The sequence below is a fragment of the Megalopta genalis genome, chromosome 4, assembly GCF_051020955.1.
Source record: "Megalopta genalis isolate 19385.01 chromosome 4, iyMegGena1_principal, whole genome shotgun sequence".
Taxonomy (NCBI): Eukaryota; Metazoa; Arthropoda; class Insecta; order Hymenoptera; family Halictidae; genus Megalopta; species Megalopta genalis.
The window spans coordinates 199,835-344,013 of record NC_135016.1 but is presented as its reverse complement, the minus strand read 5'-3'; the positions used below and the strand labels follow the sequence as shown (position 1 = coordinate 344,013).

The following is a 144,179-nucleotide window of genomic DNA, read 5'->3' as shown; positions in this document are numbered from 1 at the left end:
AGAACCCCCGCCCTGATCACAGCGGCCGCCGGGGGGACGACGAGTATATTGGAGGAGGATCACAGTTAACCCTCGCCTCCTTCAGGCGACTCGTCATCCCCTACTCCCAACAGTGGAGGTCCTCATCTGTTGGCGGGCGGCGGGCAATGAAACCAGCATGTTCTGGTACACCCGCCGCCCGCCTACTCTCAGCTGCCCGGGGTTTCTCGGCGTGGGCGCACGCGCCGTCCCCGGGCACGTCGGGCGGGATCTGTAAGCTCCCGATCCCGCTCGGCAGCCTCCTTCCGCGACATAACCTCCTCGCAGAAAGAGATTGCTGCCGCCCACTTCCCCGGGCCCTCCAGCATGGCCCCAACTAGGCTGGAGAGTGCGAGGTCGTGGCCGACTTCTCGTTTTAGGACTCGGCGCAGCGCTGAAAAGGCGGGACATTCCTCCAGCGTGTGCTGCGCCGAGTCTTCCTCCGCGCCACAATGGTGGCACACCGTCGTCGCTTCCCGCCCGATGCGACACAGGTAGGCACCGAAGCAGCCATGCCCGGTGAACACCTGCGTCGCTCGGTAGGAGAGCCTGCCATGCCGTCTCTCCCGCCACGAGGTGAAGTGCGGCAGGAGAGCCCCGGGGACGCGCTCGCCGGCGTGGGAGCAAAGCTCGGCACGCCATCTGGCGAGCGCTAGTCTCCGGGCCTGGAGCTCGAAGCCCTCGACCATCTCTCGCTCCGGCGGGGCCCCTCGAGCACGGCTGGCGATGCTTGTGCGCCTATAAACATAGGCGCGCACCGCCGCCTGAAGCTCGAAGGGAAGTTCTCCCGCCAGAGCAAGCGCCGCCACGGTAGACGTGGTGCGGTAACCTCTTATGAGGCGGATGGCCATCCGCCTCTGCAGCCGGCGCAGCAACAGCGCGTTGCGCCGGCTGGTCATCACGTACGGCGCCCATATTGGGGCACCGTATAAGGCCATAGACCGCACCACGCCCAGGTATAGGCGGCGCACCAAATCTCCCGGTCCCCCGAGGTTGGGCAGCAGGCGGCCCAAAGAGACCGCCGCCTTTTCGACTCGGGGGACGAGACGGTCGAGATGCGCATCGAAGCTCCAGCGGCTGTCGAGGATCAGTCCGAGATATTTCAACTCGGACTTCACCTCGACGCAGGTTTCTCCAACCCGGATCCACGATCTGGCCGGTGGCCGAACCGAGGCCGTCCGTGGAACCAGACAGCCTCGGCCTTCTCCGGGGCTATTTTCAGCCCCAGATCGCGGATCCTCGCGACGAAGGCTGCCACCGCAACCTCTGCTCGTCGGATGGTCCTCTCGAAGGTACTCCCGACGGCGACCACCAACGTGTCGTCCGCGTAGCAGACGAGGGTGGCACCGTCGGGCTGGGAGGCCTTCTCCAGGACCGCGTTGTAACCCAGGTCCCACAGGATTGGTCCTAAAACGGACCCCTGCGGGACCCCGCAGTCCACTTCCCTCCGTATCATCCCGTACCGGCCCGGGTATTCGACCCACCTGTCCCGCAGGTAGGCCCCGATCACCCGCCTCAGATAGGGAGGGACCTGGTGATCGACGAGGGGCTCCCTAATGGCGGACCAGGGCAGGGTGTTGAACGCATTGACGATGTCAATGGACACCGCCAAGCACACCCCGCCCCTTGCCACGGCATTGTCCGAGAGGGACTTGAGACGGTCGATAGCGTCGACCGTCGATCGCCCCTCCCGGAAGCCAAACTGGCAGTCCGCCAGATCTGGGCCGTCGCGGGACAGGTGTCTGGAGAGGCGGGCAACAATGATCTTCTCGAAGATCTTGCCAGCCTCATCCAGGAGACAAATGGGCCGGTACGCGGAGGGAGAATCCCCCGGCCTTCCATCCTTCCTCAAGAGGACCATCCGACTTTCTCTCCATAGGTCGGGGAACGTCCCCGACCTCAGGAGCCCAGAGTAGAGGCTCCTCAGCCTCTCCCCCAGGACGCTCGCGGCGAGCGACCAGACCCGGCCGGGGATACCGTCCGGCCCCGGGGCGGTATTCTTGCCCCGGAGCCATTTGACGACCCCGGCCATCTCCTCCCGCGCGACCTCAAGATCCGGGGACCACTCATGTTCCTCTGGCTCAGGGACGGGCCGGGACGCCTCCCCGCTAACGGGGAATAAAGCGTCCACGACCCGCCCGAGCAGCCCCGGATCCAGGCTCTCCGTCACGGGGGGCGCCCAGGGACGTAATCGTCCCAATGCCATCTTGTATGGGCGCCCCCACGGATCTCGGTTCAGAGAGCCGAGGAGATCGCGCCAGGTCTGGTCTTTCGCTCGCGTGATGGCCAGCTGCAGGGCGACCACCTTCTCCCGATATCGCCCATACAGCTGGGCAGCCAGCACGTCGTCCGTACGTCGACGTCGACGAGCGCGAGCGTACTGGCGTCGCGCGTGGACGCACTCGGTGCGTAATTCCGCTATTTCGCACGACCACCAGTACACCGCCTTTCTCGGGAAGACCCTGGCCCGGGGCATGGCGACGTCGCAAATCGACGTCATTGCGCCCCGGAACCAATGGGCCTCCCCATTCCCGTCGACTGGCCCGGTCGGTGTTGCTGGCCAGGCCACGACGTGGGCTGCCGCCATCAGAGCGTCCTGGTCGAGGCGCTTCAGCGCCCACCGCGGTCGAGGCGAACCTTCATCGGCGGGGCGACGACGGAGTGTCGACGGTGGGGCGGCGGAGAGGTCGAGAACTATGTATCTGTGGTCAGACAACGTCTCGACCCCTTCCGCCACCCTCCACCCCGTAATACGGCGCGCGGCCGGGGGCGTTGCCCACGAAAGGTCAACGATGGACCCCCCGTTATGCCGCACGCACGTATGGACCGAGCCCGTGTTCAGGAGACGGAGCTCCATTCCCGCCGCCCAATCAAGCACCTCCTGGCCCCTCGAGTCAGTCCCGGGGGAACCCCAAGCCGTGGCCTTGGCATTGAAGTCCCCCAGGACCAGCACCGGACGGGGATGGCAGCGGGAGACGCATCTCCCTACCCCGTCCAGATACTGCTCAAACTCTTCGAGGGACCACCTTGGAGGTGCGTATACCGCCACAACCGCGGTGCCGCCCCAATCAACGGCCACGTATCCCAGGCCGCGCTCGATAACCGAGCACGGCGGGGACCCCGGCCTCCCAGCCCAAATAATCGCGGCGGAGCCAATCGAGTCCCCCGTCCAGTGTGGATGTTTGGGGACCCTGTGCGGCACCGCCACGACTGCCAACCCGGCACCCCGCTCGGCCATGCATTGAAACAGGAGATCCTGCGCTCTGGCCGAGCAGTTGAGGTTAACTTGTATTATCGGGCCCGGGGGCCCCATTACACAGCCGTGTCCATCGCCGTCACGGCCGCGGATGCGGTGGCGTCTGGGACTATAGTGGCCCCATCCGCCCCCGCGGGCGCGGCGGTAGCATCAGGCGGTGCCGCCTTTTCGTTGCTGGCCACGGTGGTCGCTGCCTTGGCCATCGTGGTTTCCCTCCTTTTTTTTTCAATCTGGCAGACGGCCTTTGGCCGCCCACCTTGCCTCGCCTCACACTGGCAGGACATGCCCGGCTGCCGAGGCGGTGACCAGACGGCTTGCCCGCGCCCGCACAATGCGGGCAGTTGGGCGTGGCCGTACAGGCTGCCGCCTTATGGTCCCGACTGCCTCATCTATAGCAGCAGTCGGACCTATCCTCGGCAGAAGTCCACCGCTGACTGGTGTGGCCAACACCAAGACAGCGGTAACACTGCAGAGGCCGGGCACTCAGGGCCTCCACGGCTGCCTGGGTCCAGCCGACGGTTATCCGGCCCGCGACAGCAACCTTGCGAGCGGCCGCGGCAGGACATCGGACCCAGAGGGTGCCCAATCCCGAGGGGGAAGACCGGATTTCGCCGGTATTGATGTCCCCCTCGCTGCACCCGCCCACGCGGGCAACAGCCGCAGCGACCTCCGCCGGCGTAGTCGAATCGACCAGGCCGCGCACCCTAAGGTCAGCTTTTTTGACCGGACGCGCGACCTTTACGCCGGTGCCTGCCAGCGCTTCCGCCACTTTTGTGGCGAGGACGGTGGCCTTGGCGGCCCCATCGGTGCCAGGGACCTCCAAAATTAACCCCCCAGTCACCGCCCTCCGCGGCCTCAGCGAGGCGATGCCAATTTCTGCCAGGTCCACCTTGGACCTGGCAGTGGCCATCGCCTGCGCGTAAGTAATGTCCACGCCAGACGGAACCGTTATGGTAACAGCTGCTGTGCGTGGCGGTCGAGGAGGCAGGGGTGTCTTCCTGGGGGCCGCCGGGACCACCCGTCCTTTTTTATTCGCGGCCGCAGTGGCCTTGGCAGCCGCCTTTTTGGCCTTCCGGCCAACCACCTGAGACCACGCCTCCTGGGGTGGAGGCGCGGCAGAGGGTAGCGCCGATTCTGCTCGCGGTCGAGCGGGCTCCGTCTGGGCCGCTATAGCCGCCCCAGCTTTCCCACCTTTCTTCTTCTTCATCGTCTTCCGCCCCACCCTGTCCGAAGACTGGGAGGGGTCGGACGGCCCAGGGGCCACCGATCGCAGGGCCGAGTCCGTTCGCGGCGCGAGCTCCCTCCTGAATGACGCCAATTTGGCGTCTATCAGGGCGCTTATCTGCACCAGAAAATCTGCGGGCGCAGCCGCAGCTGGGGGCGAGGACTTTTCTTGCCCGGAGCGTTGGCAGTCCCGGGCGGCGACGATCGGCGGCGAACCTGAGCCCTCTCCCGGGCGCGGCGGCGGAGGCATTGCGGCAGCAGCCGTTCTCGCCTCCACCACCTGCCGGAGCCGGGCCACCTCTGCCTGCAGCTCCGTCATTTGTCCCCTGAGGACGGCATTCTCGGCCTCCAGGGCACGCGTGGCGTCGGTAGCTGACCTAACCGCAAGCACGGACACCCCCACCCTGCCGTTTAAAGCGGCCACCCTCAGGGCGCGGGCCAAGTTGCTCTTCAGCCCCTTCGAAACGCCGGAGATCCTGGCCACCTCATCCAGGCTCTCCAATATAGCGGCCGCGACATCCCGCGTCGGACGGTTGCGGAAATTTTCGGCGATATCCGTCTCGTCCGGGAGCGGGACGCTCGACCGCGATGGTCTCGGCACGGGGGCACCCGGGTCGAATATCGCCGCCACCTCCCTTGCCTCGGCCTCCAACTGCGAGGCCTCGGCCAGCCTAAGTTTGGCCTCTGCGAGGCCAACATATTCGCCGGTCGCCGGCGGCCGTCCTCTCTTCCTCGCTGACGACGAGCCCGGGACACTCTGCGATGAGTGGAGGGAGGAGACAGAGAAATCTGACTCCTCCCCCTCATCGCACTCACCAAGGCCCGCTGCGGTCCTCTTTTTGCCGCGTGTTGCCGAATGCCTCCGCGACACCGGCTCTGTACATCTTTTGAGGCGCACGATAGGCCCGCGCGCCTCCTCCTCACGCTCGTTTCCCCCCACCCCGGTTATTTGTGTAAAAGAATCCATAATTGGTCCCACGAGTGTGGTCGGAAAGAAGATCACCCCGAGCAGAGCCGCCATACCCGGCGAAGGCTAATATACCCGGGGGTCGCCAGGTACCCCGGGGTTGTCCGCTAAAGATTGGTGCACCCACCAACCATATCTGGCGCTTGCTCCAGCTACACCCTCATCACCGCGCAACACTGCTTGGGGCTAGGGATTTTTTAGAGAGGTTGTCATCCTCGCGGCCCGGCCGGTTAAGGCAAGACCCCCGTTCCTGTAAAACATGACCACAGGTTTACGGTATGTGTCCGACTTTAGTTGGCCCCTCACCTCAAGCCACTCCGGCATGGTAGAACCTGCCAGGGAATAAATTCCCCGCCAGCACAGCCTTGAGGATCATTAGGGCACGAAGTCCCCCACCACGACAAGGTAGCGGACTCGGGGGGGTAGGGGATGTTGACCTTGACATAACCTTGACGTAACCTTGATATGTCCTTGACACAACCTTGATATGTCCTTGACACGACCTTGATATGTCCTTGACATAACCTTGATATGTCAAGGTTATTTCAAGGTTATGTCAAGGACATATCAAGGTTATGTCAAGGACATGTCAAGGTTGTGTCAAGGACATATCAAGGTTATTAGCTAATTTAATAAATAATAATCGTGTTAAAGGACGTAAGGGATATGTTTGTTTAGAGAAATATGAAGAATATTATCAATAACCTTGAAATAACCTTGAAATTTTTTTTTCAGCAGGAGGGGAGTGCATTGCGCACGCCGCCCTAAGATGTTGGTGGGCGGGAGTGTGGGACTCCCTGGCGAAAGGGTGCAATACCAGGTATACCCACTAAACCCCTCCTCAGGCGTCCGCCTTTGCGCAGAACACCCACCGCGGTGTCCCCTCTCGGGATTCCTGCGCGGTGGGTGTCTGGATCATAAGTCTAAACCGTTTAACTACGGCCACGGTAAGCCTCTGCACTAAACCTATAAAATAAATAACAAAATAAAAAAATGCCTAGCCTTGAGGCTCAGGCCTGCGTCTCCTGGAATGGCTTCGCACCCTGCGGTGCCGCCGTTTCTCCTGCCTATCCATATCCTCTCGCTGCTTAGCCACGCCAGTGACATAATTGACAAGATTGATCCTTGTCACCTTGTCCTTGAGAAGAGCCATAAAATTCTCCAGGCGCAAAGCGGTCCCAATGGCTCGCTCGGCGGCGCCCCTCTCGGCAGCAAAATGCCCGCACTCCAGGAACGCGTGAACGGGGCCATCGGGCCCCCGCCCGCATGCCAGGCAGAGATCACTATTCGAAAAGCCCATCCTCGACAGGTACTCCGCGAAGCATCCGTGTCCGGAGAGAAATTGGGTCAGGTGAAAGCTGAGTATTTTAGGGCCCCACTGGACCTATTCGCTAATATTAGGGATCAAGCGATGGGTCCAGCGTCCATGCCTTCCAGCATCCCATCTGACCTGCAACAGCCCGAGCGTGGCACGTCTTTCCTCAGCCTTCACCCTCCCCACCTCCGACACGTAGCCGGCAGAGGCCCTGTCGAGGGTGGACAGCCTGCGGAAAATGCGGAGCCTTTCCTCCGCCACCAACACCAGGGGCGGCACGCCCGCCAAGACGCAGACGGCGTCGAGGGACACGGTCCTGTACGCCCTGGCTACGCGAGCCAGGATCGCACGTTGGACCGCGTTAATGACCTTGTCATTGCCACACCTCGACGCCACGTGCGCCCAAGCAGGGGCCGCGTAGAGGACCACCGACTCGACCACCCTATAGTAGAGCAGCCGAGCCCAGTAGCCCCCGCCCCGGATATTGGGGAGGATTCGGGCTAGCAGGCCCGCGTACTTAGCTGCTTTCTCGCAGCTCCGCCTGACATGCGCGCGAAAACACTGATTTCCCTCGATCAACAGTCCGAGGTAACGCACACATCCGCTGCTTCGGAGGGACGCCAAACCGGGGGCCAAATGAAGGGCTTCAGGAGCCTTCCTGCTGGTCAGGTGCAGGACCTCGGTTTTCTCCTCCGCCAGCTCCAGATAATTATCCCGAAATCACGCGTGGATGAGGGCGAGCGTTTGCTCGGCCAGCGCAACCACGCGTTCGGCACTACGCGCGCCGACGAGAAGGGCGACGTCGTCCGCGAACCCTAAAACACTACAGTGCCTGGAAAGAGGCATCTCGAGGAGACCATCATATTGGGCGTTCCAGAGCCAGGGGCCGAGAACGGAGCCCTGAGGCACCCCGGCATGCACTGAAAAACGCTCAGGTCCGGTCGGGGTCGTCGCCTCCACCACGCGCCCGCCGAGATAACTGCTCAGCACGCGCAGCAGCGGAGCCGGGATCCCTTTCCCCGCCAAGGCGCCCAGAATGCCGTCCCACCGTACGGTGTTAAAGGCATTCCTGACGTCCAAAGCTACCATCACGCAATGCAACCCTGTACGCTTTGCAGCGTCCCATGTGTCGATGAGACGACACATGGCATCAACCGTGCTTTTGCGCTTGATAAAGCCAAATTGGTTGCTTGCGAAGGCAACCCCGGACGCCAGACGCTCCTTGAGACAGTACTCGAACGCCTTGGAGAAGTTTGAGAGGAGGCAAAGCGGGCGCCACGACACCCCGCCCCCGGGTCCAGGCTTCATGGGGATCAGCACAAGCCGGCCCACCTTCCATGCCTCAGGGAAATATCCCAATATGAGGCATGTGTTGAAAAGGTGGGCGATGTGGCTAAGTGCCTCTCTCCCAAGAGCCCAGACCACGCAGGACGCGATACCGTCGACGCCGGCCGCCTTCCTGTTGACCTTTTTGATGGCCGCCTCGACCTCACCCTCTGTAAATAGCTGCCCTGAAGAGGCAGGGCACTCTACCACAAAATCCTCAATTCGAGGGAAAGGAGCCCCATTAGGAGGCTCCGTTACAAATAGTTTGCGGACGGCGCCCGCAACCTCGTCGGCGCTAAGGGATGCTGGCGGAGAGCGTCCCTTGACCCAGCCGCTGACCCAGAGGTACGGCCGGCCCCACACATCCGCCTCTACGTTATCAGTGAAGGACCTCCACGCAGAGGACTTGGCTATCGCAATAGTGCGAGCCAGGTCCTTCTTGAGAGTTTTGTAGGCCGCGATCCTTACTTCAAGGACGCTGGCGTCATGGCCGCGCCTGGCCCTCTGCATACTTCTTCTAGCCTTGCAGACAAGTTTCCTGGCCGTCGAGATCTCATTACTCCACCACCACACGGGACGCTTATCGCGCAACCCGGGGTGGAGGATGCGAGATGCCCGTCCGGCCAGGTCGACAACCATGTCTATGTACGCGTCCACGTCCTCAACAGTAACAATACTGAGAGGGTTAGCTTCATGCGCATATCTAGAATATAAATTTAAAAAACGCTTGGTATCTACACTCCGGCGCGGTGGACCACAATACGGTCCCCGCCTGGCAGTGCACTCTACAAACTTGTGTAAAATGTACCGATGATCGGAGGCAGTCTCAACGTCGAGGATGCTGCACTCCCTCAACCTAGCATAGGCGCCCCCGCCGCAGAACATAAAGTCAATGAGGGAGCGCTGGCTCCCCCGCTCGAATGTAAAGGCCCCGGCACTTCTGACCGGGACGAGACCAACCCTATTAATGACCTCGAGGACGGCGTGCCCCCTTGCATCGGAGCAGACCGATCCCCAGGCCGGGGACTTCGCATTGAAGTCCCCGCCCACTGCAATCTGGCCCAGAGGAACTTTGCTAATTAGGGCCTCGAGATCATAGAGAAGGGCGCCGAATTCGGTGAGCGAGATATTCGGGGAGTAATAGCAGCCAACGAGGGTGAGATCACCCACGCTGGTGATCGTGGGGGGCCACCGCCCCCCGAACGGCACCAACAGGCCTAACTCCCGCCCCCGCAGCGCCCCTCCCCGTGACCCAGATGGCCGCCTTTCCGGATTCGTCCCTGTGCCAGTCACCTGGAACGGTCCAGGGCTCCGACACGAGGACAACGTCGACCTCGAGCTCACGCACGGCCTGCTGGAGCAAGTCGTGGGCCAGACGACACCTATGCAAGTTGATCTGGAGAACGTTAAGACCCCCCAACCGGATTCTCTGAGAATTTGCCATATTGGCCATTACAGTGAAAAAAATAACTGAGTAGTGTTGCACTAAAAGTAACCTAAAAATAAGAGTAAAATAGGAGTATACCCTGAAAATAAGAGTATTACCGTAAGTAAAACGTCGGTGGTAGACTGGAAGTATGAAGTAAGCACATGTAAATCCAGTAAACTCGTTGCACAGCAAACTGCACTTAACCGAAAATTTAAAATTTAAAATTTGTCGATTAGCGGACGATAAAACTAACGGTAAGTGTGTAGTGACAAAGGTACTAGAAGTAAGAGGCAAAAACTGTACCCTCAGAAAAACGTATACACAAAAACTGTCACGAGTCGGTCGCGAAGAGTTACGCTACGTGACGTCACCCGTGTTTTGACGGAGAGGGCCGTCCCCCTCCGCACGTCCCTGCGCCAAGGTACTCGTAGAGCCAGTCGGCTCCGGTCGTGTATTATCGTTTCGCTCGGCCGAGTCTGCGCAGCCGCCTGCGCGGCCCGTGCTGCGCGGCCGCGGGGCGACGTCATCGTGACGCATCGGCCCGTCTCCCCCCGCGCGACCCTGAGCCGGCGCTCTCTTCAGACTGAGCTTCGGCTCTTTTCGCCTCGTGTCGCGACGGGCGGCCGAGTCTGCGCCTTGACCTGCGCAGTCATCGCTGCGCGTTGGCGGCGCGTTCGCAGGCGCGGAGGACACCCCCCCAGCCGTTGCACCGCGCGGTGCAGGCTGCGGACAGCCACCCGCACGAGCGATGCCACCCCCGGTACTACGTTCAGCCTGCCCCTGGCGAGAAACCGACTCGGCTGGTGCATTGAGCCCCGCAGGCGAGAGAACCCCCTTCGCGACCGAAGGGGGAGAAGGCCGCGCACGCGGAGTTGCCTTAGGGCGCCGCTCGTTCGGGGGGGGCTTCCCCCCTTTGTTCCTGGCCTCCTCAAGGGCCTTGCGATAGGCAGGGCACCGGAGACCCCCGTCCCGGTGCCCGTCCTGATCGCATACGACGCATCTCTCCCGCCCCTTGCACTCGCCAGCCCGGTGGTCATCGGCAACGCATTTGCGGCAGACCTTGGAACGGTCTAGCCCTTCACATTCGGCGGCCCGATGCCCGTCACCCCGGCACCTGAAGCACTGGAGTATTTCCTCACGCTCAGATACCGAACAGCAGCTCCAGCCCACGCGCAGTGGGCTGAGAGCAAGGATACGCGCCGCCACCGACGCGGGAGCCAGAATGGATGCATTCTGCCTCCCGGCGAATGCCGGACGGAGGGCGCGTATCTTATAGCTGTCGGGCGGAAAATCGGGCAGCCTCCGGTGGATGGCCGCCTTAATGTCGTCGGCGGTCGCATCGCCTTCGACACGGCGAAGGTGCAAGGTGCGGAGAGGGCCCCTCCCCACACCGACCGACGCCCTAAGCCCCTGTACCTTTTCGTTAACAAGGGAGCTGAGCGCCCTGGCCTTAGCCCCGTCGCCCCTCACTTGGATGAGCATATGCCCCTCCCGGCTGGTCCTGACGTCGGAGACGAGAATCCCCGCACCGTCAATGTCGACCTTGTCCTTAACGGCCCGGAGCATTTGTGCGTACGTGAGGTTCTCGCCCCTCACCAGGACCGTGTCGGAGGGCGGCTCGGGGGGGCGACGCACTTGGCCGGCCGGAATCCCCCAGATCTTGATCGCGACCCCCGTTCCCGCAAACACCGCCTCGAGCATCTTACGAAACGGCTCGGGAGGAATGTCGGGGTGGGAGGCAATGGCTATGCACTTACATGCCATCTTGACTCCCAACTCCCTAAGGTACGCGAGGGCCCTAAACGCGTTCTCCGCGACAAAGACACTTGCCCCAGAAACCCTGTCGGCCGCAAAGAATATTCTCCTCTCGCGGATTCTGGGGGGGGGGCATCGCGGCGCGGTATGGATGTCCTAAGGGTGAGGAAAGTGGACTCACCCACCGATGGAGGGTCCGCCCTCAGGTCCGCAACCCCCGGGATACGGTCGATCAGGAAGTGAGCAGGACCCGCTCCCACCTCAAAATCCGCCGGGGCGAAGAACGCCAGGTCGTCGTCTGGGCAACTAATGAGGGGGTTGCTCTCGACAATGGTGGTCGTCACGAAGGCCGCTTCTGTCCACCTCCTGTCGACCAGAGCGCGCAACGATGGCCAATCTCTGGACCCGCGCGTCCACTCCACGACGTCATGATCATCGACTTCCTGCGGATCGCAAGTCTGGGTGCCGCATGACCTGTGCTTCGGCACAGCGGTACAATCGGTGTCCATATTCTCAGTCACCTCCGTCTGCGTGCCGGTCGTAACCCCACGACCTTCAGGATTCGTGGCCGGAGCTGGAGAGCTCCGTGCTGCGAGCCGAGAGGCTGAGGTTGAGATTGAGGAGGCGCGGTCACTCCTCCTCATCGCCTTTACTGCGTGCTGCACTTCGTTCAGACTCCTGATTACGGAGTTGAATAGTTTGCGCGTGCCCTCCTCCTACTCTATAGAGGCGCCCAGCCTCTTACCGAGAGCTCGCGTGCCTGCGACCGCCTTTTTAACCTGGGTCTCCAGGCCGGGCAGGGAGCTCACGCAGCCACTCATCGTCGACGACTCGTCCGATGTGCAGTCAATCGCCTCCTCGGGCGACGAAACCGCGGTCCTCTTCCGCTTGGTCTTCTTCTTCCCCACGGCGCCCTTACCAGTGCCGAGGGTGGGTGAAGGGGGAAAGGTAAAGAGAGAGGAAGGGGGGAGAGGAGAGAAGAAGGGAGGGGAGGGGGGATTAGGCACTGGAGAGGAGGCCGTAACGGCCACCGTCCGGGAACTCTCGTCGTCGTCGGCCTCACGTACGGGATCACGGGATCCCGACGGCGGAGACCGTGCCAAACTCTTTCTCGGCAGGAAGGGCGAACCCTCCTGCACGAGATCGAGGCGTTGACTTCCTGTAGCCAACTCGTCCACGCCGGCCAGGTTGCCTACCGACTTGGATGCTGCGCGGGTGACGGGAATCACCCTTGGCTCGGCAGAGCCGAGAGGTGCAGGCGGCACTGAAATAACCTGCTCTTTTTTGTCTCTGTTCATAATGAAAAGTATACATTTTACACAAACGGACAGCGACAAAAGTGTAAAAAGAGTGTATATGTATAGAGTGGTCAGGAGGATCGCCGAGAGAAGGGGCACCGACAGCCCGTCCTGGACCCCCCCGATGTCCGAGCGTCCCTACGATCCGGTGGCCTCGTCGGTCCCCCCCCCCGCCCCCCGCAGCAGGGTACCCGTCCGGACACCACTCGGCACTACTACGGGGAGCGGGATTTAGCGTAAACGCCCTACCACTGTGCAGGGCTGCCTCCCAACTGGCTGGGCTGGGTTCGGGCCCCACTACTAATGGCGGCCCAGCAGTGCCCACCGGTGTCAACCGCTGTACCCTCCAGATAGGGGGCGCACGCGGACACGAGGGAGTCCCCTCAAGACTCCCGGTCATTCCCTCCCCCGACGATCACTGCACCGCACTCCCAGACAGCAACCTTTCGAACTCGGAGACACATACATATTCCAGTGTACCTATTGACCAGGTACCCGGCCCATTCATAACCCGCCGGGGCATTCCCGTTTATAGGTAGGCCCCCTTCACTCAAGAGTAAACCCGTTTATAGAGTTCCTCAATTCACCCACTGGCTCCCCGGAAAAAGGGGGAAGCCTCCCATACATACACCCCGAGACGAAGGGCGCCCGGAAGCACGCGTAGAAAAGTGTGTGTAAGATGAGTATGAGTGGTTGTGCCCGTCGACAGCTACCACTATAGCTGCGTCATTCGAGAGCCTGAACCCCTTCGGCGAAAACAGCCGGTACCACGTGAAGGTGGGGAAGACTTGAACTGCAGAGGCAATGGCCAAAAAAGGCCTTAGTTGCGCATGACAGTCCCTTATCCGGCCGAAATAACCTTGAGATAACCTTGACATAACCTTGATATGTCCTTAACGTAACCTTAATATGTCAAGGTTACACACAAGGTGTCATGCACACTAGAAAATTAAAACGGCTAGACGTTCTAAAGTAAAGGTGAACAGCGTTTTTCTTAAAAATATCACTGTTACGTAGTAAGAGAAAATCCGGAATGTTCTCGCTTCGTGATTTGTTCAATACTTCGAACGCGGCTCGAATCCGTCCCGACCATCTATCAAAGCCTCGTGCTCTGGGCTCTCGAATTTCGCACCGTCACCTCTCATTGGTCAGTGTTTTCCGTTAATAACTCGTAAACAAAGCCGCAGATTGCATTTTCGCAAAGGAAAAAGTTACTTCAAATGACCTCATCTACCCCTCATTTTCGGCTGTTAAAATAATTGTGGAACACCCTGTATACATAAATGTATAGTAGATACATATACACATATATATATATATATATATATATATATATATATATATATATATATATATATATATACCAATGTCATATTTACGAGACAAGGAATTAATTGTTCAATTAATTTCTTCTCAAGCGTCTATTAATTACAAATTTTTCGTCAATACAAAGCACTTACTTTTTCTTTTTCGTTTGATTTGTGAGAAGTCATACTGAGAATATAGTTTCTGGATGAATCAAACAGATACGAATAACTTAATTAAATCGTTACTTATCTCACATTCTTCGCAGGAAGACTATGCTAGAATTTTTAAGTAAGAAGCAAAAACAGTGCGTCGTATAATCGATATGTCGCGTAGACTAGAGTCGGATAAGAGGGGCATCGTTCCTGACATCCACTTGTCGGTAAACATGTTACTATGTCGGATAAACAGAGTCCCGATAAACGGAAGTCTACTGTAATAGCAAAATTGTATCGAAGTAATTTAGTTATTGTCTAGTATAGTAGTCTTTCTATCATCTAGAAAAAATTCAAACCGTTTGATCCAGTTTTAAAGAAGTTGTAGTAGTTTCTCTCGTCCTGGCATAATTTTAGTGTGTCATCACTATATTGCTATGTCCTTGTAATTTATCAATCTTCTCGCTACGCGAATACTAAGGTTCGACGGAGTCTGTGAATAATGTGTGTTGCGGCACGCGCTGCGCCTCCTTTGACTCGAATTCCCGGAAGACAACTCATAATACAATGACATAACTTCTTTTTAATTTTAACATTTTAATACTTATTTTTTAAACATATTCCTGATACTTATCTGATTAAAATGACACCAACCATGATATAGTTTGGACAAATATTTCTGTTTACAATAAAATCAAAGACGACATAATTTCGATCACATTTATTTATCAAATACTTAATGTGTAATTCATTTTATTTTATTATCGTTGTAGTTATCTAAATAAAATGCATTGTTATACTTATTTTTAAAAACTGTACTTGAAAAGTTGCACTGATATCATGCATAATTAGATGAGTGCAAAATTATATTCTACGTTAAATTGTTTTGTTGCATGTCGTCCTTGAAATTGTCAAGTATCGTGGCCAAAGGTGATGGTTTCCCCTTCTTTAATAACACATAATGTAACAGAAAATTAATTTGTAAATAATTCATATTCAAATTGGCTGCGAATTTTTACCATTGTATGAATACGTATGTACTTACTTATTTGATGCTCCTTGCTGAAGAGATATGATTTTAATGCCTGCACGCGAGATATTTTATGTAAGATGGTGTTGCTGCAGTTTCAAATGTTATTCTCTCGATTAGAATACGTAATTTCTGTTCACAATTTCGTTACTGTGAAAGATCATTTCTTGCGGTTCTTCTTGAAGTTCTTTCGTTTCTTCATTTACGTTTCTTCTTTCTTCCTCCTGAGAGCCTAATAAAAATTGTGTGACATGTGTCGGGGTGCATCGTTCTCCTGTAATCGTACTTATAATGTCTAGTTAATCATGTTCAAGCTTTCTCGTGTCTGATTGAATGGGATGAGCATTTTTATATAATGATCCTTCCATTCCGAAAAGCGATGAAACGTATAAAAGAGCCTTAGAAATAGTAAGGAATTTAAAATTAGTTAATGACAGTGTAAGACGAGGCTTGAAGTTTATCACGGAATGTAATAACTTATTAACGAAAAATGAATATAATAAACAATTTATTTTACAAGTATTAGAAGATTACCGGTGACGTCATCCAGATGCCAGCAAATCAATCTGAATAAAAGCCGTATATTGACCAGTATTTGTAACATTTTATAAGATATTTCAATTAATTTTATTATAACGTATAATTTTAAATTAAGTCTCGATAATATTATATACATGTAAGATTATATTTTCATTATAAAAAATATTTAGTACTGCCTCTAAAACAGTGATACACATTTATATTAAAATTAACGTAAATAATAGAAATTTGGAATCTTTGATCCCGATGCGACACGGGTTACCGTTGTTCAGTCCCTTTGAAATTTTGCGCACATTATTTTATCACCCTCAGAAATCATTTTTTACACCTGTAACTAAGGACCATCCTTGTGGTTACTTTTTCTTGTACCTCTGCCCTGTTTGGCGGGGGAAATGGCCATCGCTTTACCATATTTTTCTAATGCTAATTTTTGGGATTTTACGAGGCCGCGCTGACCGTGCGGCCGGGCAGCCCCGTAGCGGTACGCGGTTGGCGATGTTTTCATCAGCGAAATCTGCCGTGTACGTGAAAGTAGTAAAAGAATAAAATCATTTCCGGACTTGCAAACATTAATCCCTTCCCGTGCCATTTAGCTCGACAAAACTCGACTACCCAAGCGGTAGCCGTTAAAGCGCGCTAAACAGACCAGACCAGACTGATGCTCGAGGACAGTCGCAATACGAGCCGAAATGTAAATACTAGTAGTAGTATTGATGTAAATACTAGAAGTAAACTCTAATCCTTTTACTTTTATAGATATCATAATTTCATCATATTTTGTAATAGATAGCAGTTTCAAAATTATATTGCATAAATAAACAATACTTCAATGGAAATTCAAGCGTCTTTAAATGTAATTTCGTCCTGAGGAATGTGATAATACTACGCCTAAAAATGAATAGCATATTATAAACAAAAAAAAATCAATCATAAAAAATGTTTACCTTCAATGAATATCTAATAAGAAAATACGTACAACTCTAAAAATCCTCGACGGTGTGATATTTCTTAAAACATTCCGGCAGAAGCTATTTTACCTTTCGCGCATTCTCACTTCGTTTCGCTTCGTATTTTATGTTTATAACAAACTTTACACGTCCTTGTCGGATGCTTATTCCGAGGCGCCGGATCGATATTTTTTGTGAAATGAGCCCAATATTGAGCTTGGTGTCAAAGAGGTGTTTCAACTGATCTAGATTTTCCACGCATTTTGTAATCCGGTAATTCGACAATTTGTAAAATTGCTTCTGCTATATTTATATCGCAATCAACATAAGTTTCCCTCTTTCAACTGTGAATACCTTTATGCATAATGTAGGTATTGAACAGAGCCATATCTGACATGTAAAAGAAAAGTTTTCGGTATCCTTCGATGACTTTTTTCATGATTCGGAAACATCTGATCTTGATGATCAACTGCACCCATAACCTTGTTATATTCCAGGATACATTTAGGCTTCATTAGTTTCTGTAATTCTTTGTTTGATTGCTGGACCATCTCTGCAGTTTCGTGTTTCATTGATATCATATACACGTCGCGCTTGTCCTTCCATCTCACAGCTATCAAATTATTGCAACATCTCCATATACATTCTCCTTTCTTCAAAATATGCTTTTGATTGGCGTTTGGCATATTTTTCCTGTTCTTGCGTACTGTCCCGGTTACGTTTGTCTTTTTCTGGTGTAATTTTTAAAAAAAGATTTGGTGAAGAGTACCAGTTGTCCAGAGACAAAGTATATTCCTTGTTTATTATAAATTTTGACAGCTCTACCACAACGTTCTCTAACGCACTATCATTTCGATCAATTTTGTACTGGCCAGTATATATTTCAAATCCGTGACAGAAACCGGTACTTGCCTCGTACAATTTGTAAATTTTTAATACAAATCAGGCTCTTTTGGACGGATTGAATTGTTTGTACGCTAAACATTCATTAACATTCATTCATTTCATTCAGGATTCGTCTATACTGACATATTCATTGGGTGTGTAAATTTCTTTAAATTTTTCATTCCAAAGGTTGACGACAGCTTTTATCTTTCGAAGTCGGTCATTACTATCAGCAGTTTCATTATCAGAAAAATGTAAAAATCTCGAAATTTGCCGAAATCTCTTAAAAGGCATCGTTTGTCTAAATATTGGCGTTTCTACTACAGCTCTTCTAGTCCAATACAGTTGAATATTTGATTTTTTTCACTTGACCCATCAAAATACACAGTGTATAATGGGCCTTTATTTCATCTAAGGTAACAGGATACCAAGTGTCGTCCACATGCCGTCTTTTCGCTCGTCGTGAATTGTCTGATGTGCGAAGCGATTTGTTTTCATGGCCAGCATTTCCCAAAATTTGTTATCAAATGTAATAAAAAATAGGTCTAACATTGTTGGATTCTCGCTTAAATTATTTAAAATAGACGCTTTTATTCCATGATGTTCAGAATACTTCCAAACTATTGGTGTGTTTTTTACTTTCTGCCAAATCCATGATTGTCGTACCTTTCCCTTCACTACTCCCAACTATAATCATACGCCTTACACGCTTTGTGATTGGCGCCAACACGTTACTGTCACTGGATTCGTTATCATTGCTTTTATCTAACACTTTTGTATTTTGCATTTTGTAGGGATTTCTTAAATGTTAATAACTAAACTGCTTTGTAACAACAATTATAAGAATCGCGACTAACTCTCGTGGCATACTGATAGGAACTAACATTCATTTACTATCTTTTCGCGAGCCTGGCTCGTGATATTCATTTTTGATAAGTGATGGTAATATACAACGAATTTGTACAAGAAAACTGTTGTGAAAAAGACCAAGAATCTTTTTTTCAGGTTTAACGTCGCATCGACCTTCATGTTATTAGCGATGGTTTATTGTCCTGTTTCTTGTTTGTATTTCTTGGTAGATGTTGGTTTCCTCTAGGAATTTTACGACGGGTAGTATCTTGCATTTTTGTCTTGATATTTCATATTTTCTGCATTCGAAAAGGACGTGGTTGGTCGATATAGTTTGGTTGCACGTGTTGCAAAAGGGTGGTTCTGTTCGTTTGATTAATCTTTTTTAATGTTATTGGAGCAGAGATCTTGAAATTCAAGTCGCTAATTTTATTGGGTTGATATGGCTTTCTTCTGATGTTATATAGTAGATAGCGGTCTCTCTTATTCTCCGTTTTGTTTGTGTTGGATTCTTCTGTCTCTATTTCCATTGTATTTGTCCTGCCTTCTTGATATTCGACAATACGTTGACCGATATGAATATATCATTGATGATTGATACGTTAATGCGGGGGGAGGGGATTTATATTTAGATCGGTTTGGGAACCGTTTTCGTTCGTGTTTGTATTGTTAGGACATTGCTTATAGCTTCATTGATTACAATTGAAGCAGATCTGTTTCTCTGAAGTGGTGAATATTCAGAGACTTGTTATAAACAAGTTCGTAGACTTGTCTTCTTCTGAAACTTAATATGTGTGCAAAATCTGGGTCTGTGATTACTGCTTTCAAGTACAGTGACTCGCATTAATATTCGGACACGATATTATTAGAAAAATTATTACTCTCTTTTATTATTTATGATAGTATTATTGAATCAATAGCTTTCTCATATAATAAAGCACTTCTTATAGTAAGTAAAAACATAAATTTTGTTTACTTATTGCGCATATTCTTTTGTATATTAAGCAAATCTGTTTGTCAGTAGAGGCAAAAATTCTGTGTAGGGTATCGTCAAAATTAATTAAGAATGTGCTTGGAAATTTGTTCAGGACGTCGATATCGACGTATACTTGACGTCTGAAGCTGCACAAATTCAGGGTCGGATATCTCTGCTCTCAGGTGGGTTATTCTAGAGCAGAGTTTGATGTTATTGGTTCGAAATGCATTTTCAATTACTGAATTTGGGATGATCGGTGCTACATTTGACAGCTCGATATGTTGGGTCGGCGAAATCATAGGACGGATTTCAATATTTGTGTTGCTGATGGTAATTGATTTGAATTTTGCTGTTATGTTGCTGACAGTTTCTTTGTTATCTAGGTATGTGCATACCCTACCGTTTGAAATTCTCGATATGTATTTGATAGATCTGGGGCCTATTATCTTTCCTATGGCTAATGCATAGTCCCTGACGGTAATACCATTTACAGCATGCAGTATTATGGCTTGGTCCTTGGTTGGGGCGTATTCTCGTTTGGCATTTTCTTAGGAGGTGACTGATACAGTTTTGTTGTTGGCTCGGTTTCTTGGACTATTGGGGAGTTGGGAAGGATTCCTGTAGTCAGGATCTCGTCCCAGATCTGGTCGCTCTACATTTGTATCATGATACTGTAGGAAATGAATCGGCAAATTTATTATTCTGAGTTGAAGTTTTAAATTGTTTATTTCACAAAGGCTTGGCTCGAATAAACATCGTAATGTATTAAACAATCTTCTTATCGAAATTGTCTCTCTCATGACGTAGCCTAATAATATTATTTTCTAAACACGCGGGTACGTAAAATAACAATTTATCATTATTAATTTGAGTCGCTCGAGCGTCCCGGTGAAATGTCGGGTCGCACATTGTTGCTTTTAATCCTGAGCTCCTTAAACCGGTGGTACACGCAAACGTTCTTGAGTAATATCCTATCACTAAGCTTGTTCGACTACGGACCGTAAGTACACAATGTTGAATCCTTCGGCGATGATGGGTCGTGCACGTGATTTCTTCTGCATCCCTGCCTCGATGGTGAAATGCTTTCTGACGATGAATATGGGTTTGAGATTTTTCGGGCATTTCTTGCATAATCTTCATTTCGTCGACTCCTGCGTTGCGCATCATTTTTGCTCCTACAGCTTGTTTACTTCTGAAAAAATACAAACATGCAAAATATATAAACATGTGTAATAAGAAAAGAACGATGGTGGTGGATTGTTGATATACTAATTGACCGCGAACTAATTCATAGCACACGATCCATTTTTTTATTCGATTGGATTTCACACCTCGTACCCAATTCATAATCGATTCGATTTCATCAAAATTCAATTCATGGCCGATATAGGTGTACTCTATTATTATCACTTTTCTTTTACTCACTATATCATTACCAAGTGTATTCAGTTAATAGTACATATATTTATTAAAAGGACAACCAATAGTAGTAGTTGTTGTAATAGTTGTAATCTAAAATTGTTGAAAAAGTAACTGTAGCCTCGGACAAAAATTAATTTATAGTTTACTTGGGACTGAAGTTCGAAATTATCAGATTTCATTGCGCCGGTGTCTTAAGCGCGCACAGGCGATAATATAAACTGTAACTTATAAATACACACCGCGATACACACATTATCGGCGGTGGTCGCTCAGTCGTTCGCGCATAACGTACATATATATCTTCTTTAAAATAAAAATTATAATAAAAGTTTTAGTAAAACTTTGTACAGTTTACTTTGTACGTTGTACAGTTTATTTGATAAATAATCCAAGCCATAATCCCAATAAAAATAAATAATTAAATAATGATTTTTTAAAAACAAAGTTGCAATTTTCTTCCTCTGTCATAATTCTTCGTCATCCTTATTATACAATAAATAATCATCTTTTCAAAAAATTTGTATTTCCTTCTCTAACATAATCCTGCTTCATCCCTTGCATGTGTTATTCGTTTCTGTTCAGGGCTGGAACTATCCCAGAATGGGAGACTGTTAGTCGAAATGGTTGAACCTAAATAAACGATTAAATACATGTAAACACGTCGAGTCTTTATTACAGAATCGCAGTCGCGATCAACAAATAAATGGTTTTAAGTATACTTGATGAGAAAAATTCTCGGTCTACGTGGATGGCACGAGGTGGAAAAGAATAATTGATCCCAAATGGTAGTCGCTACTTTAGCATAAACGAAGTACATATGGGGGGGGGGGATACTGGCCTAATTATTGGTACACGATTGGTACACAATCAGCGAATTATGCCTTGTATTTGCATGTTATTTGCGCGAATCGCGACGTCGCTATTGTCACGAGGAAATTATCCGTGTATATTTTAAAAAATAAAAATGCCACACTTAAATAGGAACTTCGATTTAATTTATAAGACGGTTTTATTTAGTAATTTACGTATGTTAGCCGTGGCGTAATAATACGGAGTTGACAAGTAAGGTAAGAAATGTATTATGCTTGATTACCAATGAACGATTGTTTTATTACTCTTTTATACCTTTTCTCATTGTGGCGTACGTGATAGAATGCATGTACAATTATAACGGCGTACATGATAGCGCAGGTAAAAGGGATCGGATGATAGTTACACCCTCATCGCAAATAATTCAATCGATCGTAATTAGATCGTGTGGCACTCTACCCGAACGAATTTTCCTGCGTCACGAATCGAATTCCCGAATATCGTGCATTATGTCGGGTGGTCTGCCTAGGAGCCTGTAAAATCCCGGAGTTGGCCTTATTTTCCAGCTTGACCACCGGTCAAAACGGGGACAACATCAAAGCATTTTTGTTTCATATTTAAAGTGCCTTATCATTTCGTCCACACAAAATTTCACTTTTTTGCATAAATAACAAATGAATCGAACGATTTATTTAATTTCATCATGTATTACGTCAAAAATACTACCATATTTTGTCGCGTATTCATTTTCCATGTATATGAACAAATAGATGTTCATACTCAAAAATCTTGAGGTTCCTTATCATTTTGTGCGCCAGAGTATTTGTAGGATTGGGATCGGCGTATTCGAAGTATGACTTTAATGACGAAATAATTTAATAAAAATGTAAAAATGTAAAGATATAAAAATGGTACAATGGTCATGTGTACATTCACGATCGAAACTGATACATACCTGCGGTGCCTCCGCGATCTTCTTTTATTCCTTCCTCGACACGTTTCTGGAATGCTGGAGAATGATCGCGGCGTTCTGTTTCTTTCGGTTCAATATTTCGAAAGCTCTCGATCCTCCGGAATGCTTCGTTGCAGCATCGGTATCGCCGGTCTCGTTAGCCAATATCGCCCGATTACGATGCATCTGAATCAATAGTGTAACAATAGCGTGAGGATGCCAAATGAAAGGTAACGTAACGACCGTTGAGGTCCATTTATACAAACGTCACCGCGGGAACATCGTAAAACTCACACCAACAGATCAGTACGGTCCACAGACATGGCCTCACCGTAAGACGGCCGGGCTGACGGAGAAGTGTTGTTCTGAACTACATCTGACCGTTACCAGACCGGATGACAAAGTCCTAACCTCGCTATTAAACTAAAAGAAGAATAGATTCTACTCAGCTACATCGGAAGCTAGGCTAACCCTCACGGCTTGTTTTTATAGTTGTTGACAATCGACGACTATAACACCGTATCGGTACGCGGCTGGCGACGTTTTCATCAGCGAAGTTTGCTTTACACGTGAAAATAGTAAAAGAATAAAGTCATTTCCAGGCTTATGAACATCAGGGAAGATATTTCTCGCCTAATCCATGACATCTAAAAGCGCACAGTTCGAATGGATATTTGATCGCCGACCGTGTGTCGCTGCAAGGCATTCCTGTTTCTTATAAGTTTCTTGGTAAACTATTTTTCGCTTGGAGACATTTAAATTACAGACAGGCTGTGGATATTATTTCTCACAAACCAGGTATGTATTGTGAAAGGGATGACTGATATGCTATTTTTGAATGTATTACTTTACACATTTGTTACAAATTACTTTGTAACAAATTACAAATTACTTTACACAATGTATTACTACAAACATTACGACAGTTCTAGGTACTATGTACTTTTTTACAATAGCAGTTAATGGTTGCTGTATCATATGATTCTAGGTAACTCATATTTAACAGACAGTTATTTTTATATTTTTAGGTCAATAACTCGCGATGAATGCTCAGTCAAGTGTTTCAGTGCATCGTGTAACAATTAAATGTAGAGCTCGAAATGTCGACTGAAAAGTCGCTTATATGCTAAATGGCCACGACATTTTGAAGTCGGAAACGATTGTCCTCGATACTGCAACATAGCTACTTTGGGGTACTGCCGATCTTACGATAATTTCTTATGTTTAGTTTCAATTGATCTAATATATTCAAGATATAAAAGAATGCTTCAGAAAACATAGTGTCACAGAACAAAGACCATTTTATTTGGCTAGGTCCCTTCACCTGTAATTTTCATAACCGGATCAAAAGTTTAACTTCTTAAGATTTATGAAATGCGGAAACTAGCTTCTTAAATTTCTAATAATGGTTTGATGTCATTTTGCCCTATGAATCAGGTTGCAAATAAAGACGAAAAAGATACAAAAATCATGCTTTCCAAAACAAAAGCATAAACTATTATATCTATAAAACTCGACAAAATTACAGAAAAATAATAAATAATCCACTGCCTAGATATATTTACGTCTTGTTTTAAGTTTTCATGTCTTTTTTTATATGTGCGTTGATTACAGAGCCCTCTTATGACAAACTGCGTATTGCATTTAACGTTATTTTCTTGATCTGTGAAATGTATGGACACTGCACGTAATTTTCTTTCCTTTTTTAAAATAATATTGCAAGTACTGAAATATGTATAATAAGTTATGATACCTAAAGCTCATACAATTTTCGAAATTTAGTATTTACCTAGAACTGATTACATCAAATTAGATCTAATTAGATCAGTGCACAGAAATCGACACACAGTAACTAGATGAGTGATCAGAAATTGGCACATGGTAATTAGGAAAGGCTCAGTAACTGACACATAGTAATGAACTTTTCATTTTTTAAGAGCGCAGTAATTCGATCGAAAACTGTTTTTTATATTAGATTTTGTTAATTATTTTGTGTTCTTTATATATTTCGGTTATCATACAATTTGTATTTATATTATATAATAGACATCAATGTTAGAGGTGTGCGAGTACGGATCAGGACGGGATCTTGAAACTTTCGGGTTTTCCGAAAATGTTTAGGACTTCTTAAAATACTGGGATTCAAGAGCGCGTCGTTTTTTTAATACGGTCCCAGTTACAAATTTTTGATTTCCATTGTTGCAGTTTACTTTGCAAAATTTTATATTTTTTAACAAACCAGAAAAGTAAGATATGTATAGTTTAATTAAAAATTCTCTACGTATGACAGTATGTAATAGCTTGGTTCTCTCGATTGCAACGATATTTCCAATTGTTGAAAACATCTTTTCGCTAGTCAATTTTGTACTAGGTACGGCGATGTGTCGTTTTGTAATAATTGGTAGCATAGGAAATTGAATGTTTTCAGGAATCTTGAATATTGTCGTCCCGATCTCGTCCCGACCCGATACACATCTACTCATACCGTTCCAAGCATCGGGTTTCGGGAATATATTTTAAATATTTTAAGAATTGCGATATAGGTTAAAAAAACTATTTAATTTGTCGAAAACTTCGGACGACACTTTAATGAACACAGTAAATAACCCACTTACTCTAGTAAATAAATATAGAAAAGAAAGAATATTGCACCGAGTGGCAGACCAAAAAAATTAACAGTACAAAAACATGAAATTCTTAGGATTATTAAAAAGAAGCCAGATATAAGTGCGTCTGAGATTGTATCAAAAGTCCAGGAACGAAATAAAAATCAAATGCATACAAGAACGATTCAAATTACATTGGGCAGGATTTAAAAGCAAAATTGTGTGAGGAAGAAACCGTACATCAGTGAAGTGAATAAAACAAAGAGAGTGGAATTTGCGAAGCAAATCTCTCTCTGAATCGGAGCATTAGTGTTTATAGACGAAATAATGGGCAAACACTTGAATTTTGACATATGAAAAGAAAATTAGCAAAAAAGTGTGGATTAATTAGGAATGGGAATGACATACTATTTTTAATGGGATAACGATTCGAAACTTGCGGCTGATATGGTACATCAATGACTTTTATGTAATACTATATGACTCCTATCGCGATCCATCCATGTAAATCAGGGATTAAAATTATCGAGCATGCAGCATTGTTAGTAGGCGTAGCCTCGCGCTACACTTGCGTCTACTTGAACATACTCGAACGACAGTGCTCGACAAGACATTCTGCAAGTCAGACGTTTGTTTCATGTCACCACACTCCTATATATGTATTTGTTGTTTGTAAGGAATTTATATGTTACGACCAACCTATTCACGAAAAAGGCTACGCAAGGAGTGAGGACAAGCGACGCATGTACGAGAGTCCCGCACAGCGACGTGGCGCGTCTAGCAGGTGAAAAAGTTATAATGTTCAAAATTATAATGTTCACGCGGTGGACGCGCCACACCGCTGTGCGGGACTCTCTTTCTTCGTCACGACCCTTACAGCATAATTGTATAGCTTTGGAAGTTGAGTTGAGAAAGTTAAGGAACCAACCTACAGCGGGCTTTCCTCAGATGGAAAAGTACTTGAGCGATTTGTGGAATGCTTTTTAGAAATTGCGGTCTTTTGCCTTATCGGTTAAGGATAAGGATCTGGCGAACATTTGAATTTCTCAAGGAATTATAATTACAAAGTAATTCAATTACAATGTAATTCGAAATTTAGATCGCCATTAAAATACAAGGTGATTTGTAATTCAATAGGAGTATAATGACAAAATACTAAGTAATTCAATTACATTAATTACGAATTACAATGTACTTAATAAATAAATTAAAATATTATTAATAACTACGACGTGATTATTATTTATTGGACACGGTATACCGCATGAATAATAAATACTTAACAATTAAATGATAATTACTAAGTAACAATTGAAATCGTATTCGTAATTAATAAACAAATTTTATTATTTCAAATAATTTGTTTATATCTATATAAATAATAAGTAATTATTTTTCTCTTTCATTTAAACTTTCAAACAACAAATAATTATACATATATATATATATATATATATATATATATATATATATATATATATATTGTATTTCAATTACACTCGTGATTAAAATAATTCGTAATTGAATCAACATTCTAAATACATTCGAGGCCAATCATTCCCACGTTGTCACGATTGTGAACGCTCTCCACTCATACAGGATTGTATACGCCTATCTTGAAATGTGATTGGTTTCTTGAAAATTCGTTCAATTCCTTCTTGAGTGGTACCACTTATTACGTTTGCATAGGTCATTTTGCTTAGAACACGTAATTTTTGTTTGCATAAGTGCATGGTATAGTTCTAGGTAGTTTTTCACTTACTACTGAGCGGGGTTGGGGGCTCCCCTTGACATACCGAAAAAATTCAAAGTCGAACGAATCACATGGATCGTAATCTAATCCGGGCTTGAATATGGGACAACAGGTACAAAATACATAATGCAAAGACGAAACATCCTTCTTTTTGTTTATTTTTAAATAAAATTTGCATAAATGTGTTTGTAAGATTTTTCTGATTAAAATAAGAACAAACATGATATGTATAAATCGGCTCATCTCAATACTAATTTTTTACCTTAAATTACAAAAACAAAAATGTTTATGTTGTCGTTTCATTGGTTGGAATAAAAAAAATTAAGTAAGTATTAATATGAAAAGTATATTTATATTTTTTATAAAATTTGTAATTTTATAAGTTATAATCTTACAAAAATTATATTGTATTTGATCTTAATTTAATCACAAAAACCTCACAATTACAGTGGGAAAAATCTTACAATTACCGTTAAGAAAAGATAAGAAATAAAAAAGTGTCGCATTACATTATAATTATATCCATCCTTTATTTGCTGTCTACTTTTGCGTTTGTCGAAGTTGTATTAATATTTTTATTAATAATAAGGTAAAATAACTGTGGAAAATGATTAAATTAATCGATTAATCATAAACACGTCATTCGGTGCAAACCGAGCCGCATTAGAGAGCAGACGAAAAATACGTCGACGTAGTATGCAGTGATTTAACCTAAAAATTTTTAACTTCTTAACAACAGATTGCTAACCTCAAAATATGTAATTAAATATAATTACTTAAAACAGATTCAAAGTTTTGTTCATATTTACCAACTGATGAACGATGGCATTTTAAAATTTTTAAAAAGATTTGATCCATTTTGTATAACAGGCCACATGTTAGAGAATTTTTTCAGATTTTTCGATCGTAGAATGTGATCACAAAAAATAGAGAACGTAAAAACAAAACGGAAAGTTGCAAATTTTTCGGAAATGACAAATCTTGTCTTCGCCATTTTAATTCTATCGGAGGATATTGCCAAAAGCAGCAATCTTTGCCAGATTTTTTGTGGGGGTGAAACAATGTTATAAAAAATAAAAACCAAACTTTCGACATTTTTTCCATACTTAACTTGGTTAAGTATAATATTGTCCACTTAATAAGTATATTATGCAGTATTAAACGGTTTTACATTTAAAGAAACCATTATTTAACTAGGAACACGAAATTCAAGATATGAAACTATGATATGCGTGATATACAAAATCTTCGTTATGATTACAACGTCGTTGGTTGATGGAGCGAGCGAGATACGAGTCTTTTGAACGTTGTGCGAGCGCCGATGAGGCTAATTTTTTTTCATAAGTATTGCTCTTTCTCGATTTTTTTCAAAATTAAGTTCTTAATGTTTTAAATATATTTCGGATAAAGATATAGGCAAAAGTAATTTTTGAGCATTTTTTATTCCATCGTTTACCCGAATGTATATACTTCTTATTACAGTTTTATTTCACATTCTTTATATTAAATAGATACACGTGACTCCCATTAATATTCGGACACGATATTATTAGAAAAATTATTGCTCCCTTTTATTGTTTATGTTCTTTTGTATAATAAGCGATAAACAAGATTGTGACAAAATGTAACGTCGCAAAAATATTCGGACACAACATCTTAGATGCCAGAGTAAAATATTGTATTACATTGACGACGTCGCTAACACATATTGTTTATAAATAAATAAAAATTCGTTGTAAGAACTCGGTACCACAGAAATTATTGGTGATATCAGACGCTTTACTTGTGAAAATGGGATGAAAAGGAAGAAATACGTCTTTTGAAATCCGACAATTGGTTATTTATCACAAGGGAATGGGATCTTTTAACAATAAAGCAAAATTAATGGAAACAATCACGAAAATATGGTCAGAAATTCCGACTGAGTTTTGTGTTCGATTAATTGAATTTATGCCACACACAGATGCAATGCAGTCCTCAAATCCAAGGGTTATCCAACATCTTATTAGACTGTTATGAAAACTACAGTCAATGATACATCGCTGTTTTTCATTAAAAGTGATTATATAACTTAAGCGGCGTATGTTTCTATGCATTCGTAGGTACCGAACAATTCTATCAGAAGCTTATACTATTTCTTTCGTCCTTTCCTAATTCGATGGGATCTCGATGTTGCGAGCCATCCTTGTCCTGCTCGCCTCTAGCGTACACATGTTCGTATCTATTGTCTCGAGTCATCTGTAAGTCATTCCTCTGACGGCTTGATTCTTCTCGTCGGAGACCCTAAACGAGAAAGCCACTTGAAGGTGCCATAAAATAGTATTCCCTGCAATTGCTGTCAAGGACGGAAGGACTGTCCTGAAACTATGCTTATCGTAAACGAGAATTTCGAAGCATTGCACAGCATATGGTGTATCTCGACGTATTTCGTTTCTTTTTTATGAAACCATTTCTAAATAAACCATAGACCTTTCCTAATATATTAAAGAATTTTGTCAGCTTCTTCTTTGTTGAAAATTGTGGTTCAAAATAATGAGGAAGAAAAATAATTGATATGTTTCTTTTTCGCAGGAATAGAGAAAAGACTGTCCCTCAATACATAATCTATTGCAATCAGTGTTTAAAATTTTTCAGATTTTCTGGTAGGGTTTGATCGTATATTTATTAGTCTACTTGGACTAAATGATATTAACGAAACTAAGGGAATCGTGAAAATAATATAAAATTTCGAGTTACTGCAGTAGCTGTGTGTGTGTGCAATGTAATTTAAGTTATAATTTTTTCCATAATTTAAATATTTAATCTTTTTAACTTACTTCTAATAAACGAATTTTATTATGTCTGACGGTGCATTATTTTTTTATACAATATTAATCGATCTCGTAGTAATATGACTGAAACTTTTGGAACGATTAAATATATGTACTACTCGATTAAAAACATCTAGCATTTAACATTTTCAACTATTTCATCATAAATACTGTACGATATTTTTGCAGTATAATTTATGCTGAAATTCATTTGCATCTTGTAATTGCGAAACAAATGACAACCTAGCAGAGTTGTACATTATTTAGATAATAAATTATAGAAACGTTACGAACAAAAGATACTTCTTCATCTTTATGCAATATTGGAGGGTCCTAATAAAATAAGTATCTTTATTCGATGTGTTTGAAATAAATAATTTTATTAGTCGAGAATTTGTCCGACAAATAAAAATACCACTTAATTATCAACACGTAACTACATTGTTCCAGAACAAAAACAAATCAATATTCATAGAATCGTTTTTCAAATAAAGATAGGAAAGTGTCGAATATGTGGATGCTTGGTCTCAAGTCTCCGATTATGCTCTCTAGTTTTCATTTCGGGATAATACAGTATCTAACAAAAAGATAGCATACTTTAAAACTAATGTAATTTTTATTTATGTAACATTACAACTAAAATACTGTTTCTATATAAATTTGCAAAATACCACTATAAACATACACAAATGAAATAAAATTGCATTTCGCAAGTGTAAACAATTTTATTTAAAAAAAGAGAATTTTTATGGAAATACAGTCGGACAAAATGTTAGCACACTTAACTAAAAATTATGTATGTCAATAAATCAAGCAATACTATTGAATGCCTAATGTTTTGCGGCTTCATCTTTCCACTTATTAACAGTCGTCATTATCTACGAAGTTTCTTTATTAGTTTTTTGTTCTAATTGTTTCTTATCATCTTAAATACATTTTTATCATTCGGCAATCTTTTGAAATTATCTGCCATTTGCATAATGCATGGTTATGATTTTCGCAACAATTTTCAACGATATGATCTTGCTGATTAATCCTCGAGAAAAAAATTCGCGGCATCACCCTGTTGAAAAATATGTACAGGGTATTCCTGAAACTATATACAAGCGGTCACCGGGTTATTCTTCATAAAAAAGAAATGAAAAAGATATAGAGTGACTTCTTTTTTTTTAGGATTTCGTTTTTGAGAAAACCAAGTTTTAAACCTTGCTTTGTACATACGCTTTTCCGGCTATAAGCGATGTACAGCGCTTAGCAAATTTTCAATCTCGATTTTCTCGAAAACTAAATCCTAAACAAAAAAATATTATTTTACACTTTTTTCATGTTTTTTTTTATTTGGAATTACATGGAGTCGCAACATAATTCTTAGTGAAATATGCCATCATTATTTTCCACCGTATTTCCATAAAAATTCTTTTTTTCTAAGTAAAATTGTTTAAACTGGCGTAACGTAATTTTATTTTATTTGTGTATGTTCATAACAGTAATTTACAAATCTGGATAGTATTAGAATCTCGGTTATTACCTTAAATAAATCTAAATTACGTTAATTTTAAAGTGTGCTATCTATTCGTCCGGCACTGTAGCTCGTTGAGTTTCTTCTTCTTTGAGCTTCTTCACATGTCGCGAAGTAAAGATATTTTTCTACCAGAAAGTATCAGTGCACATTTCTTTTTACATCCATTTCCAATACATACATTTTTTATTCAAAGCGTATTTATTCGTGGCGTTGAATATAATTTTCATCTTTTATCTTTATCTTTATATGAAGGCTACGAATAGATTTGCGGATAACTTTTGCCAGAATTTTGAAGATTCAAACTTTTACATTCTTGAATATACCTTCATAAAGCAGAGATTGAAAACAATTATGACATCGGTTTCAGTTCGTGAAAGAATTATGGAGAATCCAAAAATTCTCATCAAACAGTTTCCATTGTTTAATGATGAAAATAAACAAAAAGCAATACTGCGTATCCAATTAAATAATGATATTTTATTCGAAGTATGCACACGTGCTATTTTATGTCCTTTATATCCGTTTATGTAACTGCGACAGGCTGACTAGAACGCGCTGTTTGACCCATCAATTGAAACAAAAAACTCAACGCACACAAAATAACTGCCGAGTAGCGACGATGTCTTCGAGCACCAAGGAGAAATGTGATAGTTGAATGCCGACATTTAAAATCGATATTATGTATATAGGTCCATAACTGTTAATTTTCAGTTCTGTATGATAGCCAGATAGGATTAGTATGTCACTTACTGTGCCCATTAAAGTGGCGTCTGAAGTTTTCGATAAATTATATGGTTTTCTATGTTGATGTCTTTTATGTTGTTGATGTCATATATGTTGATGTCTTTTACATAACTACTAATTTTATTATGATTGAAATATATAAGGAACATAAAATATTTAACAAAATATAAATAGTAGTTTTCGATCGAGTTACTGTGCCTTGTAAGAATGAAAAGTTTACTACTGCGTGCTATTTGAGCCGTTCAGTGCATACATCGATTAACTCCACTTTTTGAAAAATCTTAAATTTATGTGTCAAAGCACTTGCTATAGTCATAACTTTTTATATTTATAATAACTTCCCTGAATAATAAAAATTAACACCATTAAACGGCAACATTTTTTAGGCCATTGAAAAATAAGTAATTTATTTCAGAAGTCATTTTGATTAACTCCATACCCTAATGTAATCGTTGCTTTATTGTCATGCATCAACGCTTTGTTTTAAACAGCCGAAGATGCTTTCCCCCCTCTCAATAATATTGGTAATAAAATCGCATCGACAAACAGATTAAAAAAAAGCGCAACGCAATCGGTAGTTAGTATAACAGTGATTTCGCACGCTGAATGTTACTGTCTACTTCACCATTATTGCACGGCCTACATATTTTCTTGGTCTTTTCATCATTACTCCCAGATTGTTTTTAAAGAAATAAATATTATACCGTTATAACCAAGATGAGTGAGGCTAATAACAACGTGGATGACGAAAACAGTGATGGTTCTTCAATACGATTTATTAACAGAAAGTGTGGTTCAAGAAGACGTTTATCGTTTTCCTCGGATTCATCTGATTGCAACAGTACAAATTTTGCAACAAACACGTTGATTGGGAGGAAAAGAAGTTGTAATCCTGATAAATGGACACGAAATTTACAAAAGCATAACAGAACAAAAGGTTTGGCATATAGGAATAGGGGAGGAAATTTAATACCTGCAAAAACATTTGTCGATATAAAATGCAGATGCCGCCAAAAGTGCAACCAAAAAATTTTTTCAAATGAGAGAGAGACTGCCATGAAGGCATTTTATAGTTTACATAGTCAGCTTGACCAAAATATTTTCTTAAGAGGTTGTATTAAAGTCAACGAAATAAAAAGAAGGCGCCCCACGAATGAAACTAAAGAACGAAGATCACATTCTTGTACATATTACTTTCGAAAAGACACACGTGATATTCCCGTTTGCAAAAAATATTTTAGAGACACTTATCAGGTGAGCGATGGGCGGATATACAAATGTTGTCCTAAAGAACAAGTTACATCTTTGGTTGATCTGCGCAAAGGCCATGTTGCAAGCAATAAAATAGATGACACAAGTGTTATAAAACATATAAAGTTATTTCCAGCCTACCGTAGTCACTACACTAGAGCTCATAATCCAAGATGACAATATTTAGATCTTGACTTAAATATTAAGAAGATGTATGAACTATACGTCACAGAATGTGAAAAGGAAAATGTAGTACCAGTGAAAGAAAAGTATTACTATAATGTGTTCTCTATAAAATTTAATTTACATTTTAAACAACCATCAAAGGATACGTGTCAAAATTGTGATGCTTTGCAAATAAAAATTCAATCCTCAGACGGTGAGGGAAAGAAGATGGCAGAAATTGAAAAGGAAACTCACTTAGAAGAGGCTGAACGGGCTCGCAGTTAAATGGCTGCCGACCGAATGGCAACATCAGAAAAAGTTTTCTTATTTTCTTTCGACTTGGAAGAAGCTTTGGCCTTTCCCAAGCTGACCACATCCGTAGCTTATTATAAGCGTAATTTATATGTTTATAATTTCGGATATCATGAATTCAGTAAAAATATAAGCCACATGTTTGTTTGGCCAGAAACTGAAGGATCTCGTGGGTCTCAAGAAATTTCATCTTGTCTAATAAAGTACATAAAGACTTACGCTACAAACTTTGAAAAAATAATAACATATTCGGATTCGTGTACCGGGCAAAACAGAAATATTAAAACTGTCTTAAGTTTATTGAAACTTGTTCAGAGTATGGAAATAAGAGCTGAGTCAATTGAAATGAAATTTTTGGTAAGTGGGCACAGCTATTTGCCTAATGACTCAGATTTTGCCATTATTGAGTCACGTGCGAAAAAAGATCAAAACATTTTTTCACCAGATGATTGGTACAATATAATCAAAACATGTAAAAAGAAAGCTCCATTTCATCTAATCCAAATGACCCACCAAGATATTTTTTCAACAAAACCATTAACAGAAAAGTAACCGTCACAGGCTTTCCAGTAAATTGGCTTAAAATACGCTGGATAAAATTAGAAAGGTCCAAACCCCATCTTATACAATTCAAATGTGATTATAATGAAGATACAGAATTTAAAGCCATTAATTTAAGAAAATCTGTATCAGGTAGACCGCAAAGTTTGAAAAATATATATCAGCCTTTATTATATCCTAAAGGCAGAACTGTGACAAGGGAAAAATGGAGAGACATGATGGACCTGCTAAAATACATTCCTCCTGTTGAACATGATTACTATAAAAACTTGACAACAAATCGAAATGACGAATCCTCACATCCAGCTGATGAAGAAGACATTATTTATAATATTTCTGATGAATTAATTACAAATAATATAATATAACAGAACTGTGAACATTCATTTTTATGCAAAAGCTGTAATAAAAATATATAATAACTAACTTTTTCTGTAATAAAAAACTTAAAAATTTAAAGACTGAATTTAACTTTACTACTTTTTTTCAGTTGCCAAATTGATTAACTCCACCAGTCACATAAAAGCTGTAACATTACTGACGATTATTTTTTGGCTATTCTTTCTTATTAATTTTATACAGCGTCAGATGAAAGCTATATCTGTATTTATGCATTCTACATTATATGTGTGAATCTATATTATAACAGGAATTTTAGAAAACAATGTACATCGTTTCATCGCGTTTCTCAACTTTTTCTTTTATGGAGTTAAGCGATGTGTGCACTGAACGGCTCATTTACTGAGCCTTTTCTAGTTATCATCTGCACACTCATCTAATTACTATGTGTCAATCTCTGTGCACTGATCTAATCACTATAAAGAGTGATAGGTAAATACTAAACTTCGAAAATTGTATGAGCTTTGGGTATCATAATTTATTACACATGTTCAGTACAATCACGTATAGCGTATACACATTTCACGGACAAAAAAAGTAATCTTAAATGTAACACGTAGTTTGCTATAAGAGGGCTCAGTCTAGACTGTTTTTCTGCAATTTGGTAGAGTTTTTTGAATATAATAATTTATTTTTTTGTTTTGTGGAAAGCATGATTTTTGTATTTTTTTTTATCTTTATTTGCAAAGTGATTCGTAAATCTTTTAACAAAATCAGGAAAGAAGGAAATTCTGCGGCTGGAAGAAAAAACACTGCATATCACATGTTTTCACTTTCGAGATGTTTGTCCTTTAAAGTTCTGGTCACCAATTCCTTTCTTGGTTTTCCATTTATTGAGCTTATCGTATTTGCATAAACTGAAATTTCTTGAAATTGTAACATGTTGCGGATTCTCTACAGTCACTGAATTATGCCGCGAGATCTAGGACGCTCGGAGCGTGGGCTGAGTCGAATGGTGCCGGCCCTGAGCAACGGCGAGTGCGCGTAGGGTTTGTGCGTCGTGCCGAGCCGTGAGTCTGGGGAGTGGGAAATGCCTCGTTTCTGGCTGAGGAAGCGATCTGCCGAGAACGAGGATCTTTGTCGTGTAGACCGTAGCGTTGGGTGTTTGGAAGAAATAAGTATAACTGTGACAATTCGAGCCGAGATTAATTCATATGAAATGAAGGAAGATAGCCGCTAAAGACCATAGGGCAGCAGGCGAAATAATAAAGGACAGTGCTGGCAACAACTGGCAGCGACCGTTCCAATGATATGTCAAGACTAGTGACCGGTCAGAAGCCGCATTCGTAACTGGGAATTTCTGATCGGTTTTTCGGTAAGTCTCATTATCAGTACTAATTTCTTCATTTACATTTCGATGGCTCGGACACCTTCTCTCGGCTGGGCTAATTATTCGCCAGTGCGGATTATTACACGCCACGTGCGTTACGCATATGGCGTCTCGAGAAAGCTTGTGAAACTGGAAGCACGTGTCTTCCACGTGGGCAATCGGTTCTTGCGGATATATGGCGTCGCGGCCATATTTATTTATATTAATATTCGGACAACTTTTAAAACGCCATAACTTGCTTAGAACTGGACTGAACAACTTGAATTTTGTTATTGCTTAGAATGATTAAAGAAAATAATATATGACGAAATATATATAACGAAGATTTAAGAAATGCATTTCATAGATCTCGGTAATTTATATGCATGTTGAAAATTTCAGTGGAATCAGTTGACTTTGGTATAAGCGGTAAACAGTTAAAGATCGCAAAAATCGCAGTTTTGTCCTGATTTTTAATATTTCTGTCCAATAATTGTGAGAAAGTTGCTGTTTTAAAATTTGTTTAATGCTCGTAACTATGACCTTGCGTTAACTGATTTCGATGAAATTTTCGGCATGCATGTAACTTATCGAGATCTACAATACGTATTTTTTAAAATTTTCGTTATTATTTTCGTCTTAAAACTTAGATAGAAAAGTTAAAAACTAGAGTTTTTCAGTTTGTAACTGGTAGGTTTATTTGAAGTGCTCACCTTTTCCCACCTCTTTATACACTACGTTCCACTCTCTTTTCTTACGATGTTCCTAATATATTTTCTTTGCAATATGTAAGCTTATTTTCTAATAAAATGTCGCTTTATGGGCATGTCTTGTATTTATTTCTTTATTTCTAGATATCTGAAACTGTTTCTTAAGTTGTTTAACGTAAGTATTGTATAACATACTGTATAGCGTACCTGATTATACATTCACTTCAGATTGATCCTCTATAACTTGAGATATTATTTTATTGTCGTTAAGAATATGAAATCCTTTATCATTTCCATCATTTTTAATCATATTTTCTACATCGTACTCTACGCAGTGCGAAATGCACCTTGCGACATTATACATATAACTTTGTGATTACGGTTTGTTCGCTATCTGATCTTTCATGCAAAGATGAATTACTTTCACCCACTTTTAGAAGCTGTTATTCATTTTTATTCCTCTATTCGTGTTTGCTGCATCATCTTCTTTGCATTTTAATATGTTATCTTTATAATTTTTTTATGATGTATACAGTAAATCTACCAATGTTATATTTACGAGACAAGAAATTAATTGTTTCTGAAGCGTCTATTAATTTCAAATTTTTCTTCAATACAAAGCACCACTCATTTTCTCTTTTCGTTTGATTTGTGTGAAGACGTAATGAGAATATAGTTTCTGGACGAATCACATACATACAAGTAACTGAATTAAATCGTTACTTATCTTACATTCTATGCAGGAAGACTATGTTAGAATTTCTAACTAAGAAACAAAAACAGTGTGTTGTATAATGGGTATGTCGCGTAGACTGAAGTTGGATAAGAGGAGCATCGTTCCTGACATCCAATGACACCCAATGTGGTAACGGGTTATTATGTTGGATAAACACAGTCCAGATAAACGGTGTTTTACTAGTTCTTGTACTAGTTGTTCTATCATTAGTATTTATTTAAGATTGATGTCGTTTTTAAATCTCTATTTTATACGATTTTAAGATTTGTTTATAGTATGTATTTTTTTTTGTTGCAACTTGAATGTCCGAATTATATATAATATATATTATATATTATCAAATATTTCAAGATTTAATGAAAAGTATTTGTTTAATATAATGTTTTACAAGTAGTGTATAAACAAGGATTCGGACCTGGTCAAACTAATCTAAATTGGAATCGAAATTGCGTAGGAACCGTATTTTATTAGGCTTCCCTCAATTTATTTTCTTTATTACATCACCGCCCAATGCTTCATCCTGTAAAAAATGATAAAATGTCATGGTTAATAATAAATCAAAGACCTATACGTATAAACTGTGAATCGTTTAATAGAGTTCGATGATGTACCTGCGCTGTTGTCTGTTTTTGAGTTGAAGTAAATTACCTCTCAGATGTTATACCAACAGAACTTTTATGATTTTCATTATTTTTATCGGTTTCTTTGCTTTTGTTACATGCTCCACTGCCATTAGCTTTATCTGTTTTTTCCGCTTCTTCTTCATCGTTACTACTACTGACAATAACTATTATCTCGTCATTATTGAAGGGTTTTACCGGTCTATTAGCAAATAATATTTGCATCTATAAAATAGCATGCGATTATCCAATCTGTCAAATCTGATAGTATATTATCATTTTTAAATGAGTTTGTTTGCAAGTATACATATACTTCTGTCTTTTCTTTTTGTGCTTCCTCCTTTCTCTTATCACAATAATTTTTAATTTCTTTCCTGATATTTCCAATATCTGCAGTTGTTTCAGTAGTTTCCAAACATAGCACAAGTTCTTTTATTTCACGACTATATGTAAAGAATTAATAGTAACAATACAATCGAGCTTATAATGGCAAATCAATATTTTGAAATATTACATTGTATATGCTTGACCTCTGTAGGTTATTAAAAGCGTTAGTGTTATTTTTGTTAACAAATTTACCTAATGCTTTATTTAGATCATTCACTGTTAGTATTGTTCATAGGTTTTTATTTTCAACCAAACTGGTGTCCTTTTAGTTTTGCTTGTATGTGGTTTCCACAAAACCTTAATTCTCCTAATTAACAAACCAAACACACACAAATTTTACCTTCGAGCACCTTGTAGAATATCGCAATTTTTGTTTACCTCAGTATAGCCCATAATGTCAGTCGTATCCTGGAGTACTTACCGGAACTTCTTGTTTTACAGAATACAATTAATTCGTGAGAATTAGCAACTTTATCACAATATTTCTGTGCCAATCTAAAATACACATATTATTTATTTCCATTTATTACTTGTATTCGTTAATATACTAATAGAATCTTACTTGGTCGAATCGAACCGTTCTTTATCTTTCAAGTAAATTACTTTCAATCGAATATACAGCAAGACCGGTTGCTTCGGATGATTTGACAATTGTTCCGCGGTACTAGGAATCAATTCATTTTCTATGCGTCGGTCGACGATATTAAAAACTGATTCTGATAGCAATCTATCATTATTACTTTTTATATTTGTATCATTAAGGACCAGAGTGTCAAACACAAATGGTCTAACGGTTTTTAATTTCAATTTCTTCAACTTAAACTTATTACCGTTTACGCTAAGTATGACAATGTGTTTGGCCTTTGATTCGCCTTCGCATAAAGAAATCGCAATCTGTAAGTGCGTTGCTTAAGCAGTAGTTTCTTATTTTTCATGCATCATAATTAATAAATAAATCTAAAAATATACCTGTTTGAGAAATGTAGTATTGTCTTTTAGAGATAAACACGTGTGTGATACAACATTCCTGTTCCCCTCCCCACACGACAAAGTCAACAAAAGAGGGAAGGTGGGCTTCCGAAGTATATCCACGTTTAAGACATGGTGCACGTTTTTTATGTAAAACAAACAAATTAAAGCATTTCACCTATGAATGAAAATCATTTGCATTAAAAAAAAAATGGAAAGACCTCTCAATACATATATGGATCTCATAAGTTCACCTTAAAATCGTTCAACATCCGTATTAATTTATCATCGTTCATGCAGCTTAAACCAAAAATTGCAACATGGGTATTACCCATTTTTATCATCAGTGGAGGAATGATCATTTTAGGGGTGGCTGTCCATTTTCCAAAATAATTTATGAAACCAGACACAGACAACAAGTCCATTTGGCCCATTTATTCCACAACTTATAATTTTGATTATAATTACTAATGGCTGAATCAATGTTGAAAAATCACTGTACTTAAACTATTGATATTATATTTCTTACTTGGATGGTCATTTTTCCCGTGAATGGAAAATATTAGCATGTCAATATTAAAATTTGGATCCTAAAAATTTACAGTTTTAAAAGTACAGTGTGGGAATGTTAATTCTGGCTCGCTCAAAAATTGGATGTTAATTGCTCTGATGAAAAGACAATAATTAATATTTGTCGTGTTGGGACCCATATAGTATTTATTTAACAATTCCATACATTTTAATTCATCAGAAGTTGTTGGTTTCGCATCGTAAAGTGAATCTCCACAATGAAGTATAAGGTCGACATTTTTTTCCTTGCTACACACATTGAAGTATTTCTTCAAAAGTATTAAAGCTTTCATCCGATGACTCTCCTGCTTGTATAAATTAATTATTTGCAGTATATATGTGCGTGTGTTGCTGTCAATGGTCATGATGCTACCACTGAGTAACCACATCAATGGCCTTGCCATTTTTTAATTACTGTAATGTCTCCAGTTATATTTCGAAATATGTATTCTTCGATGCATTCTCGGCATCGACTAGCGTTTGATGTTTCCAGGATTACAGAACCATATCCTTCACAATGACAATCTGCCTCACTTCTGTGGTTTCCTGCGATGGTATGCCAGCAGCCTTCAGGAAATAATTCTCTTTCTTCTGCTGCCACTCGAGACCAACATTTTTCACACAATTTGTATTCTTCAGCTTCAAACACGAGTTGCATTTTCTTTATACATTGGCATATTAAGAGATCCTCGTGCACCTCTGGATAATCAGCGGGATTTACTTCATCCTGAAAGTGATTCCAATTTTTAATTTGTGTCGGACGAACTATCGAAGACAAAGGAGTGTTTTAATTTATCCTGATGTTTCGCGATTAGGTGTCCGGTCGCATCTGTTTTTAAAATTGCATTATTTATATCTGACATCTATTATCTCGTATGGCCCGATGTAACGTGGATCGAATTTACTTGTTTCAGGTCCTTTTTACACATGGACGTATTACTCCACCATAAGTTATGTCGGATTAGCTCACTTATCGTAATTCCTGAAGATTAATTCGTGGGGTGTGAAATTCGTAGCTTCGTGGACGGAGGTATTTATATGAAATCATGGCAAATGGTAAGTAGAGGTCCCATTCTTCATATGACTCGATGTATTGTTTTAGATGTTCTGTTAATACAATATATGGCTCCTTTTTAACGATCCATCTCGGCAACATGTAGCATTAGTTTCCCAAGAAACTAGTGTTTTCATCTATCAGGCATGGCGCTTAACGTTTTAAAATCATATCTTTTTCTTTACAGTACATTAATTAAAGTAAATGGCATTGATATAAATAATATGGTCCAATATTACAAAATTAAAATAAATAACAAAATTAATAGTGTAACATAATAAATAATAAAACTAATAGTGAAATATAATCAACGACAAAACTAATAGTGTAACTTGGTGTGATAGTTTTCGAAACAAGGGGAAACGCGCAAGCCCACATTACATTGTTCGCACTGATACTTGGATTCACGTCTCACACCACCAGCCGCACATACAACACATCTTCGTTTTTGATCTTTTTTCCCCGACTGATATATCGAAGGAAAATGTCCCCCTGTGAGCCTTGTGGGATAATGAATTCCAGACTTGCTGCACCGATGATATTCATGATTCTTGTGTTATTTTTCTAATATTTCCTTAATCAACTGAAGGTGAAATTTCGCCATTGAGATTTGTTTTTTTGTGGTGTGCTTATATAGGCAGTATGCGTTCCACACGCAAATGTCGATCAAGTGGAAAAAGAGAGAGAGTATTTGCGATACCACTTTAAACTTTTGCGAGTTGCATCGATAGTAATTATCACCATATCTGATTTATCGATTGTACCCATTGAAGAGGGACAGAATGATTCGCTAAATGCTTTTCGGAGCATATCAATGATGTTCCTTATTTTATATATCCGATCATTGGTGGCTCTAACATCATGGCTGAAATGTAGCATCTCTAACAGTTTCAAATATCGATCTCTAGCCATAATTTCTCCGAAGACATCATTACGCAGAAGTATGTCTTTACTCCAATATTCCACCAGGGATAATTTCTTATTACGTGTCATAAGAAATGAAAGAGCGAAAAAACAGTACAATTCGGATACTGTTGTTCCGTTTACATCCTTCATATCGTTGTTTTCTTTTTTTGACCAATAATCATTCGTTTCATGTGCAATATATTGTACGAATTCTTCTGAGACGAAAAGTTCAAAATAATCAATGATTTTTGCCGATCTGCTGATATTTGGTATAATTCCTGCATGTTTTGCCGTAAACGGATGTATGAGGAGTGTGAGGTATCACATATAGTCCTTTTTTTTCTCTGTACAATGAAATTGTTTTCGTTTTCATTTTCGGAATCGTACTCTGTATCAGTCAATCCATTGAAAAATAGATTTCTCTTTGAATTCCACCGTGACATTCTAACAAGGGCGCAAAAAACATATAAAACAAATTTTTAACAAAGCTTCAAACAAAATGTTCAAATATGATCAAATGTTTATCGAATGTTTCTAACTTGAAAATTGACCTCAAAACTGTAAAATTAGATACTAATCTTTCCAATTTATCTCGCTTTCTTTCAATTACTTATAACGGTTCAAGAGGGATTTTGTACTATAATCCTGGTTTCATATAGTCGCGTCTTGTATCGTACAAATATTCCAGTATCCAGTAGAAAAAAACAAAAGCTTCTTTCGTATGTAGAATATATTTCTATTAGGATTTAATCCAATATGGGTCAATAGAATCAAGAGATACTCTATCGGTATAGTACATTTCTTTTTACCAGCGTGAGTCGGCACAGGTGGTCTCATACACGTCGATTATAGTCAACAGCCGTACACACAGATCGTCGCGCGGTCGTCGCATATAGTCGGCACCCGTACACACAGGTCGCCGCGCGGCCGCCGCCTATAGGCGGCACCCGTAATGAAAGGGTTAAAGCTACTATGTACAATATTTACAATGATGTAGGTTGATCGGAAGGTTGCGTCGTCGTCGTCGCGTTTGTCACGTAAAACGGTGCTCAAAAATATAAAAAAAAAGGTAGTTGAGCCGTAGCCCAACTTACTACTTGCTTTTTATTTCAAATAATTATACACGGTTTTACAACGGCACTCGTTAAGGTATCCGGCGGGTTCGGTAGTCAAAATCAATACTGTTCTTTGGGCGAAGTACAATGGCTTATATACACGTAGTTATCTTATCGTAGCGGATGTTATGGTGTATGAATGAGATGAGGGCTACTGGACCGTGTTATGGGAATTGGGCCCGTTACACTCCCCTCTTCTTAGAATAAATTTGGTCCTCCAAATTCGGTTATTTCCGTTTGAGGATTGATTTGTGGAATTTGACGTGTCTTGGCTCGAAGATGATGGCTTCTTCTTCGTCGTCATTGATGGTCAAGAGTGGTGGTTCTGCATGAATATTGATTGTCGCCGGGGCAGTGGGTGGTGGATTGTTGCTAATCCTATTGTCTGTTGTGTTATTCTTAATTTTACAGCATAGTAGGTGGAAACACAATTTTGACGGTAGGCAATTTTTAACGCAACCGGTTAGTCCTAGTTTGTCCAGAATCCATACCGTTACTGTAATCAATGCCATATATCCTAATATTTGTAGGGTGGTTAATCCCAATGATTTTATAGTAGAGATTCTGTGAGAAAATTGCAAGGAATTAGTTTGATCTGTAAGTTGATCTAATGTATTTTTGTAACCATCGATTTTGTTCATAATTTTGGGTGTTTCTTTTAATTGTGTGAGTAAGATATCGTAATTTATATTATTAGGTGTGTTAATTTCTTTAAAATGAACTTCATAAGATACGTTAAATTGTGTTTCTCCTATGCGCATGTAATTGTTATTATAAATTATGTCGCAGCTGATATTTGATTTAAGTAGTGTAGGTACGCTAAGTGTTATGGCTTCGTGCTTGGTGCCACAGATTGTATCTATTTTTATAGGGTTCTCAGGTATAGCTATGAAGTGGTTCGAGCTTTTTAATGGAATAAAGGTTATTTCTTCTATTTTTAGGACTACTACTTGGCATATTTTAATTCCTTTATCAAAATTTATCAGTTCCGAAATACAGTCTTTTCTGGTGTGTCTACCATGAATTGGTTGTGTTTGCCTACACATAGTGATACCTGATCTCCTTTTACAATATTGGTTTATATATTCATCATCGACATTCATGTATTTTAATCCGGAGAGAAAATACGTTTGATGTTCTATCAACGGAACCATAAATACTCTGTTTTTCTTACTTGGAATTGGATATAGGCGGTTGATGTCCCATTCCAAATCTGGGATTATTGGTATTGAGATTTTGAAAAATATTTTATTGTGAACTGCAAATACTTTGAGATTGGCAATATCTAGAATAAACTGAAAATTTTCTTTACGTGGTGCAATTGCGGTATTTAGGATTTCGTTTTTAATGGCGCTTCCGTATGCTTTTATAAACGTATCTTGGTCTATGATCTGTGTACTGATAATGCCTTGTTTCGCTAGGGTGATCGTGTTTAAGAGTTCATCTAATGAAAAGTGTAGGTCGTATATCGCTCCTTCTGTTTTGATGACAAGTTTGGTTATTAATTCGTCTTTACTGACACGTTGATCAATGCTTTGTGCTTCTAAATTTAATTGGTTTAACTGTCTTAAACTATTTGAGTCTATAATTTTCTTAATTAAAGCGGTTTGATTATTGATTATTGTCTTTAGCTTATTGTTGTCGTCAAACAATTTATCTAAATTAGTGTTCACTATTGCTAAATCGTTTTCGTCTAATGTTCCAAAGAGTGACTTAGAAATGGACCCTATTGCGTTTAACAATCCACGTCGGTATCGACTATGAGTCATGATTTTCAAGTGTAGGCTTAGGTTTTCTAATTTCTTGTGTCTTTCGTCTATGACGTCTAATTCGTCTTGGTAGTTACATGGATCCTTACAGTGTTCGTGAATGATACGTATAAATTTAGTTAAATCGCTTACTTTAGTAAATATTTCCTCTACGTTTAATCCTATATATACGTCCACATCAGTGGAGTACAAATACGCTTTTTCTATTTTCTCGTAAAATATGGAGTTTTCCTTTAAAGGTATAAATTCTATGCCGTGTGTGAGTTGTCGGGTAATGATGATGAGGGTGATCGTCCTGGAAAGTAAAGTTTTAATCTATTGCCATGGATCTTTTTAGTTATTCCGTCAACTAATATTTCATAATAGGGTGTGTTAATTTTCCTGATTGTGTAGGGTCCTAGCCATTCCGTATCTAGCTTGTTTTGCTTATGGTCATTGTGTATTAGAACATTGTCTCCTATTCTGAATATGGTCTGGCTTCGAACTATCCGTCGTTCCTGGTCTTTTTTATAGCGCTGCTTGCTTTTCTGTAGAGTTTCGCGCGCTTTACATAATGCCGAGTCCCATTCGCGTTTTCTGAATTGTACTTCGTCTGCGTAAGTACGTTGCGAGTCTAGTGATAGGGATGAGGGGAGGTTTGCAATATGTCCGAATGTCAGTTCAAAAGGTGTAAATCCCGTGGATTCATGTATCATGGTATTGTAAGCTAAACAACAGAAGTTAAGGATTTCGTCCCATTCTTCTCCCTTTTCCTTTTGTGTGGTACGTAGCATATCTTTGATTACCGCGTGTGTTCTTTCAAGCGACCCATTGCTTTGGGGATGAAAACTAGTGGTCCTAATATGCTTTATTTTGAACGCGTCCTCATATTGTTGCATCAATTTGCTTATGAAATTCTGTCCTTGGTCAGTAAGGATTTTCTTAGGTGCGGAGAAGACGTAAATGTAGTGGTTTAGGAGGGCATTCCATATGACTTCGGTTTGTTGGGTTTTTAAGGGAATAAGGATAAGGTATTTGGTTAATTCATCGTGAATTGATAATATATATTGGTTTCCTTTCTTTGTTTTAGGAAGTGGTCCTAATAAATCCATAGAAATTTTGTCGTTAGGTTTTTCAGGTGTATCTGTGATAACGGGTTCCTCCTTGCTTCTAATTCGTGTTAATTTTTCGGTTTGACAGATTCTACATTCGCGTATTCTATTCTCTATTCTCTCTAGTAGTTTAGGAATTTTGTATTTTATTTTGATCCTTTCGTAAGTTTTTTGAATTCCCGGATGTCCTATCAAATCGTGGTTTTCGTTTAAAATTTTTTCTATGTCTTCTTCTGTGAATTCTCGAATTGATTCGTCCGCAAAAGTGATTTCTTTGACTTGGTCATTATAATACATTAACATACGTCTAATTGTGTTCTTTTCCATAGGTTTGAATTGTTCTGCTACCAGTCCTATCTTATTATGGTCTTGGATTACTTTAAGCAATTTTATCAACCATTGAGTCTTGTCGTAAGGCCCTAAATATTCTTTTGTGAGTTGAAAGAATGAACTATGGTTAGGTTTGATCGTTAGTCTTTTTGGTAGTTCGTCACTTTTTTCCCATTCGTTGAATTTAAGTTCGTGGCTAATGTGTACTGTGCCTTTGAAGTCTTCCGTTTTAATAATTGCGTGTACGCGTGACAGTGCGTCAGCTGCTGTATTGTCTTTTCCTCTAGTATATTCGATTTCATACTCATACTCTTCCAGTCTGAGTCTCCATCTAATTAATCGAGATGAGGGGTCTTTACAATTATTTAACCATTTAAGAGCTTGATGATCAGTCCTAATGAGGAATTTTCTTCCTAGTAAATACTGTCGTAGTCTTTTAACTGCCCATACTATTGCCAATAATTCTTTTTCCGTCGTTGAGTAATTTTTTTCAGGGGGGTTTAAAGTTCTAGAGATATAGCAACATGGATGTCCGTCTTGCGATAGAATGGCTCCTAAGCCTTCATTGCTAGCGTCAGTAGTTAAAGTGAATTGTTTATTGAAGTCTGGATATTTCAAAATCGGTGATTCGCATAGTCTATCTTTTAAAGTGTCAAAGCTAGTTTGCTGTTTATCTGTCCAGTGGAAATTTACGTCTTTCTTTGTTAGTTCCGTAAGGGGTTTTGCGATTTTGGAAAAGTTTCTTATAAATTTTCTGTAGTACCCTGACAGTCCTAGGAATGATTTGACGTCGGTAGCGTTCTTAGGAATTCTAAAATTTTTTACTGCCTCTATTTTCTTAGGATTTGGTTTTACGCCATCTGCCGTTACTACGTGTCCTAAGTACTCGAGTTCTGGCTTCAGGAACTCGCATTTGTCAGGTTGGATTTTAAGTCCTAATTCTCTAAGTCTTTGTAATACAATAGCTAGATTTTTATTGTGTTGTTCGATTGATTGGCCGAAAATTATGATGTCATCTAAATATACGAAGCAATGATTATCGATTAATCCTCTTAATGCCGTGTCCATCATCCTTTGGAATGTGGCTGGTGCATTTTTTAGTCCGAAAGGCATTCTGTTGTAGTGAAAGTGTCCCTGAGGTGTCGAAAAAGCTGTATACTTCTTTGAGTTGGGGTCCATAGGGATTTGGTGGAATCCGGAGGAGAGATCTAATGCTGAGAAATATTTGGAGTTTCCTAATTGGGAGAGGATGTCGTCTATTTCCGGTAGCGGGTAAGCGTCTTGGTCCGTCAGTTCGTTCAGTCGTCTGAAGTCTATTACTATCCTCCACTTCTGTTTACCTGATGCATCCGCCTTTTTTGGAACTACCCATACAGGGGAATTGTAAGGAGAGTCTGATTCTTCGATAATTTTTTTATCTAGCATTTCTTTCATTTGTTTGTTAATTTCGCGTTTGTGGCATTCGGGAGGTCGGTAAGATTTCGTGTTAATAATTTTGTTTTCTTTTAACGTTATCGCATGTTGTGTTAGATTAGTGCAAGGTAACAAATCGGTCTCTAGATTGAATACATCAAGATAATGCAACAGGATTTTTTCAATTGGTTCGCGTAATTCCTTTTCTATATGTGAGGTTCTAATCGATTGTCTAAATTTAGAAATATGTTCAAAGTCATGAGAATTTGTGATATCGTTTGAAATTGCATGATCTTGCTTACCATGATTGATGAAACATACTCTCGTGGGTTTGCCTTCTAGGTATATCGTTCGAGCTTGGGTCTCACCGGGTGGGATGATCGTGTTTTTCTGTAACTGAACGGTGTTCCCATCTAGCGTTAGCGTGTCGTTAGTTAGTTGGTATTTATAGTTTTCAAGAAAAGGTAGCCCTACTATCCCATCTTCTATAAGGGGGAAATTTTGTTCTACTATATAAAACGTATTAGTTTTCCCATAAAGTCTAATAGTTAAGCATTCGTTAGTATGGTATTTGTCTTTTCCCATGTAGAACATTCTTGGTTCACATCGTTTTCCTGTCGTGTTTGTTTTCCGTTTAACTAAATTAATTCCTGACCCTGAATCTACGAGGAATCGTTCTCTATTTCCGCTTCTTCTATCGATGAGCATGGTGGGTAGTCTTCCGGTGGTGGCGTTGACTCGTACTCGCTCGTCTCGTCGTATGTGTGTTGGTGATTCACTGGACCGTCTGGCGTGTGATTCACTCGTGTTCGTGACGGGATGTTTCGGCTGGTTTCGCGAAAATTTGAGCACTGATTAGCTAAATGTCCGAGCTGATTACACTTGAAACACTTCACACCTGCCCTGTCAACTAGCGGTCTTCGTTCTATTTGTTGGAACGTAGAAGTTGGTTTGGCTGGAGGATTCCTCGGTCTATCGGCTGCTTTTGAGGTTGACATAACTGGAGCGCGTATTTGTGAAATGCGTAGTCGCCTCTTCTCATTGATTGTAGTTTCCGCTTGGAATGCTGATTCTTGCGCTTCCATTAGGTCTTTAGGTGTTGATGCAGACACCCTCGTTTCTATCTCATCTTTCAGGTTGAGCACGTAGGTTTTTACTGCTCGTCGGTTTTCTAGATCGATTGCGACTCTTCTTTCTATTGCTTCTTTATGTTCATATTGGAGTGCATATATGAGTTCGTTTAACGCTTTGCGATATCTTATTGTGTAGCTGTGTACGCTCTCGGTCATACCCTGCCGTACTTGCCTTACTCTGTCTCGTGCGCTATCGGCTGTTGTTGGAATGCTTACGAATTGCCTCAGTGCTGCATATAAATCTGTATAGTTTTCGATATCTAGATGTCTTATGCTTCGCTCTGCATCCTCCGTAATTTTCTGGGCTATAATTAGGTCCAACAGTTCTGGTTGTTCCCTGCACCTTGTTCTGGCTTTCTTGACCTTTTTTATAAACCCTTCAACTCCAATATCGTCCCTGCCTTTTAGGACTGGGATAAATTGTATGGACAACTTGGCTGGATGTTTCGGGCTTTCGGATTGCTCCGGTTGAGGTAATTCTTCGTCCTCTTCTGATTCGTCGCTTGTTTCCCTGCGTACTGGTACATTTTTAGGTATGATTTTTCTGCGTGGCGCGGTTCTAGCGGTTTCAGCTGAGGGTGTACTCTCGTCTTCTGTGGTCATTCTACTGAAGTCCGAAGTTGCTAGGCTACCTGCTATTCGTAGAGAGGCTACACTTTTCCCTAACGTCTCGATCTCTTTTGCTCGTTTACAATTCTCATCGTTAGCAAGTTTAAGCATTCTTTGTATTTCCGCCATATTGTTCTCATGACGTTCATTCTGCTTCTGTATTGCATCTAAAATTGCTCTAGTGCTTAAGTCTGAGGGTGCACTCGGTGTTTGTGCCATGTTTATTGATTTGACAAATTTGATAGATGAACCCTGACTTGATAAACTGGAGAGGCTATTCCTTCGCTCTCTATACTTAGTAAAAGAATCCAGTGTTTACCTGTTCGTTTTTTCGTAGGAAGTATTCCGTAGAAGGGACTCTAAAAAGCGGCTTCAGGCTGGTCTTCTTCGCAATGGTTGCTCGTAATAATGCGTGTGTCTCCTGATGTGGTGCGTAACCCTGGGACTCGATCTTCACTCGTAGTAAGAAAGAATCGCAGTTTCTCGGAGAACAATTAGCACTATCCTGGCAGGATCGCCAAAATGTCACGTAAAACGGTGCTCAAAAATATAAAAAAAAAGGTAGTTGAGCCGTAGCCCAACTTACTACTTGCTTTTTATTTCAAATAATTATACACGGTTTTACAACGGCACTCGTTAAGGTATCCGGCGGGTTCGGTAGTCAAAATCAATACTGTTCTTTGGGCGAAGTACAATGGCTTATATACACGTAGTTATCTTATCGTAGCGGATGTTATGGTGTATGAATGAGATGAGGGCTACTGGACCGTGTTATGGGAATTGGGCCCGTTACACGTTCGTCGTCGGGGTCACCAGTTTGGCGGCGGTTCGATTGTGTCTTGTTCGTGAGTGGAAAGGAGAGGGGAGACGTTTCGTTCGGGGCCCGCTAGAGGACTCATCAGTAAGGCTATCCTAGCGGGTCCTTGCCTTAGACGTGGGGGTAGGAAAGGACGAAGTCTCCGTATATATAGGGATCGAGGCGGATCGGCTACTAGCGGGAAGAGGAGCCCTCTGCTGGCGCGTCTGGAGGTAGTCGCCACAGGGCTTTAGAATAATTTCATTTTTTCTTGACTTCTTAGGTACTTCTGCAGATTCTGCGGTATGGATAGTGAAAAGCATATAAAATTTCTTTCTATCAAACCATTTCATTGCAAACAGATTTTCAGATGAGCGGAACACTGCCTCTCCTTTTTTCAATTTATCAGTTATTTTAAGCATCTCTTTCTGTCTTCTTTGCACAGTGCCACAAGCGTTCGTACTTTTTTCGTGAAGTAGGTTGAACAATATGGGACTGGAAAACCAGTTGTCCAAATAATTAGTATAACCTTTGTTTAGAAAAGGTTGCAAAAACGACATTACAATGTTCCCTGGCTTTCCAATATATTGATATTCGGTAGCTACAGTAGTACTAGCCCCACAATAAATTATTATATCTTGGATATAACCCGTCGTGCAGTCACAAAGTAGGAATGATTTTATACCAAACCTACTTCTTTTCGAGGGAATATATTGTTTAAACAAGAGACGGCCTTTGTAGAGGAGTAGACTTTCGTCTATACACATAACCGCTGGTATGGCTGAAATGCATTGATAAAAAGATGTTCGTAGCATTTCCATTACTTCATTTATTTTGTGTAAACGATCAGCAGTGTGGCCGACTATGTCCGTAAAATGCAACATTTTCAATCATGAAAAGTAGCGATCTCTACTCATAATTTTACTGAAAATATCGCTTCGGAGAATCTTATCTTTAGACCAATATTCATTTAACCCTTTCGATACTACGAGCCACTATAGTGGCCCTCCATAAGATGCCATCGAGGTACTACGAGCCACTATAGTGGCTTTCCATAAGATGCCATCGAGATACTAAGAGCCACTATAGTGGCCTTCCATAAGATGCCATCGAGGTACTAAGGGCCACTATAGTGGCCTTCCATAAGATGCCACCCAGGTACTACAGGCCACTATCGTTTGTAGCGAATAAAGTCAGTGCTTACTGCAGAAAGCTAATTCACCTTATTTTTCTCTCAACAACGGATAAATAGATATGCCTTATTTTTTTCAATTTTGTTTAACTTCATTTGGATTAACCCTTTTGCTACGGGCGGGTTCTCCGCTGCGGTACCCCCGCAACGATCGGCGTCTTGTAGCGTGCAGCGATGTCGCAGCGCGCCGTCCAGCAGAAGTACCGCGGCGGAAAATCCGCCCGTAGCGAAAGGGTTAAGGATAGCTTTTTTGGTTCGCGTCATTAATAACGACGCAGCAATAAAACAATATAATTCATCCACTTCCATCCCTTCTGAAGCGTTCAAGAGATCTCTTTTGAGCTGTCGACACCGGTAATAGTTAGTTTTTTCCACAATAAATTTAACTAAATCTTTAGAAAAAAACAGTCTGAAGTAATCCAAAATTCTCGACGAACGATTTAAATTGTTCCCTACTACTCCCGAATGATGTGGCGTAAAATCATGAATTTTTGGACTAAGCTTCTGTTAATGCTCGTGGTGCTCCTTGTGAGCTTCGAGCCTTGTTGTAATTTGCACGCTTTGTGTGCCGACTAAGACTCTATTTTTTGGCTAACCGGGCGCTGCAACAATTGGCTTCCCGGGAGATCTCTGTATCCACTGATGATGGATTAGGGTGGATGGACAGATCAGGACTGTCGAATAATCGTGTGGCATCCACGAGGTCACCTCGGTTATCCCTACCTTTACTTCAGGGTGGGCGGCGAGGAAAAACTGCCCAATCACGGCAGGCTCAAAAAACGAACGCTAATTGGTTGGAATGAAGATGGTTGGGACCTTTGGAAAGGGTACCGCGAACGCCTCCAGATGAGCTTCCTCCTCAAGGGAAAATTTGGAAATCTACCACATCTGGAACCAATCACGCCGAGTGGCCCAAGTCCCAACTCCGCTAACGGCCTGGTCGTAAATCAGGGATAAGTCCTTTACGGAGGACCACCATAAAACTGTCGACGGGGCCCATGAGTTTTACGAGGCTCGAAAACTAACATTTCTGCCACGGGGTGACAGGCCCACCCCCCTAGCCATCAAGGACCTTTGTGTCTGGCCCCCGCCGTGAAGCCCAGATGGGGAATCCCTAACACTCTTGTTAAGAAATCAGAACAAAGGTCTCATTGTGACTTTTATAAACCCTAACAGTTTCTTTGATGTCCATTTGATGCTAGAAGGAGTATCAATTCGTACTTCAGGTTCTTCTGCTTCTTCAGATACCGAGGTGCTAAGTACACGTGCTCGATTGTTCCTCCTTTTGCGAAATGTTAAATTATATTGATTTTCTTCATCAGAATCTCTTTTGGAATCAATGATTTCCTTTATCCATTGTTCTCCTTTCAAGCGTTTTACACTCATCCTGAAGGGAACTAAATTCAAATTGTAAGTTATACATTAAAAAAATTAACGATATAAGCAAACATGCCAATTTGTTTTTCGTAGCTCATCTATATATTATAAAACATATATAATTAAGGCACGCTGTTGACTGTAACTAATTATATATTATAATGGAACGATTAGAACAGCCGGGAATTTTAAACTCAGAATAGTAAAGTAATGTGTACTATAGAGAGTAATCAAACCCACATAACTTTCCGTTGGTGCTGTTAACGGTGCCCACATAACTTTCCATGGATACCGCCAATTTCCGTTACACCCTTGTGACCTGCGATTAATCTACTACGAGCTTCTATTAATTTTCATCGAATTTCATCTGCTGGTGTGATAATGTTATCCGTGTTCGTAGGTTGTGGCAAAACTGGGATAATATCTGGTTCGTCTCCATCAGTTGAACTGTTGTTCTCCTGGGATTTAGATTCGTAATCAGGTATAGATAGGCTTACCATAATTACGAAGAGCCAAACCGGGACGCAGAAGAGAAAGAGGCTCATTTTCATTTTGCTTTTCGCTTAATTTGTGTTTTTCATATTTGAAATGCAATCAAAATTATTATGAATTGAAAACATATTAATAAATGTGAATATATTTTTTATTAAAAAGAAAAAGAGACAAAGTACAATTAATACAAACAACACAAAAAATTTGCCCGGTTTTATTGTTCACCCACGCTTGCTTTATATTTTTCACTAGAGTGCACTTTCTTCAGAATCGTTTTGTCGTGCTTAATTTTGTCATAAAATTCACTGCATGACATGTTCAAGTTGAGTTTGCACGTAAGCAAGGCTTCCACAACGCATTCTTCCATCCTCCCCCGATCGTCAGACCACATTTTTTTTATCTGTGAAAAAATTCTTTCCACTGGCGCTGAAGTACCGGGTAGACACATAGCAAACTCCACAATTTTTTTTAAATTTGGCACCTCAATATGCTGCTTGTGAAAATGGGTGAATAGCTGGACCCATTTCTCGGAGTAATTAGCTTCATTAGAATTTTGGAAGAAGCTTTTTGCCAATAACACCTCATCAAACAGCTCATCAATCATTATTTGGGTTTTCGATTGAGGTTTTTGCATTTTATTTATATTTTCTGCTGCTTTTTCGATTTCACTCCAGTTGAGCTCATTTTTCAAGCAGATCCACTCAAAATCTTCAGCTCCGTCGAAGCTCTTTTCCCACAATGTTAAATACGATATGCAGCGCTCATAAAAAGCGTGAACGTCACTCATGAAGTTTTCGACATTTATGGACTCTTTCAATTTATTTAAGAGTTGTTTAGCTGCTTGTGGAAGAAATTTGTTTTCCATCCTGTTTTGAAGATTGGTTTTTAACTTTGCCAACTCCATACCTACATCTGTCGCCGTTGAGTTAGTCTTCTCCATAGACTCAATGGTCTTGTTGAATACATTTAACTGTCCGAGCACAAACCAAAAATAAAGTGCTCCAATTTCTGTTGTGAAGAACTGTCGCAATGCGAGCGGACAGTTTACTTGAGCAAGAAAATAAGATTTCAAGCCTTCGTATAGCTGCAGGATCCTTTCCACAGCTGGTAATAAAGACAGAAATCTTGTATTTCCATGTTTCACTAATTTTTTGTACTCGATGTCAGCTGTCTCACAAAACTCTTTTAAGTTTGTGACGCGTACAGTATATATACAAAAATATTTGTATATTTTAACAACGATAGCCTCTATTTCGACAGGCAGACCATCAACTGCATGTTGAATTGTATTGTGAATGATGTGTGCGCTGCAACCAATGCCTTTTATGTTAACGCCGAGACCTTCCTTGAGCCTGGAATAGACGTTGTTGGTGCCCCGCCTGTTTACCCCTCCGAAATTCGTATTACAGTTATCACCACAGAAAGCAGCCACCTTGTTTTCTATTTCGTGTCTTTTGATTATCGACATTATGTGATTTGCCAAGATTTCAGACGTTTCTCCGACGACAGATCGAAAATCGAGTAACTTTACAGATATACCTCTCACAGGTACAAAGTACCTCACAACTATTGGTGCCAATTTAACATCATGTCTGTTTGATGTATCTGTTGAAATGCTCAAAAAATTGCATTCTTTTAGCTCATCGTGTAGTTCATCTCTTGCCATCGGTGCGATCACTCCCGTGATGATCGCTTCGCACTTGGTACGCGCAGACCCGAATTTGGGCTCAAATAGCTTCGATATTAATTTTGAGAAGCAATCAGATGTTTTAAAACTTATATCGTGCATTGCTGTATGGAATGCAAAAGTAGCTTCTTTAGCAGCAATGGAAAGTTCATTTTCTGCGGGTTCGACATTTTTGAAAAACGATGTTATGGTAGATGAGCTTGCAATGACACGTACGCTGGCCTTGTGTTTCGAGCACTTTAGATGATCCTTGATGTCCGCTCTTCCACCGTGTGCTATTGAAAACTCTGATAAACACTGTTGACATTTCACTCTGTCGTTATGACCGCAGAGCTTTTTAAGAAACGGATAGTCATTTTCAAGTTCTTTTGTGAATGTACAATTTCGTTTTGGCATGCTGGGCCAGGAAAAATCGTACGATAAATATCTGTTTCGACGAAAAAAAGTCAATACAATAGACACTAAATACAACACAGGCGGGCGACGACGACGTAAAAAAAAAACTGAACGCAACACGGTTTAATAGTGGACACGTGCAGTAGACAAGCTTGCATGTGCACAACTGACTGAGGTAATAAACTTTCACACTCACGCACGCAGTCGGTATCACTCGTTCTCGCTCGCTTTTGTTTCGCTGTGGCTGAATAATTATTCTTGAGCGAATTTAAAGTACGTGAAAGATAAGCTATAAAATATATGTCAGGAATGTTCTTCGTATGTCACACTTCCAGTGAGCATTTTCTATGACTTTGTAGCAGCCATTGTACTGCAACTACGCGCTCGCCTAGAGAAACTCTCAATTTTATAGCGGTACACGGCCGGCGACGGTAATAACAGTTAGAGGATTCGCTTGCAGAGGCCAAGGACGAAGTAATAAACTTTCCCTGGTCGTTGCAAGTCGAAAATGACTTTATTGACTTTTTTGACAACCCCACGTGGACAGCAAATGTTGCTGAAAAATAATTACCGGCCGCCTACCGCTATAGGGCTACCTGGCCGCGCGTTTAGCGAGGCCGGGGAAAACCCTCAGGAGTAACCGTTACCTTGGACAAAGGAAGACGATGTTTCCGCCGGACGAATATAAACGGCAAAAGTTGGCTGCCGCGGGTCAGTTCGAGCAGTTCGGTCAGGACAGTTCGGTAAGGACAGTTCGGTCAGGACAGTTCGGTCAGGACAGTTCGGTCAGGACAGTTCGGTCAGGACAGTTCGGTCAGGACAGTTCGGTCAGGACAGTTCGGTCAGGACAGTTCGGTCAGGACAGTTCGGTCAGGACAGTTCGGTCAGGATAGTTCGGTCAGGACAGTTCGGTCAGGACGGCACGGTTACGTCGAGTATCGGTAAAATTATAAGTTCGTATATAAGTCCATATTGTTATAATTGAGGGTACGGAACATTTAGAATACACAACCCCCTCAACTTCAATCAACTTTCTACTTGACATTATTAAAACCCCAGAGTAACCATGAGAAGAAAATAAAATAAAACATTTGTCTACAAACTCCTATTAAAATTTGGACGAAACACGCAATAGAAATTACAAAAATATTAGTTTGCATAATTGCCTAAGTATTCTGCACGTTTTCTATTATGTTGACTTATATGACTAGACATTTTTTTTTTTCAGAATAATAGAGAATGTTACCTTTCATCTTTTGTAATACACTGGTTTATATACACTTGACTAAACCAATTTAACACTAACCGATGATTTTCGAAAAAGGATTTCATAATTTTGGTATTTTAAATAATATTGTACACATAATAAATCTCATAGGTGTACTTTAAAAGTAGCTGAAAAAATTCTTTTTAATGATAATATAATAATTTAAATCTCTGTAGTTTCGGGAAATACTCTTTATATTATACTATGTTGTAATACCACATAGTGTTTGTTTTAATTAGTTTTATTTAATCTGATCTTATTTTTATTAATACATATTTAGCGTTATTTATAAAACTTACATTTGTAGGATAGTAATGCATAAATGCCAGCTATAAATGTGATCATTTTTTTATATCATTATACTCGAGGTAGGAAAGTTAATTCTTAATTCTATCAATTCAAATGAATTCTGCAGTATTTATGGAGTATTTTTTGTTTTCAATAGGTCATGTTGGACATATGTTGCACAATGTAGTCATCGAGACAAGTTTTTCTATTTTTTCGATCCGATGTACAATGTACACATTTTTGACCCGATGTCGCGTTCAGTGATGGTTCGTGAAAGAAATTATTCGTAATGAGACTTAATTCTGTTTGTACTATGCACAGTATTGAACTATAAGAATTATACATATATCTGTTTGAACTGTTCAAACGAACACGGTAACATACAGTGTATTTGTATGTATGATAATAAGTTTGCTCGAAAAAATTTGAACGCAAATTGTTATATTAAGTTTAATGTACAATTCATAACTCCTACTATCGTATAGTTTAATGCTAACGAGAAGACTTTTGCGACGAACATGCCCGCACTGTTTATAGTCATCTCCTCGTCAAGTCTGAATAGTGCATATAGCGGCTTGAGTACGAATCATGCATAATTAAAGTGTGGATAGTAAAGTATTACTATAGTACTTTCATGCATACTATAGCGAAGACAACCTGCAAAATTGACATCACTTTTTTCATCACTTTTTTAAATCGTGGGTTTAAACATCAATGTAGAATATTATCAGAATCTGAATCATAATGTTTTATGTGAAATATTATATAATAGAATGAACCATCTACATCTCACAGTTGTATGTATTTACGTAACCGGTGGATGAAGTTTTGGAAATATGTAGTACCCGGGAAGGCTCATAAAGTGCAGAAATAAGTAAAATGTTCGACAATTTCCAAAATTACTAGTTTGTTATTCTTCCCAAATTTCCAAATATGTTGCAAATGTATCTTTTCGTTGGGAAGGATGAATTGGAGGAAGGATTGGAAGGATGAATTGGATAGTGGACTGTATGGTAAAAAAACGCTGGTGTAATAACACTAAATATGTTTTAACCAATATGATTCGTACAGAGGAGGTTATAGATGATATACAATAGAATAATGAAATGTGATGATGTGTCGTGAAGGTCATGAATGATACGATTAAGCGATCAATTTATGGCTACAAAGCTGTATCGAAATTTGCAAGCGCAATCGATTGTAGCGAAGCTAGGCTGCAAGCGCAAAAGTATTACAAGCGTAACGTGAATTGCGTGCACAAGAGCAGAGAAGAATTACAAGCGTAACTATATGTATCTACGTAACAGTAGCTGATAACTGATGACAAATGAAAACTAGCCACGGTCGCGGTGTGAGGGCCTATTTATTTCGTTGTGAATATTGAAAACTAAGCAGCACTGAACGTTCGTTACAGTGCACGAGGGCAATGCCCTAACGAACAACGTTGCATGGGAAATGACGGAAAATAAATAATGGTCGCGCTAGAATTCTTATGCATCGATCCAAGTGATACCAGTAAAGAGGAGGTAATCGACTGGCGATCTAAAATTGATCGATTTGATTTTAGTCACACGGGGCTATTTGCTTCAGCGTACTGGATCTGTATTGGAAAATTTATAGTTGGGTCGGGTTGTTGCTTGACAAATTTCCAATATTCGGAATCAGCAGCGGAATCGCCAACATCTAATTTCACCACAAATGAAGAGTTGCATTAAATGGAACATTCAGATTGAGAATACTCCATTTTTTATTACTGCAGAACTGTGCATTCTTGGTAGTTTGCAGGACATTTCTTGTACTCTACGCGCCCGAAATAACTAAATGTGTTTCTGTAATGGTTATAATATGGAGGAAGAAAAGCAGTGCAACACCCAATGTTATGTTATTCATCCAAACCAAATTATTCGAAATGCATTAATGATACTACTGCAGCTTGGTTTCAGTAGTCGAAGACAACTCTATGGCTGGGATATTAATTATTTCATATCTTTCGATATTGGAGCGATGCTTCTCTAAGTATTAATTATAGGTAAATATAAGCCATTTTCAAAGCATGGTCACAACTATCAACCTCAATTTCCAAATTATTTGGAAATTTGGTTCCACAAAATTTCAAATAGTGTGATATACATAACAAGAAATGTATCCTGCAGTGGATACATTCTCAATAAACTGGCAACAAATATTAATCACATAATGAAAAATACCAAGATTGCACGATTCCTACTAAACATTCAAGTGGAAATATAGAAAGCAGGATTTTGCTTGCTTGAAGATTTACGGCTTTTATCGTCAGCAAAAACCGATTGGATCAATATGGAGATTGAGTGACGCAGTTTTCATGTCAAGATTCATGTCAGTGTTCAGCAGATATCTAGAAGACTGGTTCTTCTGCTTGAGACTTTGTATGGCGCAATTGCGGAAGTAATCAACAAGAAAAGGAAGACTACATTGATCTGAATTTCGATGTACTTTTGGTGCAAGGATTTGAGATTTGATTTTAGATCTTTCATACCGAACTTTCCTGAATTTTGTGCAGTAATGGCACTAAAAGTCATGTAGAAGCAAACTTGAAATCTGAATCGGTAATTTTTATTTACACGTCATTATTTGCTGTTGCTTTCCATTAGTTAAAAACTTGCAACCATATTTGGATAACAAGCAATACAGCTTCAGAGGATTGATTGTCTTGCTACTTATTCCTACATTCAAATCCTACTGCCACTAGAGATATTGCTTTCTTGAGTACGTTGATCAATTTACTATGTGCTTCCGATTCTGACACGGTTAAATCAAATACTCTAGATTTATAAAAAACCATGTTTATATGATCAATTTGGAACATTCATTCGATGAAATTGATAATGCCAATTTTCTAGTTGTAGCAACTTTTGCAAGGATATAACCTTGTTGTTGTCTATTAAGTAAACTGCAAAGTTAAAAAGTAGGTATGTTGAATTTTTTCGAGCAAACTCCAGCATTTATAGTATTACAGAGTTAATGCAATTAATAAACTTATTTCTGAGGGTTTTCATAGTAGTGTTATTGGTTTAAACAGATCTATGATTTATATCGGACAGTATTTATCGCAGTTATTCTTGTGAAATGGAATCGCGTTGTATATTATGTGCTCGAGTACGAACGCTGTGTATTTCGAACCTGCAATTTGGTACTATCACTGATTGTGAGACACTGCATTGGTTTAGGTTGAAGTACGGAAAAGACTCGGTCAGGAAAGTAAATTTTCATTCTTATTGGAGAGGTTTTGTAAATGTTTTTAAAAAAGACAGAAATGGTAAATATTTATATTGTTTACATAACAGTGCAATATATTTCTCGCAATATTTTGGGTCGTAACATTCCAATTTCAAAAAATCCTTCTCGCTAACATTGTTTCTATGTGAAATGAAGTTATTTGCATAATTTGGGCTTGATCGAGTTTCGGAAATGCGTTCGAGGCTAGTTTCGGAATGACAATATTTTTTAAGTAATTTTGACATTTCCGAATTTTGTGAACCCTATAGATTATTAAAAACATTATATTTTATTTAGGATAGTAATTTAAATAGTTGGAATATTCAAAAATCTATTATCTTTGATATAATTAATCAAGTTAATGCGAATGAACTCCTAGGGCGAATTTTACTTCTCTATTATATCGTATTCTATAGATGCTATTTTTATCGTTGCTATATAGGATGCTCTTTTCTACTGGTACGTTTCGAAATGTGGTCCTGATGTCTCCATGACACTCAGCAACTATCTGCTACCATCACGGAAGTTGTCGACTTGTCTTCCATCGGATACAGATAACGGCTTTGATTGTGGTACGCTTCAGCGAGTTTCTTGGTGATATGGTAGAATGACATCATCCATTGGTTCGTTGAATTCCAAGAAATTTCTGAGAATTTACCTTGTCTTGGTACTGGAATTTTAAAGTCTAATGAACATTCGTTGATACGTAATACATATGTGGCATTATTGTTAATTGTACCGTTATTTGTTAATTAAATTTAGATCTTACATGTGCAATTTTCAATTTGTTAGTGTGTACTATTCGTAGATTACCTCCAATTAGTATTTCTATTCGGCAAGATTTCTACAACTTTGTGTGGACCACTATATTGGTTACAAAATTTTCCTATTTTAGATTCTTTCATAAGATAAATTAAATCTAATGGTTCATAAACTTCTTTAATTTGCAAATTTGAATTTTGTCGTCGTTTTATATTTAACATTTCATCATAATTTTTAGGACTAGAATTTATTATATCGTTCGTCGATAATTGTTCGACAGGGATTTCAGGTTGTGACGGCGCTTCTTGAGCTTCGGAAGTTGGGATGCGTAGATTATCTTCTCTTTGAAGCCAAGGACGTTTCTTCCATCCTTGTCCTTTTTCATACTGGATCGAATATCTGCGAGATGTCTGACGAGACAGAAGATGCTTACCTTTTTCCTAATAACGGGTTGTATCTCGAATATCCATCGTTCGTTGTCTCTAGGTCCATGTAGTCGTTGATTAGAAGGATGAGGGGGTTGTCCGGTGGCAGATAGACACGGCTGACTAAAGGGTTCGACCTGAGGAGCATGATGCAGGCGTGGGTCCCCAATATATGCCATACCGGGAACGACATCCACTTTCTTCCTTGATAATTTCCATCAAGTTGATCCATTTAGGGATGGCTTCATATGATTTCGAACAATCTTTGGAGAGGTGAGGCCTTGCGCATTTAACACGTGCCGGGGGCCGATTGCAATTAGAAGAATAATTGCCAAAAGCTTGGCATCTGTAGTAACTGAGTGTGCTTGATCCTGGACATGTACTTGTCCCTGGCCCTGAATAGGAATTCAATTTTGTAAATATCCTGATTTGAGGTGCCCATTGAGAAATTGACGCTGTAGGCGGTTGAGTCTTTAATGAGATAGCAGGCTGTGGGATTTATTCCTTGCAAAATAATTTGTTGGATTATTTCCTCGAGAGTGCAGTTTAGAAGACCTTTGAGGACCATTGCCATTGCTCTTTCGTTCTCGATTGTGAATATGTAGAAGGTGATATTTTTAGTTTGAAGACCTAATTTTAGTTTTTTGAAATCTTTGATGGTTGAAAGTTAAATGTGGACATTCTTTCTGTTATATTTTAGTGAAAAACTGTTGCCATAATAGGCAGTTAATTCTTTTTCGAATTTATCAGCTGAATATTTGAGAAGTTGTAAATATAAATGGGAGGTGGTTTTTGTGTTGTAGCATCCGGATTTGCAACAATTTTTTGTCTAGAATCGTTTGATTTTTTGCAATGTGTTGTCGAGGCGTGTGGCTTGGCAACAGCAGATGTATTGACTACGGGCTTGTTGTTGAAAGAACTAGCGTTACTGGAGTCGTTTGGATTGTCGAGCGTGGTGAAAAACGCGAAACGGTTATGAACAGGAATGTTAGGAAGAACGGGGAAGTTAATGTTGAAATCATTTGAATCTTGATCGGTATTATTACATGCTGGTTTGAATTTAGTACTGGATTCAGCTATAATATGTGTTTTTTTAGAATTTTTGAGTTTCGTGTTAGCAGGAGATTTTTTAGTAAAAGTCTAGATTGGTCTGATTTTTACTATCTCAGAGTTTAGGGATATCTGAGAATTAGGAGATTTGTAGACTAGAGGTTGAGTTAAATTTTGTAGAGCACGACTGCTCTTGAGGCGAGGATTCTAGTTGCGGCATACTGGGTTCATTGGAATGCAGATTAGTGAGATTGTTAAGAAGTACGGTCGTATCGAGAAAAAATCGAAGTGTTAACATTGATACAGAACAATGTATCAAGTTACAGTGTTAACCATTATGCGACAGGAATTTTGTTCCTCCCGAAGTAATTTCGAGGTCCTAATTAATTCTTTCATATTATTTGTAATGGGTTCGAGTGCTTTATTGAAATTTTCACCGTTAAATATTTCATCGAATAATTCTTTCAACCTTTTGTTCTCGACAAATGGCCAACAAAGATCTTCTTGCTGGCAAAACATAACGCAATCCGATTATGGTTTCCAAACACCCGCGGTTAACACTGTAACTTCTTGATACACTGTTCTGTGTCAATGTTAACACTTCGATTGTTTCTTCTACAATTAACGAGTCTACTCACGATATTATCGAAAGTCTTAAATTTTAATTCATTAATTCTTCTAGAGCATTCCAATATTCTAAATATTGCAAGAATACTACCTATATTCTCCACTGTTGCGGTCTTTACAACAGCTCGGACCTGTACAAAAATAAGAATGCCAATGAAATGAACAGCAATCAAGTATATAGCATGATAGGAAACAATTTTACCGAGGATGCCATTGTCAAAGTCGGATCTCGTACAAAGAATTTTTCATGATTCGATGAGGGAGGAAATTCCCCGCAAACAGCATATCTCAATGCCTCGATGATGGTCGTCTACCCTGTACCATTTCGACCATAAATAAGTGTCACCGGTCGAGGAAATGTAATCGTAACTTCTTCATCTTCTTCGCCGAAATTTGGAATACCCCGCAGACAAAGTTTACTTACACTTAACATTCTGTCCGGTATATGCTACTGCAGTTCTAATGAAAATAATTCGACACTTCAAATAGATTATTTGCGAAAAATACAATATATATATAGTAGCCAGATTTACCGCAGTTCAACGTGTGCGATGTTCCGTTACAATTTTGAATAAGTGACAAAATGAATATGAACAGGGAGAATATAACCTTGAAACAATTGAACTCGGGTGAACACAAAACAACTCTATACGGAACTTTCGGGACAGTATTTTAGTCTCCACCACGAGGAGACGGGGTTGGTCTTTTGAGACTGGAGATAGGGACATTTGACTGTCTACTTAACCTTTTGCGCTCTGAATACTCCTGGCCGAAACGGTTCGTAGGGACGGAGTGCGGCTATCGCTGACCATTGTTGAGGGCGGAATACTTTTTTGCCACACTGAAGTGACTATTCAAGGCGCAAACAGTAATAAGTTATAGTTAAAATTATGTATTATAAACATTAACAATTTAAAACATTAAATTTTACAGTCAACTAAAAAACTTAATTTGATATTTACAACACACACACACACACACAGGAATTAATAATTTAATTGTGTGTGAAAAATTTCAAAACAATTATCAATACATAGACCGACATCGCATTTTTTACATTCGTATTGCGTATCGCTCCTTCTGTTACTTTTTACGCAAACAACACACTTTCTTCTGGTCAACTGTTTTGCGCCCGCACGATTCTCACATTTCGACAGAAAATGCCTTTCAGTTAACCTAAACGGTAAATCCTCAGATTTTCTTTTTCCTCCTCCTGCCACGCTTCTACTCTTTGCGGATATTTTCGTAAAATGTCTTTCATTAGCGCTAAATGGAATTCAATAAATTTTTGTTTCGTACCAGTACAATTTTGATGCAAAATATATGCATTATATACGACTAAATCTAACACGTGGAAAAACAATTTCTTATACCATTTTAGCGTTTTCCTTACTGAATTAAGTGTACTTAAGGTCATATTCACTCTGTCTACAGCACCCATCTTGGAATTATAATCCGTAATACACTCAATATAGCTTCATGTGCAGAAGACAACATCCAAACCTCTTTCTTGTCATGCCATTTCATTGCCAATAAAATGTCAGTTGACCGGTAGCAAGTTTCTCCTCTCTTCAATTTGTCGCCCACGCGGGGCATTTGTCTTCTATTTTTCCGAACTGTCCCAAATGCGTTGGTTTCCTTCTCGTGTAACAAAGTATACAATAGTGGGCTTGTGTACCAATTGTCTGTAATCACTGTATGGCCTATTCCAAGATATGGCTGAAGCAGCGTCGTTACAACATCTCCAGAGATTCCAATGGCTGTGTCACTTCTCTTGATGTTTGTTTTTTGGCCGGTATAAATTATAAAGTCCAGTACATAATTAGTTTTGCAGTCACAAAGAACAAACGATTTAATGCCAAACCTACTTCTTTTGGATGGTATGAACTGTTTAAAATAACATCTGCCTTTGTAAAGTAAAAGACTTTCGCCGATGCACAGATTTTCGTACGGTACGAATGACTGCGAAAACGAAGTTTTTATCTTATGGATGACTGGCCGTATTTTGACTAACGGATCGTCCGTGGCTGTACTGTTATCATTGAAGTGCAACATTTGTAACAACATCATGTACCGATCCCGTGACATAATTTTGCGGAAAATACCGCTTTTCAGCAGCTCGTCCGTCGACCAATACTCCTTCAACGAAAGTTTCTTCGAACGCGGCATTAGCATTGAAATGCACAAAAATCCGTACATTTCGCAGACTGAAGTATCCTTCCAATTCTTCAAACGGGAACTCTTGTTATAGTCCGTACACTGTTGTACGCATTTGTAATAATTGTTTGTCTGCTCGGTGATTTCTCACACTAATTCTTCCGGGAACATCATCATAAAGGCTTAGACGCCTTGGGTGTTGATTTTGGATTCAATTTTCCCTTTACTCCTGAATTTTGGTCGTCGAAGATATGTATTGCAGGAGTTAAGTTCCTTTTTGACCAGAATAATGTTCCATATTGGTGAGAAGTCTCGACATTTTCGCCCCCTTCTGAATTTTCCTCTTCCGATGATGTGCTTAACTTCCTGGGCCGTTTTCTATTTGTTCTTTTTTCATCAATTAATTCTTCTGATTCAATGTCTGATGATAGTGATTCACTATATTCTATTTCACTGTCGTCCCTTGTGAAATATTCCTCAAGATTTGACATTTTGTAGGGTGTCACGAATAAAAAAAAATCGAACAAGTTATATACCGCACTATCGTTGTTGACGCGAGCGAGACCGTAAGGTTCTTACATTTACAAGACGATACTGCTGACTGAGTCGTTTTGAGTGCTTTGAATCGCGAGAAAGTGACAGTGCAGGTAATTATTTTGAATTCTAATTGGTTAGAGAGTGGGACATAAAATGGGATTTCCGTTTCGGAAATTCTCGGGGATTTTTATGACTCTAATATTGCCCAACCGCTAGCTAAAGAAGGCAAATTACTAACGAGTGCCCCTGTATTAATTTTACACGAAAATAACTGCATATTGATTGAAAAAATCAACGAACGCATATATGCGCCCTTAGTCCAGGCCGATAACTTAGAGAACACACATAAATGCAGCCTTAGGCTACACGGATGACTTTCGCCAAACGCATATATGCGTCCATAGAGCTCTAAGGGTTAACACTTTATCGACCGGTTGTGGTTGAGGCTGCCACTCAGTAAGTACCGGCTAGGTCGCGCCCGAATTTACTCCCAGTACCGGCTAAATTTTCACTATGCATTGTGTAGTGCTTATTCCTTTTGTTTTAAAGTAATGGAATTTTATTGATATTTATACTTTATTTTGTATTTGTTTTATACAATTTATTGCCTGTTTAACTTACATTCATGAAATAAATTCAAGGTAACAGTAATTACATTTTTTAATATCTATTTAGAGTGTGGTATCTCTCGTAACAGTCTCCCTTATGTAAGGGAATATTACAAAATTTACATACGAAACATGTTCGACTTCTTATCTTTTTCGATGCACATACTCTACATTGTTTTTGGGGGTTTTTGCATTTACCACTTGTCGCTATTCTTATAAGTTTGTGCTTCTTTATGCATGATAATCTTTCTGGATGATCTGATTTTGGTGCTCTTCTTGTAGGCTCTGAAGTATTTTGGTGGTTATTTGAGTCTGTTTTGTCACTTTGAGAATCAGTTGATGATACATCAGATATCCACGAAATTGCCACTTGGTGTAAGAATTTCTTGTATGTCATTTTCTTTCCGTTCAATGTTGTGTACGTTTTAAATGAATTAAAAAGCGCACAATTGATTAAAAACATTACAACTCGTTTGTTCCACTTCTTAGTTTTTCTAAAAATGGAGTAATACGACAGATATTGATCTGCGCGATCTACGCCCTTCATATACTTGTTGTAACTAATTATCGACTCAGGCTTTTGAATTGATATATGTGATTTTCTATTTACACTTCCGGATTCCATTATTCGCGCCGAATGTATCGTCGATATCATGTTTACATTTCGTTTACCGTTATTCCATATTTGTAATAGAATATCGTTTTTTCTACGAAATGTAGCTTGACCATTTGAAAGGGTTATGTTTTGAAGACATTGTGGAAGACCTCTATTTTTCCGAATGGTCCCACATACCCGTACTTTGTTTTGCAGGAGTACTTCAGCTATATGGACACTGTTATAATAATTGTCCTGATAAACGTGATGCCAAAGATATTTATACGGATCAATAACTTCTAGAATAGTGTTTTCCAGTTTCATTCCTTGGCCAGCATACACTTGAAAATTACAAATGTATCCTGTGTGTGCTTCACAGACTGCTCTCACAAGTATGCCGTACTTTACAATTTTCGCAGGATTGTAGGTTCTGAATGATAGTCTTCCTCGCCACGGAATAATACATTCATCTAATGATAATTGTTGACAAGGTTTATATACATCAACAAACCTTTTCTTTACATAATTTATAACTGGCTGAACTTTTACAAGTCTGTTTGAATTTGTGGATACATCTTCATTATTACAAATAAATCTATTTCTGCTCATTACTTTTGCAAAAAACGGAGTTTCGATGCTTTGATCAGTCGACCAATAATCATGAAGTCTATCTTTTTTTACTTGGCCCATTAGAACAATTAGACCTAAAAATCGTTTCATTTCTGGAAACGTAATATCCACCCATTTTTTCGTCTTTGAGATATTTTTATATTTATTGATTACTTGATAGTGATATCTATTCGATTCTGTAACCAAATATTCCAAAAGGTCATCTCCAATAAATAAATTGACAATGTCCCTTACACTTGCTTCAGATTTTGGTAGAATTTTTATGCCTGGGTTGCCTTCGAAAGGTTCCAAAATAATTGATTTGTCATTTGTTGACCATGTATCGATGTTTACTTCATCAGTGTCATCATTATCTTCTGAATCAATATATTGCAGTGGCAATAATTTTCGCGGCTTCCGAGTGTTGATAGAAGAATCACTGCTATCATTATCATCATCACTGCTATCACCATCACTGTCGCTTTCTGAATAACTGCTATAGTCTGACAAAGCATCTAAGCAAAACTCTTCATCTGCACTTTCTTTATCCATTAGAAACGGTAAAAAACTATTATAATTGATAAAAAATTGGAGAGGTCAGTACAAAGCTGCAAATAATTAACGACGTTGGCGCTGCGAAGTTATAAAAAGAGCAACCCACTGACAAAAACCGTCGATAACCAAAAGCCGATTAATAGGCTACCGGTCAATAAGCGCTGGCAATCGAAAAGCCGATAAATAGGCTACCGGTCGATAAAGTGTTAAGTGAGCTGTATGGGGCGGTAGCCGGCTCTGCCATTCCAAAGCTGCCATGTGCAGCTTATACTGGCGGTGTTAAGGTAGCATAGACCAATACGAGGGGAGTCGTGCTTGGAATAACCTTTCCTTCATCTTTGGTGGGGATCATCAGAAAGATGGACTGTCCTTTTCAGGAGGCAACCCACTTGGCCACCGTTCCACTGTGCAGGCCCCACTTGGAGGTGAGTGGAGCGGTGTTTCCAGCGGGGGCCACGAGGAGGCGGGGTTGTCAGCATATGCACGGGCATATGCTCAGTCCCTTGCAGGCTCATGCGTTGGGTGCAATGCATGAGTGTTTTAGTGGACGGTTCGGCACATCTCACCTGTCGGTGGGATGCCTGCGTTGCCGTGTACCGACCAATGCAAGCCATGCGGGCCGACTGCCCGCCTACTCGCGCGCTTTCATGGCTTTTGTGGCGAACTTTATCAAGGAATTGATTATTGGCGGCTCGGTAAGCCTTCTCAGGTCACACGGCCACGGGAGGTGGTGTTTGGTGGCGTGGGTAAGTAGTGTTGTGCGGTGTGTGTCATGGAGTGTGCATTCGAAGATGAGGTGCGTCACCGTGTCGGACTCCTCGCTTCTGCAGGCGTCAGACTCGGCTAGGTTCAGCGCCATTAGTTTGGCGTTGAACCTGCCGTGTCCCGACAGCAGCTGCGAGCTGTAGAAGTCCGGCTCCAGCTTCATACTCATCCTCGCCCTGATATCTGGGAAGAATTGATGGGTGACTCTTCCCTTGGGGGAGGAGTCCCATCTCTCTTGCCAGATGCCCAGAGTGTGGTTTTTGATGTTCTGTGTGATTTGTGTTATTGTGTCGTCATTGCCAGAGGGTTGTGTATGTGTGTCAGATGAGAAGATCGTATCTCCAATTTTTGCCTCTTCACCCTTCCTGAGGCGGTATATTGCCATTCTCTCTTGTAGGACGAGATCAATGGGTTTGGCAGAGGCCAGTACCATCAGGGCCTCGTTGGATATTGTACGGTACGCCCTGTTGACTCTAAGGAGGGCGTTTCTTTGCGCACTTTGTAGCCTCCGCAGGTGGTGGACATTGGTTTTGTCCGCCCAGCCTGCAGCGGCGTACGTTATTATTGGCACAAAGACGCCTCGATAGAGCCTGAGGGTGGTACCGTAATTCAGTCCCCAATATGACTTACATATCCTTGCAAGGCCCTGAAATACGGCCTTGCTTTTCCTGGTGATTTCTTGAATGTGCGGTGTGACATTGAACCTGGGACCAAAGTTAATTCCTAGGTACCTGACGACCTTTTTCATCTTTATGGATGTATTTCCGACCTTGATTGTAGGTGGTCGTTTGATATCCAGTATCCCTTTTAGGAGTATCATTTCAGTTTTTGGTTCGGAGATTTGGAGCTTGTGCTTCTGGCACCAGTCGGCGACAAGTTTAGTTGCAGTGTTGCCTCTGACCTCAAGCTCCCTCCTGGAATTCCCAGGGATTAGGATTATGAGGTCATCAGCATATGCAACGCACTTGAGACCCTTCAGTGTGATTTTGTTTAACCCTTAAATGCATGAATTAATGAATTTTATTTAAAAAATAGGGTTATAATTTTTCAAATGAGTGGAAATCGGGAAAAATATTAAAAAAAATTATAAGTCATATCTTATAGGGTTTTTATTGAAAAATATTAATGATTCATTTTTGGTACACTATGCAAAATAGACATAAAAATTCTTTAGTTAGTATGAAAGAGATTGAAGCAGTCGTTTCCTTTCTTGGAACAAAGAAATACATTGCACTTTGTGCATTTTATGAAACTTTGCAGCTTACATCCAGGCCTCATGCATCTCATGCGACTTTCAGTTTTTACTTGGTTGTGACCAAGATTATCACGACGAACGTCAACAGCCGGTAAAACTTGGCATGCTTTTTTCTTTTTGCTTGAGGTCCTGCGGCATCGATACTACTGTTACTTGGACGACCTCTAGTGGGTTGACTCACGGCACCATAAGTACATAGTACATCAGCAAGCTCTGTCCTAAACTCTGCCAGATTCATGAGTTTTCTCGGTTCCAATCCCTTTTTGGTCTCAACAGATTTGTATAGAACCCATGAGTTTATTATTGCGACGTCTAGAAGATGGTAGAAAATTCTCATATACCACTTTCTGGTTTTTACTTTTATTCTGTATCTGCCCAAAAATGAATCCATGAGATCAACGCCCCCCATATGGGCGTTGTACTCCTTGACGATTTTTGGGCAGTCTATAGAGATCTTTTTCTTTTCGGCTTTGTCATACCGTTCTATACTCTCGACTGGTTCAGCGCCTACATAAGTGGAGAGCAGTACCACCTGCTTCTTATCTTTCCAGCTAACAGACGCAATATCTACTCCATCGACATGTGTAGTAAATTCCACATACGACCCTCTAGGCACTTGTTTCTTCATCACGTCCTGTTTTGAAGGTAACTTACAATTTTTACCGAGTCGGTTTCTTTGCACAGTGCCTACACATTGAATACCTTCCTTGGCAAAATAGTACATCAAGGGCAGTGAAGTATAGAAATTATCATGGTAAATAATGTGATTGCAATTTCGGGGAATTATTCTTGCAAGTTTTATGACTGTGTGTGACACAACTCCTATATCGAGCTCATTAGGCAAACGATCTTTTTTTTCTTTACCAGAATAAATAATAAAGCGATATGCAAAACCTGTCAGTGAACATAACACAAATAACTTGAAACCCCATTTGTGAGGCTTGTTGGGTAAGTATTGTTTCAAGAAATGACCCATTTTGGTGGAACACATCTGTTCATCAATGGACAAACGTTGGGTAAGTGGAATACTGGAGAATTTTTCATTCAAATGGTCTATTATTGGACGAAGTTTATGAAGTCGGTCATGCTGGGGATGGTCTATTGGTAAATGATTATTATTATCATTGAAGTGAAGAACACGTCTTATTTTCTCAAATTTATTGACAGGCATCGCTTTTATTATCGCCTCAAACCCATGCTTGTTAGCCCAATAACTACGTACACTAGGATAATGGTAAACGCTCATGTAAATCAATATTCCTAAATACTTCCTCACTTCTCCTAGTGTAATAACTTCGGGCCGATCAGGTTTAGTTTGTACAGCGTACCTGTTTGTCTCGCTTACAATATGTACTAAAAACTCTTCAGTGAAAAAGTATGAAAAATACTGAAACGGTGTCTGAAGATTCATCACACATTCAGGATAATATTCTGAGCCACGAAATGTAGTTAGATTTTCATTATATATCATCGGCTGTCTTTTCCATATCAGTCTCTGAATATCTAAGGTTTGCATGGGTATAATACAACTGTTTGATGGTAGAGCATCGTCTACAATCAAAGGAGGATCGGGAAGAACTTCGTCGTTTTGAGTATTATTATTGCCAGCAGCGCCGTCATCATCACTTTCCAAAACATCTAACAAATCTTGTTGGGTAGGACAAAAATCGAGATCATCGCCATCTGATTCCAAATCATCTTCAGAAATAGCGCCATCTTCCAACTGCCGCAACCAAAATTCAATGTTGTTGTCTCTCCGATTATTTCCAGACATATCTATAACAAAATTATAAACCACATGCATACCACACCAAAACAAAACCAACAAACCAATAAAGGAAGCATAGTACTAAATACATGTCGTAATTATTACCATTAGTGCATGTTGTCCCATTTTTGCATCAACACGAAATAAGCCCTCCATACACATGATAGTTACGGAATATAGACAAAAGTACTAGCAAATTAATAAATAAGAGCCTTACCTTTAGAAAATATTGTTTGTTTAACGAATACACCAAAATATTTCTAAATAATCCACTTCCAAAAGTATGTAAATGAACCCGCTATCAAAAATGCGCGCCAATTGGTATAACGTCAGAAAGATACAAATATTGAAGTCAAATGTCATTATTTTAGTTAATTTTTGATAAGTCAATGGACAAAGGAATCACTGCCATTCAGCCAAATGTATCGATATCAAAACTGTTGTCGGGTATCCGCGCAAAAAGTTATTGATTCATTTTTGGGACTCTATGCATTTAAGGGTTAAAAGGTCGTCAAATAGTAGGTTCCAGAACTTTGGACCCAGTACAGATCCCTGTGGGCAACCTTTTGTCACATCCTTTCTGACAGTGGAACTATTGTTTTGAATCTGTACAGATCTCTTCGAGAGGTAACTCTGGATGAGCCTGTACAGATTTGCAGGGCAATCTCGTCGCTTCAGGCCGTCTAGGATAGAAGGCCACCATACGTTGTCGAATGCGCCAGCTATATCAAATAGTATACCTATCACATATCTCTCTTGGCTTTGCGCTGTTATAGATCTGACTTTAACAATAGCTTCCTCCGTGGATCTGGCTGGTCGGAAGCCGCATTGTTGGTCAGCCGTTTGTACATGTGTTTCGAAAAGGGGTTTTAATTTAGAAGCAATTAATTTTTCCAGAATTTTGCTCAATACTGGAAGGAGACAGATGGGTCTGTATGACTTCGGATTCGCGGGGTCTTTGCTTTCGTTCTTTAGCAGAACTTTAATGACCCCCTGCTTCCATCTGTCCGGGAATGTAGCTGTCGAGAGACATGTGTTATACAATTGTGTTATCTCCGTGTGTAGCAGGGGCCATGCCCTCTTGACTACCTCGGGTTCCATTACGTCCGCGCCTGGGGCCTTCTTTCCTTTAAGCTTACGAATGGCAATCTCCACCTCAGTTGTTGTGAAGGGGGCAGAGTCGCGCGTGTCGGGGGGTGTTATTGTGTTATTGTGTAGTCGCCTGTAACATTGTGTTTCAGCGCTCTTATCATCATCCGGTATAAGGCTGTGAAGGAGTAACTCAGCAGTGTCATTCCAAGTGGTTGTGTGTGTGTTATTTTGTGCGATGTTGTTGAAGGCTTTGGCAGTGTTGATTTTCCTGGCTTGTAGTTTATAAACTACGCCCCAGGGACCTTTGTTCCCCTCAGCTGTCACAAATGAGCGCCAGCTGAGGAGTTTTGCCTTTTTGATGTGTGCATTGTATTTGTTTCTAATTTGCTTGTATTGTTTCGTTGTTTGTTCGTGCTGTGCAGTGTTTCTGTTTTGCTGAGTTAACCTTCTAAGCCTTCGGACTTCCTTCTTCAATCTGTCCAAGTCTTTATTCCACCAAAGGACAGACCTGGGGAAGCAGGTCTTCCTTGGGATTGCAGCATTGCTGGCATGAATTATCACATCCTCGAGCGCAACTGCAAGTCCGTTTGCGTCTTTGTGATTGGTTGAGGGTGCGTTGAGAACCTGCAAGGACTTGGTTCTAAGGGTTTTCTCAAACTTCTTCCAGTTCGCTCTTTTCAGATTGAACCGGTTGGAGGAGAGTTTTGGGCTATCTGAGAATGCATGCTGGATGTTAAATGTGATTAGGTTGTGATCACTTGCAGTTTCTTTATCGTGTATCCGCCATCGATCTATCCTATTCGCTATTGGGCCGGCGACCAGTGATACATCGATGTTGGATTTGCCTCTTGTGTTATCGAAGGTATGTGTGCTAGAGGGTTTGTTGACAACTAAGAGGTTAGGTTGACAACACTGCTTACAATTTTTGTAAGGTTGTCCAGCCTCGCCTCAATGGGATCCTTTTTTTCTGTTTCGTTTCTGAGGGCTTTGTTTTCAGCCAGGATGCGTTCGGTGTATGTGTAGGCCCTCTTAATTAAGCTCTTGAAGTGCCTAGAGTCCTCCTCCGGCAAGCTCTCGGCGAGTTCCTCGTCATCGGATGCAGCCTTGCGCTTCATTTTCTTCCCTAGCTTTTTCGCTTCCCTCGTCTGCACCGTCTTCGTCACCTCCCATGGTGACTTTCTTGTTGTTCTTTTTTTTTCTAAAAAAAAAAAAAAGCTTATTTGTGAAAAAGTCCGAAAATTGTCAATAGTTGTTAAAAATTGTTTAAACAATTTGTTTAAACAATTTTGTTAATAATTGTTCACTGTCTGTTAGTTTTTGTCCACTACGTTTTAAATTTCCCGCACTGTAGTTTTTGTAAGTCTGTGGCGGAAACTCGAACTTTGTTTCTGGCCCCCGGAGGTAGTTGCTGCCAACCGCCGAAAAATTTTAAAAGTTGGCAGCAATGAACACTTTTTTCAGAAGAGAGTTTCCTCTCTACTCGGCGGGAGCCAATCACGGAGCAGAACACCGCGAGAGCAGCGCCAGCCCACGCCGACGGTGGCGTCTCGAAGCTCGAGGTGAGAGCACGTGTTTTTTCGAACTATTGGTGAATTTTTAAACTTCCACAGTTTTTACACAATTCACTCATGCGATAGGTCAAATTATTCGGTTTTTAATGTGAGGCGTCTGTAGTTACATTGAATTCCTTCGTAAAATCGGGATATTGTAGCAGGGGCTCGGTAGTTAGTAACTCACGAAGAACGCAGAAGGCGTTCTCTTGTTCCTGATTCCACACGAACGGTTTATCCTTCTTCAGCAGGATTGTCAGTGGTTTCGTTATGTGTGAAAATTTAGGGATAAATCGCCGATAGTAGCCCGACAGTCCTAAGAATTCGCGCAGGTTCCGAATATTCTGGGGCCGCGGGAATTCCTTTACAGCTTAAAACTTTAAGGGACATGGTTTCACACCATCTTCGCCGATGATGTGTCCCAGATATGCCACTTCCTTGTGTAAGAAACCGCATTTCGAGGGTTGTAGCTTTAAGTTTGCATTGCGCAGTCGTCGAGCTAACTTATCGAATTTCGCCCTATGTTCCGAAAGTCTGCGGGAATAAGTAACAATATGGTCTAGATAAACAAACAATTCTGTTCCCTGTAGACCTGAGAGAACGCTGTCCATGAGGTGCTGAAAGGTCGCAGGAGCGTTGCGGAGGCCGAATGGCATACGTTTAAACTCGTAATGACCGAACGGTGTTGAAAACGCGGTTTTCTGCGCGTCTTCCGGGTCCATGCCGATTTGGTGGAACCCGTTGGCCAGGTCAAACACGCTAAAATACTTAGCGTTACCGAGCTGGTCGAGTATTTCCAGGATGCTCGGGAGGGGATATGCGTCTGGGACCGATTTTTCATTTAGCGCACGAAAATCGATTACCATACGCCAACGTTTATTGCCGTTAGCGTCGGCCTTCTTGGGGACGGTCCATAAGGGGCTATTATATGGAGATTTGGACGGCTCTACTATCTTCTGTTCGAGAAGTTCTTCCATCTGCCTGTCGATTTCCTCCTTATGAATCGGTGGGTAACGATACTGCTTGACGTGCACGGGTATCGGATCTGTGGTAACGATTTTGTGTTTGACCTCGCTGGTTTGTCCGAGGTGTTCCCCGGGGAGATGGAAGATATCGTGATATTCTCGTAAGATATTTTCGACGCTCTCTCTCTCCTCGCTACTGAGATGGTTGGTGCTAATTATGCCCATTATTTCCTCATAACGGGAGGCAAAGAGGCGCGAGAGGTTGAAGATAGATTTAGTAGATTTTGAATTTGAATTGCGGCCTTCTTTCGGCGCAGAAGTAGTACTCGGGGTTGGTATGTTAGATTCTGGCAGGGTATCTGTTATCTCTTCCACCTCCTCCAGCTCCATGATCGGCATGGGGAGGTCGATTGCTTTATCCGTGGTGTTTACGCAATTGATACAGATTTTACCGCCGGATATACGCGCCAAACAATGAGGTATTAATACTCCCGGTGCTATCTCGCGACGGCTGAGATAACCGGACTTCGGGCCAGTGGCGCTTATCGCAATGCAAGCTGACTCTCGTGGCCCTATCTTAATACGGTCCTTGGTTACGAACGGGAACTCGTTATCGTGCCAAGATAATTTATGGTGCTTGTATGAGATCTCGGCGCCCTGTGAGAGAAACGCCGAGCCTATGATTCCGTCCGCGGGGATGGGAAAGGTGTCGCTGACTACGTGGAATTCGACTTCTACTGCCGCGATCGTTAAGATGGTGGATCCCATGGTTGAAACTGCGCCCTCCGTGATTCCCGTGATTTTTATCGTATTGAGCGTATCTATGATCACGTCCGGCTTAAGCAGAGTTACTTTTATAATGTTGGGCTCTGCTCCGGTGTCTATCATAACTCTCATTGTCCTAACGGTTTCCGGGGGCTCGATCAAGACATGGGGTACGGCGGTATCGGGTCTTAGTGCGATTCGGGAGACTCGCTGTGCTCCAGATCCTCCTGATCTGGTTGCTGGGCGATCGCGCGGATGTTTCTCGATCTTCGCGGGTCCTCCCGACGGCCGCTCGATTGGGTCGGGAGGTTTCGTCCGTTTCCCGACATTTGTTCGCGCGCTCGGTTGTTGAATTCTCTTTTCCTACACTCGTGGATATCATGACCCAGATTTTTACAGTAAGTGCATTGTTTGTCCACGCGCGAGGCATTGTACGTCGATCTGGTTGGTTCGATGCGGTGAGGGGCCGAGCGATAATTGTCTTGGTGTTGCGGCGCGGCACGTGTGGCGAAGTCGCGCCTGGATTCGTAGTTATTGGTCGGCGCGCGTCTGTTTGTCGGCGCGTACGTGACGTCACGGTATAGTGGTCTCGGAGACTCGTATCTTTGGTACGATTGATTACGTTGGAATCCCACGCGATACGGTGACGGCGAGCGATAACGCCTTTCCGGTGCGTTAGATTGCGGTTCGGAGAATCGAACTTCTCGCGGGTTGTAAGATTGTCTATCTGCTTCCGCTTCTTTGTAGCACGCGATCGCAGTGTCGAACAATTTCTGGAGCGAATATGATTCTAGATGTCGAATCATATATTTCAATGTAGGGATTACGCCTCGGAGAAAGCTCCTGTTTGTTAATTCATCTATGTCGGCGAGATCTGGGTGCGCGTGATTGCAGTCGATTATTGCCGAGCGAAGGTCTTTAGTACGGCCGATAAAATCCAGGATGTGCTCGGTTGGCCTCATTTTGATGTTGGCCATTTCTCCGCGATAATGATCGATGGTGTCGGAGGGTCCGTACACGTCTTTCAACCGGTTGCAAATGTCCGCGACCGTTAAAATATTCATATCCTCGATGGCGGTATACGCACGTCCTTGCAACTTGTTCACGACTAGTTTAGCCAACGTTTGTTCCGAACGGCTGGGTACTAAATCGCGGGCCCGACGGCAAGCTCGCGTAAATCTCCAGACGGGGAGATTTGTGCCGTCGAATTCCGGGACTGTGTTACACGCGGCATGCATGGTGATGTTCGTCATTTCTGTGTTCATTTCGCTTCGCGTGGTTCTAGCAGGGTAAAAGGAGCGACGCATGTCGACGTCATCGTCGGTGGTGAAATCCGATGCTTCGATCACGGTATTGTCGAGTGGGGAACCGTGACGGATTTTCAATGCCTCGACCTCTTGTACTAGCGCGGCGTTCTGTCTTTGAAGGAGCTCGCGGTCTTTATCGAATTTCTCTCTCGCGTTGTCGAAATCGATAGTGAGTTTCAACTTCTTTTCTTCGAATTTTGTTATTTGATTACGTAATCTAGCTTCCTCTGCTCTTAATTGAGCCTCATATTCGCACAACTGTTCTTGGGATTTCACGGAGGGGGCGGGCCTCTGGGAGCGCGTGTTTCCTGCGGGAGTGGCCATCGTGGTGATTGCTCAGAATCCCACCGCTGCCACCAATTTTGTTACGTCCCGGGGTCGAAAACCGCGTTAATAATAAACGCGTCGAATTCCACGGAGTTTAGACGTAAATAGCAATCCTTTTCGTTCACGCGGCACGGCACGTCCGCGTCTAACTGGGATAACCACGAGGCGCTTGCAGGCGATTTACACTTAGCACTCACCGGAGCAGGTTATTCTAATCGGCACGCTGTTGGTGCGTTGCGCGAGGACGATGTAGAGGAGTCGTCTCGGGTCGGCTCTGGGGATCCTGGCGACGTCGAGGATGGAGATCGGAACGTCGAGAGTCCTTGGCGTTGTCCAGGGAGTCCGGGCCGTCTGCAGCAGCTGTCGCAGTTTGGCTTCGATGACGGCGTTAACTGTTAGCGTAGGATCACGCGAACGTTGTGGTCGTTCCGCGTGAGATCTGCGCAGCTTCCTTAGTTGATAGGATCGACCGGCGTGTTTCGGCATGGACGTTAAATACAAGCGTGAAGCTAATGCAACGTGCAAATAGTGGGAATGGTACGACTCTCTACTAGTGCGGCGCTTACGGGGCGAGCGTCCAACACACACTGGTAGAAAGGGCTATTTCTCTAGGAGAATATACGTTCGTGCCGAGCATACGGGGCGTGCTCCAAGGCGCACGAAAGCGTATTCACAAATTAAGAAAATTATTAAGTAAGCAATTGTCCAGCCGATACTAGACAGTAACCACCAAGCCGATATTGAATTATGTTAACGTCGAAATTAGTTTAAGGAACTGGTAGTTGATAATAACATTCACTGAATTTATGTATATGAAATAAAGGTAGTATATTCTTGAATTAAAGTTACACTTCTAGACTTATACTTTAAGAGACTTAAAATTGTTAAGTACGACCTAAGATTCAGAGTCGAAATGGAAATAGTAACGCGTAGCACTATGCGGAGTGCTGGCGCTGGGCGTCTAGTCCAGGAGGCGGCGGAGGTAGAACTGATGTTCCGAGTCTCTGCTCGGAGCTCCTCTGGTACGGCGAGGGGTTGGGGTCGCTGTGTGCGCGCCCTCGGTGCGGCGGGGAGTGGGGCTGCCTACGTCAGAGGTACGGGGCGCCGGCGTAGGCGTCGAGACGGCGGCCGGGAAAGTGAAGCAGGTATGCAAAGGTTGAGATTGTCGTGAAGGGTAGGCGAGGGCAAGATAAGTGAAAGTTTGTGTAATGGTAAGGGATCCTAAGAGAGTAGGCGAGAGGAAAAGTGCAAGTGGAGATCTATGTATCGATAAGGGATCTTAAAAGGGTAGGCGAGAGGAAAAGTGCGAGTGGAGATCTATGTAATGATAAGGAGTCCTAAAAGGGTAGGCGAGAGGAAAGGTGCAAGTGGAGATCTATGTAGCAATAAGGAGTCCTAAAAGGGTAGGCGAGAGGAAAAGTGGTTGTACGAGGAAAACGGAGACAGATTGGCGCGACAGGTTGGCGCCCGTATTATGTCCGACTTAAAGTGTATTATGCGTGGTGCTATGCATGCGAACGGATATAGTTATTATTACTTAATATAGGCGTACTGTCTAAAGGCTAACCTATGCTTATCGGCTATTCGTATATAAGGTCTTATTGTTAAGTTACGCGCTACGCAATACGTCGCGAGACGTAACAAAGCCAAATCGTTTCTTTAAAATCGCTATTTCGCACGAATTTCAATCGAAATCGTGGTTTTCGCATGATATTGAAGCTAAATCGTATGTTTCGCGTTGATTTAAAGCTAATTCGTGTATTTCGCATGAATCTGAAGCTAAATTGATCATTTCGCATGAATTTGTAGCTAAATCGTTTGTTTAAAATCGCTATTTCGCACGAGTTTGAATCGAAATCGTGTGTTTCGCATGATATTGAAGCTAAATCGTATGTTTCGCGTGAATTTGAAGCTGATTCGTGTATTTCGCATGAATCTGAAGCTAAATTGATCATTTCCCATGAATTTGAAGCCAAATCGTTTGTTTAAAATCGCTATTTCGCACGAATTGGAATCGAAATCGTGTGTTTCGCATGATATTGAAGCTAAATCGTATGTTTCGCGTTGATTTAAAGCTAATTCGTGTATTTCGCATGAATCTGAAGCTAAATTGATCATTTCGCATGAATTTGTAGCTAAATCGTTTGTATAAAATCGCTATTTCGCACGAATTTGAATCGAAATCGTGTGTTTCGCATGATATTGAAGCTAAATCGTATGTTTCGCGTGAATTTGAAGCTGATTCATGTATTTCGCATGAATCTGAAGCTAAATTGATCATTTCGCATGAATTTGTAGCTAAATCGTTTGTTTAAAATCGTTATTTTGCACGAATTAGAAGCGAAATCGTGAGTTTCGCATGATATTGAAGTTAAATGGTTTGTTTCATGTGAATTTGAAGCTAATTCGTGTATTTCGCATGAATCTGAAGCTAAATTGATCATTCCGCATGAATTTGAAGCTAAATCGTTTGTTTAAAATCGTTATTTTGCACGAATTAGAAGCGAAATCGTGAGTTTCGCATGATATTGAAGTTAAATGGTTTGTTTCATGTGAATTTGAAGCTAATTCATGTATTTCTCTTGAATGTGAAGTTAAATTGTTCATATCGCATGAATTTGAAGCCAAATCGTTTCTTTAAAATCGCTATTTCGCACGAATTTCAATCGAAATCGTGTTTTTCGCATGATATTGAAGCTAAATCGTATGTTTCGCGTTGATTTAAAGCTAATTCGTGTATTTCGCATGAATCTGAAGTTAAATTGATCATTTCGCATGAATTTGTAGCTAAATCGTTTGTTTAAAATCGCTATTTCGCACGAGTTTGAATCGAAATCGTGTGTTTCGCATGATATTGAAGCTAAATCGTATGTTTCGCGTGAATTTGAAGCTGATTCGTGTATTTCGCATGAATCTGAAGCTAAATTGATCATTTCCCATGAATTTGTAGCTAAATCGTTTGTTTAAAATCGTTATTTTGCACGAATTTGAAGCGAAATCGTGAGTTTCGCATGATATTGAAGCTAAATCGTATGTTTCGCGTGAATTTGAAGCTGATTCGTGTATTTCGCATGAATCTGAAGCTAAATTGATCATTTCGCATGAATTTGAAGCTAAATCGTTTGTTTAAAATCGTTATTTTGCACGAATTAGAAGCAAAATCGTGAGTTTCGCATGATATTGAAGTTAAATGGTTTGTTTCATGTGAATTTGAAGCTAATTCATGTATTTCTCTTGAATGTGAAGTTAAATTGTTCATATCGCATGAATTTGAAGCCAAATCGTTTCTTTAAAATCGCTATTTCGCACGAATTTCAATCGAAATCGTGAGTTTCGCATGATATTGAAGCTAAATCGTATGTTTCGCGTGAATTTGAAGCTGATTCGTGTATTTCGCATGAATCTGAAGCTAAATTGATCATTTCGCATGAATTTGAAGCTAAATCGTTTGTTTAAAATCGTTATTTTGCACGAATTAGAAGCGAAATCGTGAGTTTCGCATGATATTGAAGTTAAATGGTTTGTTTCATGTGAATTTGAAGCTAATTCATGTATTTCTCTTGAATGTGAAGTTAAATTGTTCATATCGCATGAATTTGAAGCCAAATCGTTTCTTTAAAATCGCTATTTCGCACGAATTTCAATCGAAATCGTGTTTTTCGCATGATATTGAAGCTAAATCGTATGTTTCGCGTTGATTTAAAGCTAATTCGTGTATTTCGCATGAATCTGAAGTTAAATTGATCATTTCGCATGAATTTGTAGCTAAATCGTTTGTTTAAAATCGCTATTTCGCACGAGTTTGAATCGAAATCGTGTGTTTCGCATGATATTGAAGCTAAATCGTATGTTTCGCGTGAATTTGAAGCTGATTCGTGTATTTCGCATGAATCTGAAGCTAAATTGATCATTTCCCATGAATTTGTAGCTAAATCGTTTGTTTAAAATCGTTATTTTGCACGAATTTGAAGCGAAATCGTGAGTTTCGCATGATATTGAAGCTAAATCATATGTTTCGCGTGAATTTGAAGCTGATTCGTGTATTTCGCATGAATCTGAAGCTAAATTGATCATTTCGCATGAATTTGAAGCTAAATCGTTTGTTTAAAATCGTTATTTTGCACGAATTAGAATCAAAATCGTGAGTTTCGCATGATATTGAAGTTAAATGGTTTGTTTCATGTGAATTTGAAGCTAATTCATGTATTTCTCTTGAATGTGAAGTTAAATTGTTCATATCGCATGAATTTGAAGCCAAATCGTTTCTTTAAAATCGCTATTTCGCACGAATTTCAATCGAAATCGTGAGTTTCGCATGATATTGAAGCTAAATCGTATGTTTCGCGTGAATTTGAAGCTGATTCGTGTATTTCGCATGAATCTGAAGCTAAATTGATCATTTCGCATGAATTTGAAGCTAAATCGTTTGTTTAAAATCGTTATTTTGCACGAATTTGAAGCGAAATCGTGAGTTTCGCATGATATTGAAGCTAAATCGTATGTTTCGCGTTGATTTAAAGCTAATTCGTGTATTTCTCATGAATCTGAAGTTAAATTGTCCATATCGCATGAATTTGAAGCCAAATCGTTTGTTTAAAATCGCTATTTCGCACGAATTGGAATCGAAATCGTGTGTTTCGCATGATATTGAAGCTAAATCGTATGTTTCGCGTTGATTTAAAGCTAATTCGTGTATTTCGCATGGATCTGAAGCTAAATTGATCATTTCGCATGAATTTGTAGCTAAATCGTTTGTATAAAATCGCTATTTCGCACGAATTTGAATCGAAATCGTGTGTTTCGCATGATATTGAAGCTAAATCGTATGTTTCGCGTGAATTTGAAGCTGATTCGTGTATTTCGCATGAATCTGAAGCTAAATTGATCATTTCGCATGAATTTGAAGCTAAATCGTTTGTTTAAAATCGTTATTTTGCACGAATTTGAAGCTAAATCGTGTGTTTCGCATGATATTGAAGCTAAATCGTATGTTTCGCGTTGATTTAAAGCTAATTCGTGTATTTCGCATGAATCTGAAGCTAAATTGATCATTTCGCATGAATTTGTAGCTAAATCGTTTGTATAAAATCGCTATTTCGCACGAATTTGAATCGAAATCGTGTGTTTCGCATGATATTGAAGCTAAATCGTATGTTTCGCGTGAATTTGAAGCTGATTCATGTATTTCGCATGAATCTGAAGCTAAATTGATCATTTCGCATGAATTTGTAGCTAAATCGTTTGTTTAAAATCGTTATTTTGCACGAATTAGAAGCGAAATCGTGAGTTTCGCATGATATTGAAGTTAAATGGTTTGTTTCATGTGAATTTGAAGCTAATTCGTGTATTTCGCATGAATCTGAAGCTAAATTGATCATTCCGCATGAATTTGAAGCTAAATCGTTTGTTTAAAATCGTTATTTTGCACGAATTAGAAGCGAAATCGTGAGTTTCGCATGATATTGAAGTTAAATGGTTTGTTTCATGTGAATTTGAAGCTAATTCATGTATTTCTCTTGAATGTGAAGTTAAATTGTTCATATCGCATGAATTTGAAGCCAAATCGTTTCTTTAAAATCGCTATTTCGCACGAATTTCAATCGAAATCGTGTTTTTCGCATGATATTGAAGCTAAATCGTATGTTTCGCGTTGATTTAAAGCTAATTCGTGTATTTCGCATGAATCTGAAGTTAAATTGATCATTTCGCATGAATTTGTAGCTAAATCGTTTGTTTAAAATCGCTATTTCGCACGAGTTTGAATCGAAATCGTGTGTTTCGCATGATATTGAAGCTAAATCGTATGTTTCGCGTGAATTTGAAGCTGATTCGTGTATTTCGCATGAATCTGAAGCTAAATTGATCATTTCGCATGAATTTGAAGCTAAATCGTTTGTTTAAAATCGTTATTTTGCACGAATTAGAAGCGAAATCGTGAGTTTCGCATGATATTGAAGTTAAATGGTTTGTTTCATGTGAATTTGAAGCTAATTCATGTATTTCTCTTGAATGTGAAGTTAAATTGTTCATATCGCATGAATTTGAAGCCAAATCGTTTCTTTAAAATCGCTATTTCGCACGAATTTCAATCGAAATCGTGTTTTTCGCATGATATTGAAGCTAAATCGTATGTTTCGCGTTGATTTAAAGCTAATTCGTGTATTTCGCATGAATCTGAAGTTAAATTGATCATTTCGCATGAATTTGTAGCTAAATCGTTTGTTTAAAATCGCTATTTCGCACGAGTTTGAATCGAAATCGTGTGTTTCGCATGATATTGAAGCTAAATCGTATGTTTCGCGTGAATTTGAAGCTGATTCGTGTATTTCGCATGAATCTGAAGCTAAATTGATCATTTCGCATGAATTTGTAGCTAAATCGTTTGTTTAAAATCGTTATTTTGCACGAATTAGAAGCGAAATCGTGAGTTTCGCATGATATTGAAGTTAAATCGTTTGTTTCATGTGAATTTGAAGCTAATTCATGTATTTCTCTTGAATGTGAAGTTAAATTGTTCATATCGCATGAATTTGAAGCCAAATCGTTTGTTTAAAATCGCTATTTCGCACGAATTTCAATCGAAATCGTGTTTTTCGCATGATATTGAAGCTAAATCGTATGTTTCGCGTTGATTTAAAGCTAATTCGTGTATTTCGCATGAATCTGAAGTTAAATTGATCATTTCGCATGAATTTGTAGCTAAATCGTTTGTTTAAAATCGCTATTTCGCACGAGTTTGAATCGAAATCGTGTGTTTCGCATGATATTGAAGCTAAATCGTATGTTTCGCGTGAATTTGAAGCTGATTCGTGTATTTCGCATGAATCTGAAGCTAAATTGATCATTTCGCATGAATTTGTAGCTAAATCGTTTGTTTAAAATCGTTATTTTGCACGAATTAGAAGCGAAATCGTGAGTTTCGCATGATATTGAAGTTAAATCGTTTGTTTCATGTGAATTTGAAGCTAATTCATGTATTTCTCTTGAATGTGAAGTTAAATTGTTCATATCGCATGAATTTGAAGCCAAATCGTTTGTTTAAAATCGCTATTTCGCACGAATTTCAATCGAAATCGTGTTTTTCGCATGATATTGAAGCTAAATCGTATGTTTCGCGTTGATTTAAAGCTAATTCGTGTATTTCGCATGAATCTGAAGTTAAATTGATCATTTCGCATGAATTTGTAGCTAAATCGTTTGTTTAAAATCGCTATTTCGCACGAGTTTGAATCGAAATCGTGTGTTTCGCATGATATTGAAGCTAAATCGTATGTTTCGCGTGAATTTGAAGCTGATTCGTGTATTTCTCATGAATCTGAAGTTAAATTGTTCATATCGCATGAATTTGAAACCAAATCGTTTCTTTAAAATCGTCGTCCGAGAAGAGGTTCGACTTCTTGGATCGTTTATATGTAACATACTTGCTAGTTGGTTTGACGTGTACTTCAAAAGTGTCTTTACTACTGGTGAGGGGTTCACTTAGGGTGGGTTTGTCTGTGTTTATGCACTCTAAGGGGCTCACTTGGGTGTTCACTTCACTTAGTTCACTATGATTGTTTTTGCCTTTCAAGTAGAGGCAGAAGTGTGTGAGTGTGCTCCAGGTTGCCGCCAGAAGTTGTAGACTGCAGCCGTATGCGGCGTGGAGCGCGATGCCGTTCAAGACGGTGTTGATTGCCGCCTTGATGCAGCGAATTACCAGGTGGATGCCCATTAGTCCCGCCATGACGGAACCGAATTCCATAAACCCGTTCCATATCTTCTTCCCCGTTGATTCGGCAATCCGTTCCAGCGTTGTTTCGTCCAAGAGGTTATATAACCTTATTGAATCAGGCGCGAAGGCGCGGCCGGAGGCTCCTTGTGCTAGAGCGTTGATGACCGCTGCTTTTTCCGCCGGGAACAATTATGTGATCATTTAGTTTCTGGATGTCTTCTTGCGTGTAAATTCCGCCGTTTGCTAGGTTAGCGGGATTGGTGTATTTCCAAGCGGCTTCTGTTATGGGTTGGAGTGGCGGTGGTGGTACGCTTTCCACTGGTCGCGGCGTCATTCGGAACCACGTCCCGTGGATTTTGAATGCCGGCGAGATCAATTCATTGCACTCCCTCCTGGTTCCTGTTTTTACTAGGATTCTTGTTCTCGGTGTTAGGAAAAAGGATTGATTTTGATGTTGCACCGGCAATTCGTCGAAGCAATCCGTAGTTTTTCGGAGTGAGCATTGTACCGGGATGCATTTTATCACATGGATAGCCTCGCCTGACTGAATGGCCATGAATCCTGGTTCTTTCACCAGAGTGGTGGCGACCTCTGCCGGCGCTATGTGTATCAGCGAGATTACGTTTCTTAGGACTTGCTGTTCCAAGCGGCATTTCTGTCTCGTGATGTCGAGGTAGAGCGACAAAATTTGTGACCTTATGTGCTTCTCCATGTATACGAATTTGGTGTTTACGTACGTGAAGATGTCTAGGTTGTTAACGTTCTTCTTCTGTGCTGCCTTGAACCTGCCGTCTTTTCGGGTGTCCACGATAAGGAGTTTGGGGTGCTCCGTTTTCGTGAGCGTGTAGCCGCAGATCTGGGCGTGGCCGGTGCTGGTGAGTGCGAAGGCTGTGTCACCCGAAGTGACGGTATATACCGCCATATTGGAGGATTTGGTTCCAACCTTCGTAGCCTTGCCTTCATATAGTACGTTGTATTGTTTTAGGTGGCAGCTGTCATCTGGGAGGCTGTTCCAGTATGAGAATCCGTCCTCTGGGTCCATGCAATATTCCCTGTTGAGAGGGCAATGGTGTCCCGAGGGTAGGAAGACTTCTCCCGAGGAGAGTTTTACTGCCGAGTTGAAACTTCTGAGTGTTATTCTTACTACTGCTTGCACCACGACTCCTGTCCACGTGCCGAAGGGATCGCTATACGTTGTGCCACTGCAGGTTCCATCCTGGAGGATTTCCCCAGCCAGCGTCAGGCTTCTGGTTGTGGTGCTGTTCCGGACTAGGCCTGCGATCTGACCCGTCGGTGGAAGCATGAGTGCCCCCGAGTCTTGCATCGTTCGGCATATGTCCTGTGGTGTATTTAGTATGTATTGTTGCCTTCCATTGTTGACAATGGAGGTGTGCGAGTGCATGCCACAGTGATATATAGTGCGGTCGACTTCAACCTTGCACTGTATCGTTCGAGTTTCGTCGAAATCCACCAGCTGGAGGAGCTGCACCTTCGTATTTTCGACGTGTGGTTTGGCGTCGGTACCCTCGCATTTGGGCTTATCGACCGTGGAAAACGTAGTGACGTTGAGTGTAGTGCCGCTGCAGTCGTACCCGATGAGCGCAGTGGATGTTCGGAAGATGGCGAAGACCGCTAGAATGGCTACGTAGTTTTTCATGCTGCTGCTGGATGGTGACTGTGCCTGGATCGCCTCGAGCACCGTCTTATATCGCTGTTGTTGGGTGGGGGTCTCGTGGGAGGGGGTTTTGACGAGGGTGCAGCCGACGCTGCTTACATGTACGAGTGGTTTGGGCGCGTGTTTCAATTTGTCGGAATGTACCACGCGGGAACCGGTCTTAAAATTAATTCGTACATTCTGGTTGCTTAAGCATTTTAGTATGGTATACGGTCCGGTGTATTCGTCGTCGATTTTCCCCTTCCGAGGTTCCTTCAATAGGAAGACCTTGTCCCCGACAGCGAAGGTTCGGACATTCGTTCGTTTATCGTAAAATCTTTTTGATCTTACCTTTGCCGTGGTCAGGTTCTCTCTTGCCTTCTGGGTGGTACCTGATAATTTTTCCTGCAGCCTTTCTAAATAGTGCGCGTACGATTCGTCGGTCGAGTCGTGGGCCGCGCTGTTTGCGGATGGTGTACGAGCCACCGTGCCGAACACGAGTTCGTGGGGTGTGAATAGGGTTCCTTCGTGCGTACTAGTGTTATACGAGAATGTCGCGAATGGGAGCCACTCGTCCCAGTCGTTATTCTTCACGTATTGCTTTAAATATTCGGTGAGTACGTGATGTGACCGCTCGATAGAACCATTGCTTTGCGGCCTGAACGCGGTGGTTTTAAATTGAGCTATCTTAAAACGCTTAGCGACATTCCTCATCAGGGAACTCAGAAAATTCGTCCCCTGATCGGTCAAAATCCCTTTGGGAGCGCCGAACCGGCAAATGAAATGCTTCGTAAACGCGTCGGCTATCTCTATCGCGTTAGTGTTTGCAAGGGGGATCGCGAGGGAGTACTTTGTGAGGAGGTCCTGGATAGTAAGGATGTAGAAGAAGTTGTTTAATGATGTAGGGAGTGGGCCTACGATGTCCATGGAAACCTTCTCGAAGGCTTTCCCTGGAGTGTCGGTGATCGTCATTGGTTGCCGGGATTTTACACGCGTTAGTTTCTTCTTTTGACAGTTATTGCAAGTATTGGCGAATTCCTGGACCTCGCGTTGCAAAAGTACTTTTCTCTGATGCGTCTGTACGTCTTAGTCACCCCTTTGTGTCCCGCGAAAGCGGAGCAGTGATTTTCCGCGATAATTTCTAATCGTTCGTTCGCGGGCGGAATTTTTACGTTATGTCCGCACACGAAGATCTGTGCGTCTGTTGTGGAAAATAAGTCGATCAAAGTTTTATAGATAAATGTCCAGTTTACGTCGTCCAGGGAAGTCTTTGAAAGGCTTACAGAATCCAATTGGAGTTCTGTTACAACGTCTAGGAGTGACCTCAGGGCTTCTACCACCCCTTCGGAATTGGTTGTGTGGAGTTGCGTGTCCTTTATAGGAAGTAGGATTAAATTTTTAGTCCCGTGGGTTAGTACTCGAGCCCGAAATAATGTGAGACCGGAGATGCGTTGGAATTTGCCTATAGTAAAAACGTCGACTGCTCCTTCGTCTATTGGTTGACCGTCCGCTGTTACGAATATTGCTAGGTTGTCGTTCCTCATAGATAGTCTGTCCCGCGTATGTATGATAGTACGTCTGTTATTCGTGTACTGCGTGTTGTAATTGTCGAAAATCTGATCGTCTGAGGATGAAGAGGAGTCGAGATTTTCGTTTGCGTGGGAAGGTGTAGGAGAGGGGGAGTCGAGGGTCGATTGCGTGGGAACTGTCGAGGTTGTAGGCTAACGAGGCCCAGATGGCATAGGGGGGTGGCGGGACTGCGGTCGTGTTATCTCTGTGGAATTTGTCGGCGGCGCGTTCGGTGTCTGTCGACTGTTTTTACGACGAATGGCCCCGACTTGTTTAGATGGGGTTGGTTTGATTGTGATAAGGAGATCTGGTACAGGATTGCGCGACAGGGCGTCTGCGTTCAAATTAGTCTTCCCGGTTTTGTAAGTGATCTTATAGTCGAACTCGGCTAGTTTAAGGCGCCAGCAGAGCAATTGCGACGTCGGATCTTTAACGTTATTCATCCAGACCAGGGGCTGATGGTCCGTGATGAGATTAAACTTATGGCCGTAGATGTATGGCCGGAAATACTGTGTACAGTATACTATCGCTAAACATTCCTTCTCGATAGTTGAGTAATTCAACTCTGCACCGTGTAACAGCCTGGAAGCGTAGGCTATCGGGCGGTCTTTGCTGGGGGGCCCTGACTCAATACTCCGCCTATCGCGTAACCTGAGGCGTCTGTGGTTACGTTGAATTCCTTCGTAAAATCGGGGTATTGCAACAGAGGTTCGGTAGTGAGTAATTCGCGGAGAACGCAGAAGGCGTTCTCTTGTTCTCGATTCCATACGAAAGGTTTATCCTTTTTCAACAGGGTTGTCATAGGTTTCGTTATATGTGAGAATTTAGGGATAAATCGCCGGTAATAGCCTGACAGTCCCAGGAACTCGCGCAGGCTTCGAATATTCTGGGGCCGCGGAAATTCTTTCACAGCTTGGATTTTTAAACGACACGGTTTCACACCGTTTTCGCCGATGATGTGTCCTAGATATGCGACTTCCTTGTGCAAGAAGCCGCATTTCGAGGGTTGTAGCTTTAAGTTCGCGTTGCGCAGACGTCGAGCCAACTTATCGAATTTCGCCCTATGTTCCGAAAGGCTGCGGGAGTATATGACAATATCATCTAGGTAAACGAACAGTTCCGTTCCTTGTAGGCCTGAGAGAACGCTATCCATGAGGCGCTGAAATGTCTCGGGGGCGTTGCGGAGGCCGAATGGCATACGTTTAAACTCGTAATGACCGAACGGTGTTGAAAACGCGGTTTTCTGCGCGTCTTCCGGGTCCATGCCGATTTGGTGGAACCCGTTGGCCAGGTCAAACACGCTAAAATACTTAGCGTTACCGAGCTGGTCGAGTATTTCCAGGATGCTCGGGAGGGGATATGCGTCTGGGACCGATTTTTCATTTAGCGCACGAAAATCGATTACCATACGCCAACGTTTATTGCCGTTAGCGTCGGCCTTCTTGGGGACGGTCCATAAGGGGCTATTATATGGAGATTTGGACGGCTCTACTATCTTCTGTTCGAGAAGTTCTTCCATCTGCCTGTCGATTTCCTCCTTATGAATCGGTGGGTAACGATACTGCTTGACGTGCACGGGTATCGGATCTGTGGTAACGATTTTGTGTTTGACCTCGCTGGTTTGTCCGAGGTGTTCCCCGGGGAGATGGAAGATATCGTGATATTCTCGTAAGATATTTTCGACGCTCTCTCTCTCCTCGCTACTGAGATGGTTGGTGCTAATTATGCCCATTATTTCCTCATAACGGGAGGCAGAGAGGCGCGAGAGGTTGAAGATAGATTTAGTAGATTTTGAATTGGAATCGCGGCCTTCTTTCGGCGTGGGAATAATAGTTGGAATTGGTATGCTAGGTTCTGGCAGGGTATCTGTTATCTCTTCCACCTCCTCCAGCTCCATGATCGGCATGGGGAGGTCGATTGCTTTGTCCGTGGTGTTCACGCAATTGATACAGATCTTCCCGTCGGATGTACACACAAAACAATGGGGTATTAATACTCCCGGTGCTATCTCACGGCGGCTGAGATAATCGGATTTCGGGCAAGTGGCGCTTATCGTAATGCAAGCGGATTCTCGTGGCCCTATCTTAATGCGGTCCTTGGTGACGAACGGGAATTTGTTCTCGTGCCAAGATAACTTACGGTGTTTATATAAGATCTCGGCGCCCTGTGAGAGAAACGCCGAGCCTATGATTCCGTCCGCGGGGATGGGAAAAGCGTCGCTGACTACGTGGATTTCGATTTCTACTGCCGCGATCGTTAGGACTGTGGATCCTATGGTTGAAACCGCGCCCTTCATGATTCCCGTGATTTTTAACGTGTTGAGCGTATCTACAATCACATCCGGCTTAAGCAGAGTCGCTTTTATAATGTTGGGCTCTGCCCCGGTGTCTCTCTCTCTCTATCATTACTCTCGTTATTCTAACAGTTTCCGGAGGCTCGATCAAAACATGGGGATTCGAGAGACTCGTTGTGCTCCAGATCCCCCTGATCTGGTTGCTGTGCGATCACGCGGATGTTTCTCGATCTTTGTGGGTCCTCCCGACGGCCGTTCGATTGGGTCGGGAGGTCTCGTCCGTTTCCCGACATTTGTTCGCGCGCTCGGTTATTGAACTCTCTTTTCCGGCATTCGTGGATATCATGTCCCAAATTTTTACAATAGGTACATCGTTTGTCTACGCGCGAGGCACTGTACGTCGGTCTGGTCGGTACGATACGGCGAGGGGCCGGGCGATAATTATCTCGAGATTGCTGCGCGGCACGCTTGGGGAAGTCGCGTCTGAGTTCATAACTGTTGGTCGGCGCGTGTCTGTTGGCCGGCGCGTACGTGACGTCACGGTATAGCGATCTCGGGGACTCATATCGTTGGTGCGTCTGATTGCGTGATTGGAATTCCGATTCGAATCGAACTTTTCGCGGGTTGTAAGCTTTTCTATCTATTTCCGCTTCTTTGTAGCAGGCAATCGCAGTATCGAACAATTTCTGGAGCGAATATGACTCTAAATGTCGAATCATGTACTTTAACGTAGGGATTACGCCTCGGAGAAAACTCCTCTTTGTCAATTCGTCAATGTCGGCTGTTACGTCCCGCGGTAGACGTTCCGAAAAATATATGTTACCCTTCTACGGACCGCGGAAACAGACGTATTTCGAACCACCGTTTTGCACACGCGACGCGTACCGTTCGCGTATTACAGGGTCTCACGACCCGTCAACTCGGCTCTATTTGGGATGATTGCACTGCACTTACCTCGTTGCCTCCGCTCATCCCCTGGAACGGTGTTCGGCCTGATTTTGTGTAGGGGAGGTTATTGGCAGGCCCCGGCGTCGTCGAGACTTTCCTGGGCGTTGGCGGTTGGTAGCTCGATCGGGGTTTCGGTGAAGTGATCTCCGGATGCAGGACGTTGGGAAAATGAATTGAATTGAGTCTAACTAAATAGTATATTCTATTATAATATAAACTACAAAGCGCGTTCTTACTTCCTACGAATAGAATTCCTAACGTTATAATCGCGGAGAGTTTGACTGGATATGGAACCGAAAGGTCTCCCCGGTTGGGAGCTGAGAAGTCGAGTCGTAGAGGTTGGATGCGGAACTGCTCTGCTCGGCTCCGCATGGGTCCTCCTCGGCTGCGATCCCGCCGCCATCTTGGTAGGCTCGGTCGTCGTGGAGGGAGGTCTCCATGGCAACGGAGCGCTCGGAGCGGGGATGCCACGTTCAGCGGACTGACGTAACACCAGTCCGCGCGCAATTGTGGCTACTTAGAATATGTCTAACGCCACGAGTTATGTTCTAATGTTACTTAAGTATTAGTGTTCATGCGGTTTAGTGTTATCGGTGTGGTGGAGTTCGGTGGGTTCTGTGTGGTTGGTAAAGACGTGTAGTTAACGTAGAGTTCTGTAGTGTCTTATGAAGGTGGGTATGTAACTGAGTGTGCATCTTATTCTTACGATGATAAGGTGAATACATATTTACTTATTTTATATTTATTCGAGTAATTATATGGTAATTGTCCTTAATCAAACGTCGGGAGACGTAACACGGCAAAATCTGGATGCGCGTGATTGCAATCGATTATTGCCGAACGAAGGTCTTTAGTACGACCGATAAAATCTAGGATGTGCTCGTTTGGCCTCATTTTGATGTTAGCCATTTTTCCGCGATAATGATCGATAGTGTCGGAAGGCCCGAACACGTCTTTCAGCCGATTGCAAATGTCCGCGACCGTTAGAATGCTCATATCTTCGACGGCGGTATACACGCGATCCTGTAACTTATTTACGATTAATTTAGCTAGTGTTTGCTCCGAACGGCCGGGTACTAAATCGCGGGCCCGACGGCAAGTTCGCGTAAATCTCCAAACGGGGAGATTTGTACCGTCGAATTTCGGGACTGTGTTGCACGCGGCGTGCATAGTGATGTTTGTCATTTCCGTATTCATTTCGTTTCGCGTGGCTTTAGCAGGGTAAAAGGGGCGACGCATGTCGACATCATCATCGGTGGTGAAATCCGGTGCCTCGGGTACGGTACTGTTGCGTGGGGGACCGTGACGGATTTTCAATGCCTCGACTTCTTGTATTAGGGCGGCGTTTTGTCTTTGAAGGAGTTCGCGATCTTTATCAAATTTCTCTCTCGCGTTGTCGAAATCGATAGTAAGCTTCAATTTTTTCTCTTCGAATTTAGTGATTTGACTACGTAACCTAGCTTCCTCTGCTTTTAATTGAGCCTCATATTCACATAACTGTTCCCGAGATTTCACGGAGGTGACGGGCACCTGGGAGTGCGTATTTCCTGCGGGAGTAGCTATCGTGGTGATTGCTCGGATCCCACCGCTGCCACCAAATTTGTTACGTCCCGGGGTCGAAAACCGCGAAAATATAAAACGCGTCGAATTCCACGGAGTTTAGACGTCAGTAGCAATCCTTTTGTTTACGCGGCACGGCACGTCCGCGTCTAACCGGGAAAACCACGAGGCGCTTGCAGGCGATTTACACTTAGCACTCACCGGAGTAGGTTATTCTGATCGGAACGCCGTTAATTTGCTGTGCGAGGACGATGTAGAGGAGTCGTCTCGGGTCGACTCTGGGGATCCTGGTGACGTCGAGGATGGAGGTCGGTATGTCGAGAGTCCTCGGCGATGTCCAGGGAGTCCGGGCTGTCTGCAGCAGCTTTCGCAGATTGATTTCGATGACGGCGTTAGCTGTTAGCGTAGGGTCGCGCGAATGCTGTGGTCGTTCCGCGTGAGATCTGCGCAGCTTCCTCAACTAATAGGATCGACCGGCGCGTTTTATTATTAACCGGTTCATTCTCATGGACGTGTATACACGCACCGCGATATCGTTCACGCAGTCCCACAGACGCGTAAACACGCGCCGCGCTAGCGTTCACGCAGTCCCACAGACGCGTAAACACGCTAGTATTAGATAAAGAGTTTAATTTGGAAAAGTGTTAATTTTGGATACGGTATATAGAAGTAATAAACATTGATTTCAAAATATTTCAAATTTATTATTGCTCTGTATGATATAATTCAAAACAAGGAACTGCACATAATGCAACATCACAATTGATACAATGATATCTGGTTTCTTTGCGAATCGATTGTTGCTTGCACCATACACACCGTCTCATCGGCATAGATTTCTTATTTGTTGGCTGTAATTTTTTTAAGAAACATCTAGATTGCAGTCGCAATGGATGAAGATGATTCCTCCTTCCTTTCCGATGAAAATTCTCTGTTGGATCGTTGTAGTTATTTAGTAACTGCAATATTAAATCTTCTTTCACTTCGCACAAACTTTTTCGGTTTACATGGAGGCAGTTCCAAATTGCATGTGCATTGCATATAGCAATATCTAATAAATAAAAGAAATACTTTTTGTACCATTTGATTGTTTTCCTAAATGATCCAATGCCATGTAAAATTTGATCTGTGTGATCAACAGCACCCATGTGCATATTATAAGCTAACACTACGTTTGGTTTTTTAATGGGTTGCCCCGTTTTTTTATCAACTTTATCTGTGGCTACCAACTCTGGGGTATGTACGGTGCTGAGAAGCGCTACCACTCTTTTATCTTTCCACGCACTAAATGTCATGAATTTGTTATAGCGCACTGTCAGCTCACCTTTATTCAAACTTTTTATTTTTTTTATTTTTTCGTCGCATGGCAAACCTCTTCTATTCATTCGAACGGTACCACACGCATGTGTTTTATATTTATGTAACTCCTCATATAATGCGGGGGAAGTATACCAGTTGTCTAAGTATATGGTTCGTCCTTCATTTAATAAATTTCTTGACAAATTCATTACAATTGAACCCGACTTTCCTAATCTGGACTGTCCTTCATTTGATATGCGTCCATCATATAATTTCAAATTATAAATATATCCTGTCTCTGATTCGGCTAAAATAAATGATTTCACGCCGAATCTTGCACGTTTGCTGCTAATGTATTGCTTGAAAGAAAGTCTGCCTTTCCATAATAACAGACTTTCGTCGACTACAATGTTCTGTCTTGGTCGATATGCCATTTGAAAACGACAAATAAGAATATCCATGACGGATTGGATTTTTTCGGTCTTTCTAATTTCATTATTATTTGCATCAACACTAGTGAAATGAAGGAATCGCAAAATATTGAAAAACTTTTTTTTTGACATGATTTGTCTAATAAACACAAAATTATACATTGCCTTTGTATTCCAATACATGGACATCTTCGGCAAGCGAACAATACTCATATGAATAATAATTGCAAAAAAACAGTGCAAATCATTACTAGATACATGAAACTGAGATCTGGAGAAACCTTGCTTTCGGCTGTATTTATTAGTCTCCTTCACAATTAACTCTATGAGTTCTTCACAAAAAAAAAATTTGAAGATTTGAAGAAAAGAACTATCTTCTGATATACCAGATTGGGGTAACACACCGTGATGTAAATCGCTGTACCTCCAAACTTGTGGCGTAAAATTTTGCGTGGCAGTAGGAATATTCCATTTTCTTTGGCGTAAAATATTTTTCCATCTTTCGCACAAAGGAACATCCTCGTCAGTCATATCACTTTCCACAGCACTTTCACTTTCACTACTACTATCACTAATAATTCGATTTCTAGATCGTCGCATGGTGGTCATCTTTGCAGAACAGTCAAACGTACACTAAATGAAATTACAAATTAGTACTAACCACAAACTTAGTCTCTCCAGACGGAGCAAATCAGTAGGCGTGTGTGTACACGTCCGTGAGACTCCGTGAACGATATCGCGGCGCGTGTTTACGCGTCTGTGAAACTCCGTGAACGGTAGCGCGGCGCGTGTTTACGCGTCTGTGGGGCTGCGTGAACGGTAGCGCGGCGCGTGTTTACGCGTCCGTGAGAACGAAGCGGTTAAATCAGCTTTGCAAATCATTCGTTGAATTCTGTTCGTACACGGAATTATTCAAATTAAAAAGATAATTAAATGATAATTAAAAACACTAACTTTATTTTAATTAACCCTGATACAAAAAGTACAAAAATCACTTTTACTTATATTACTTTATTCTTCTAAAACAAAATCATTACATTAATAAAAATTGACGATGTATTTCGCGCTCCCTCCTCTCCCTCCTCTTCCTCCCCTTCCTCCTCTTCCTCCTCTTCCTCCTCTTCCTCCTCTTCCTCCTCTTCCTCCTCTTCCTCCTCTTCCTCCTCTTCCTCCTCTTCCTCTTTCCCCTTTTTTGCCCCTCTTTTGGGGGCCATAAACAGTTTTTTAAAATAGTTTTTTCAGCTCTCTCTGCAACGTATAAGTATATATTATTATTATTATTTGTTATTATACATATATTACTATATTAAATTATATATAAAAGTATTTTTTATTTACTTACATTAGCAGCAACTAGGTTTGCCAGGTTAGGCCTAGCTGTCCCTCGAGCCAGCTGGCCTAATATATTTCGCCACTGCGACTGTAACATAACAGCAGAAATAGAAGTATATATATTATAATTATACATTCTGTTTTTTACACATATATTGCATATACTTACAGCTCTCCCAGCCTCGTACGCGGCAGCGATTTCTCGCTGCCGCGCCAGAATTGAGTCCAGCGACTCGCCGGTGTTCTCCGCTGCGTTGGTTGCAGCTGTTGCGGAGGTTGCCTCCGCTGCGACGTTAGTTGTAGCTGCGGAGGTTGCCTCCGCTGCGGCGTTAGTTGTAGTTGCGGAGGCTGCCTCCGCTGCTGTGACCGTGTTGTTCAGTAGAATACTTTCCATTTGGTTTGTTATGTTATCCATGGTTCTAAAAAAAAAAAGTAATATTATTAACACATTGCGGACGGCTCACGAGATATCTCGTGGCAACAAGCAACCAGCCGCAAATATTTCTGTTACGTAACCATGGTAACGAAGCCTCTCGCATTACTAAGTAATTGTAGCGAAGCAAAATGAATCATTCCAAGAATGTAAAAAATCTTATATAGTAAACAGATATATAAACTATGTATATATAGTATTATTTAAGAATACTAAATGCAAATTAGAAATGTGTGTTAAAATAAATTGCTACAATTACTAGAACAAATTTCTACAAACGTTTACGCACATTTCTAATTTGCATTTAGTATTCTTAAATAATATTATATATACATAGTTTATATATCTGTTTATTATATAAGATTTTTTACATTCTTGGAATGATTCATTTGCTTCGCTACAATTACTTAGGAATGCGAGAGGCTTCGTTACCATGGTTATGTAACAGAAATTGTATGTACTTACATGTAATCCTACGTCTGCAAGACTTGAACGTTGAATGAAACTGCGACCCTTCGAAATAATATCATTGCTTGTCTGCCAATTGTTCAAATAATATCATTGGTTGTCTGCCAAGGGTTCAAGTAATATCATTGGTCGTCTGTCAATTGTTCAAATAATATCATTGGTTGTCTGCCAATTGTTCAAATAATATCATTGGTTGTGTGCCAATGGCAATGTCCAATGGTAGCATCGCAAGCATAACCTGCGTTTTTACGCCGCGTTCGATCGTAATTTGTTCTCCAAGTGATACGGTTTAGGAGTGCAAAGCGTGCGATTTCTATTTCTTATAATTTTAGATTTTTTCTATTTCATTCTATTTCATGCTATTTCATTCTATTTCATTCTATTTTATTCTATTTGATTCTACTTTTATATTCTACTCTATTCGGCATTATTCTACTACATTTCATTGTAAACAATAGAAACAGATAAATTTAACAATTTCAAAAGTGGAGCGAAACGATGCCAAAGGTTGTGAATTCAATGAATTGGGAGGATGTGGTTTCTTCCCAATTGTTCAGATGTATGAAGGGGGGTGCATCGAAACACCTGACCTTGACCAAACCAAGATACAGCAAAAGAAAAATTATGAAGGAGAGGTAAGTGAGCATTTTGTTTCGTTACTATGATTTCGGTAATATGTTTCGATATAATTTAAATGGTAAGAGCAAAAGTTCTCATTTCTGCTGGAAATATATTTTTTCGCTTTCTCGCTTTTGTACTTTCATTTCTCGGATTTTTATGATATTGACATATGCTGTAGTCCATATTCAATCATTAGAATGAAGTTGTAAAACAAAATCGACGGGTCGAAGTAGCTGATTAGTGTCATTTATACGTTATTTATATTTCACGTAAATTTCTGTATCATCGAAAGCACTGACATCGAGATATCCCTTCCTTTTTCTTGGGATCTTCGTCACGTACAAATGCTTTCCCGGTTGTATGGACGTATGTTCGTATTGTTTGACGAACAGATGGGGTCGAAAGGAAATTTTAGGATTATTGTCGTAAAGAAAGCTGATTGCCTTCGTGTGTCCCTAAAGAAAGAAATTAGAAGGCCGAGGATCTGGAACTCGTTGCTTTTACGACCGGTCCTTGAGACCCGGCCGCGTACGGCACGCAGATGGGAAGGTTACAATTTCCGCGTCCGACAATTCATTCCCTCCCACGGTGAGGGCCAACTGCAGATATTATTTCAATACGTATTCTGCATTTGTTTGCAACAAACGTTTTCTCTTCAATCTTCTGCAAAGAACGTAGCCGACTCAAGATGGTCAAAATTGTCCTTACAGGTTATTCAATGAGTACTATACCGTTCGATCTAAATAAATTGATATTATTAATTAAATAATGTGAGCCAGTCACTGTGCCGTTGCAACCATTTCGAATCATAACCTGCAGTAAGCCGTTCAATCTTTCCATTTTAATTAAACACTTGCAAATGATAACGATGACAATACAAGTAGCAACGATTTGTTGCATCGCAATACGGCCCACCGGCCATCAAAAACCCACCTGCGAAAAATTTCAACCCGGTTGCAAGCTGTGGTTATCTCTGACTATCACGAAAGCACTTACAGTTCACTGATTTTATTTTTCGATCGTTATTACCGCAGGAATTTAATCTCCCGTGTCCCGGACTTCGACGAGTCGGGATACGTGTTAGGCGAAACTATGCACTTCGATATTTTTAACAGTTCTGTATGGATTTTCACGCTCAATGTCTTGAAATGTTTGTCTCCACTTGATCTGTACCTCTGAGCACTGCACTTGGATCTATCGGCACTTTTTATCACTTTAACTCTATTAATGAGTCGGAGCAACGTGGACACGCGTCTTCACACCTCGCCACCTAGCGGTCCAGTCCCACGTAGATAGGGACATTTAGTGCGAATCCGGCCACCACGAGGGTGACGCGGATGTTTCCTCGCCCTGTCGGGCATACACAACTAAGGTTTCCATCTATCTACTTTCGATACGCGGACTACTTTTCTTTTTCTATCGGTACGCGATCCTCCCCGTCGACCTATTTTTTCCCTGTCTACGTACCCATTCCGGAGTACGATCGCTTCCGATTTCGAATCGGATATTTCTAACTTACCTGTCCTGCATCAACCTAGGATCTGGTCGACAACGCGTTGACCCTCGATCTCTAAGTCTCTGCGGCTATTTCCCCCCACGAGGACGATGAGGTCGTCCGCGTATGCTACAAACCTATTCTCAACTGAGGTTTCGAGTAACCTCAGGAGACCGTCGAACATAAGGCTCCAGCACGCGGGGCCGAGGACGGAACCTTGCGGGCATCCTCTTGTCGCGCGCTTGGAGATCCTTTCTGTTCCTACCGTGAGACTGACCTTGCGATCCTCGAAGTAATTGGAGATTACCTCGAAGACGTTGCGCGGACAGTCTCGATCCCTAAGACTACCTAGCATTAGGGGCCACCAGACATTGTCGAAGGCTCCGGAAATGTCGAAGAGTAGTGCGATCACATGCCGATGTTCGGTGTCATCGACCATGCGGCGCAACTCGACAATTGCATCTTCAGTCGACTTTCCGCGGGTAAAGCCGTACTGTCTGCTGGAGATGCGTCTCGTCGCCATCGCCGTCTGTTCGAGTCTGCTCTTAAGGAGCTTCTCGAATGTTTTCCCGATCACGGAGAGGAGACATATCGGTCAGTAGGATTTTGGGTCCTTCTCGTCCTTTCCTTCGCCTTTCAGGAGGATTCTCAGAGAGCCCACCTTCCAGGCGGTGGGGAAGACGCCCTATCGATGGCACCCATTGAATAATCGCGCGAGTTCCCCGAGGATTGTTTTCGCGGTGGCCTTCAAGACTTGTACCTCAATGAGGTCCGGTCCTGGCACCTTTTTGTTTCCGAAGGAACGAATCGCTCCGGCCACCTCCGCCAAGGAGAAGGGCGGGGCGTCGGCGGTATTCGGGGCGATTCGCGCCTCTTCCCGGAGAACCCTTTGTGTCGGCGAGTCGGGTTCAGGTCGGTCGTCAGGGACGTGGGCTTCCAGAAGCTCGCTGGCAGTTTCTAAAGCATCGGTTGTACTTTTATTGTTACGCCGGAGTGTGCTGATTACTTTCTCTACACTGAGTTTATTTGCCTGGAGCTTGTACACGATGCCCCAGGGCTCCGTGTTCCCGTTCGACGTCACAAAATTTTGCCAGCTTTCCCGTTTCGCCCTCTTCACCTCCCTGCTGTAGTTCCGCAACGAAGTACGGTACTCCTGTAGTTTTTGGAGGCGGGAGGGTTCGTCTATCGTCTTCTGGAAGGCACACCTCTGCCTGTACACGGCCTTTTTGAGCTTAGTTAGCTCTTTTGTCCACCACGGGTTGGACTTCCTAAATTTCCTTTTTCTTGGCATTGACGCGGTGCAGGCGTCAGTGATGACGGCTGTGAGCGTCTCTGCCATTCTACCTACATCTTCCGCCGACCCCAGACTCAGGACTTCGAGCCTCGACCGTGAGTGATCGGACAGGGCCTCCGAGAACCGCTCCCAATCCGCTCGACGAGTGTCGAACCGAGAGTTCGCTGCTCCCTGATTTCCCGTCGCGGCCCTAGGTGCCCGCAGCCGGATGTCGATGGCGTTATGATCGCTAGTCGCCCATTCGCTTCTTATTCTCCATTGTCTGATATATGGGGCCATGGAGGGGGATGCCAAGGTAACGTCGATGTATGACGATCCTTTTGGTGTCCAGAAGGTGGGTGGTTGACTAGCGTCGTTAGCTACAGTTAATCTAATCGCGGAGACTAATCTTTCTAACTGCGCTCCCCTCTCGTCTGTGCTATGCGGGCTCCACAGCGAGGATTGCGCGTTCGCGTCGACAGAAATTATTATTCTCTTCCCTCTCAATGCCAGGAGTACCGTCTCCAAGTGCTTGAGGTGCTTCTCTATCTCGTCTTGGTGTTGGAAATAATAAGACACCGCGTAGAAGGAGAAGCCGGGGGCCAGCACTTCCGCACATGCGCAGTGCAGGTTACTGAGCTGCGAGATAAATGTGACCTCAAAGTGAGGGTTGGGGATGGCGACAGCGGCCCACGGGGAGTGGGTTTTCACCGCCGCCACCCTCACTCCGGTCCTTAATCCGTTTACCCTATATCCTGCGCCTTGCTTGCTGACGTGTATTTCCTGCAGGAGCAGGACGTCCAGCCGCTTTTGCGCTATAAGTTCCCTGACTTCGCCCGTTACTACAGCTGAACGTCGCATGTTCAGCTGTAGGATCCTAACTCCCGTGGCTACATTCGCGATCGCGGGGCCGCGGTTTCGCATCCCAACCCCAGTTGGGGGGTCGCGGGGGTTGGTTTTTCTAGTATTCCCTATATTCGTAGCGTCGCACCTTACGAGGTGGACGCGGACGGCACGAAGACCGATTCCGTCCAATCGTTTGCCCGAATCTAATCCTGTTCAGTTGCCTAGGTCGTTACCGATGTCCCTCCTAATCCTAGCGGTTAATTCCGCCACAGGGACCCCAGGGACGGGAGTCCCTGTGTCCGAGGCCCTAGCTTTATAATTTTTGTCTGGCATTATTGAGTTTTTCAAAATTTCTTCCCGCCTTCGTCCTTTCCCGTTCGTTTTCCGTTTTCGTGTCCGTTTGAATAGTATTGGTCATATGTGGATGTACGGCTTTCGGCTGGCGATTTTTCTTGTTCCTGTTCAGGTTTCCTTGTCAGACCGTTCCCGTTACTTGCTCTTTTTCTATTGTCTTTCGCTCCTTTTTGTTTTTGTCTTTCGCTCCCTTGGGCTCTTCCGACCTTTTGAACCCTTTGTTTTCTTCTGGGTGTTATTACCCAGTCGGGGCACTACTCCCCTTTTTTATTTTGGGCGTTATTTCCCTTTCTTTCTTTTTCTTTTATGGGCTCCACCCTGCTCATGGGCTCCCTCAGGCCCGTTATCACCTGGCCTAGGCCCTACAAACACTCTTGGCTCTGGGAGGTGAGGTCGCCGACCCTCAAGCGTAGACACACAGTCAGGCCCCAGTCCTTCGCAGTGGCAGCATTATTTTCTCCCGAAGCAAGGGGGAACACAGATCTTTCTTCGGGGTACTCATAGCGGGATCCACGGAGAGGTCGCTGCTTGCTAGCCATACACCCTTCGTCTGGCCGAGCAAACAACCGTTTGGCCTTTAACTACGACCAGGAAAGGGATACATAGCAACTCCCGCCCCTATATAGGGACAGTTAGTGTAATCGTCAAACTGCGTCTCTTAGAGACGGGCCGTACCTAAGTCCTTGGTGGACCATACCGGCCGCTCTTGCGACTTTTGCCTGGTGTTCTGGCTGTACCTTCGTTCGCTATCGTATCAGGGGAAGACAACGTGCTACTCCCACTACCACCTCGAGTCCAACCCAATACAGGCACTCTTACGGAGTAGTGTTAAAGTCTTTTATCTCCGCAAGAGGGGCTTCAGTCTGGCCCGAGGGGACGAACCCCGAAGGGTTCGCCCAGCATGCCGTACATCGACGGAGCAGGACGAGTCCACGCTCCGTAGGCAGTTTCGTTCTCATGTACTTCTCTTTGTCGTTCTCACAGATCGTGCGAATTTCTGGAACTCCTTGAAAAGCTGCTCAGACACCAGGCTGGCTTTGTCGATCGGCCACTGGAAGCCTTCTCGAATCGCCGCCTGGCGTAGGAGTTCCCTGTCCTCTACGTAACGCTGACAGTCGTAGAGGACGTGGTTTGGAGTTCCCTCCTCCCCACATTCGCACAACTCATCGTCGACCAGGGCGAACGTCTTGAGCTTCGCACGGAAGTCTCCGTGTCCGCTCAAGAACTGCGCTACGTCATGGTCGACTCTGATCCAGCTCGCTGAGAGTCGGTCTGATACCTCGCCGAAGTATTGGAAGGTTTCCCTACCCTTCGTCGAGGACGACCATATCTGCTGCCACATTTCTAGAGTCGCCTCCCTCAGCCTTCTGCGAACTTGGGCTTCGGTGACGACTTCGTCAGCCAATTCGGCCTGACTTACTTGATAGGTTCCATGTTGGAACCCGAGTTTCTCTTTCTGGCTTTGTACACGCAGCTGGACTCCGCTATCGCCAAGTCCACAGGTATCTCCCCGGCGATCACAGGGATCGCATCAGTAGAGACTGTCCTGTAGGCTTTGACGCAGCCAAGCAGAACACGCCTCTGCGCCCTGGTGAGCAATTTACTCGTCCCAGAGGTAAGGCGGTCTGCCCAGCCCGCGGCAGCGTACGTGACGATTGGGACAAACAAGCCGCGGTACAAAGTACGCATCGTCCGATATCCCAATCCCCAGTTCGATTTAGTTATCCTTGCTAGCGCATTAAACGTTCGCAAGGACTTAGCATTCAAATACTCGACATGGGAATGGATACCCAGTCCAGAGTCAAAATGCACGCCAAGGTAACGCACACAGTCCTTGACGGCAATATTCCGACCACCTATTTTCACCACAGGTGGCCTCTCTCTATCGAGAGAGTCTTTCAAGAATACCATCTGGGTCTTGGCTGCAGACAGCGACAATTTCTGCTGGTCGCACCAGCGTGAAATGGTGTCCGCAACCAATTGGCCATTGCTTTCTAGACCCTTCCTGCTGTTCGCGTAGATCAGGACAAGAAGGTCGTCTGCATAGGCAATGGGCTCGCAAGCTAGCCCGGCGTTCGATAAGAGCTGTAGAACCTCGTCGAAGACTAAGTTCCAACAGCTCGGACCAAGAATTGATCCCTGTGGGCAGCCGTTGGTGACTTTCTTCCGCACTGCACCGCGATCAGACACCATAGTCACCACGCGGCCGTCGAAGTAGTCGACCACCAGTCTAAATAGGTTTTTTGGGCAGCCTCGCTTCCTCAACGCGTTGAGTATGCTTGGCCACCAGATATTATCAAAGGCACCGGCTATGTCGAAGAGCAGACCCACGACATACTTTTCCTCTCGACCGGACGCAAGCTCCCTCATCTTTACCACGGCATCAGTCGTGGATCGATGCGGCCTGAATCCGTATTGCTGATCGGAGGCGTAGTCGGGGTGCAAAAACAAACTAGCTAATCGCGTAGCGATTAGCTTCTCTAAGACTTTGCCTACGACCGAAAGCAAGCATATAGGTCTGTAGGACTTTATCTCCGCTTCAGGTTTCTCGGGTCCTTTAAGGATGGAGATGATGGACCCGACTTTCCATTCCGCGGGAAAGACTCCGTGTACCAGGCATCCGTTGTAGAGTCGGAGGAGCTCGCATGAGATCGTATTAAACGAGCGTTTTAGAACCTCCGGCTCAATTCGGTCTAGGCCTGGACACTTGCCGCTCTTCAGTCGGTTGACCGCCGATCTGAGCTCCGAGCGGGTGAAGGGACTGGCGTCCTCACTCTCCTGCTCGATGGCAGCTTCCCTCCTGACTCGCACATGATCCGGGGAGTCATTCTCGGGCGAATCGTCCGGAATTAACCCCTCCAGCAGCGCGGAAGCGGTGGAGTCCCAGTTTGTAGTATAACCCTGGGCAGTGTTAACATTAATGTTCGAGATGACCGTGCTGGCTGTCATCTTCTGCCTCGTGATCTTATAAATGAGGCCCCAGGGTTCTTTGTTTCCTTGCTCGGTCACGAATGCACGCCAGCTGTGCGACCGAGCAGCTCTAATGGTGGCATTGTAGGCCTTTCTCTGTTTGAGATACTCGGTCCTCTTGGCCGCCCTCTGCTCCTCTGAACATGCCGTGTAATGCGAGGCTCGTATAAATTTATAGACTCGCCTCTTCTGCCTCGTCAGGTCGGCCGTCCACCATGGGACGGATTTTGAATGCCACGATCGTTCTCTCGATCTCCTGTGCTAGATGTTCAACATCCCCGCGATTCAATGGAGTGGGGCGTATACTCCTCTTACTGTCCCGCAGCGCTTTGTCGAACTCGGGTCATTTTGCGCTTCGGAGTCGGAACCTTGGTAATAATCCGTTCCGGTTGGTGCTGCTGTCGCTACCACAGATTTCAGCAGCACCGTCTTCGGCGCAAAAACTCAAAGTAAACTCTATGACTCGGTGGTCGCTGGTCGTCAGGTCCTCGCGGACCTTCCAACCTCGCACCTTGTCGCATATGTCAAGTGTCGCTAGTGTGACGTCGATGTAAGACTGTCGGAGAACGACACTAGTCCGACAACGTCGGAGCGTTTCCAGCCTCGTTCAAGACAACCAAGCCATGGCTCACGATAAACTCTTCGAGTTTACGGCCTCTCACGTCCGTCTTCGCACTGTCCCACTGGGCTGATTTTGCGTTAACGTCGGCAGAGATAATGACTCGGTTATGCCTCAGTGCGGAAAGAGCTCTCCCCAACCGCGCCAGACCTGATTCAACATCATCTGAACATTGAAAGTACTGGCTGATCAGGAAGAAGCTCCCGAACGAACCCGAGATGCTGGCACAGGATAAATGCGCGTCGCACAAGTTAGAGACCTTAACTACGGTTAGATCCGGGTTTCTGACCGCTATTGCAGCCATCACCGGATCGCCTGCCGTGATCAGCCTCGTTCTCAAGCCTAGCCCGGGCACTATACCCCGCCAGCTATATGGCTCTTGTGCAAGCAACACATCTACCCCTCGCCTATGCATCTCAGTCCGGTCTTCGTCGGTCACGTTTCGGGCCCGCTGCATGTTATGCTGCATGACCCGTATGACTCTCGAGCGTCGCCGGTCGTTTGCACTATCCATTCAAATTATTCCTGTCTAATACGAGACATCTCCAAAACCAGCGCTTCCTGATAGGAGGCGCAGGCCTGGTCTCGCGACTTATGATCGTGTGGTCGCCCTCTGTCCTTGCAGTTGGAACAAACCGGAGGCTTGCTCTTCCTGCTGCAGAGCGCATACCCGTGCCCTTTTTCGGCACAATGTCCGCAGACATCCTCTTTGAATTTACAGCGCTTCGCGGTGTGCCCGAAGCGCTGGCACTTGTAGCATCGGGTGACCTGCATGAAGTCCCGCACACGGCAGGAACTCCACCCGAGGTACACCCGGTCCCCTCTCTGCGCCAGCCGCCGACGAATCTGCGGACTGACGCAACCGATCTGCCACAACCCAGTTGGCTGTCTCCGGGGTCTTGCCAGCCATGCGACTGACCCGAATACCCGAAGGCACATCTTTCTGGGACGCCTCAGAGAGGTTTTGCCTCCAGAGACTGGAGGCAATTTCCTCCTTGCCCATCCCTTTCGGAATATCATAAATCAGGACCTCAGGGTCCCGTTTGCTAGGCAAGGAGACGGACAGCCCCGCACTCGCCAGCTTTTTGTTGCCTACGTAGGCTTTTAGGTCCTCCTTGCGATCGGTTTCGACGACGATACCACCGGAGTGGATGCGTCGAACCGATCTGACACGGATCGCCTCCTTCGCAGGTTCCACGATCGACAGAACAGCTCTTTTCCTATACAGGGTATCCCACAATTATTTTAACAGCCGAAAATGAGGGGTAGCTGAAGTCATTTGAAGTAACTTTTTCCTTTGCGAAAATGCAATCTGGGGCTTTGTTTACGAGTTATTAACGAAAAACACTGGCCAATGAGAGGTGACGGTGCGAGGGAGAGGGTCCGCGAGAGAGTCCGCAGCACGAGGCTTTGACAGAAGGTCGGGACGGAATCGAGCCGCGTTCGAAGTATTGAACAAGTCACAAGACGAGAACTTTCCGGATTTTTTTTACTACATAACAGTGATATTTTTAAGAAAAACGCTGTTCTCCTTTACTTTAGAACGTCTGAAGAATATTTACTAATTTTTCGGACCCGAAATAATATGTAGTTTAACCGTGACAGCCGTTTTAATTTTCTGGTGTGCATGACACCTCGTGTGTACCATATGAAATTTTTATGCAAAGTGTACAGTGAAGATTAACGAATGATTTGCAAAGCTGATTTAATAATAAATAAGGGACGTAAAGGATTTGTTTATTAGAGAGATATGAAAAATATTATCAGTAAGAAACTCACCCATTTAGTTGAGGATGCATTTGCTGGCTGAAATTCACGATGTCGAAGGGCACTGACCTTGTACAACGTACAGCTGATATCCGCGAACGTGTCGTATAAACGATTATCTGCAAACGCGTCTCAGTCATCTTTCGTAATATCCACAAATGTTTCGGATTATCAGTGATTAATTAAGTGATCAGTGTTTGGTGACAGTGCAGTGTAAGTGAACTTCGCAAATAACCATACCAGAGGTTCCGCCGACAGTATCCCTCGAATGTTGCGGTCATTGACCTGGGATCAGCTGTTCGTTGTACGAGGTCAGTACGTACGAGTCAGCAAATGCATCCTCAACTAAATGGGGTCGAGTTTCTTATCGATAATATTTTTTATATTTTTCTAAAAAACAAATCCTTTACGTACTTTAACGCGATTATTTATTATTAAATCAGCTTTGCGAATCATTCGTTGAATTCTGTTTGTACACGGAATTATTTAAATTAAAATATCATTTACGAACTTTGTTAATCTTCACTGTACACCTTGCATAAAAATTTCATATGGTACACACGAGGTGTCATGCACACCAGAAAATTAAAACGGCTGTCACGGTTAAACTACATATTATTTCGAGTCCGAAAATTAGTGAATATTCTTCAGATGTTCTAAAGTAAAGGTGAACAGCGTTTTTCTTAAAAATATCACTGTTATGTGGTTAAAAAAATCCGGAAAGTTCTCGCCTTGTGACTTGTTCAATACTTCGATCGCGGCTCGAGTCCGTCCCGACCTTCTGTCAAAGCCTCGTGCTGCGGACTCTCTCGCGGACCCTCTCTCTCGCACCGTCACCTCTCATTGGCCAGTGTTTTTCGTTAATAACTCGTAAACAAAGCCGCGGATTGCATTTTCGCAAAGGAAAAAGTTACTTCAAATGACCTCAGCTACCCCTCATTTTCGGCTGTTAAAATAATTGTGGGACACCCTGTATAGGGACATTTATTGTGAATCCGGCCACCACGAAAGTGGTGCGGATATGTTTCCTCGCCGGTCAGGGCATACACAACGATGGGCTACCTACCCCCCGACGGAACACCTAGGAGGGGTCCGAACGTGAGTAAATCGCCGCCTTCGCTCATCGTTCATTAGGCTGGGTACGGAAGACCCAGTCTTAACTCTCGTGTCCGTGTAAGGAGTGTTCGAGTTTATTTTAAGTTGGGTAGGCAGTGTGTCCTACTCCAACTATTTTTTTTGTAGGTAGTTTGGACGGTGTTACGTCCCGCGGTAGACGTTCCGAAAAATATATATAAATTTTCTACGGACCGCGGAAACAAGACGTATTTTGAACCACCGTTTTGTACACGCGACGCGTACCGTTCGCGTATTACAGGGTCTCACGGCCCGTCAACTCGGCTCTATAAGGGATGCTTACACTGCACTTACCTCGTTGCCTCCGTTCGTCTCCTAGATCGGTGTTCGGCCTGATTTGGTGTAGAGGAGGTTATTGGCAGGCGCCGGCGTCGTCGAGATTTTCCTGGGCGTTGGCGATTGGTGGCTCGATCGGGGTTTCGGTGAAGTGATCTCCGGATGCAGGACGGCTTCGACGCGGAGCGCGATATTCTTGAACGAAGCTTATTTCTTCAGTATAAACAACCTCGCGCGTTTCCGGGTCTACTCGCGGTATGTGACTAACTATTTCATGTGATAAATTATTTTAGACTCGCACGGGACTCGAGAGAACTCACGAAGAAGCTTCTTTAGATAGGCCCTGCATCCAGATTGATGCGGCATGTATGCACAATAGAATAACCTAGTATAACGCGAGTCCTATTTCTTTCCGGTGGCGTGCAGGACATGTGGTGAATGCCCAGTACACACGCTTTCGGGAAAGACCAAGTTAAATTCGCAGCTTCGGTGGCGTGTAGGGCTTATGGTGAAAGTCCAGTACACACGCTTTCTGAAGGTGCTACGCTAACGTTCGAATTAATAAAGATAAGCGAAGCCGAGGTAAACCTAATGTTAGTAATAGACGTTGGGATAATGAATTGAGTTGAGTTGTAACTAAATCTAATATATTCTATTATAATATAAAGTACAAGAGCGCGTTCTTACTTCCTACGAATAAAATTTCTAACGTTATAATCGAAGAGAGCTTGACTTGAGATGGAACCGAAAAGGTCTCCCCGGTTGGGAGCTGAGAAGTTGAGTCGTAGAGGTTGGATGCGGAACTGTTCTGCTCGGTTCCGCATGGATCCTTCTCGGCTGCGATCCCGCCGCCATCTTGGTAGGTTCGGTCGTCGTGGAGGGAGGTCTCCATGGCAACGGAGCGCTCGGAGCGGGGATGCTACGTTCAGCGGACTGACGTAACACCAGTCCGCGCGCAATTGTGGGTACTTAGAATATGTCTTACTGACGAGTTATGTTGTAAATGTTGCTTAAATATTAACGCCACGAGTTATGTTATAATGTTACTTAAGTGCTAACGCTACGGGTTATGTTATAATTGTTACTTAAGTACTAACGTTACGAGTTATGTTATAATTGTTACTTAAGTACTAACGCTACGGGTTATGTTATAATTGTTACTTAAGTATTAGTGTTCATGCGGCTTAGTGTTATCGGTATGGTGGAGTTCGGTGGGTTCTATGTGGTTGGTAAAGAAGTGTAGTTAACGTAGAGTTCTTCTCGGAAGAGGTGCGGCTTAGTATTGTCGGTATAGTAGAGTTCGGTGGGTTCCATATGGTCGGTAAAGAAGTGTAGTTAACGTAGAGTTCTGTAGTGTCTTATGAAGGTGGGTATGTAACTGAGTGTGTATCTATTCTTACGATGATAAGGTGAATATATATTTACTTATTTTATATTTATTCGAGTAATTATATGGTAATTGTCCTTAATCAAACGTCGGGAGACGTAACAACGGTCTGTTTCGCTGCGACCGCGGTGACGGGTGCTCGGCACCGCACGCCACCGTCGCTCAGATGGCTTCGTCGACTGTGTTCACTCCCAGTGCCACACGACAGCAAGTTGCAGCGTGCTAGGTAGGCGAGTGACGATTATATTATTTGCTTCCAGCATGCATAAAGACCTGACTGCCGAGACCTAGGCAGCCAGCTCGTGCTGCTGGATCAGGTAAATTTAGGGTCGGGATTTGGGTTTGGGGCTTGTGTTAATTTAAACCTCACACGATAGTAATAGTACAGCGTGCTAGATGGGAGACGATTACTGTGTGCTATCAACATGCATAAAGACCTGACTGCCGGGACCTAGGCAGTCAGACCGTGCTGTTGGAGCGGGGGGTGGGGAGTAAGTGTGTTCCATCAGTTAGGACGGGCTGGACGGGCGTAGCGATGCCGTTGCCTGCGGCGGCGGGCGGTGTGAGTCCCGCACCGCGGTTTCAGCTCCACAGACCAGTGCTGGGGGGGAATTTGTGATGGGGAAGGATGGGACTTGGCAGGGCGGGTGCCATAGCCCTTTTTGCCGCAAATATAGACTTGCGTTGCCCGGTCTCCGCCGCGTGGAGGCGGGGTTGGACTTTGGAGACCCCTATATAGGGACATTGAATGTCTACTCTTTTGAGCTTTAAGGGCTTTCGCCGGCTCTGCTATTCCGAAGCTGCGGTGCAGCTTATACTAGCGGTGTTGCGTGTAGCGAAACCAGTACGAGGGGGACGTGCTGTGGAAAAACCCTTCCATCACCTATGGTGGGGATCATCAGGAAGGTGGACTGTCCTTTTCAGGAGGCAATCCACTTAGCCACTGCTCCACTGTGCAAGCCTCGCTTGGAGGGGAGTGGAGCAGTGTTTCCAGCGGGGACCACGGGGAGGTGGGGTTGCCAGCTTGCGCTCAGTCCCATGCAGGCTCATGCTGTGTGTGCAATGCATAAGTGTTTTACGGCCGATTCGGCTCATCTTGCTTGACGCGAGACGCCTACGATGCCAGAAATCGGCCGAGTCTTCCGAGGTTCACTCTCGTGCCCTCACGGCTTTTGAGGCGAACCTCTGGAGGTACACGATCATTTTAGGCTGAGTAAGCCTACTTAAGTTGCAGGGCCACGGGAGATGGTGTTTGTCGATTTGTGTGCGTAAGTAGGTATATAGGTTGCGTTCTGCAATCAAGGGCGAGGGGAAGGCTGAGCCGGGGGGGATGAAGGGAAGGAAGCATCATCGTGAGCGGCACGCGTCGTGTGGAGGGGGGAAGTCACCGATAAGGAGTTTTGCGGTTTTGCATCCGGAGAGGTTCTCGGACGCCTTACCCGGAAGTTGCTTATCTTGCGAAGCGATATCGGGGATTTTGGTTTCGTTTATTAGATTTCTTAAAGTATGGTTTTTTTTATCTCGGTATAATATTGTAGCGAGCGAGCGAGAGAGAGAGAGAGAGGGGAGGATGCAGCGGTTGTTCTCTCTCTTGCAAAAGCGATGCATGATTTTTCTCGCGCGTGCGTTAGGCGCGACGCATTTATAGAAGTTTGTGGTTTTGTATCCGGAGAGACTCACGGATGCTTTACCCGTGATTTTGGTCTCGTTGAGATTTCTTAAAGTAAGTTTTTTTATCTCGGTATAATATTGTAGCGAGCGAGAGAGAGAGGGGAGGATGCAGCGGTTGTTCTCTCTCTTGCAAAAGCGATGCATGATTTTTCTCTCGCGACGCATTTATAGAAGTTTGTGGTTTTGTATCCGGAGAGACTCGCGGATGCTTTACCCGTGATTTTGGTCTCATTAAGATTTCTTAAAGTAAGTTTTTTTTTTTCATCTCGGTATAATATTGTAGCGAGCGAGAGAGAGGGCTGTATTGCAGCGGTTGTTCTCTCTCTTGCAAATGATGCGGACAGAGAGAGATATTTTTTCCACCTTGCAACGGTTTGTTGTCACATCGTTTCCATGATTAGTGATTTTGGAAGTCTCCTTATCCCCGGTTTTTTCTTTGCAGTAACGATGTGGACAGAGAGAGAGAGAGAGAGAGAGAGAGAGAGAGAGAGAGAGATATTTTTTTCTCTCTCTCGTTTACTGTTTTTGCATATTTGCTTTTCCCTCTGCAGCGAACATTTTATTCGCTACTGAGTTGGGAATTGATATGGAATTTGAACGTGTCATTGTTGCAATCGTTCGCAACGTCGAAGAAGTTTGTGGTTTTGTATCCGGAGAGACTCGCGGATGCTTTACCCGGGAAGTCGCTTGCGAAGCGATATCAGGATTTCGGTCTCGTTGAGATTTATTAAAGTAAGGTTTTTTTATCTCGGTTTTTCCTCTTGCACCGCATTCTCTTTTGCAGCAGTTTCTCTATCTTGCAACGATATGGATGGAGAGATGTATTTTTCTACTTTATCGTTTTGGAGAGAGAGTGAGATGGATTATAACGATGTTGACGAAGCCTAATGCGGAGCAAATCAAATCGTTGTTGTAAAAGACAAAGTGACAGTGAAAAACAGTGTGCTAGTGAAAACTTAATAATTATATTAAAAAATCAATCATGTCGCGAATAGACTTTATTATAGATATGGACGGATTTAGCGTAAATAAGCAGTTTCTTTGTAAAGAACTAGCCATCGTAAATGTGCGCACAGGCTTCGCGTCTCTATATGAATTCGAGCTAGGCGTCCAATACAGCGATTTAAGTGAAGCTGATAGAAAGTCTGCATGGTACGTCACGAATTTCATTCATGGGATTCCTTTCAAAAATTTTTCGGGGCAAAAGAATTATAATCAGATAGATATTTCGATATTAATTAAACTTTTTATTCGCGGATACAGGGATCCCATAATCGCTTATAAGGGGGGTCACGTAGAACGGGATTTATTGCGCGAAATTGGCGTTCAGTATGTTAATTTAGAAACATTCGGTCGCCCCAAATTCGAAATTTTAGCCGCGGACCCGAAGTATGGGCCAATAGACCCGCCATGCAGGCTTCATTGTTGGACGCCTAGTTCAACATCGAAGCGGAGGGTACAGTATCACTGTGCCCTCACCGAGGTGCGCGTCTTTCGAAAGTGGTACCTCGAAGGTAATTTTTTTTTATTTTTTATTTTTTATTTTTTTACAATTATTTTTATGGTGCATTTTTTTGTAGAAATAGAGCGAAAGACGTAAGCCTGTGTGCACTCCTTAGCGAGGTGCGAATCTTTTTTTGGTCGAGGTGATGTCCTCGGGGGAAAAAATTGTAACAACGTGCCGATCGGTGTTGATACGATGGATGAGAAGAGGTATGTATAATAAATGTTATTTAAAAAATTAAAATTAATTTTTTTAATAATGATTATTTTTTAATTAACAGCGTCTTCTTGAAGAGGAGGAGGAGGAGGAGGAGGAGGAGGAGGAGGCTTACGTTTGTCATCAACGGCTCAGTATCACTGTGCCCTCAGTGAGGAGCGCGTCTTTTGTCAGTAGTTCATGGAAGGTAACGTATTTTTTTCATTTTTTTAGTTACTATTATTTTTCATTTCCACGATACCTTTTTCTTTGCAGAAAGAGATAATGACGATGATTGATTATCGACGCGAGGAGGATAGACTTCGAAGTTTCGAATTCTGGCCAATTGAATATATTCAACCGGAGGAACTTGCAGCCGCAGGATTTTACTATCTGGGACAGGACGATTTTGTCGCATGTTTTGCATGCGACATCGAATTGCATCGGTGGCAACACAACGACAGGGCCATGTCGGAGCATCACTTCTGGTCGAGGAATTGTCCATATGTACTGGGGGAAAATTGCGGCAACGTGCCGATCGATGCTCATCCCACAATCATTTCAAAGTCACCATCAAGAAGCGGTGTGGACGAGTGCGGAATCTACGATTATACCATGGATGAGAAGAGGTATGTATGTATAACAAATGTTATTTTAAAAGAAATTAAAATTTATTTTTTAATAATGATTTTTTTAAAATTAAGAGCGTCATCCTGAAGAGGAGGAGGAGAGGGGAGGAGGCTTGCGATTGTCATCAACGACGCGTTGGCGAAAGAAGAGGAAGATTATATATTGATAACAATCATATTTCAAAATTTTAATAAAAAGGATTTATTTAACATTAATATACATTTTTTAACCCTTTCTCTCCGAACGATGGATATATCCGTCATCCATATGAACACTCGCGGAGCCGAACGCCGGATATATCCGACATCCACATGATCGCCCTCTGGGGGCGAACGTCGGATATATCCGACATGCTGGTAAAATCGCGACTTAATTTTTGGACTGCACCGCCTCTTGTTACTATTGCGTGAATCTTTTGACGAAACAAACAAACGACAGTCCGAAATAAACGACACACCATTCAAGTTATATTTGTTCTACCTGCATTTCCCATTATTATTGTGTTACATGTCATAAAGGGATAGAAAATCGAAAGTACTAACTTTAGGACTAATTATTATGTATTATGTTTTGTATTATGAATATTATGTTTTATTTTATTACTGTATATTATATATTATTTCTTCACTTTTTCCATTGTTAATGAAACTTTTTTTACCTATTAAATAACTTTATACCTTATGCAGAAATTATAACTATATTGTTTTAAAGAAAAATCCCTTTTCTTCCCAAATACACTATCCACGCGCAATGTGCACAATTTCGGCGGGTGGTTCCGTTCAGGAGGGACGCTAGGGTTAAAATACCTACAATCCTATCCAAAATTTCCCTAAAAATTATAGTTATTTCTTATTGTAGCTATTCGGTTAGCGGTTTGTTCAGGGGGGGGGGAGAGAACATTTTTTTTATGATAGGACATATATATTTTCAAAATCATATTAGTTTACAATATTATTTTTCGCATTTATATAATTTTTCTAACAATGCTCGTCAACGGGTTGTATTCCACGATGCAGTCGTGTATCATCAAGCAGTATGCAGCCGTCGAAGGTAGGACATCCTTTCGACATTCGAATTCGATTCGCACGTCGATGGTCGCATTTTTCAGCGCTTCGTTTTGTCGCGAGCAATCGATGACTACGAACGGTCCATACAGTAGAAAATCGATTGTATTCAGTAACACATCACCGTCGTTTTCATAATAGGACTCTTGAAATTTCGCGTACATGTCATAGAGCAACGCGTATTTATCCTTTTCGAAATCGATGTTCAAATCGTCGTAGGGATACATTTCCGAGTTCAAGTAAAGTCGAATATTAGATAAGAAGCAGGAATCGAATTGGGTAGCGTTTTCTTTAAATCATTTTTCCTTTCGGTTTGTAACGCGAATATCACGTATCGCGGTTTTTCCATTTGCGGAGCCGTTTTTATCGCCCACGTGTGCTTCGTGGTTGTTTGCAGCATCGGATATTCGTACAGTTCCCACGAACGGAAACTCATGCTGATCGATCTTTCGCTCTCAAGAATACGCAGCATCGACAACTTGTGTATTTCATCCAAAGCGACGTGTGGCATTCTCCATTGAATTTTATACAAATCCAGGACAGGTTTCACATTGTCGGACCAGCTTCGTAGCGCGTTAGCGTCGTTGCGCGCGCGAATCAAAATCAATTCGTGCCGAGCATTTATTACAACGCGTTTGTAATCTTCGCAGAAGCCTAGCAATGTGTTCATAGGCACGCAAAAGTTGAAATTTCGAAAATTCGTAGGCGTTGCGATGAGATTTTCCCTCCGTTGATCATCGTTCCTGTACATCCAGCCTGCGTTGGACAGCGCGTTGTTCTTCGTAATGTTCAGACTCGCATAATTCTTCAAGGTCGTCGTTGTACCGGGATTTCTGGACCGATCGATTTCCACTCCGTTCAGTTCGTAACGTATTTCGTCGAACATAAACGCCACCGCATTGTTGTCTAGAGCTACCGTGTCGTTTGCCAATCCTCCCGGTAGGCTGAGTCTTCCCTCCACGTATAGGAAGCTTTTACACGGAAGAGTGTACAAGTCTTGATGTTGAATGGGTATTCTTATCTCATCGCTGTTTCCAAACGTAGTGTTGGCGTACGGATTGTAGGTGTGCAGTTCGATCTTAGTTATTCGATTGTCGAAGATCGGTGCTTCGGAGATGTTCAAAATGTCGTACGACATGATGCGAGGGCGTGCGATTACTTGTTAACGACAAATCCCAAAGATTGTAGATATTTAACGTTTCGTGCAGTTAATTTCCTCGTCTTCTTCTCCTTATTATTATTGTTATTATTATTATTTTGGAACGATACACCGTCTTTGAAGCTTGGCGTATTATTGTGAATTAGCATGACGTTTCTTTACCGAGGTTATGAGATGGTTCGACGAACGTGCAATCGTATCGTGATTTCTTCGTTTCGAAAATCAATTAAACGTCCCGACTGGTCCACAATGCGAATCGTTAAATCATCCATTGACCGTGTGACGATCGGAAGGTAAATGACTCGTGCCGGCGTTTCCGATATTTTATACCCTGGCGACACGTTGGGCGCGAATTCGTGTATCGTGTGAACCAGTTTCCCGTTATCGTACGAACCGGTGGTTACGTTGCATTCTATTCGAATAATATTCGTATTAATGATATTCACGGGGGTGTCCGATATATGCCATGTATTTGGCGATAAAACACGATTCATAGAGAATCCTAGAATAGGACCCACGTTATTAGGCTTTGTAAAATTTATCCTATATGCGCTTATAATTTCGCTTTTCATAGTATTGTTGTTCGCTCGCAAGATCAGCGGGTATTCCGGATCATTCTTATCATTGGCTGTAGGATACCGCATGCTTATCTCGCGCCTCAAGTAAGCGTTGATCGCCTCCAGTTCATACGAACCATCTGGGATGCTTATCTCTTCATCTTTGTCGTCGAAATAAAATTTATTGTTTCCAATATTCGAACTGATGTTTGGTATTGTGTAATAAGTTTGCAAATCGAGCAGACCCAGTTCGTAGTTGGCATTGCTCAGATCTATAGGCGGGAAGTACTTGGACGATAAGACGCTACTTCTTCCCGATAACGTGAATGTGTAGGACATTCTTGCAGCGGCGGTAGAATGATTAAAAATGCTATGTCAGAGATTCTCGCAAAAATTTTACACACAATTGTCCACATACGCTTTCGTTGTAATTTTGATAATTCTTGCGATTGTATGAGATTACCACGTTCGGTCCGAAGTATCGAATTAATTCGATTGGTGGTTGAAGATTTCCAAAACTATCGAAGTAGCTGATTCGCGACTTCTGCTTTATATATGCGACCCAATGTGTTCCTGGACCATGACTGCTATCCAGATTGACTATTCCTCGTTCATTTATCCATATTTTATTGGGCAATGCATCGAGCATGAAAACTCCGCGAAAATGTGGTAATTTTCTACAGACAATTTTCAATTCAAGATCCGTCGTTGAGTTATCTACTTTTTTCGTTTCGTCTTCCTTTTTTTTTTTCTTTATTCCTTTCCCACGCTTGTATGGTGCAAGATACACTCCACGGCCCTCCATGGCACGATTGTGTCGTTCCAATTCTTCCAATTGTTTCTTCGCAGCTATCGCCTCGTTTATCGTTTTAGCCACTGCAGCAGCACCGCCTGACAATGCCCCCAAAGCTCCCAAAACAGGAAACAGCAGCGGTAGAAAACCACCTCGTTTGGCAATTGGTAGAATTCTTCCAATATTGTAGCTACTGTAGTTCTTCTTCTTCTTCTTCCCCTTAACCGCTCGTCGACCCTTCTTCCTTATCAGACCCATGCCTAATCTTGTCAGGGAATGTCTTTTACCAGTCCGTAACGGTATACAGAGCTGTTTATACCAGTCTGTAGCAGTATACAGAGCTGTTTATACCAGTCTGTAGCGGTATACAGAGCTGTTTATACCAGTCTGTAGCGGTATACAGAGCTGTTTATACCAGTCTGTAGCGGTATACAGAGCTGTTTCTTACCAGTCTGTAGCAGTATACAGAGCTGTTTCTTGCCAGTCTGTGGCGGTATATGAAGCTGTTATGTCAAAAATTCTTTGATTGATAATGAACAAAAAAAAATGTACGTGCGTTAGTTACATGGAGATGTGCTCTATCATTTGGATACGAGAAGACTGATATCTATGATGCTTGAGTTCTCGTATAAATACCTTATCGTTCGAGAAGAAAATTTAGCATAACAAAAGACAGTCGAGAGAGAGCATGCGTTTCGTACGACAGTCCTTGAATATCCGGGTTCCGACCTACCGCACGTTCGACGACCATGATGAGATAATTCGGAAGCATGGGCCATTGCTACCGAGTACTATACGATGCGTGATAAGCGGCCCGTCAGGATGTGGTAAAACGAACGTCATGATTAGCCTGTTGGAAAGTTCGAATGGACTGCGATTCGCAAATGTGTATGTGTATTCGAAATCGTTACGTCAACCAAAATATCAATACTTGAACAACTTGTTCTCGCACGTGGGCAAGGACGTAGGTTACTTTGCCTATTCGGACAACGCGGACGTGATTCCCCCGGCGGATGCTCGACCGAATTCGATATTTATCTTCGACGACGTTGCTTGTGATGAACAGGACGTTATGAGAGAATATTTCGCGATGGGCAGACATTCGCACGTCGATTGTTTCTATCTGTCGCAATCATACGCGAGAATACCCAAACATTTGATTCGCGACAATGCCAATCTATTGATTCTATTCAATCAAGATGCCATGAATCTGCGACACGTTCATCAGGATCATGTGAATACTGATATGTCGTTCGAAAGTTTCAACGCAGTTTGTTCAAGGTGTTGGCGAAACAAGTATGAATTCCTTGTAATCGACAAAGACAGCCCTGTGAACCGAGGACGTTACAGACGCGGATTTAACGAATTCGTCGTGCTGTGATCCAGCTCATTTGGACGGTAAGAGGTGTCGGTGTCACATCGTGCTCCCACTCGATATGCGTCCGTCAAAGAAAAACCTGCGAGCTGCCATCGTTAAGGAAATAGCTAAGACCAGTGACGTCATACGTAAAAAGAGTTTAGCCTTGAAAGTTGGGAAAATGGATGTACAGTCTAACATTGAGACGAATTTATGTCCAATCGTGGAACCGTTGAAACAGCTGGTTCAAAATACAGCTACGGAAGCGAAAGATAATACATCAAATGCTGACCGATCGTTGGATTTGCAAACACAGCAGTCGCTGTTCTCTGTGAAGAAGAAGAAGAAGAAAGTGGAGAGAGAATTTATTAAGAAAAAGAGGACACACGATGAAGCGGCATTAACTCCAAGGATGCATTTGAAAAAGAAGAAGAAGAAGAATAAAGTATATTCCCCCATCGGTGTCAGCGATGACGCCGACTATGTTGACGATGACGACGACGACGACGATGACGACGACGATGATGCGAACACCAATATGGTGCTCGAACCAACACCTTCAATGCATCGGGAGATAGCTTTCGAATCATCTCTAACGGCTGCAACATCGTTGGAATCATCGGTGCGAAATATTTTGAGAAGTCCTGAAAAGCATCGCGACGAATACGAGCATTTGTTCAGTAATCTTGGACCTTTAGCGAGCGAATACTTGAGAAATTTCTTTAGCGGGCCGCCGAAAAGTCAGGACAATGTGTACGGAGTGTATTTTCATAATAACAAACTGATGCTTGGAAACGTTGCGTTCGACGTGGAAAGCAACGATGATATTGTTATTAATAAAATTAGGTACAGAGGAACTCCAGGTCTCTACGAATTGATATTCAAAAGAATACCCAACGAGAACCTGTACACCGAGAATGATAAGGAAATTTATAGAAACATTCTCATCGCTACGCATGCGCACCGACGTGGTAATCAGATAATGGGAAACAAGGGCTACAAGTACAAAACTATTATAGGACCAATGTTCTCAGCGTTACGTAGAAAAGGTATAAATATTCCAACGACGATGATGCGTGTAACCAACAATCCGGTCGATTATGTGCATTGGGATGACCCAAATGAGCTGGTTGATCGTTTTAAATTGTTGATGGCATCGAAAAATGCTGGTCATACCAACCACGACAATGAAATAACATCCATAATCGAAGAACTTCGCGAAGCTGGATTGATTATAAATTAAATTGCTCGAATATTTATTACGTTAGTGACGAATGAAATGTCTGTTGGTAAATTTATCAAATGGTTCGATAAAATGAGTATCCGTTGGAATTGCTGCGAAACCAATCAAACGTTATCCGTAGATGAAAATTGAGAGGACAGATTTAAAAATATTGAGTTCAGACTCGACGATATTTGTCGACAAATACAACAGATCGAGCAACAGCAAGATCTACTCGAGTTGTTGGTGTTAAAGAAGAAGAAGAAGAAGCACAAAGGAGAAGAAAACAACTAAACCGAGAAACGAAAAAAATGTCTATTAATAAATTTGGTACGTTGTATAAACATAGTACGCCTGAGTCGAAAATATTGGCAGATATTTCAACTTTTTATTCGATATGTAAAAATTATGTACACGAGAATGCCATATGCTCGATCGGCAATTTGTACGATGCGCGAGGCGCTAAGATCGCTCATGTCGCAAATCCTACGACGAACGATGACGCGGCCACCAAACTGTACGTCGATCGCGTTTCAAAGATAGGCGACGATACAGTCACGTCATCGCTTCACGAGTACATGCAGAATAATGCGATGTGCTTCTCAACGGAATCGTACACAGCTCGAAACAAGAGGATCAAACATTTGGCGGAACCGCTTCAAAACGATGACGCGGCCACTAGATCGTACGTTGACGATGTATCGAAAAAAGGCGACGACGAGTTTCGTAGAAAAATAACAGCTAACGAAAAAATGACGAAGGGTGTCGAACAGGCCGGTGTAAAATACAAGTCCGAACTCATGGATAAAATAACGGCTAATGAAAAAATGACGAAGGGTGTCGAACAGGCCGGTGTAAAATATAAGTCTGAACTCATGGATAAAATAACGGCTAACGAAAAGTTGGCGAAGGATGTCAAAGAGACTAGTGCGAAGTGGAAATCCGAACTCGTGGGTAAAATAACGGCTAACGAAAAGTTGGCGAAGGATGCCAAACAGACTAGCCTAAAATGCAAGTCCGAACTCGTGGGTAAAATAACGGCTAATGAAAAGTTGGCGAAGGATGCCAAACAAACTAGCCTAAAATGCAAGTCCGAACTCGTGGGTAAAATAACGGCTAGCGAAAAGTTGGCGAAGGATGCTAAACAGACTAGTGCGAAGTGGAAATCCGAACTCGTGGGTAAAATAACGGCTAACGAAAAGTTGGCGAAGGATGCCAAAGAGACTAGTGCGAAATGGAAATCCGAACTCGTGGATAAAATAACGGCTAACGAGAAACTAACGAAAGATATGGAGCAGACTAATGAAAAATGGAGGAATAAAGTGCTGGCTAAAATATATAATTTTCAATACGACAGTGATCAGAAAATTAAATCAATTGATTCAGATAACGATGAAATTAATGTGAAAATTGATAACGTATTTTCGGTATTGGAGCAAAAGGTTGAAGCGTTAAAACAGAATATGAAAGATGAAACGGACAGCTCAATCGGTAACCAACTACAAATCTTTGAGGAAAGTTTTCGTGGTAAAATAAAGAAATTAGTTGCCGAGGAATGCCTCAAGTTCTATAAATAACATGCTTTTGCAACGATTGCATCATTTTTGCTGGTGATTAAATTGGAGCAGCAGCAGCAGCAACGATGCGTAACAGCAGCAAGAAATCATCGTCTCGTGATTCGCTAAAGCAGATTATTCAAGACATCGTTGCGAATATAGACACGAAACATGAACATCACAAGGACAATTCAATCAACACGAAGAGTTTCAATAGATTTATGTTCGATCTGATAAATACGATAAGAAAATACGTTCTACACGTATCGGACGAGAATGACGAGTTCGATGCATTGGGTCTACCTATAGAAAGTATAAAAGTTCCTATTAACACGAAGAAGTATGTCGACAACGTTATCAACGAGAGGGCGGTAATTTTGAACAGTGACAACGAATTTTTCGATGCAAAATCTCGAATTATTCGATATTTGGCAACTCCGGTTTTCGCCAGCGACTCGGCAACAAAAAGTTACGTTGACGACGCGATCGATTCGTTGAAAAAAACATTTACGTACGACCTGTATGAAACTATCGACGATGTTCACTCGATGAAACGCGCGGTCGAAACTCTCCAAAAATTCGTGACAAACGACGAATCCAATCACGAGAATCTGAAGAAACATGTTGAAACGTGCATCGAGCAGAATAATAAAAGTATCAATGAAAAGCTACGTCAAAGATTTGTCGAGCTCGAGGATAAGTTGTTCGAAACAATGAAAGCTGAGGGTATCGTGGATCGAGAAAAATTGAATGCCGTTGTGAAATTTGCTGGCAACATCGAGCACAAACTTGCAAGTGTGGAACACAAAGTTAACAGCAACTGGCCGAAAAAGATTGATAACCTTGAAAATCACATATCAAATAAAATCCGCAACTTGGAGGAAATTAGGAGCACTGGCAAAGCGAATCAGGGAAAGTTGGCGCAACTTGAATTACTCGTAGACGAACTGCAAAATAAATTTACAGTAGGCGGTTTTGAAATTGGCAAGGAATTGGATGAGAGGTTCGAAAGGCTTAATACTGCTATGTACAAGAGATTACTCGAGCTGACTGGAGAGGGGAACATAATCGCGAAATTCGAACAGTTACATAAATCTTTATTAGAGAAATTTACCGAAATATACGGACAAATGCGACGTATCGAAGAACAGCAGCAATACAGTGTGCGCGTCGCTTTCGAGGAATTGGATTCTCGTATGAGACTTCGTTTCAGAGACTTGTTGACTGTAGCGGTAGCAGCAACCACAGAAGAGATTCCGATAACGCAAAAAGCGTCAATAGCTGAAAAGTCCATCGATAACGCAAAAGAGGACGCGACAGCGATCGAAAAGACTCCGAGAACGCAAGGATAATTAAATTAGCGTATCTTAATTTCAAGCGACCGCAGATTCATCGATAACGCAAAAGAGAGCGCGGCAGCGGTCAACGCAAGGATAATTAAATTAGCGTATCTTAATTTCGAGCGACCGCAGACTGACAAGGCGAAATCATGAGCGGCGATAAAGTGAACTTGGTGAATGAACTGCATGCTCCGGCGAGACGTTACTTCCGGCGGAGGCGAGTGGTTACGCGAGGACTCGACGATCTCTGGCAAGCTGATATCGTTGAAGTTCAACCGTACGCAAGAGAGAATCGAAGACATCGATATATTCTTACGCTAATCGATACATTCAGCAAGTATGCCTGGGCCGTTCCTTTGAAAAGCAAAAATGCTGACGATGTGTGCAAAACTTTCGCGTCGGTGTTGAAAAAAGATGGCCGAATACCGAACAATTTGCACAAACCGATATGGGGAAAGAATTCTACAATAAAGATTTTCAAGAATATCTGAAGAAACGTAACATCCACCACTATTCCACATTCAGCACTATGAAAGCGTCCATAGTCGAACGATTCAATCGTACATTGAAGAACAACATGTGGAAATTTTTCTCGTTGAGCGGAAAATATCGTTGGATCGACGAGCTACCCACGTTGATTAAGGACTACAATAATCAAAAACATCGCACCATTCGTATGCGACCTGCAAACGTGAATCATAAAAATGAGAAGTATCTTTTATCTACCGTGTACAGCAACGTCAAGATCGCCGGTCCTGCGAAATTCAAAGTTGGCGACTATGTGCGCATCAGCAAGTTCAAAACCGTATTCGACAAAGGATACACACCGAACTGGTCAATGGAAGTATTTAAGATCGCGACGGTGAAACGAACGAACCCCGTCACGTATCTTTTGGTTGATTTGCAGAACAGACCTATCGCTGGAGGATTTTACGAATACGAGATACGCGCTACCAAATATGCCGACGTGTATTTAGTAGAAAAAGTATTGCGTCGAAAAGGAAATGAAATATATGTGAAATGGTTGGGGCTGGATTCGTCACATAACTCTTGGATAAAGAAATCATCTGTACTTTAATTGTATAATGTAATGTTTATTTTTGTTTCTCTAATAAACATAAAAAAATACATAAATGCTTTTTACATTAATACTAATTAATTCCCCCCACACGCACACGATTTCAACGATTCGCTTTCGATACGATTAGATCTAAACATAAAGCTAACAATACGCAATCGATCAGACAATTTCGTTCGAACAATTCGTTTGTAAAAATTACGGTCGCATAATTCTGCTCGTTATTGGAGTTTTTTACAATGTTAATGAGCTTCGCGAATCTATCCTGAATTTCTGGAATATTTTCTAATAACCATGAATACATATGATCCATACATAACTCTAATTTGTACAAATTATCCATCGTCTCTTTCGTAACATAAATCGATGCTTGAGAATCGAACAACTTGATTAGACTCATTCCATTAAAATTAACAATTTGTAACGATAAAGTCTCATCAATTTGTTTTTCCTTCTTGTCCGCGTCGAAGTAATTGTGAATATAATCTCTAGTTTTCACCAGCAGTTTCCACGTAGCCATTGAAAAAGAAATCTCTGTTCCACGATTGTCCCCCAAGACAAACTCGACGCGCAAATTTTCATCCACGCGTACACAAATTTCAAGGAACTTGAAATAATTGCCGGCTATGGAGTATCTTCTACCCAAGATTCGTGCGTTGCGCGGTATCTGCAACTGCTTCTGCTGCGACTGGGGTTGCGACTGTTGAAACGACCGTTTCATCGAAATGGAGTATCTATAAAAGAAATAACATACAATATTTTTTTTCTTCTTTCATAAAAGGAACATTTTATTCCCTTCAAACTTTCTTTTACTTACCCATAATTTTTATAATCGTTGTGAGATCCATTTTTATGTAAAAAATTATTGGTTTGATTTGACATTGTGAATATTATAATACTGAAGAACAACTGCGCTATAAGAAAGTAATCTGTAGAACGCACTACTCGCTGTACGCAATGCCAAAAGATTATATATACAATTCCCCTACCATTTTTCCCCCTTCTTACACGCAAGATAACAATACAAGGAGCGTATACGCCCCTTTTCCGCTTACAAATAAAAGTGAACACGCGCGCGCGCAACACGGGATTCGAAACATCGATGAAATTATATAACCGCTTTTATTTTTTCTAACTCCCCCCCACTCCCTCTCCCTCCTGCCTCCCCCTCTCCCCCTTTCGCGATTTTATAATGTCCCCAAGGAAGGGTTTCGATCGAATTGTTTAAAATGTATCGTTTATCATCGTATGGACTCAATGCTAATTTACTCTGTGATACTGAATACACTTGATGTTGTATAGACATTATCAATTTAACGCAAACTGATTTTTCTAAATGATCGTGAAGGCATGCTAAATAGTCGTCGAAAGTTATATTTTTAATCGTCACGTTAGTCTTAATTCCTTTAATCTTTTTTACATCGTCTTTGTCTTGTACCCGAATAGCATGCATTTTCGAGCGAAGACCCACAAACTCTGTCATGATTTTACCTCCGTTCTCGTCCTTCATTAATCCTAATACTTTATTATTCGCGATCGGAACGCCGTACACGTTATTTCTGTCATAATTGGAAGTATCGTATCGGTGAATGTCACGTTTTATCATCTCGTACGCGTCGTCGCAAATAATCTGATAAATTAAACTGTCCGTGTCCGTGTACAAAATCCTGCATCTTTCTTGAAAATTTGGAAGCATGTAGCCATAATGAAAATCATACAAATGTAATTTAGATATGTCCAACACTGACATGCCTATGTAAATAGGTTTATAAAATTTAATAGAAAGCTGGTTCATTTGAACTGCGACAAAATCCTCGGAGAATACAGTACAGCTATGGAAATTTGGTCGAGCTATTAAACGCCCAGCACCGTATCGACCGCTCCATCGCGAGAGCCACTTTACGTTTACATGATTTCGAACGTTTTCCATCGTTTTTCCAAACACTGCATTGTTCATCAGTTTGAACAGATTCTTCGAGAAGTCATTGTTTGCGTTGGCGCGCAACCTCGTATTTAAATCTATGTAACGGCGTAACCAACATGATTGTTCAAACTTCAGTATCCAATGAATTTTCTTTAATTTTAAATTATACCTCAAACATTGCTGGAGGTATCGATAATGGAGAACGTAACGATTCTTATCGCTAAGCGTTGTCAACAGTTTCTTTTGCAACGCCCCAACCTCGTGAATCGGGCAAAATGGAAGATCCGCGTGAGCATCATGAATTTCCTGAGGATACTCTAAGTCGACCTCTAAAATGTACCCGACGGGACTGTCGATCGGCACGGAATCGATGTTGAAATTACTCGTATCGTCAACCCATTGGAAACCCCTGTGCGGCAAAGGCTGCGACATGGCCCAGCCATACAAATTATTAACATCGAAATACATCAGATAGCTGGACGGTTCGGCCGAATCGTACGTCGACATATACTTGTTATTCGCGCGCGCGTAACGATGCGAACATTGTCGGTGAACAATTCCAACTCGATCTTCGTCAATTTTAGCATCGCGTCCCACGCGAAACCGGGCAAAGTATAATAGTGCGCTGGATCGAGTTTATAATTCTCGAGCGACTTTTCGCGAAAATTTTCAAACACGTCGGCCAACAACAACACATCCAATTTCAAGTACAAGTCGCTGTACTGTCCTAACGTTTGTATACCGAAACGTGACCAAACTTCGTTCGCGTGACAATAGTCGACGTCGGATATCTCGCTGTCGCATAACTGATTATAAAATGCTTCGCGCGGTGGTAAACAAGTGTCGCTTAATTTGTCATAGGTCGATACATAGTCGTATGGGAAAACGCCTTTCCTGGTTAGAAGATGAAAATCATCGTTCGAAAGACGATTGAATTGGCTCCTCACGATATGCAAGTCGCTCTTGTCCAAGTACGACGACAACTTGTCCAGACTCGAATTCAAGAACTTGAACGAATCGATGAATCGAAACTTTATGCACTTCTTCCACGATTTTTTGATCGCATCTTTATTCCTCTTACTGTGTTTCGTGAAAGAAATGTACTTCTCTTTCGTCAGCGGTAACGCGTCTATTTTACCTTCAAACGCGTTTGCCAATTCTTTGATGAAAAAGTGTGCGTCGTAGCCGGACAAATTGTGAAAAACCACCGGTATCACGTACGAGGATTGATAGCTCAGATTGCAACGGCTGTGCGCCGGACCCCGATACGCACCTGTGAAATGACAATGATCATGCACTCGCACGTCGTCATTACCGAGTGGTTCTTCGCACACGTGACAACACGTGGCGGTACGAAAAGTTGAGATTTGCGCGGCGGTCAACGGAGCCATTGGAACCGTTCGATCAAACACCGGCTGCAATTTACAGCTCAACTCGTGCAACTTCGATGCAAACCATGTGATACAACCTTTCTCATCACGATAAGCCTGATACTCGCTCAACGAACTGTCGTATCGGCAATGGAGGTAGTAGCCTACGCTGAAGGCATGGTGATGTTGATATCTACAGTAAGCTCCATGACCTTGATCTTCCTGTTTCTCCTGCAGGCATTCCAAGTCTGCGTAGATAACGAACGGTGTCGGTTCCTTGTACGCATAATTCTTGAACTTCAGCCATTTATCGTCTTCCGTCGGAAGTTTCAAAGCACATTCGTTCATCCGACTGCAGTCGATCTCGTGAATGCTCAATTTTTCCTGCGATTTGAAATACTGTAGACACCTGACAAAAAAAAACATAATTTTTTATTTTAGTTTTTCTCGCCCACCACCACCACCACCATCATCCAGAAGAAAGAAAAAAATTTACATGTGTGGATCTTACCGATCGCAAATATGCTTATTGTGCTGCGTGCTGATCTGAGATGAAACCAGACGAGATAAATTCCTAATACACAGATAATGATTGCGCAAGTTTTCGGAGTCGTGTATGAGCAGCAAATTTACATGTTTCTCCCGCTTCCTTGAGGTCAAATGCAACGTCCGACATCTTTCTTGTTCCCCTCCCCACTCGAACACGTTCACGGAAACGTCATTCGCTTTTTCGAACTTTGGTATGTCCTTGAACAACATCGGCAATTGGAATCCCTCGGTGTGGAGCACATCGCTGTAATGCGGATAGGATGATGTGCGATTCAAATTATTTTTAGCTGGATATAGGCTTGCCACCACTGCCTAATAGAAACATGCATTATCGTCGTCACTGTACACATTGAGGACTGCTTTCTTTAATTGCACTGTTCGAGGCACGGATACCTGACAACCTGCTTGTAACGGTTGATATTTGTTGGAATTCACCATCAAATGCAGGATCTTCGATAACGCCCATCCACTGTCTCGTTCTCGTCGCGCAGCACAAATTCCGCCTCCAATACTACGTTCACTTTTAACGACAAATGAACGTTCAAAAGTTCTGTAATACGATTCGTAACTATTCGCTTCGCGTGTTGCAAGAAATGACGTGCATCGACATGCTCGACGTTGATCACAACGCCGGTCGATATACGATTCTTAAACGCCGACTCAATGTTCTCCCAACGAAGAGTCGATGCTCTCGCGCCAACGTTTCCATACAAACCGCTACCAACGCGTGATGAAAACCGATGATCTAACGAGACCTTCAAAGTTTTCATACGACACATAATCGACAGCAAACTCGATTTTACACCTATGGGTGCTTCGTTTTTCTTCACAATGATCATATATTTCCTACACCATGGTAAACATTCAATACATGATTTCGTCCATTCGCGATACTCGTCCACAGTTCGTATCATCCTTGACATATGTGTTAACGATTTCAAACTGTCCTTGCAAACTTGCGTCATCTTGTGAAAATATTAATTCACATCAATTATTAAAAAGAAGTTTTTTCAATTTTGATTTCACGTCGTCGGTTAAGTTTCCAGTTCTCACGAACGTGACTACACTATACAACCAACCACGCGATGCTCTCCCATCTCGATGATATGTAGTATCGCGGACGGTGAATCGATCGCGGGCCATTTCACTATAATTTGGCTAAATCGTTTCGTGTAGATGAAACTCACGCGACTCGTCAAATCTTTTCGCATTAGACGTTCCGTCGCTGTTTTCCACTCGAGCGGAAATTGATCGTTCAGGTATAAGTTTATGACGTATCCCCAAACCAAATTCTGTAATGTAGGAATCATCTCACGACGTATCTTCGTCACTCGATGAAAAATACTTCGATATGAATTTCACGCGTGAAGCATTGAGTTTCTCGGTCGGTAAATTAATGTCCCATTTGATTTTACGAATATCCCAATCGTTGTCGTCGTCGTGCAATGAATATTCCAATCTTCTCTTCACTTTGTTCAATGGAGGGAGGAAATCACCTCTGGTCATACTCCGTTCAAATTTTGATAATGGTATCAACACTGGTTCGACGCAAACATAATCAGTTTCTTTACGGTATTTAAAAATAATCCTCTTCAACGATCTCTTCGAACGACATTGCGTGCTCAAAGGAACGATTACTTTTAAAACATCAATACTATTGTATATCACGTAATCGAGCAAGTCTCGCGATTTGAACACGCATGCACCCACGTATGAAAACCTAGCGTGCGGATATCTCCGACGAAAAACACAGTACACGTCGTACAAAATAACATCACAATATCGGATAAAAATCCGTCGAGCAATGCTCGAAAAATTATGAACACCGTGTTCAAATATCTTAGACGTTGCGAACGATTGCAACGATGGCACGTTCAACGAACCAACTTCCATACCAATACTCAACTCAGTAGCGAATAAAATGTTCGCTGGAAAGGGAAAAAGCAAAAAACAGTAAAAGAGAGAGAAAAAATCTCTCTCTCTCTCTCTGTCCGCATCATTTGCAAGAGAGAGAACAACCGCTGCAATACAGCCCTCTCTCTCGCTCGCTACAATATTATACCGAGATAAAAAAAAAACTTACTTTAAGAAATCTTAATGAGACCAAAATCACGGGTAAAGCATCCGCGAGTCTCTCCGGATACAAAACCACAAACTTCTATAAATGCGTCGCGAGAGAAAAATCATGCATCGCTTTTGCAAGAGAGAGAACAACCGCTGCATCCTCCCCTCTCTCTCTCTCGCTCGCTACAATATTATACCGAGATAAAAAAACTTACTTTAAGAAATCTCAACGAGACCAAAATCACGGGTAAAGCATCCGTGAGTCTCTCCGGATACAAAACCACAAACTTCTATAAATGCGTCGCGCCTAACGCACGCGCGAGAAAAATCATGCATCGCTTTTGCAAGAGAGAGAACAACCGCTGCATCCTCCCCTCTCTCTCTCTCTCTCGCTCGCTCGCTACAATATTATACCGAGATAAAAAAACCATACTTTAAGAAATCTAATAAACGAAACCAAAATCCCCGATATCGCTTCGCAAGATAAGCAACTTCCGGGTAAGGCGTCCGAGAACCTCTCCGGATGCAAAACCGCAAAACTCCTTATCGGTGACTTCCCCCCTCCACACGACGCGTGCCGCTCACGATGATGCTTCCTTCCCTTTATCCCCCCCGGCTCAGCCTTCCCCTCGCCCTTGATTGCAGAACGCAACCTATATACCTACTTGCGTAGCGTCTGTCGGAGTGTCTCGTGTAGTGGACAGACGAATATGAGGTGAGTCACAGTGTCGGTCTCCCCGCATTCGTAGGCAGTCCTTTTAGGAGGATCATCTCGGTTTTGGATTCCGACAGGTGCAGCTTATGTTGCTCGCACCAATCGGCAATGGTTTTGGTGGCCGCATTGCCTCTGACCTCGAGTTCTCTCCTGGAGTTTCCAGGGATTAGAACCAGGAGATCATCGGCGTATGCAATGCTTATTACATTTTTGTCAGACAGTGTATTTAGGAGACCGTCAAAGACCAGGTTCCAGAACCTCGGACCCAGGACAGAACCCTGGGGGCAGCCTTTGGTTACTCCCTTGCTTGCGATGTTGCTATTGTTCTTGATCTGTGTTATCTCTCCGAGAGATAACTCTGGATTAGCCTGTACAGATTAGCCGGACAGTTACGCTTCTTCAGGCTGTCGAGGATAGAGGGCCACCAGACATTGTCGAACACAGCTATGTCGAACAGTATTCCAACTACGTATCTCTCCTGGCGTTGCGATGTAATCCGCCTGGCTTTGACAATTGCTTCCTCCGTGGATCTGGCTGGACGGAAGCCAAATTTCTGGTCAGAGGTATGTGGGTGCTCCTCGAATATGTCCTCCAGCCTCTCCGCTATCAACCTCTCCAGTACTTTGCTGAGCACCGGGAGGAGGCAGACGGGCCTATAGGATTTGGGGTTAGCGGGGTCCTTTTCCTCGTCCTCCTATATAGGGACAGAAGTCTCTAGTGATTTTACGTGCGGCGCCTGCCCAAAGGCTTATCCACACGGCCCCCATGGGCGCGGAATTGAGATACGTTCAATAAGCGCGCTTCCACATGCCAAGCCATGCAGGAGCTACCAGTTACTACGAGGACGCGGACTCTCGTCAGCAGACAACTGGTGGTGCCGAGCCCTTTCTTTGCTCTACCGGCTCAGCAGGTCGGTTCCTGAGCTGAATACCGCAGCTCACCCGTCGAGGCCCCTAACAATTTAAGGGGGGGGGGACAGAACGAGGAGGGAGGGAAGAGGTAAGGAAAGGAAGGGAAGGAGCCTCTGGCCAGCTTTAGCCATTTACCACTGCCCCCTCGATGGGCCTACCCACTGCCGGCCCGAGGTATCCCGAGCCAGATGGCCGGGACCTCGTGGGCACGCCGACACCCGAGGTACCAGTATTTAGAAGGCCGACTGGTAGGACCTGTCGTAGCTACGCTACTACCATGTTCGGAGACACCGCATCTCAAGCACTGGTCGGCTAGCGCTTCGGGGTCGTGTAGTCGCTACTCTACAACGCCTAGTACTTAAGGAATCAGCAGAATAGGACCCGGCAAGCCGTATCCTACCCGCCTTTCTGCCTGTGTTCAGCGCCCTGCGCCTCCTATATAGGGACATCTAGTGTGAATCCGGTCACCGCGAAGGTGACGCGGATATGTTTCCTTGCCCTCACGGGCATACACAGCTAAACTGACATCTACCCCCAGTCCAACCACGGTCAAGGAGAGGGGCCAAGGAAAAATCCGCACGTGCCATTGAGCCGTTTGCAATGGACGAGTTCTTTAGCCGCTAGCGAAATTCTGGTTTTACTCTCCTTTCGCTAGCGCCCACGGGGAACCACGGGGAGGCGAACTCGTGACGCGACGCCTCGCGTCCACTAAGCTAAGACCTAGGAGGAAGGATGGGAGTTGGGAGGGATGGGTAGGGGTTTGGGGTTGCCTATATAGGGACATTTTATTGTGAATCCGGCCACCACGAAAGTGGCGCGGATATGTTTCCTCGCCAATGTTGGCATACACAATGATGATTACCTACCCCCCGACGGAACACCTACGAGGGGTCCGAACGTGGGTAAATCGCCGCCTTCGCTCATCGTTCATTAGGCTGGGTACGGAAGACCCAGTCTTAACTCCGTGTCCTTGTAAGGAGTGTTCAAGTTTATTTTGAGTTGGGTAGGCCGTGCTACCTACTCCAACTGTGTGTAAAGGTTATTAGGAGGGTTTTGCTTCGCCGCTCGACCGCGGCGGCGGGTGCCCGCCACTGCCCTCCGCAGCGATGGCACTCTGCCACATGTAATCACCCCCTTTTCCACACGACAGCAATGATTATGCAGATTGTCTAGTTGTAGCAACTTTTGCGAGGACAAAACCTTGGTGTTGTCTATTAAGTAAGCTGCAAAGTTAAAAAGTAGGTGCATCGAATCTTTTCAAGCCAACTCAAGCATTTATAGTATTGCAGAATTAATGCAATTAATAAACTTATTTCTGAGGTTTTTCATAGTAGTGTTATTGGTTCAAACAGGTCTATGATTTATATTGGACAGTATTTATCACAGTTACTCTTGTGAAATGCTATCACGTATAAAAGCTGTGTATTTAGAATCAGCAATTTGGCACTACTACTGATTGTGAGACTCTGTGTTGGTTTAAGTTGAAGTACAGAAAAGACTCGGTCAGGAAAGAAATTTTTCATTCCTATTTGAGAGAGGTCTCGTAAACGTTTTTTTTTTAAAAAAAAGACAGAAATTGTAAATGTTTATTGTTTATATAACAATGCAATACATTTTTCGTAATATTTTAGGTCGTAACATTCCAATTTCAAAAGATCCTTCTCGCTAACGTTGTCTTTATGTGAAATGAAGTTATTTGCATAATCTGGGCTTGATCGAGTTTCGAAATGCGTTCGATACTAGAGTTTCGGAATGACAATATTTTTTAAGTAAGTTTGATATTTTCGAATTTTGTGAACCTCATAGATTATTAAAAACATTATATTTTATTTAGGACAGTAATTTAAGTAGTTAGAATATTTAAAAATCTTATTTCTCTATAATCAGAAATAATAAATTTTTTTTTTGATATAATTAATCAATTTAATGCGAATGAACTCCTGGGACGAATTTTACTTCTGTATTCTATCGTATTCTATAGATGCTATTTTTATCGTTGCTATATAGGATGCTCTTTTCTACTCGTACGTTTCGAAATGTGGTTCTGATGTTTCCATGACACTCAGCAACTATCTGCTACCATCACGGAAGTTGTCGAGTTGTCTCATCGGATACAGATAACTACTTTGATTGTGGTAGGCTTCAGCGAGTTTCGTCGTGATTTGGTAGAATGACATCATCCATTGGTTCGTTGAATTCCAAGAAATTTCTGAAAATTTACCTTGTCTTGGTACTGGAATTTTAAAAGTCTAATGAACATTCGTTGATACGTAATACATATGTGGCATTATTGTTAATTGTACCGTTATTTGTTAATTAAATTTAGATCTTACATGTGCAATTTTCAATTTGTTAGTGTGTAGTATACGTAGATTACCTCCAATTAGTATTTCTATCCGGCAAGATTTCTACAACTTTGTGTGGACCACTATATTGGTTACAAAATTGTCCTATTTTAGATTCTTTCTTTCATAAGATAAATTAAATCTAATGGTTCATAAACTTCTTCAATTTGCAAATTTGAATTTTGTAGTCGTTTTCTATTTAACATTTCATCATAATTTTTAGGACTAGAATTTATTATATCGTTCGACGATAATGGTTCGACAGGGATTTCAGGTTGTGACGGTGCTTCTTGAGCTTCGGGAGTTGGGATGCGTAGATTATCTTCTCTTTGAAGCAAGGACGTTTCTTCCATCCTTGTCTTTTTTCGTACTGGATCGAATATCGGCGCGATCTCTGACGAGACAGAAGATGCTTACCATTTTCCTAATAACGGGTTGTATCTTGAATATCCATCGTTCGTTGTCTCTAGGTCGATATCGTCGTCTTCTTTTTCCTAACTACGTCTCGGATTCAAGAGTCTTCTGCTGTTGTCGATGGTATAGTTCCCTTTTTATTTTCTACAATCGTCGGTTGTATAGGTAAGCACATTTTTGGTGGTTTTCTCGATAGAGCATCTGCATTAACGTTGGCTTTGCCCTTTTTATATTCTATCTCGTACTCATATTCCGCTAATTTCAACTTCCATTTCCACAATCTGGATATAGGATCTTTAATCGAGTGTAGCCATATTAAAGGTTTATGATCTGTGGTGATTCTAAATTTTTTTTTGTCCATACAAATACGGTCGAAAATATGAAGTACAATACACAGTAGTTAAGTATTCTTTCTCTATGGTAGAGTATTTTTGTTCTGCAAAATTTAATACGTGAGAGGTGCATGCACACACACACACACACACACACACACACACACACACACACACACAATAGGCAACTTTCCAACAGTTCCTTGACCAAGTATTCTTGCAATGGCAAATCTTGTTGCGTCGGTTTTTAAATTAAAAGGTTCATTGAAATTTGGGTATTGCAATATGGGTTTTGAAATAAGTGCTTCTTTAAGTGTATGAAATGATCGTTCCGGGTGTTCCGACCATATATATTTATTATCCTTTTTCAGTAAATCAGTGAGTGGCTTTGCTATTGCTGAAAATTTCGGAATGAGTCGTCTATAGTATCTGGCTAATCCTAGGAACTGTTTTTCTTTGCGCTTGGTTTATGGGTGTTGATTTCCTTTTCAGTATCGAATCAATATTGGTAAAGATAATTTCCAAATGAAATTTGTTGTTTCCAATCGCTTTAACTTGTTTAACACTTTTCGACATTGCGAGTTCCGAATTTATAAAAATAATCGTTGGATCAAATTATAAATTTGACTCCTGTATTCTCTACTCGGGCACGATGGGTTTTAGAATAATCGAAGCGAAATACAAAATGGTACCGAAGACGCTAAGTGAAGCTACACGTGCACGACAACGTATATGATTTTTATTCGTTTTACCTTCAATGAATCGATGCCCCAATAGAAAATACGTGATCAATCGTTATATTTAAAATGTAGAAATGAGAATGACTATTGTGTGATTCTTCATCAATACAAACATGTAAATTAGAATAATTATGCAAACCACGTTTCACGAATTCAGGTTAGAAATATGTATTATAATATTACGCAAATCGCTTACAACGACGTGAGGAAACGAAGTGTGTAGAAAATGTCCGACGCTCCTGCGTCGATGCTCTAGTAATTTTCGTAGTTACTATTTATAAATGATTTAACTTAACATTATATGACGCCATTATTTTCGAACTTGATCGATTATAATAAACTAATTATTATTTATAATAACAATTTCTTAATTAGATTTGTTTTCATATCAACAACTGCACATACCAGTGTGAAATTATAAAATATATAAGGAGGTAAGATAGAATTAAACTATGTTTCTTTTAAACAGGATGAAAAATTTCGCTTTACTCTTATTAACAATGGTGTTAATGCCTACGCCCGATTTTGTTAAATAAACTAATTTCCGTTTTTGGATGTCTGTATTCTCGTCGATTGGACGAATCGGATGATAGATATATTATATTGTTTCTCCGGTGAATGTCTGTCTTTGTCGGATGCATTGAAATGTCGTGGGTGCTGTGGGTTGGGAAGGGTGGGGGGGGGGGACGGTAAAAGGAGTTCGTTGTTATGTTTGTTGTACTTTGTCGAACTTGTAGCTCCTGCAGTGGTTTTTGCAGTTGGTGACGTGGAGATCTTCAATGTTGAGTGTTCTGTTAAGCAGAGAGAGTATACAAGATCTGTGTGTATGGGTTATAACTGCTGCAGTTTGTTGACATCGTGCGGTGAGTGGCGGTGGTGCTGTGAGCGAAATCGATACTGCAGTAGTGGAGTGTTCTGGTAAGCTGAAGCGAGGTAGAAGCTCCGGTGAGTGTTGACTTGGGAGTGCTGCAATTTGACTGTAAGTGTTGGCTGCGGGTAGCAGAGCATGTGAAAAAATATAACCAGGAATGGTAAAGGTGGTGAACTGGTCAAGCCAAGTATCAGAGATTAGGACCACGTGTATATGTAGGACGGAGTTGGCGTTCCAAATTATTTTTTTGAAGAATTTAATTAGTCTAGTGTGGAGAGAACTTGAAGATAGAGTCTTGGAGATTTTCCGCGTTGGAGTTGGATGTGCGAAATAACTTGTTGAAATGAGTGATGGTGGATTACACGAGCTGAATATTAGATAATTGTTTGAGTTCTTGAACGACGGAAACCAAGTTAGAGAGATCATTTAAATATGCGGAATTGTTGAGAATATTGGAATTAGTAGGTAGAGCTGAGGTGGGCGTTGGGAAGAAGCTTGCCGAGCGGCGGATGTTATCTGAGCGTATTGTAGATAATGATTAGGCAAATTTATTATTCGAAGATTTAAATGTGTTTGTTTGATAAAGGCTTGGTGTGAACATTTTCCAACATCGGTTTCCCTTTTGTCAAAACGAATAAACATCGTAATGTATAACGCAATCTTCTTATTGATCGCATCCCACAGCTAACACGACGCAATGCATTCTACAGTGCATCCTGCAGTATGATATGTGATGAGAAGGATGAGGAGGTTGTCCGGTGGCAGATAGACCCGGCCGACAAAAGGGTTTGACCTGAGGAGCATGGTGCAGGCGTGAGTCCCCAATGTATGCCATACCGGGAACGACATCCACTTTTTTCCTTGATATTTCCATGAAGTTGAAACATTTAGGGATGACTTCATATGGTTTTGAATAATCTTTGGAGAGATGAGGTCCTGCGCATTTAACACATGCCGGGGGTAGGCGTTTGAGTCTTTAATGAGACAGCAGGCTGTGGGATTTATTCCTTGCAAAATAATTTGTTGGATTATTTTGTCGGGAGTGCAGTTTGGAAGACCTTTGAGTACCATTGCCATTGCTCTTTCGTTCTCGACCCAGCGTTTAGGCCTGTAGTAAGGAAGTCTTTTGTATACACGCCATGCACAACGTGTTTGTTCTATGATTGGCTTCTCACTCTCTTTGTTTTCTTCGTTATTCATAGTGCGCACGAGTCTCTCGGCAGAAGTTAGCGAAGAGCTGGAAGGCCTTTGGGGATGACACGAAGTATTGTGCCGCCTCTTGTCATTTCCAACTTTCGCTAGGGGTGATGTCAGAGATGATGAAATTAATAAAAATTTAAAACGTATTTTGTATTTTTAACTCCACCTCTCCCTCCTCTCCCTGGTCCTCCTCCATCTTTTTTTCGAAGCCTCCTTTTTCGGGGGCCATATATGTCCGCCTTCAGTAATTTTTTCACTTCTCTCTGTAACGTAAAAGCATATATTATTATTACAATTTATTATTATACGCCGAAAGTATTTTACATTTACCTACATTGGCAGCCACCAAATCGACTCTCGAGAGCTTTGTGGTCCCCCGAGCTAATTTACCCAGAATAGTCTTCCACTGCGACTGTAACATAGAAGTAGAATTAAAAGTATATATATTATAAATATACATTTTTTATTGTACATATATATTGCATATACTTACAGCTTTGCCGCAATTGTAGACCAGAGCGATTTCCCTTGCTCTGGCCAGAGCATCGTCGATCGTCTCCTCCGCATTGCCGCTGCTGTTTCCGGCACCAACGGCGTTGTCGGAAACGGCGTTTGCTGCAACGCCGGAGGTGTTGCCTTCCACCTTCCAACCCGCGAACCCGTTGAGTCACGAAAATCTTCCCGACGATCGTTTCCCGGTTAAACAACCACCGCCCTTGACACCTCGACCATCTTATTCTCGTTCCGTTGAATCTAACGATACGTGTACGTCGCGAAGATTGCGAGCATTTCAGATTCTTACGAATCAACCGTCGCCCGTTGGGTCAGGTGATGGGCGACGGTGATGAAGTGCTCGAACAACGGACAAAAGAGGGAGATGTTGACGACGACCCGCGATCGCGACAAATTTTCGTTACACATCGGATCTGTTTGGTCGGATTCGATCCGAGTACACATCAAATATCGTAATAGTTTTATATATTCGCACCAATTACTGGCTATTTCCCGGCATCGGTTATTTCCTAGAGACATTCGGCGTCTCCGTGAAAAGCGGTTTTAAGGTTAGGTGGCACAGGATCGATCCTTTTCGCGATTGCTCGAGCGAATTTTCAACCTACTCGTTCGAATCGCTGCGCCGATAAATGCATTCTCGTACCAACGTTATCCCGGCGTTATCGGATCGAAGGTCAAACGCGGAATCTAGCTCGTAGACGCGTTATCGTCGATCAAGGAACTTCAAACCGGACGAGCGACAGACGAGGAGAGAGTGGTGGACGTTGGTTCGAGATAAAGACATAAAAAGCGTGCGCGGTAACGGGGAGGGAGAAAAATAGATCGAAGAGATGGAGGCGCGCGAGAAAATCGCCTGCTGGAGGCTGTGACTGTTACGGAAAAAAGGAAACGGGATTGAAAGTATAGGGCGTTAGCCTATAGCGGTATACACCTATGCGTGCACGTGTATGTGTACGCAACGAGTAATAACGTGATTAACGCGACATTGAAGTCTGATACTCGCTACGATATGAAACTGCAGCGAATCGATTAACGTTCAAATGAATCAGCGTTTCGTCGGACTAGAATTTTAGCTACCTTAGCCTTCGACCGATAAGAGTCCGTTTCATCGCCGATGGTTTTTCTACTTTCTTAGCCGTCGTACCGATAAATTTACATACCGTACGATCGGGAGACTTCTTGCGGCGGCAGCTCCAAAGTATCTGCTTTGAAATACGTCGTTATTATTTCTCTGCTTCGATGCGATACGTCGTTCACTGGAATTCGCGGCAGTTGTGCGTCAACAGGAATAACCAACGATACCTTACTCGACAAACAGGTTAATATTGACGACAATGACACCGTTTCTAGCCAGTCGATACGTAGGTACGACCGTGCAATCTCGATCGACTAAAACTTCGCATCGTCGATAATTCCGCGCACAGTATACAGATACTTCTATATCAAGAGCTCTGCGACGTTAGACTCGCGGTTCGAATTTCGACGTTTCGAGTCAAACTGTTTCCTACTATGGATATTAGCCGCTAGGGGGAATACCGGTACCGGTGTACCGGCACAAGCAAATTCGACCGTTCGTTGTCTCGAAAAGTACTGGCTTCAAAGTTCGAACTGCTACTCGAAGGGTGCGCATTATAAATGGAAGAAAAATAACGTTCGGTGGAATCGTTAAAAGATTCGGATCCATCCTCGTAGTCAAACACGTTACAACCGCAGATGTTCCGGCCGGATCGCGGCCCACGGGTCAACGTTCGTTCGACATTCGGTGTACACTGTCTCGCCGGCAAGACAATAACACGATCGACGTACATTGTCCCGACCGTCAAACGCTAGCCTCGGCCGGAAAGTAAACGCGGCGTTTTTGCCTTGCGAAGGCAATGACCAGCCTTCGACACCTGACGATGCTTCCCCTTAACCCCTTCCCGTGCCATTTAGCTCGACGAAACTCGGGCCCGAGCGGTCCGCATCAACGCGCGCTAAACAGACCAGACTGATGTTTGTAAACAGTCGCAATACGATCCGAAATGTAGATGCCCGCAATACCTGTGATATAGTCAATTTTACGCGATACTGGAGTTGAGGAAGTAAACTCTAATGCTTTTACGTTTATAGATATTATAAATTTATATATTATATTTTGTATATAATAATGTAGTATATAATAGCTGTTTATATGTTATTTTGTAGAAAATGTATAGCAGTTTTCGAATGTAGTTTGGTGTTCTCAAATATAATGCACACTGCGCCTAAAAGGAAATAGCATATTATTAAAAAAAAATTTAATCAGAAAACTAAATATCTAAAAAAAATACATACAGCTCTACAAATCCTCCACGGTATGATATGTCTTAAAACATTCCGGCAGATGTAAAGCCACTTGGCATTTCGAGCATTCCCATTTCGTTGCGCTTCGTATTTTACGTTTATAATAGACTTTGCACATTCTTGTTGGATGCTTATTTCGAGGTGTCGGATCTATACTTTTGGGGAAATGAGCCCAATATTGGGCTTGGAGTCGAAGGGGCGTTTCAGCTGATGGTTTTCCACGCATTTTGTAGTCCGGTAATTTAACAATTTGTGTGTGTGTGTGTGTGTGCAAAATTGCCTCTGCTATATCTACACGGTATTCAACATAAGTCTGCCGATTTCGACTTTAAATTGTTTTCTGCATAATACAGGCATTGAACAGAGCCATATCTGATATGTAAAAGAAAAGTTTTCTATATCCTTTCATGACTTTTCTCATTACTGGGAAACAGGCTAACATTTGATCTTGATGGTCAACTGCGCCCATACCCTTATTATATTCTATGATACATTTCGGCTTCATTACTTTCTGTAACTGTTTGTTTGATTGCTCGACCATCTCTACTGTTTTGTGTTTTGTGGAGAGCATATAAACGTCGCGCTTGTCCTTCCATCGCAAAGCTATCAAATTATTGCAACATCTCCACACGAATTCTCCTTTCTTCAAAATATGTTTTTGCATGTCTTGTGGCATATTTTTTCTGTTCTTTCGTACCGTCCCGATAACGTTTGTCTTTTGACGGTGTAATTTTAGAAACAGGTTGGGCGAAGAGTACCAGTTATCCAGGAATAAAGTGTACCCTTTATTTATTATAGATTTTGACAACTCGATAACAACATTCTCCGACGCACTCTCGTGTCGATTAGTTCTGTCCTGGCCGGTATATATTTTAAATTCATGGCAGAAACCGGTAGTTGCTTCGCACAATTTGTAAATTTTTATTCTAAACCGAGCTCTTTTTGACGGATTGAATTGCTTATACCCTAAACGCCCTTTATATTTCATCAAGGATTCATCTATGCTAACATATTCATTGGGTGTGTAAATTTCTTTAAATTTTTGATTCCAAAAATCAATGACCGGTCTTATCTTGCGAAGTCGGTCTTTACTATCACCAGTTTCATTATCGGAGAAATGTAAAAATCTCGAAATTTGACGAAATATCTTAAATGGCATTGTTTCTCTAAATATTGGCGTTCCTAATACAGCTCTTTTAGTCCAGTAAGGTTGAATACTTGATTTTTTTACTTGACCCATCAAAATACATAGTGCAAAATAGGCCTTGATTTCGTCTAAAGTGACAGGATACCAAGTGTCGTCTACACATAGTTTTTATCGCTCGTCGTGTATTGTTTGATCTGCGAAGCGATTTGTTTCCGTAAACAGGCTTTCCCAAAACTTCTTATCAAATGTAATAAAGAATAGGTCTAGTATTGTTGGATTGTCGCTCAAATTATTTAAGACAGACGCCTTTATTCCATGATGTTCAGAATACTTCCAAACTATTGGTGTTTTCTACTTTTCGCCAAATCCATGGTTGTTCTGTCGTACCTTCCTCTTCACTACTATCATCTATAATCATATGCCTTATTCGCTTTGCAACTGGCATCAACACGTCACTATCAGAAGATTCGTTATCACAGCCTTCACTCAACACTTTTGTACCTTGCATTTTGAAGGGGTTTCTTAACTTTTAATAATTGAACTGCTTCGTAACAGCAACGATAAGAATCGTGACTAACTGTTCTGAGGTATTGAGAGGAACTAACATTCATTCACGAGCGTAACGGGCAAAAAATCAGTCCGCGAGCTCGGCTTGTTATGTTTACGTTTGGCCTAAGTATCTGTTCTATCTAATGAAATTACCCCTAACTTTCTATTGGATATTTTTAAATTTAATGCTAATTCAATTAAATAATTTAATTTTAAACTTAATTTCTCAATTTAATAATTCATTATAACTAATTATAATCTAATTAACTATCTTTACTTACCTAATATCGTTATAGTTTCATTAAATTAAATGAAATTTATTATTAATCATAAATAAATACCTTTAACTAACAAACCCAATAAATTTCAGTTAATACATCACATTTTTTAATCCATCTTATAATTATCCATAAAATATTTAACTCTTTTTTTTTTTTTTTTTTTGTTTAACGTGGGGGAAATCTGCTGGTCAGACACCCCCGTCCCGCCCGAAGGGCGGGGCGGGGGTAGTGCGGGTTTCGACCCGCTAAAACCCCCACGGCGGCCTAGGGCGCTGGCGAGTAGCGGGGGAGCCACGGGAACTCTCAAAGAACACAACCGCGGCTCCCCCTCGCCTGGCCGGCCACCAGGATGGAATGGCGGTGGCCGGCCGCGTCCCGGGGGGGAGATTTATACTCCCCCCATGAATCATCTTGCTTCGGCGGTGCGGGGGACCGCACCCCACACCGCCTCGTCACTCCCACTATGGGGAGGACAGCTTTAGTTGGGGGGGGTGGCGGGCGGCGGGCAATTAAACCAGTAATCTGGTACACCCGCCGCCCGCCTATTCTCATCTGCTCGGGGAGGGGGGCTCTAGGCGTGGGCGCACACGCCGCACCCCCCGCTCACGGCGACCCCGCTCGGCAGCCTCCTTCTGCAGCATCACCTCTTCGCAGAAGGCGATGGCTGCCGCCCATTTTCTCGGGCTCTCCAGCATGGCCCCAACTAAGCTGGAGAGAGCGAGGTCGCGACCAACTTCCCGTCTTAGGACTCGGCGCTGCACTGAAAAGGCGGGGCATACCTCCAGTGTATGCTGCGCCGAGTCCTCCTCCGCGCCACAGTGGTGGCACACCGTCGTCGCTTCCCGACCGATGCGACACAGGTAGACACCGAAGCAGCCATGCCCGGTGAATACCTGCGTCGCACGGTAGGTGAGCCTGCCAAACCGCCTCTCCCGCCACGAGGTGAAGTGCGGCAGGAGAGCCCCAGGGACGCGCTCGGCGGCATGGGAGCAAAGCTCCACATGCCATCTGGCGAGCGCTAGTCCCCGGGCCTGGAGCCCGAAGCCCCCGACCGCCTCCTGCTCCGGCGGGTCCCCCCGAGCCCGGCCAGCGATGCATATGCGCCTATAGACATAGGCGCGCATCGCCGCCTGCAGCTCGAAGGGAATTTCTCCCGCCAGAGCAAGCGCCGCCACGGTAGACGTGGTGCGGTAACCCCTTACGAGGCGAAGGGCCATTTGCCTCTGAATCCGGCGCAACAACAATGTGTTGCGCCGGTTTGCCCTCACGGACGGCGCCCAAATCGGGGCGCCGTATAATGCCATGGACCGCACCACGCCTAGGTATAGGCGACGCACCATATCGCCCGGTCCCCCGATATTGGGCAACAGGCGGCCTAACGACGCCGCCGCCCTCTCAACTCGGGGGACGAGACGGCCGAAATGTACTCCGAACCTCCAGTGGCTGTCGAGGATCAGTCCGAGATACTTGATCTCGGACTTCACCTCGACGCAGGCTTCTCCAAGCCAGATCCACGATCTGGCCCGTGGCCGAGACCAAGGCCGTCCAAACCAGACGGCCTCGGCCTTCTCCGGGGCCACCTTCAGCCCCAGAT

General features: G+C 42.6%; 4 protein-coding genes and 2 long non-coding RNA genes across 7 annotated transcripts; 2 read left to right on the top strand and 4 right to left on the bottom strand.

The window, feature by feature from the left end:
* The first annotated feature begins 35,611 nt into the window (after positions 1–35,611).
* Positions 35,612–92,688, top strand: LOC143259364 (uncharacterized). Its single transcript, XR_013033165.1, has 3 exons — positions 35,612–35,897; positions 40,798–40,939; positions 86,469–92,688. It is a non-coding gene; the product is annotated as an uncharacterized LOC143259364 (long non-coding RNA).
* Positions 92,689–94,190: 1,502 nt separating this feature from the next.
* Positions 94,191–94,725, bottom strand: LOC117223722 (uncharacterized). The gene is made up of 2 exons (XR_013033166.1): positions 94,588–94,725; positions 94,191–94,466 (listed from the first exon to the last, which is right to left on the bottom strand). It is a non-coding gene; the product is annotated as an uncharacterized LOC117223722 (long non-coding RNA).
* Positions 94,726–96,369: 1,644 nt separating this feature from the next.
* Positions 96,370–97,953, bottom strand: LOC143259363 (uncharacterized). Of its 2 annotated transcripts, XM_076521031.1 has the most exons (4): positions 97,468–97,950; positions 96,739–96,988; positions 96,580–96,657; positions 96,370–96,485 (listed from the first exon to the last, which is right to left on the bottom strand). In XM_076521031.1, exons 2-4 carry the CDS (start codon positions 96,982–96,984, stop codon positions 96,462–96,464), a joined length of 348 nt encoding a protein of 115 aa, XP_076377146.1. In that variant the 5' UTR covers positions 96,985–96,988; positions 97,468–97,950; the 3' UTR covers positions 96,370–96,461. The 2 variants fall into 2 exon arrangements, with proteins under 2 accessions (XP_076377146.1, XP_076377145.1); XM_076521030.1 differs by having other exon boundaries at positions 96,739–97,953.
* Positions 97,954–112,540: 14,587 nt separating this feature from the next.
* LOC143259361 (death-associated inhibitor of apoptosis 1-like) lies at positions 112,541–114,409 on the top strand. The gene is made up of 3 exons (XM_076521029.1): positions 112,541–113,790; positions 113,859–114,211; positions 114,287–114,409. Exons 2-3 carry the CDS (start codon positions 113,868–113,870, stop codon positions 114,297–114,299), a joined length of 357 nt encoding a protein of 118 aa, XP_076377144.1. The 5' UTR covers positions 112,541–113,790; positions 113,859–113,867; the 3' UTR covers positions 114,300–114,409.
* A 10,032-nt stretch (positions 114,410–124,441) lies between these two features.
* LOC143259360 (uncharacterized) lies at positions 124,442–125,451 on the bottom strand. The gene is made up of 2 exons (XM_076521028.1): positions 125,156–125,451; positions 124,442–125,072 (listed from the first exon to the last, which is right to left on the bottom strand). The coding sequence occupies exons 1-2, from the start codon at positions 125,218–125,220 to the stop codon at positions 124,442–124,444; spliced, it is 696 nt and encodes a 231-aa protein (XP_076377143.1). The 5' UTR covers positions 125,221–125,451.
* LOC143259340 (uncharacterized) lies at positions 125,447–126,810 on the bottom strand. The gene has a single exon (XM_076520999.1). The coding sequence runs from the start codon at positions 126,767–126,769 to the stop codon at positions 125,447–125,449; it is 1,323 nt and encodes a 440-aa protein (XP_076377114.1). The 5' UTR covers positions 126,770–126,810.
* Positions 126,811–144,179: the final 17,369 nt, after the last annotated feature.

Bases quoted from the DNA above. Each gene is read 5' to 3' on its own strand.
- LOC143259360 (XM_076521028.1), bottom strand. From the start codon at position 125,220: ATGTCAAATCAAACCAATAATTTTTTACATAAAAATGGATCTCACAAC. The intron at 125,073-125,155 runs GTAAGTAAAAGA...TTTCTTTTATAG, and splicing joins AACGATTATAAAAATTATGG to ATACTCCATTTCGATGAAAC.
- LOC143259340 (XM_076520999.1), bottom strand. From the start codon at position 126,769: ATGTCGACGTACGATTCGGCCGAACCGTCCAGCTATCTGATGTATTTC.
- LOC143259363 (XM_076521030.1), bottom strand. From the start codon at position 96,984: ATGGATAACATAACAAACCAAATGGAAAGTATTCTACTGAACAACACG. The intron at 96,658-96,738 runs GTAAGTATATGC...GTTATGTTACAG, and splicing joins CGTACGAGGCTGGGAGAGCT to TCGCAGTGGCGAAATATATT. The intron at 96,486-96,579 runs GTAAGTAAATAA...TATACGTTGCAG, and splicing joins CAAACCTAGTTGCTGCTAAT to AGAGAGCTGAAAAAACTATT.
- LOC143259361 (XM_076521029.1), top strand. From the start codon at position 113,868: ATGACGATGATTGATTATCGACGCGAGGAGGATAGACTTCGAAGTTTC.